The 144,179-nt window shown below is 44.3% G+C and overlaps 2 protein-coding genes and 1 pseudogene across 3 annotated transcripts in view; all 3 read right to left on the bottom strand.

Moving 5' to 3' along the window:
* Positions 1–3,460: 3,460 nt before the first annotated feature.
* LOC124613969 (peptidoglycan-recognition protein SC1a/b-like) lies at positions 3,461–64,779 on the bottom strand. Its single transcript, XM_047142756.1, has 4 exons — positions 64,647–64,779; positions 28,192–28,302; positions 12,265–12,488; positions 3,461–3,963 (listed from the first exon to the last, which is right to left on the bottom strand). The coding sequence occupies exons 1-4, from the start codon at positions 64,723–64,725 to the stop codon at positions 3,559–3,561; spliced, it is 819 nt and encodes a 272-aa protein (XP_046998712.1). The 5' UTR covers positions 64,726–64,779; the 3' UTR covers positions 3,461–3,558.
* A 10,518-nt stretch (positions 64,780–75,297) lies between these two features.
* LOC124614328 lies at positions 75,298–75,415 on the bottom strand (annotated as a pseudogene).
* A 22,535-nt stretch (positions 75,416–97,950) lies between these two features.
* LOC124613034 (peptidoglycan-recognition protein SC1a/b-like) overlaps positions 97,951–144,179 on the bottom strand; it is a 54,056-nt gene continuing 7,827 nt past the window's right edge. Inside the window, exons 2-4 of one of the 2 annotated variants that reach the window (XM_047141603.1) lie at positions 120,139–120,249; positions 108,893–109,110; positions 97,951–98,469 (exon numbers count right to left, since the gene is read on the bottom strand). In XM_047141603.1, coding sequence (XP_046997559.1) covers positions 98,065–98,469; positions 108,893–109,110; positions 120,139–120,249 — 734 coding nt within the window. In that variant the 3' untranslated portion in view covers positions 97,951–98,064. Of the gene's footprint in view, positions 98,470–108,892; positions 109,117–120,138; positions 120,250–144,179 lie in introns of both variants that reach the window. The other variant, XM_047141601.1, reaches the window with a different exon arrangement.

The following is a 144,179-nucleotide window of genomic DNA, read 5'->3' on the forward strand; positions in this document are numbered from 1 at the left end:
ACCTATTTTTTAACTCTTCAGTTATACAGTAAAATAAGTCGCAATTCTGGAGATTAGTTGTCAAATTCTCATATCGTTTAGGTAAATTACTTCCAAACTTGTGGCTTACCGACTTTTAAGCATGCACACACTGAGGTGACAAAAGTCATGGGATACCTCCTAATATCGTGTCGGGCCCCCTCTTAACCGGCGAAGTGCAGCAACTCGGCATGGCATGGACTCAACAAGTCGTTGTTAAGTCCCCTGCACAAATACTGAGCCATGCTCCTCTACACCCGTACATAATTGATTATTGCGAAAGTGTTCCCGGTGCGCCGGCCGGAGTGGCCGTGCGATTCTAGGCGCTTCAGTCTGGAACCGCGGGACCGCTACGGTCGCAGGATCGAATCCTGCCTCGGGCTTGGATGTGTGTGATGTCCTTAGGTTAGTTAGGTTTAAGTAGTTCTAAGTTCTAGGGTACTCATGACCTCAGATGTTAAGTCCCATAGTGCTCAGAGCCATTTTTTTTGCAGTGCGCCGGCCGCGGTGGTCTAGCGGTTCTAGGCGCTCAGTCCGGAGCCACGCGACTGCTACGGTCGCAGGTTCGAATCCTGCCTCGGGCATGGATATGTGTGATGTCCTTAGGTTAGTTAGGTTTAAGTAGTTCTAAGTTCTAGGGGACTGATGACCACAGATGTTAAGTCCCATAGTGCTCAGAGCCATTTGAACCATTTGTTCCCAGTGCAGGACTCTGTGCACGAACTGACCTGGCTAAATCATGTTCTTCAAACCAATCACAAACAATCATGGCCCGATGACATGGCGCACAGTCATCCATAAAAATTCCACCGTTGTTTAGGAAATGGAGTCCATGAATGGCTACAAATAGTCTCCAAGTAGCCGTACATAACCGTTTCCAGTTAATGATTAGTTCAGCTGGACTAGAGGACCCCTTCATTCCATGCAAACACAGCCCACACGATTATGGAGCCACCAGCAGCTTGCACAGTGCCTTGTTGACAACTTGGTCTTCGTGGGGTCTGCGCTACACCTGCACCCTACCATCAGGCTTATGAACTGAAATCGCGACTCATTTGACCCAGGACACAATTTTCCAGTCGTTTAGAGCGCAACCAGTGTGGTCACGAACCCAGCAGCGGCGCTACAGGCGATGTCGTGCTGTTAGCAAAGGCACTCGCTTCGGTCGTCTGCTGCCATAACCCATGAACGCCAAATTTCGCCGCACTGTCCTAACGGATACGTTCGTCGTACGTCCCACGTTGATTTCTGCGGCTACCTCACGCAGTGTTGCTTGTCTGTTAGCATTGACAACTCTACGCAAACGCCGCTGCTCTTGGTCGATAAGTGAAGGACGTCGGCTACTGCGTTGTCCGAAGTGAGAGGTAATCCCTGAAATTTGGTACTTTCAGTACACTCTTGACACTCCCTAGCGATTTTCTGAGTGGAATGGCCCCTGTGTCTAGCTCTAGCTCCAATTACCATTTTGCGTTCGAAATGTGTTAATTCGTGTCGTGCTACGGTCGCACGTTCGAATCCTGCCTCGGGCATGGATGTGTGTGATGTCCTTAGGCTAGTTAGGTTTAAGTAGTTCTAAGTTCTAGGGGACTCAGACCTCAGAAGTTAAGTCCCATAGTGCTCAGAGCCATTTAAACCATTTTTTTTGAATTCGTGTCGTGCGGCCATAAACACGTGGGAAACATTTCACATTACTCACCTGAGTACAAAGGGCACCTCCGCCAATGCGCCATAAAATACCTTGTGTACGCGGTACTACCGCCATCTGTATATGTGCGTAACTTACGTCAAATCAATGAAATCATGGTCAAGATTAATTAACCCGTCACAGTGGGAGAATCAGAACACCACTTCACTGCCATCACTTACCTGTGTATTGGAGGGTCACACAGCTACGTGGTACCAGTTTCAAACCGGCGACAGCGTCCCAAGGCGGGTGATACACTACTGGCCATTAAAATTGCTACAACACGAAGCTGACGTCTTACAGACGCGAAATTTAACCGACAGGAAGAAGATGCTGTGATATGATTAGCTTTTCAGAGCATTCACACAAGGTTGGCGCCGGTGACGACACCTACAACGTTCTGACATGAGGGAAGTTTCCAACCGATTTCTCATATACAAACGGCAGTTGACCGGCGTTGTCTGGTGAAACGTTGTTGTGATGCGTCGTGTAAGGAGGAAAAATGCCTACCATCACGTTTCCGACTTTGATGAAAGTCGGGTTGTAGCCTATCGCGATTGCTGTTTATCGTATCGCGACATTGGTGCTCGCGTTGGTCGAGATCCAATGACTGTTAGCAGAATTTGGAATCGGTGGGTTCAGGAGGGTAATACGGAACGCCGTGATGGATCCCAACGGCCTCGTATCACTAGCAGTCGAGATGACAGGCATCTTATCCCCATGGCTGTAACGGATCGTGCAGCCACGTCTCGATCCCTGAGTCAACAGATGGGGACGTTTGCAAGACAACAACCATCTGCACGAACTGTTCGACGACGTTTGCAGCAGTATGGACTTCAGCTCGGAGAACATCGCTGCGGTTACCCTTGACGCTGCATCACAGACAGGAGCGCCTGCGATGATGTACTCAGCGACGAACCTGGGTGCACGAATGGCAAAACGTCATTTTTTCGGATGAAACCATGTTCTGTTTACAGCATCATGATGATCGCATCCGTGTTTGGTGACATCGCGGTAAACGCACATTGGAAGCGTGTATTGGTCATCGCCATACTGGCGTATCACCCAGCGTGATGGTATGGGGTGCCATTGGTTACACGTCTCGGTCACCTCTTGTTCGCATTGACGGCACATTGAACCGTGGACGTTACATTTCAGATGTGTTACGACCCGTGGTTCTACCCTTCATTCGATCCCTGCGAAACCCTACATTTCAGCAGGATAATGCACGACCGCATGTTGCAAGTCCTGTACGGGCCTTTCTGGATACAGAAAATGTTCGACTGCTGCCCTGGCCAGTACATTCTCCAGATCTCTCACCAATTGAAAACGTGTGGTCAATGGTGACCGAGCAACTGGCTCGTCATAATACGCCAGTGGGTACTGTTGATGAACTGTGGTATCGTGTTGAAGCTGCATGGGCAGCTGTACCTGTACACGCCATCCAAGCTCTGTTTGACTCAGTGCCCAGGCGTATCAAGGCCGTTATTACGGCCAGAGGTGGTTGTTCTGGGTACTGATTTCTCAGTATCTATGCACCCAAATTGCGTGAAAATGTAATCACATATCAGTTCTAGTATAATATATTTGTCCAATACCCGTTTATCATCTGTATTTCTTCTTGGTGTAGCAATTTTAATTGCCAATAGTGTAGAAACTGAAATGGAAACGTTGCTTTTCGTTTGTTGTTGACATACAGTTTTATATTTTCTTTACAGAAATTATGATGACTTCCAACAGGACAATGTAGAGAGCGTATTTACTAAGAAAGTTTACATTTATTTACAATTTTGTTGTCAACTGTGTTACATAAAGATATTACGTGATGACAAGATTGGATTGTTGAACAAGCAGATCTACTGGCCGGAGCTGTCGTCGCCGTCGGCTGGACGGATGCAGAGGACGCCCGTGTCGCAGTCCCAGCGGCAGCGGTGCGGCCAGTCGGCGATCTCCATCAGCGCCCAGCGGCCCGGGCTCAGCGTGTTCTTGACCTGGTTGTGCGCCAGCAGGCGGTACTCGGCCGCCAGCATGCCCGTCCTCACGCCCTCGTCCAGCAGCCAGCGCAGAGCCGACGACATCTGCCTCGTCACGTTGTGCTCCACGTAGTTGCCGATGAGCGCCACGTCCACGTTGCAGCGCAGCACGAAACCCTTACTGGTGTTCGTGCCGTTCCAGCCCCGACCCTCGTAGATATTGCCGCTGCTGTCGATCAAGAAGTTGTACGAGATCTCCGGCTGCTGATACTTCTGCCAGTGCAGCTCCTGCGAACAAGGAAGACTTCTTGACTGGAGGGAAAATGCATTAATAGAGTGCTACAAGTTTCAATTCTAGATCCACTATCTACATTTATACTCCGTAAGCCACCCAACGGTGTGTGGCGGAGGTCACTTTACGTGCCACTGTCATTACCTCCCTTTCCTGGTCCAGTCGCGTATGGGTCGCGGGAAGAACGACTGCCCGAAAACATCCGTGCGCGCTCTAATCTCTCTAATTTTATATTCGTGATCTCCTCGGGAGGTATAAGTAGAGGGAAGCAATATATTCGATACCTCATCCAGAAAAGCACCCTCTCGAAACCTGGATAGCAAGCTACACCGCGATGCAGAGCGCCTCTCTTGCGGAGTCTGCCATTTGAGTTTGCTAAACATCTCCGTAACGCTGTCACTGTTACCAAATAACCCTGTGACGAAACGCGCCGCTCTTCTTTGGATCATCTCTATCTCTTCCGTCAACCCGACCTGGTACGGATCCCACACTGATGAGCAATACTCAAGTGTAGGTCAAAACAGTGGTATGTAAGCCACCTCCTTTGTTGATGGACTACATTTTCTAAGGACTCTTCCAATGAATCACAACCTGGTACCCGCCTCACCAACAATTAATTTTATATGCTCATTCCACTGCAAATCGTTCCGTACGCATACTCCCAGATAGTTTACAGAAGTAACTGCTACCAGTGTTTGTTCCGCTATCATATAATCATACAATAAAGGATCCTTCTTTCTATGTATTCGCAATACATTACATTTGTCTATGTTGGGTCAGTTGCCACTCCCTGCACCAAGCGCCTATCCGCTGCAGATCTTCCTGCATTTCGCTGCAATTTTCTAGTACTGCATCTTCTCTGTATACTACAGCATCATCCGCGAAAAGCCGCATGGAACTTCCGACACTATCTACTAGGTCATTTATATATATTGTGAAAAGCAATGGTCATAAAAAAAAGAAAAACATGCGTCCAAAATCAGCCTCCAGATCGCTTTCCTTTATTTATATATGACCGGTTTGGTGCAAGCTGCCAATCATCAGATCTATTACAAAAATTATTTTGTAGTTATAATTTTTGCAAATTACAGGTGGTTTAACGTTTAAGTTCAGAAAGCTTCAACGTTCTTAAGAAATTACTTATAATAGAAATTTGTTGTACATACCATCTGATACAGGTGCAGAGTAACCTGGCGAACTTTTGCCGGCCGGTGTGGCCGTGCGGTTAAAGGCGCTTCAGTCTGGAACCGCGTGACCGCTACGGTCGCAGGTTCGAATCCTGCCTCGGGCATGGATGTGTGTGATGTCCTTAGGTTAGTTAGGTTTAATTAGTTCTGAGTTCTAGGCGACTGATGACCTCAGAAGTTAAGTCGCATAGTGCTCAGAGCCATTAACCTGGCGAATATGGAATTGAAAGTCCACCGTCACAACTACCCATACACGAGTCTACTGAGGCTTCATACATTTTTTTAAGAAACCTCATTGGTGCAACATATACAGCACTAATGTAATTCATAATAAAAGTTCCTGTGTATAACATTAAACATTGATGTGGAATTTAATAGCATTAAAATATTTTAAATGAACTTTATAAACCAATTATCAAAACATATGCTGCGCTAATATAATTCAAATGCTTCGAGAAATAGATTTTCACTCTGCAGCGGAGTGTGCGCTGATATGAAACTTCCTGGCAGATTAAAACTGTGTGCCGGACTGAGACTCGAACTCGGGACCTTGCCCGCGAAAGAACTTACATGTCTTTGACCACAGCCCACATTTTTATATGTAAACATAGTGTATTTCACGAGTGCACATCATAATAGTGAAATACGAAGCTATACTTAGTAAAACTGAAATATGGACGTGAAAATGACAATAAGCGTGTAACTAAGTGGCAAAACTATCACCACAGCATAACTGTAATAATGGTGCTTCATCTTTATGTAAGTACAGATATATATTCGTCAAATCCTGCCTTACCACTTACAATTTGTGTAGCCACCAGCAAATAATTTTTTTGTATTTATACAGTGGTCTCCAACAGTACAAACATGTACATGAATGTATAAACACGTGAGGATTGGCGCAAGCCCGAAACCGATCGTGTGACAAATAAATAACCTTTTATTGTGAATGGTAGCGAATATTTTTATAACCCTACACATCTTGGCAAATTCGTATTAGTTCATGATAGTATTTTACTGGGATGTAATGTAAAATTATTTTACGTCATCTTCAATAAAATCATGTGTATATACCAAAGTGATTCGCACAACCACATCTGGCCATATAGGGATTTATAGTGACTAGCCCCATTCAGCCCTCCAGTAGGAGACTCTCGCAACAGTTGACTCCAAGAATACCCTGACGCCGCCATCGTCCAACAAGTATTTATGAAATCCTGTTTTAAATTTGTGTAGTTTAAGTACTTATTATTTAGTTTATCAGTGTAATGTCATAATACTTCTACTTGTAAACTGCTCTTTATTTTTTGTAGAGCTGTTGATAATGACTAGTCTGTCGAAACCTCAATAGCCGTTAAATAATTCAAGTGTTTCACGGAAATAAGCTTTAGTGTTCAAGGTAATGTGCTCACTGATGCTCTCTGGAAATAACATGGCAAATGTGAACAATATCCTGCAAGCTTACTTGCGGAATTGGAGGTGCTGACGTACCACTGCACATAGAAAACTTCTCTGATTCTGACTCATGCTACCCAAATTAATAATTAAACGATAAGTATGGTGACGCACCTAGACACAAACTAGAATCAATAAGATATGAATTGGCGCAGTCAGTGTTTTGGACTGACATTGCAATTCCGAAGAGCTCGAGAAAGAGTCCACTATTCCCCTCCTCTAATTCCGCAACTTGCCCTTTAGGCAGAGGAGCGCATATATACATACAGACTGGAGAAAATAATATTGTCCCGAAAATATTTATAAAGGGTGCCCCACACGTTCAATATGAAGATCGAAGAGTTTTAAAATATTGACGTCCGCTCAGCGTATTGTACGGCACAAGGGTGATGACGCACAATTAACGACAGTTCCTGTCGGACCGACAGAAATTCAGTTCTCTCGGAACAACTTTGCTTCAAACAAATTTCTTCAAAGAGCTGAAAATAGTGAATGACAAAAATCATGGAGAATGCTAGAGGATGTATAATAAAGCGCCATGCGGTACCCTGAAAAATAAAAATTCCAGAATGGTCAGGAAACGCCAGATACCTCGTTATCCACCGTAACAAAGGAAACTGATGATAGTGATGTCATGGCAGTAAGCAGAAACGTTTATTTTACTTCTAGCAGTGTTCAGACGTGGCAGATAAGATCAGGTCAGCTGTCTAGTGAACGTAAATGTCTCATGCTCACATAAGATCACATATTTTCAATCAGAAGTAACTAAATAACTGTTTTATTACGTTTGCAACATTTATTACAGTAGAGAAATATATACAAAATAGGACTGTACAAGAGAACTTACACAGTTCATTTGTTTAATTCATAATTAGCTATTGTTGTGATTTACGAACCTAGGTCGCAGTAAACGTGCCTCTCGTCCAATGAAAAGTCTACTGGAAGATTTTCAGAATAGTTTCACTCATTCTGTATAATTTCTGTTTGTGTTTGGAGAGGCAAGAAGCTCAGACGCAATACACGCATACAGATTTTCAGGATGGTTTCACTCATTCTGTATAATTTCTGTTTGTGTTCGGAGAGGCAAGAAGCTCAGACGCAATACACGCATACAGGTTCACATGGTCGAGCACAGTCATATTCGCTGCGAAGGTAGAATGGTAACTGACTCGTCCCGGGATAGAGTCTGCGCAATATTATTGTTATTGGCCTCAGACTTTCGCGCAGTATATTGACACTATTACTACGCAATGAATATTAAGCATGTGAGAGCCCCCTAAGACTGGCACAGAGCTAACCTGACCGTTGTTAATGAACAGGAGAATTGCCTGTCGCAGAAAACGCTGGAAACGGTAATGTCGATGCACCAGTCAGGTGTTGCCATATGTCTCCACATGTGCATCTCCCGCATGCTCTGTTCCGAGTACTTCACTATGTCATTATGTTCGAGTGAATGAGAGGAGCAGATCCATTTAGCGACTAGTGTTCACTGTCGAGATTTATGTGCAGTACTGTTAGTACAGGAGTTTAGGAGGCGAACTTTTTCAGAAAAACCTCCTGCAAGATCTGCAATACAGAATTTAGTGGCAAAATGACGCGAATCGGGCACTGCAGAATAACACTACGGAAAAAAGAGTTTGGAAACCAGAGTTGCTTGAATGAACAAAGTCCGACAAAATTTCAACGCCATGCAAGTGGAAAATGAGACCTAGTCGTGTCGAAACATTGCCAAGACCGACCTGCAGCTGTATCCTTAGAAACTTACTGCAGAGCACGAGTCAAAGCGTCCAGAAAAACTTTCGCTTGTTGGTGTTTTCTCAGTGAAGTGTAATCAGGATTTTTGGATCCTCATATTTTCATTTCTTCAGATGAGAGATGGTTCAGTCTGCCAGGATGTGCGAACTAACAACCAAGTGCCATTAGGCTTCGGAAAATCACCATCAGAACGCGGATCTCAAGATTGCTACTTGGAGCGCAATATCTAGTGTCCGCATCGTACCTCGATTCTTTCACCAAATTGTTAATGCTAACCAGTAAGTCCATATATTGTTTAATCCACATGTGGACCAACTCACAGAAGATGATGAGGTCCCATACTCCGAGGAGTGTAGTGGACGATACGGGAGACCCGCACCGCTGTAATAGGGAAGGTCCTAGGGGAGGTGGTTTGCCATTGCCTTCCTCCAACCGTAATGGGGATGAATGATGATGATGAAGACGACACAACACCCAGCCATCTCGAGGCATGAAAAAATACCTGACCCCGCCGAGAATCGGACCCGGTACCCCACGCACGGGAAGCGAGAACGCTACCGCAAGACCACGAGCTACGGACACAGAGCACGAAGAACTGCATTAATATTTTCATACGGAGCAACAACTCACACCACCTTGACAAGTTCGTAATTAGTGCTGGGGGTGTGCGGTGAGGTGAAGGTAATTAGAAGAGGTAGTGCAAACTCCTGGCCAATTTCGACCGCCTGATGTCTTTCCCTGTGAGTTTTACCTGTGGATATACTAGGACACACACTTGAAGAGCTACTGCAGAAGATCGAAAACACCATTGCTGACGTCCCTCTAGCAAAGATGCTACGGGTGTCAAACACTGGTAAATCGATCACAACGCTGGATTGGCCTCAACGGTAGTCATTCCAGCATTTTCTGTGAAGTTCATTAACAAAGGTCAGTCCCGTGTCGTTATTACTGAAAATATTTTTTCGGGACAGTTTTATTTTGTACACCCTGTATGTATGCAGAACAGTACTCTGCGCGTTAGAGAACGATAAATACGTGCGAGAGTTTTCATTGTCGTTATAACTCGTTCTATAGACTGACTGACAGATTAATTTTTGTGAATAACCTGAGAAGAGTACGTTTGGTTGCATAGTGTCAGTTACGGCGACGCATCAAAAACTGACAAGAAAAACAATGATATAGGATTATTCACTGAAAACAAAACTGAGCAGCGGTGGGATGAACATACTCGTATTATTTGAAAGTTTAAATTTTAACTTTTACTTAAATAATATATCTCCTGAATAAAAGTGCTTGCAATCGAAGCTTGTTATTGTAATATACTAAGACAAGCCGGCCGGAGTGGCCGAGCGGCTTTAGGCGCTACAGTCCGGAACCGCGCGACCGCTACGGTCGCAAGTTCGAATCCTGCCTCGGGCATGGATGTGTGTGATGTCCTTAGGTTAGTTAGGTTTAAGTAGTTCTAAGTTCTAGGAGACTGATGACTTCAGCAGTTAAGTCCCATAGTGCTCAGTGCCATTTGAGCCACTAAGACAAAAAGAAAGAAAGAAAAGAAAAGCGATGCACCACGAAGGATTTATCCGAATGTGACAGAAATCGGTACATATGATGTACATGTACTGACGAACAAATGATTACAATTTAAGAAAAATTGGATGATTCATTCAAGAGGTAGAGCTTCACAAAACTGAACACGCCAATACTACGTTGGTCAACCTCTGGCCCTTGTGTAAGCAGTTATTTGCCTCGGCATGGATTCATCGAGTTGTTGGATGTATCCTGAGAGATATCGGACCAAATTCTGTCCAGTTAGCGGTTTAGACCTTCAAATTCCCGAGACGCATGGATTGCCCTACCCATAATGCTCCAAGCGTTCTCGGTTGGGGATCGATCAGGCGACCGTGCTGGCCAAGATCGGGTTTGGCAAGCACGAAGGGAAATAGTAGAAACTCTTGCCGTGTGCGGGCGGGTATTATCTTGCTGAAATGTAAACCCAGGATGGCTCGCCATGGAGGGCAACAGACAGGGACGTAGAATATCGTCGACGTACTGCTGTGCTGTAAGGGTGTCGCCCGCTGCGCACGGCTAGAGCACGTTTTTAGCATTGTGGACAGGGCCCTCAAACCATCTTGAGAATTTGGCGATCTAAAGCGCCAACTGGACAGAATTTGGCACGATATTCTTCAGGAGAATATCCAATACCTCTATTAATCAATACCAAGGGGAATAACTGCTTGCGTAAGGGCCAGAGGTGGACCAACGCCTTGTTGACTTGTTCATTTTGTGAAGTTCTTTCTCTTGAATACATCACCCAATTTTTCTGAATTTTAATCATTTGTTTGTCTATAAATGTACATCAGATCTGTCGGTTTCCATCCCTTTCAGATAATTCCTTCGTGGAGTGTCGTTTCTTTTCCTTTTTTCTTTCTTCTGATTTTAGTCTTAGAGTGTACTTTATTTTCTCTAGACACTTGTTCGGCATCCTAGTGTAAAAACAGGGTACTTGAGATATTAATTTATCTTTTTCGGTTTTCTAATAAATATGTAATAGTACTCATTAGTTTAATACTGATACACTATGTGATCAAAAGTATCCGGACACCCCAAAAAAACATACGTTTTTCATATTAGGTGCATTTTGCTGCCACCTACTGCCAGGTACTCCATATCAGCGAACTCAGTAGTCATTAGACATCGTAACAGGGCAGAATGGGGCGCTCCGCGGAACTCACGGACTTCGAACGTGGTCAGCTTGTGTCATACGTCTGTATGCGACATTTCCACACTCCTAAACAATCCCTAGGTCCATTCTATACGATGTGATAGTGAAGTGGAAACGTGAAGGAAAACGTACAGAACAAAAGCGTACAGGCCGACCTCATCTGTGGACTGACAGAGACCGCCGACAGTTGAAGAGGGTCGTAATATATAATATGCAGACATCTATCCATATCATCACACAGGAATTCCCAACTGCATCAGGATCCACTGCAAGTACTATGACAGTTAGGCGGGAGGTGAGAAACCTTGGATTTCATGGTCTAGCGGCTGCTCATAAGCCACACATCACGCCGGTACATACCAAAGGACACCTCGCTTGGTATAAGGGGCGTAAACGTTGGACGATTGAACAATGGAAAAACGTTGTGTGGAGTGACGGCACACAATGTGGCGATCCGATAGCAGCGTGTGGGTATGGCGAATGCCCGGTGAACGTCAACTGCCAGCGCGTGTAGTGCCAAAAGTAAAATTCGGAGGCAGTGGTGTTACGGTGTGGTCGCGTTTTTCATGGAGCGGGCTTGCACCCCTTGTAGTTTTGCGTGGCGCTGCCACAGTACAGGCCTACATTGATGTTTTAAACACCTTCTTGCTTCCCACTGTTGAAGAGCAATTCGGGGATGGCGATTGCATCTTTCAACACGATCGAGCATTTGTTAATAACGCACTGCCTGTGGCGGAGTGGTTACACGACAATAACATCCCTGTAATGGATTGGCCCTCACAGAGTCCTGACCTGAATCCTATAGAACACCTTTGTGATGTTTTGGAGCGCCGACTTCACCGACCGACATCGATACCTGTCCTGAGTGCAGCACTCCGTGAAGAATGGGCTACCATTCTCCAAGAAACCTTCCAGCACCTGATTGAACGTTTGGCTGCGAGAGTGGAAGCTGCCATCAAGGCTAAGGGTGGGCCACACCATTTGAATTCCAGCATTACCGATGGAGAGCGCCACTAACTTGTAAGTCATTTTCAGCCAGGTGTCCGGATACTTTTGATCACATAGTGTACGAGAGTAGCAGTATGGCTTATTAATGTAGAGCGGGTAAAAGTCGCGGGCCTGGTGTCGTATTATTGATGCAGGGAGCTTGAAAACTGGCGGAAATTAAGCAAACACACCTGTATGGCTTGCAGCACGGGTGTGCAATCGGACAGACCGAAGCAGCGCCCACCCGCCGTGTGCTTGACCACCACGTACGGCGTCGGATGCGCCAGCTGGAGTCTCAGGCGCTGCGGCCGCAGGCTCCAGGACGACTGCGGCACGATGTGGCGCTCCGAGCTGTACTTGGTCTGTGACACGTCCTCCGAAACCTCCACCGCGTCGTCGGGCCCGTAAACTGCACCTGGCAACAGCGGGACATCACTTTCCACACACAGCTACCAGACCAAAATACACTCCTGGAAATGGAAAAAAGAACACATTGACACCGGTGTGTCAGACCCACCATACTTGCTCCGGACACTGCGAGAGGGCTGTACAAGCAATGATCACACGCACGGCACAGCGGACACACCAGGAACCGCGGTGTTGGCCGTCGAATGGCGCTAGCTGCGCAGCATTTGTGCACCGCCGCCGTCAGTGTCAGCCAGTTTGCCGTGGCATACGGAGCTCCATCGCAGTCTTTAACACTGGTAGCATGCCGCGACAGCGTGGACGTGAACCGTATGTGCAGTTGACGGACTTTGAGCGAGGGCGTATAGTGGGCATGCGGGAGGCCGGGTGGACGTACCGCCGAATTGCTCAACACGTGGGGCGTGAGGTCTCCACAGTACATCGATGTTGTCGCCAGTGGTCGGCGGAAGGTGCACGTGCCCGTCGACCTGGGACCGGACCGCAGCGACGCACGGATGCACGCCAAGACTGTAGAATCCTACGCAGTGCTGTAGGGGACCGCACCGCCACTTCCCAACAAATTAGGGACACTGTTGCTCCTGGGGTATCGGCGAGGACCATTCGCAACCGTCTCCATGAAGCTGGGCTACGGTCCCGCACACCGTTAGGCCGTCTTCCGCTCACGCCCCAACATCGTGCAGCCCGCCTCCAGTGGTGTCGCGACAGGCGTGAATGGAGGGACGAATGGAGACGTGTCGTCTTCAGCGATGAGAGTCGCTTCTGCCTTGGTGCCAATGATGGTCGTATGCGTGTTTGGCGCCGTGCAGGTGAGCGCCACAATCAGGACTGCATACGATCGAGGCACACAGGGCCAACACCCGGCATCATGGTGTGGGGAGCGATCTCCTACACTGGCCGTACACCACTGGTGATCGTCGAGGGGACACTGAATAGTGCACGGTACATCCAAACCGTCATCGAACCCATCGTTCTACCATTCCTAGATCGGCAAGGGAACTTGCTGTTCCAACTGGACAATGCACGTCCGCATGTATCCCGTGCCACCCAACGTGCTCTAGAAGGTGTAAGTCAACTACCCTGGCCACCAAGATCTCCGGATCTGTCCCCCATTGAGCATGTTTGGGACTGGATGAAGCGTCGTCTCACGCGGTCTGCACGTCCAGCACGAACGCTGGTCCAACTGAGGCGCCAGGTGGAAATGGCATGGCAAGCCGTTCCACAGGACTACATCCAGCATCTCTACGATCGTCTCCATGGGAGAATAGCAGCCTGCATTGCTGCGAAAGGTGGATATACACTGTACTAGTGCCGACATTGTGCATGCTCTGTTGCCTGTGTCTATGTGCCTGTGGTTCTGTCAGTGTGATCATGTGATGTATCTGACCCCAGGAATGTGTCAATAAAGTTTCCCCTTCCTGGGACAATGAATTCACGGTGTTCTTATTTCAGTTTCCAGGAGTGTACAATCTGATCTCAGCAGTAGCAAAGCAGGCGGTAACCAACAAGGAGCAACCACTCGCTTGCCTTGAAATATACAAGGTGTACCAGGAGCAACAGCCAGTTTTTAGGGATGTGACAGAAACGATCATTTGAAGCAAAAAGTTTCATATGGATATATGCACTGTTCCGAATGGTTTCCCAGATAGAACACATTTAATGTACAGGGTCATCAAAAAAGTCAGTATAAATTTGAAAACTGAATAAATCACGGAATAATGTAGATAGAGAGGTACAAATTGACACATATGCTTGGAAAGACATGGGGTTTTATTAGAATCAAAAAAATACAAAAGTTCAAAAAATGTCCGACAGATGGCGCTTCATCCGATCAGAATAGCAATAATTAGCATAACAAAGTAAGACAAAGCAAAGATGATGTTCTTTACAGGAAATGCTCCATATGTCCACCATCATTCCTCAACAATAGCTGTAGTCGATGAATCATGTTGTGAACAGCACTGTAAAGCATGTCCGGAGTTATGGTGAGGCACTGGCGTCGGATTTTGTCTTTCAGCATCCCTAGAGATGTCGGTCGATTACGATACACTTGCGACTTCAGGTAACCCCAAAGCCAATAATCGCACGGACTGAGGTCTTGGGATCTGGGAGGCCAAGCATGACGAAAGTGGCGGCTGACCACACGATCATCACCAAACGACGCGCAAGAGATCTTTCACGCGTCTAGCAATATGGGGTGGAGCGCCATCCTGCATAAACATCGTACGTTCCAGCAGGTGTTTATATCAGCCAGGCTGGGGATGATGCGATTCTGTAACATACCGGCGAACCTCGCACCCGTCACGGTAGCAGTTACAAAACCAGAATCGCGCATTTCCTCGAAGAAAAAAGGCCCGGTAACGGTAGATGTGGTAAATCCAACCCATACCATGACTTTCTCGCCGTGCAATGGAGTTTCCACGACAGTTCTAGGATTTTCGGTAGCCCAAATACTGTAGTTGTGGGCGTTCACAGACCCTCGGAGCGTGAAATGAGCTTCGTCGGTCCACAACACGTTATTCAACCAATCGTCATCTTCCGCCATCTTTTGAAACGCCCACACCGCAAATGCCCTCCGCTTCACTAAATCGCCAGATAACAGTTCATGATGCCGATGAATTTTGTACGGATAGCATCGGAGGGTACGCCTCAATGCCAACCAAACAGTAGTGCATGGAATGCCGGTGCGACGTGCGACTGCACGAGCGCTGACTTCCCCGCGCATAGTCGAACCCGCTACAGTCTCCATTTCATCCTGAACTGTCTCAGCAGCATTACGCCTGGTGCTATGTCGGTCACTACGGGGTCTATCGTCTAAACAACCCGTGGCTTCGAACTTCGAAATCATTCTCGCCACAGCTGCATTTGTCAACGGACCTTTACCCGTTCGAATCCCCTTCCTATGGCGATAGGATCTTAACGCTGAACTAGCACATTCCCCTTTCTATAATACAGCTTCACTAAAAACGCCTTTTCAGGTAACGTCAACATGCTGCGACTGCTGGCCCATCTGATTCTCTCTCTCATTACAGCTCCTTTTATACAGGATTGTCATGCGCAGTCACTGACGTTTTGCTGTCCAGCGCCATCTGTCGGACATTTTGTGAACTTTTTTTTGTTCTAATAAAACCCCATGTCATTCCAAGCATGTGTGTCAATTTTTACCTCTCTATCTACATTATTTCGTGGTTTATTAAGTTCTCAAATTTATACTTACTTTTTGATCACCCGGTACATTGTTGTTTATTTTTTGTATCATTCTATGCACTGCCAGGTTTACACATGCACACATGTACAACAGTCAGTAAACAGCACAACATGCCTTTTACAAAGCATCAATTGAAGAATATTGTTGAGACATTGACCTCTAAGCATTATCGTATACGTCACGTTGCAGCTGTTGTACGGTCCACAATAAATATTCCAATATCCCACCGTCAGCTTCAATGCATTTGTCCATTCTTGCGAGAACCGGTTGTGCAGCTTGTCTGAGTGCTTCTACCGGTACCCTAATGAGGGCAGCAGCGTCCGTGATGCCACCAAGCAGTTCATCTCGAGTGTTCACCTTCCGTTTGTACACACCAGATGCACCAACCCCATACACAAAAGTCTAACGACATAAGGTCTGGCGAGCTTGGTGACTATCACGACCAAGCCAGCGATCAGGATAAGTGTGGTTGAGATCTTCCCTCACACGTCTGGTAAAATGTCGACGGTCTCCGTTATGCTGGCAGTACAGTGCAATGGACGTCCTCAACGTTGTCAGCCGGCCGCTGTGGCCGAGCGGTTCTAGGCGCTCCAGTCCGGAACCGCGGTGCTGCTACGGTCGCAGGTTCGAATACTACCTCGGGCATGGATCTGTGTGATGTCCTTGGGTTAGTTAGGTATAAGTCTAAGGGACTGATGACCTCAGATGTTCCTGAAGTCCCATGGTGCTTAGAGCCATTTGAACCAACGTGGTCAACAAACAAATTTTCAACAAAATGCAAGTAATTCTGTCCAGTCGTTCGCTCGTATGAAATGAATGGACCTATGAACATCTTACAGATCATTCACCACCTAAAACAAATGGTTCAAATGGCTCTGAGCACTATGGGACAACTTCTGAGGTCATCAGTCACTTAGAACTACTTAAACCTAACTAACCTAAGGACATCACACACATCCATGCCCAAGGCAGAATTTGAACCTGCGACCGTAGCGGTCGCGCGGTTCCAGACTGTAGGGCCTAGAAGCGCCTAGAACCGCTTGGACACTCCGGCCGGCTGCACCACCTAACATTTAGCAAAAAAACAACTTAGAAACTCAATCTCTGTTGCTTCATCATGGCCAGGGAACATCGGTTGGTAAGTACCTTTCAATAGACCTATACTTTGAGGTAATAAAATAAAATATCTCAAAGCGTACGGCTGTTGGCGAAGTTTATTGACATTGAAGAAACTTGGAAGTTGACTAGTTCTGTAGCACGTGGAGTTTTGCCGATTTTTCCGCGACCACCGATGGTTATTACGGGTGATGATTCCCTTCCGTGTAAGCGTGACATCGACAGTGAATAATAAAATGAAAGCAAATTACAGTTGTCTTTCAGCCAATGACAAAATTCAAGTTGTATGGCGATGTGAAGGCAGTGTAAAGACTGTGGGCACGCTGTGGGTGACATGGGTATATGTTTCCCGCATGTGAGTGTGAGAGCAGAAAGGAAGTCGGCAGTCCGCGTGCAGACACGCTGCGCTGTCCGCCTAGCCGTTGTCACACGGACCGTGCCGTCGAACGTTAACGTTGAGCGTGCTAAGCTCAACGTGCTGCTGAACGCTCAGGAACAATGCGACTTATGCATACGGTACGTGGGCCCCAACGTGGTATACGCGATCGCAACGCACTCCAGCGGCAGTTGAGGGCTGTTTATAGTTCGTAAATCACACTGTTTACTCATCGGGCGCGCGAAAGATTCCCACGTTAGCTCTATTAAAACGCACATTTCCTCCATCGTCCACGAAAAGGAAAGTACTATCTCCAGTCACTAAGGACACAGGCTCATAAAAGTTCCATTACAAACAGTGCTTTACAAATTTGGAATACTTCTCCGCACACCGAGCGAGGTGGCGCAGTGGTTAGACACTGGACTCGCATTCGGGAGGACGACGGTTCAATCCCGCGTCCGGCCACCCTGATTTAGGTTTTCCGTGATTTCCCTAAATCGCTCCAGGCAAATGCCGGGATGGTTCCTTTCAAAGGGCACGGCCGACTTCCTTCCCCGTCCTTCCCTAATCCGATGAGACCGATGACCTCGCTGTCTGGTCTCTTTCTCCAAACCAACCAACCCAACTTCTCCGCATAAGATAAACATTATTTCATCATTCCCACATTTTAGTAAAACCCCAAGGTCAGTCTTACTTGATCACTGTTCCTATCCAGTAACAGAATCTTTGCAACATGTGAATTACGAAGCGTAAAAGAAAAAAGGAGCAAAATATCTTTATACAAATAGCGCAAGCTGTCCTGTAGATTAAGCCAATTGAACAAAGTCACCCCTCAAAAAAAGTTAACTTATATTTGCATAACATCAAATATTATAGCATATATTTGTATTAAACTAATAATAAAGTATCAGAACCTAATAAAAACGCAAATGTTAGGAAAAAAATTGGAAGTGTCAAGCCGCGAACCACCGCCCCAACCAACATCTCATCAGAGGACGGTGCCGCTACTCATTACGTTAAACGAAGTTCACACCCCTTACATGTATATTTTATTACCCCTTGCTGGAAACCTTAATCGTAGATATGTTACTAATTGAAATTTAATTGTAACAAATTGTACCAAGAACAATATGTTTTGGGTCGATCTGCAGTGCGTCGCTGCCTCCAAATAACCTACTCTCATAATACGCAAGTTACAATAATTCTTTTGCCACGAATATGATGTTTCTCATTATTTTATTGGAACGAATCACGCAGTTAACAACGGGTTTTCCAGTGATTCTCAATTTGCTGGTGCTCAGAAACGGCATATATACGTATAGGCTTGAAATGAATGCCAATATGGCGCCTCACTACTTTGTACTGAAGGGAGACGGCGTGAGTGTGACGTAGGTGGCGTTGTGCCATCTCATTGGACAACGTTCAGACGCACGCTCAGAATATCTGACATGCCAGATATTGCTCTGCACGTTCGGAAAGACTCCCGAGCGTGCTGTTGCTATGTGGTAAGGTCTTATGGGACCAAACAGCTGACGTCATCGGGCCATAAGCTTACGCACTACTTAATAAAACTTAAACTAACTTACGCTATGGACAACACACACATCCATGATCCATTAGCCGGCTGCGATGGTCTAGTGGTTCTAGGCGCGCAGTCCGGAACCGCGCGACTGCTACGGTCGCAGGTTCGAATCCTGCCTCGGGCATGAATGTGTGTGATGTCCTTAGGTTAGTTAGGTTTAAGTAGTTCTAAGTTCTAGGGGACTGATGACCACAGATGTTAAGTCCCATAGTGCTCAGAGCCATTTGAACCAGGGAGGTAGGGAGGACTCAAACCTCCGGGGGGGGGGGGGGGGGGGGGAGAGCAGGGCGTACCGTGAAGACGCCCCATGTCGAGGTGCACCTGTGCCATTACGGATAAAACGTTGTGCGCACACTGTTACCTCTATAGTCTTTCTCACACGATTGCACATAAACTAATCGGTAAAATAAATTATTTTCGCGTTACCTATAGCTTTATAAGACAGCTTCATGTTGAAGTGGCCAAAATTTAACGTGATATTGGCATATAAGTACGACGCTGCGCGGAATTCGTAAAAGTTTGCAATGAAAAATATGAGTCGCTGTGGTTTTGAGTTTGGTGCGTAATACACCATACGTTGCTGCAAAAGCAATTTAGCTACGATATTGAATTTTTCTTTAGACGTGGGAGGAGCTCTATCTGTCTCCAATCTCGAAAAATGGAATTTATGTAGAACGATCACTTCCGACCGCACGCGCACTGGAATGAAATATTCATAACGAACCTCATATCTCGTAAACCGTGCGAGATATCGACACGAGATTTTGACAAGACGTAGGAAGCAAAGAGGAGTGTATTTTGCTATGTCGTTAACACAGGGTACTTTCTTATCTACGGCGATATAGCGGAACGTATGGCTTTTTATTTTATTTTTTTTCAATCCAATACTGTAATATTTTTAAGAGTCCTATACAACTACTGAAAAGAGAATTTGCTAGTATCAAACTAAACGTGAAATTTCTTATCTTATTTTACAGCAAACCGACACAATGAGGTTTTCCGTAAGCTATTGATTACCCCAGTCGTCTGTTTCATTTTAATAAGACACGCTGTTTCACGATTCTGTCGCAATAGGTATTGCAACGTAAGTTTGTGCAGTTTATACCGTATTTTAACAAAAAACGCAAAATTAAATTTGTCAACAAGAGGAACGTATCTGTTCCTCATAATCGATAAGGTTTCATCAAATGAGAAGTAGTTAACAGTTCAACAAAAATAAACCGCCAATTCTGTTGCAATTTTGACGTAATCCTGTAACCCATCATATTCAGTGCTACCGGCCAGTTTAGAAAAAAATGTTCAGATGTGTGTCAAATCTTATGGGACTTAACTGCTAAGGTCATCAGTCCCTAAGCTTACACACTACTTAACCTAAATTATCTTAAGGACAAATACACACACCCATGCCCGAGGGAGGACTCGAACCTCCGCCACGATCAGCCGCACAGGCCGTGACTGCAGCGTCTTAGACCGCTTTTTTTTTTTTTCGTTCTTGATCGTTGTGTTTGCGCGTTGCGGACGTGACAGCACATCCGTTTAAGTTCGTTTGCTGATCCTTCTGCTCAGTTTTTTACTACAGAGACCAGCCAGCTCTCTAACCGAACACGCTGAGCTCCCGTGCCGGCATAAACTTCATCACGCCTCCAATAGACCGCTCGGGTAACCCCGTGAGGCGCTAGGTTAGACCAGCACCTTGATGTTAGGGCACAGACAACAAATGTATTAGAGAGTCAGCACTATGTAAGACAGTTTGAGCTACGCGTATTCTGCAAATTAGTATTTTTTGGCTGCCCTGTTGTCACGACCAAGAAGTAGTTAAGTGCTTTTCTAATTTTAAAACTATTGTAATTTTACGACTGTTTCTGTGCTTCTTTCAGTTGTTTCAACCTTACAGCGGGCTTTTCTCCTGGGATTAGTATTTAGATAGTGCAATACTATGGATTTATTTTACTGCTGCTTCACCTTGGGCACAATTGTTGTTTTATATGATTTCCAGTTATAAATTTGAGACCATCTATTGTTCACTTGGACGATTAAAAGATAGCTCATAGAATTATAAAGTGCTAAAATTTGAGTCCACTCACTGTTTTCTCGGACAGTAAAAACTATTTTAACTTTTTTAAAGTTCGAAATGGTTATTGTCAATTCTGAATTTGAAATAGAAATGTTGTTCCTTTTAATGCTGAATGATATTTTTAATTGCTCGAAGTCCTGTGCTACCATTCAACAGCAATTGCTGGCGCCAACTTGGGCGTAATTACCAGACTCTACCTGTTCCACGCAATATGATGAAAGCTCTGGTAAACACTCTACGATTAGGAATTCGAGATGTTGGAAAGCGCCCTCGGTATTGGTTCAAATGGTTCAAATGGCTCTGAGCACTATGGGACTTAACATCTGTGGTCATCAGTCCCCTAGAACTTAGAACTACTTAAACCTAACTAACCTAAGGACATCACACACATCCATGCCCGAGGCAGGATTCGAACCTGCGACCGTAGCAGTTCCGCGGTTCCGGACTGAGCGCCTAGAACCGCTAGACCACCGCGGCCGGCTGCCCTCGGTATTCATCGACAGTAGTAGGAGTACTACCATCGCAGGAGACGTAAACATACACCATAGCTGTATATTCTTCATGAGGGGCACCATAGGTAGCATGTGTACAAACACACTGAATCGATGCTTCTCCCTGATACACTCTCTATCCCTTGCACTACTTCACTCACAAAACACAAGGGACGACTGTGCTTTCAATGGATTTAATGGCAGAAAGATATCCCGAGCAAAGTGGGTGAAATGAACGAGATCGGTTTGGCTATAATAAAACGTCAAATACGTTGGGTGGGTAACATACTTCCGCACCACCAGACCAAAAATAAATGCACTATGCATGCCTTGGGCATGGATTTGTTTGATGTCCATAGGTTAATTAGGTTTAAGTAGTTGTAAGTTCAACCTCGGAAACTATTCGGAATAGGACATGTGTCCATACGAAGTTTTTTGCTTCAGCTGAGCGTTCGTGTCATATCCCTGAATCTGGACCATTCCTCCAGCAACAGTCTGTATATTGATAAAGAGTGATGCGACAAATTGTTATTTTTATTCTCGTGTCAGAAACATACATAAAACACAATTTATACAATTACTGAATGATCAGTACAATTTATATAATTTTTGGCCAAAATTTGGTCACTTACAATGCATTTTCCGTTGCCTGGTGGAGGAGGATGGACACAGCCGACACTGAAGCATATGTTGAACAGTCTGTTCTTCCTCGCAGTCGCATTGGGTTTTGTTTTCTTCAATGTATCCGACCTCAGCCTATTCAAGGACTTTCAGATTGGCCAATTCTCATCGTGACCAGTTGGAAAAGATTCTGAAAATCTTTTCCAATCAGGAGAGTGGTATGTCTTTGCTCTCCATAGTTGCAGCCTGCCTTCTTCATCTATGGTTGTTAGGTCTGAGGAAACTTTTCCTTGACCTTAGTCGTTGTGGGTAGGGTTGTTGTCCATTCATGGGATGCGGTTTCTCCTGCTCCAGTTTCGTTCTTTCCCTGTTTGCCGATATTTCTCTTCGAACAGGAGGTGATGCAATTCTTGAGAGGTGGTAGAGCCATTCAACTGTAGTTGATGTCAAGCAGGCTGTTATAATACTGTATGGGTCGTTTAGGGCAATATCACCTGTATGGCATGTGAGAGATGATGCGAATCGACAGAGTAACACTTGATTTTCAATACCAATAACGTACCGATGGGATGATTTCCTTTCGATCATGGGTAAAAGTCTTATTTCTCACACGGTGACATTACTCGATTAGCACGCAGCAAACAACTGTCATCTTTCGGCCTAATCTTGACCTGGGTTACGCTACTGTCTATCACCACAACCATGTTCGCCTCGCGAACTATTTACCAATCTTCGTTGATCCAATGGATCGTGGGACGACGGCTGGCATGAGCTTCTTGATGCAATAATTTACCAACAGCCGTATGTATTGTAGAAATTGAATCTGGACCATTCCTCCAGCAACAGTCTGTATATTGATAAAGAGTGATGCGAGAGATTGTTATTATTATTCTCGTGTCAGAAACATACATAAAACACAGTTTATACAATTATTGACTGATCAGCACAATTTATATAATTTTTGACCAAAATATGGTCACTTCCAGTGCATTTTCCGTTGCCTTCCGTTCATAAAATAAAATAAATTTCTACAATACATACGGCTGTTGGTAAATTATTGCATCAAAAAATATTTACCAATCTGTTGCCTTCACTAGACAGTTGTCGTCTCTGAGCACAACCTCGAATTAATTATTATCCTTTTACCGGATATCTAGTGATTAATATTAATCCTGTAAAGCCGGCCACTTTGGCCGAGCAGTTCTAGGCGCTTCAGTCTGGAACCACGCGACCGCTACGGTCGCAGGTTCCAATCCTGCCTCGGTCATGGATTTGTTTGATGTCCTTAGGTCAATTAGGTTTAAGTAGTTGTAAGTTCTAGCGGACTGATGACCTCAGATGTTAAGTCCCATAGAGCTCAGAGCCATTTGAAACCATTTAATCCTGTAAACTGCTTTAGTGCAAGGTTCTAATCCGGGTATATCTGGCTGGCATCCATTGTGACGACAATTTAATAGACAGCTTGTGAAAGTATGCGGAGTTGTGAATGGCGAACGAACGGATCAGCGAAAAGTGGCGAACCATAGCGACGGTTTCTTACCAGCACCATTTGAGTATCCTTCCAGCTACTCAGGCGATGTGCCGCTAACAAGCCTTGATATCGCTCACTGAACTCACGCGCGAGCGCGCACCCACACTCTCTCTCTCTCTCTCTCTCTCTCTCTCTCTCTCTCTCTCACACACACACACACACACACACACACACACACACGCACCATATGCATTCCTCTATTTCTGCACTAGCAACGGAAGCCACTAGTTGTGGTGCTTGTACGCTACGTATGGGTGGAATTCAGATTCATAGACTTCCGAAAATCGTTTGGCACGGTGCACCACTGCAACCCGTTAACGAAAATTCGAGCTTATGGAATACGTTCCCAGAGAGGTGAGTGGCTCGAAGACTTAATAGAACGCAGTATATTGTACTCGAAGGCGAGTGCTCATGAGACACACAGGTCTCGTCTGGAGTGTCCCAAAGAAGTGTGGCAGGACCGCTATGTACACAAATGATCTGACGGACAGGGTGAGCAGCAATCTGTGGCCGCTTGTTGACAATGCTGCGGTGTAATTGTTGGAACATACAAAATGACTTCGACAATGTTTCCAATTCGTGTGATTAATGTCAGTTAGCTCTAAATGCAGATGAGTTGGAAAAACAACCCCGTAATGCTGAAATACTGTATTAGTAACGTGCTGCTTGACACAGTTCCGTCGGTTAAGTACCTAGGCGTAAAGCTGCAAAGCGATGTTAAATGGAACGAGCATGTAAGGATTGTAGTAGGAAAGGCGAATGGTTTATTGGGAGAGTTTTGGAAAAGTGTGGGTCATCTGTAAAGGAGGCCGCGTATACAACATTAGTGCGATCCATTCTTTAGTACTGCTCCAGTGTTTGGGATCCACTTCACGTCGGATTAAAGGAAGACATCGAAGAAATTCAGAGGTGGGTTGCCAGATTTGTTACCGGCAGGTTCTATCAACATGCAAGTGTTACGACGATGCTCTGGGAAGTCAAACGGGAATCCATGGAGGGGAGGCGAAGTTCTTTTTGGGGAACTCTATTGAATCTGACTGCAGAACGATACTACTGCTGCCGACACAAATTTCACCTAGCGACAACAAAGACAACAGAAATTATGGCTCGTACGGAGGCTATCTTTGCGAGAGGAACAGGAAACGAAATGACAAGTAGTGGTACAGAGTACCCTCCGCCACGCGCCATACTTTGGCATGCGCAGTACTTATGTAGACGTAGATGTAAATGTTTTCTTATGAGAGGACGGCCCACCCTCTGACTCGGTATTTAGGCTTTATTTCAGTCAATGGTGGAAGCTGTGAAGCGCCCACTAAATTTTACGAGGGTGAGTCAAATGATAACCTTAAATATTTTTTAAAATATTATTTATTGGGCAGAAGTGTTTCTAATAAATCTACTACTGGTGGAAACAAGTGCTAAACAACACATCGCTCTTGCACTGGCATCATCCGGCATTTCAACCACACTCATGGAAGGGGGGGGGGGGGGGGGGGGGGCGAACTGCCCATTCTGCCCTACAAATACCGTTGAATGTAGCCGCAGAACAATTCCCGGCATGTAAAATCTCAAGAGCATCTGGACAAGGTGAACTTCTAAGGTAAGCTAAAATGATCTTCTGGAACAAATGCACAATGGCACATAAAAAAATCACCCGAAGCCATGGACAGAACGTTATAAGACTTACGAGAAAACTCAATTGATCGGAGGAACTCTACTCATACTTTCAAGAAGATTTTCGACCAACACTTCCCGTTACCCACAAGTCAAGCACCAGCAGACGAGATCAATGCATGCTTTAAAAAATCACATCTCCAGCCCTACATACAAACACTGTGACAAAAAAAAAAAAATATGAGAGTTGAACTATCGAAAGGCGAAACAACAGTACATTTTGCTCACCAACTTTTACAAATAGGCAAAGGCACATATCCTACTGACCAGACGTCGGGCCTTATTAAACTCAACAGTAATTTCTGCAACATACACACTACTTAAAACGAACTCATCGACCAAATTTATCCAAACATTGTTCACAACTATACCAATTCGGACTAGCTATTTGAAAGGGTAATTTTGGCAACTAAAATAATACTGTCGACGATATCAACTTTAATATTGAAAACAAAATTCCCGGTGAAGAGAGAATATACAAATCGGTCGACACGATGGTAAACTTTGAGGAAAGTGTGAACTTCCCTACAGAATTTCTAAACTCTTGCAAGTACTAGAAATGTCATTACAGTGCCTTCGACTTAGAACTGGATCTCCGTCCACATACTACTCAGAAATCTCAACTCACTAAAACTATGTAATGGAACAAGGATGATCGTCAAATAGCTATCGAATAACATCACCAAAGCCGAACTTATTACTGGAAAGTAAAAAGGACACATGCTATTTATCTCCAGAATACAACTGATCTCTTCTGAACTGCCACTCCAATTTAAAAGACTGCAATATCAAATTAGATTAGCCTACAGTTTTACAATTAACAAAGCGCAAGGACAAATTTTAAAATATTGCGGCATCAATCTCAAAGACTTCTGCTTCTCTCACGGTCAACTATACGTAGGTTGCTCTCGAACAGGATATTCGAAAAATTTGTACATATATTCTCTGGATAACAAAATGAAAAAAGTGTTCTTTGTAAAAAAAGTATTGTACATAGTTAGAAAATGGTTTCAATAAAAAGTTTTTACCTCTTATACTTTAGCAAGTATTGTAAAATGCTTAGAATATGTTTTCAATAAAAAAATTTCCTCTTATACTTTAAAGTTTATCTTTTTATTCCAACTACTACACAACTCATGTCAACTCCCTGAGCGAAGCCAGGTACTAATCATACAATAAAGAGTCTTCCTGTCATATATTTGCAATACTTTACGTTTGTTTGTGTTGAGAGTCAATTATCATTCTCTGCACTGATAGAGATGTTATAATTCCTATCTAGTTAAGAAATGAATCATGACTCTAATCGGATTATACAGTACAGCTTCATATTTCAGAAATATCTGGGCTTACGTACTAAACTTACAATAGCATTTTGTCCTCCATTTTTATCTGTTGAACTCCCTGTGTGTTACACTTCTACACTTTTCAAGTTCATATTAAAGAACGTGACTGAAGCAAAACATAAACTCAGGAGGTATGTGGTAGAAACACCACTAGGGGAACCGTGTCGGGCGTGGACACTCTTATTCTGTTTCAAGCAAAGTACAGGGTGACAATTATTGAACTACATGAAATAAAATCGGCATAACGGTTTGCGTAAGGACGCTCAAACTGTACAGTTGGTCAAGGGGCACGATGGTTTAGCGATGAAGCTAATTTTCATTTGGATGTGTTCGTCAATAAGCAAAACTGGCGCATTTAGGGGGCTGAGAATCTCTTCAGCCTCAACGGCTGACTGTCTGGTGTGCAATGGCCAGCCACGGAACAACTGGTCCGATATTCCGTCATAGCATGGTAACTACAGAACGGTACGTGAAGGTTTTGGAAGATGATTTCATCCCCATTATCAAAAGTGACCTTGATTTCGACAATATGTGGTTCATGCAAAACGGAGCTCGACCCCATCGGAGCCAGAGAGTCTGAGGATCGCCTTCTAGCTCTGGGGTATTCAGAGGCCACTGGCGAGGGGCCTTGATTGGCCGCCATATTCTCCTGATCAGAACACATGCGATTCCTTTTTCTGGGGCTATATTAAAGACATGTTGTACAATAATAACGGCAAAACCACTGCTGAGCTGAAAACAGCCATTCAGGAGGTCATCGACAGCATAGATGTTCCGACACTTCAGCGGATCATGCAGAATTTCGCTATTCGTCTGCGCCACACCATCGCCAATGACGGCAGGCATATCAAATTTATCGTAACCAAAAGCCGAATATCTTTAGTGACATGAAACTTCCTGGCAGATTAAAACTGTGTGCCGTACCGAGACTCGAACTCGGGAAGCTGTGAGGAGGGGGCGTAGTCGTACTTGGGTAGCTCAGATGGTAGAACATTTGCCCACGATAGGCAAACGCCCCGAGTTCGAGTCTCTGTCCGGCACACAGTCTGAATCTTCCAAGAAGTTTCATATCAGTGCACACTCCGCTGCAGAGCGAAAATTTCATCCGGGAGCTTTAGTGACGTTTATATATTGAACAAAGTGTGTGCACGCCATGGTTTGTAGCTAATTTACGATTTTTTTCATGTAGTTCAGTAATTATCACCCTGTATATGGCATGGAAATGGAAATTAGCGTTTGGCGTCATTGGCCGGGAGGCCCCTTACGGGGCAGGTCCGGCCGCCTTGGTGCAGGTATTATTACATTCGACGCCACATTAGGCGACCTGCGCGCCAGATGGGGGTGAAATGATGATGAAGATAACACAACACCCAGTCCCTGAGCGGGGAAACTCTCCGAGCCAGTCGGGAATCGAGCCCGGGCCCGTAGGACGGCAATCCGTCACGCTGACCACTCAGCTATCGGGGCGGACTGTATGTGGCATGAATTAAATGCACTGAAATGAAATGTATCGATCTTTGGGTATGGCATCAATGAAGATACAGTGATGTGCAATGTAATGAATGCAGTTCAAGTATCAGACACCTTTGGTCCCAAAGAGGAACATTATGTCATTAGTGCAGAGCGACTAAAAACTCGAAGTATTTTAACTTACCATTCTGTCTGTCTTAGGAACTTACTTGAAGAGAAGTCTGCGAAGTACAACACTCCTGCCAGGATGACCAGGATGATGATGACGGAGGCAGCCAGCATCACCGCCGCCACCCACACGGGTCGTCGACGTCGAAGTCCTGCACAAGGTCATGGAAAAACAGTGATCAGTTCTTTTCTGCTAACTGCACTGGCATACTATTCTCTGTAGTAGCTGGTCCTAACGTATAGGTATGTTTTCAGTATAAAACGTGCTGATCCGTTGATATGCCTGCTGATATCCATTGTAGTCTATTTGCATTGCACACAATCGTCCGCTGCTAGTGGTCTCGCGGTAGCGTTCTCCCTTCCCGAGCACGGGATCCCAGGTTCGATTCCCGGCGGAGTCAGGGATTTTCCCTGCCTCGAGATGACTGAGGGCAACAATGTCGGCCTGTCCTTCCAAACAAACGAATGAACTCACCCACTGCTTTGGCGAAAATTGGGCACCGTACATCGGCCACTGCATCCTGTGCGGACTCTACCATACTGCCAAACATATGTGTCACTTCGGATCAGAAGAGTACTTTTCTATCTAGGTTGCTAAAGACTGCCGGTCTTGTAAGGTGAAGGCGGTGCTCCTCATCTGCAGCACCTGATCGGCTCTGGATCTTTGGTACAGCGCCAAATCCAGGGTCTAAACCAGAGGCTTAGACGTTTAAGAGACGGCGTTGCTGCGAATTCCTGGATTGATTCGTCGTGCCGAGACGTGTTGGGTTCTGCTAAACAAATGAGTCCACTGCACACGGAATGCAGTCGAGTAGACTCAGAGATTTTAAAGTATTATCCCCCACGTTCTGCAAAACAGGTCGGATCACTGTTGCAAAACCAGACAGAAAGTTCAAAAAATGGTTCAAATGGCTCTGAGCACTATGGGACTTAACATCTGAGGTCATCAGTCATCTAGAACTTAGAACTACTTAAACCTAACTAACTTAAGGACATCACACACATCCATTCCCGAGGCAGGATTCGAACCTGCGACCGTAGTGGTCGCGCGGTACCAGACTGAAGCGCCTAGAACCACTCGGTCACAACGGCCGGCGCAGACAGAAAGTATCTCAAAGAAAGCCGGCGCAGACAGAAAGTATCTCAAAGAAAGCAAAATTTCTTAGTTTGGCACCGGTTCACAGAATCTGCTAATTTAGTGTGGACTTTACTGCGAGACGCTTTAAGTGATGTCCACAGTGAAAAGCTGTCCCAAAATCTAATAGAATATACAAAGAAGATCAGAGCGTACGTGAGGTATATTAGTGGAGAAACTCCTTACATTCCTTGCGTGATACCAGAGGTAATCGAAACGAAAAGGAGAGTTATTGAACATAGTTTTTGAAAATTGTTTCACCAAATCTGATGCAATAAATATTCCGAACCAGTCGGAAGTAATTTAAAAATGGAGTCCTTGGAGTATGTTAGTAGTGTGTGATGTGCTGTAACGTCATCCAAAAGAATCCACGATTTTAATTTGCGTAATTAAATCCTAAAATCTGTTGTGCCTTATATTCAGCTGTAGCTCTGTAAACGGATGCAGACGTTATCAATCTGCCTTTTACCATTCCTCTATTACTGTAAGTATTTAATTTCTCACAACTGTTGTGAGTAGCGACGGGTTTGTAGTATATCCCCCGTCCCCCCGTTCATTAAAAGCGCAACCACTCCATAATTATTTCGTCTAACTGATCTAATTAAGTTGTAACAAGATCTATAATATGATGCGCATCAATAAGCCAAATTTTGCATACCGCACAGATTGCCACCATATGTTCAGTAAGATAATTTGATAAACTAGTTGTATTGGGTGATCGCTCATTACATATTAGTTGTATTCGCTCTGCTGGCCGTTTTCGAGCAGGATTTTGTTAAGACTACTTATTGAACTAGGATTATCAAATGACATCAGCGACCAGTCGCCTGAAAGCTTTGATTTGCTGCATAGCGAAGACATATGAGGGCGCTATAATTTTCTTTGAATGGCTTGCCTGATGACATTTTGCAGGTATGGATTTTGTGTAACTTACGAAGCTGGACTTCGTAAAATCAGTATTACATTACTTTTTATCCTATACTCTTTAACTGCCAGCAGATTTCTGTTGTCACAGCCGTCTACTTTGCACTTATTTCCTTTCAAATTGTGCTCTGCCGGTGGCCATATTCGTGGTAGTTAGGTGGCTGCATTTGTTATGATCGTGCTGTTATGGTCGGTTTGGCTACGTCTCTGATTTATAACGGGCAACTTGTTTCTTCTGTTTGGAAAACTACAGCGTTGGGCGGTGACCTAATCTGCGGTACAGTTCGAGGGCACAACGGAAGTGGGTTGAGGATATGCCTTTGCAGCAGTTAACATTTCCTGGAAACGTACGTCATATTGTGTCACGATTCCGTTAATAGCTCGCCGTCGATCGCATTTCTCAGCTGATATCTCAAGAGTGTCGTACGGCTGTGCTAGCCAGTACGGAGCACACATCGTGGCTGACTACTGTGGCCGTTGGGATACGAAATATGCCGAAAAGACAGAGACTCAAACAGCACAATATGGAACAAACTGGGCCGACAAATACAGCGAATCTAGCATCTACCAATTAAACTGCATTTGCTGTCAATCTGTACACGTGGGCCCAACATGCAGGAATTTCAGGACCAAATACACGGAACATCTAAGGGCATCAAAAAGTAACAGCTCACACTCAACATTTGTAGACCCTCTAATGGCAGAGAATCACAATCCAACAAGCAAAGACAATAACTTGGAAGTTCTTAAAACTAGCAATAGCCTGTAACGTAAGTTAACATTAGAGGATAATTATCACAGGCAAAAGGCAAGAGCCCGAGGCAGGAAACGTGCTAAATGAATCAGCATTACTCTGCAATAAAAACCTATTTGTCACAATAGAAGAACTGTATGAATAACGAGCGCTACCTTCCCTTCCTTTCTCTCTCATTCACACTCACGTTCTCTCTCTCTCTCTCTCTCTCTCTCTCTCTCTCTCTCACACACACACACACACACACACACACACACACACACACACACACACATTTCTCTGACACCATATGTCATTGCATTGTCACAACACACGCACACTTAGACAACTTCCTGAAGATCAATAAACATTTTGAAATTCGTGCACCACCCATCAAATAAACACGCAACGAATCAAATGAACATCAAACAGACGCAATGACACACTGTAATGTTTAACAACAAAAACTTTACGTTTTGCGATAAAAGAAAAATGCGTGTTAAGCTGTCAGAACCTCCATCCTAAAGAAAACAAGGGCCTGAACACAAGGCGGCAGATTGTTGCAGATGTCGCAGCGCTCGTGTGTAACCATGCATTGTGATGCTAGAGGAGGCCGTGTTCCATGGGTGGAAGAAGCCTTCGAATTCGTGCTTTCCTATTTCTGAGGGCCTCGCACTACCTCGCGGAGTTTATGGTGGTCTTTTTGGGAATGAATTCCAAATGCGCCACATCTTTAAGATCCCGGAACACTGTGTGCATGATTTTGCCTGATGACGGGATGGTCTTAATTTTATCGTCGGTGATGCTTTGCGGCGAAACTCCACTGATATTCTCTTGTTTATAGGGTCAAAATGGTGAACATAGCTTTCATCACCTGTCACAATGTTGTTAAGGAACCCCAGACCGTCACGCCCACAATGCAAAAGAAACTGTTGACAGATGTGCAATCTCCTCTGTTACATGTTAGGAGACAGCATTCGAGGCACCCACCGTGAACGCAGTTCCCTGTACCGCTGTTCTGAAACGATGGTCTGTACACGCTCTCATGATATGCCACACTTACCTGAGAGCTGTGTCTGTGTTATCCAACGATTTTCTCTGATGACGTCATCAACCCGATTCCGAAGAGCCTGATCGGTTGCCGTACACGGTCGTCAACTCCGGGCTCTGTCATACATTTTGAGGTTAGCACCACCGTTTCCTTCGTTACGACCACCTAAAACCCAACATCGCGCACTGTCGATGTCGGTACAATCATCAACGTACACAGATTTCATTCTTCAACGGACTTCAATTGGAGGCACTTTTTCTGCGGTTAGAAACTCGATTACAGAACGCTGTCTCTCACGGAGCAACAAAGTTACGTTACGCGCCGCCATGTTGCACGCTACAATTCGAAGCCCTCTAGCGGCAACTTGCGTTAGCGAAGCGTGAAAGTCGACCGGATAATATGGATAACTTTTAATACCTCGACCGTCATTGAGAACAGGATAAAAATTTCGCAGCACGCTCTCGTAGGTGAAGTATGTGTGCGGGCTTGTTCCTCTTCTAGCAGAATTATACCAAAGACTGGTGGAGGACCAAACCGTTCCTAGTGATAGGTAAAAAGCGCAAGGCCTTCTCATTCACGACTAGGGTCGTCGGACAGGTTCACAAAACTGTAAGGCTATACCATTGACGTCAGCATGTTGTTGAGTTCTGGAAACGTTTTACTCTCGCGTATTACAGCATTTCTGGAGACCGAAAACGTTTTCTGTGAGAATCAACATGGATTGCACATATAACGATCGTTTGGAACCCAGCTAGCACTGTTCGTGCACGAGACCTAAAAGTCAGTGACAATTATTGAACTATATGAAAAAAAACGTAAATTAGTTATAAACTATGGCGTGCACACGCTTTATTCGACATGTAAACGTCACTACAGATATTCGGATTTAGGTTATGACATGTTCGATATGCCTGCCATTATTGGCAATGATGTGGCGCAGACGGATAGCGAAATTCTGCATGACCCGCTGAAGTGTCTGAACATCGATGCTATCGATGATCTCCTGAATGGCTGTTTTCAGCTCAGCAGTGGTTCTGAGGTTATTACTGTACACCTTGTCTTTAATACAACCCCACAAATAGGAGTCGCATGTGTTCAGATATGTCGAATATGGCGGCCAATCGAAGCCTGCGCCAGTGGTCTCTGGGTACCCCAGAGCCAGAATGCGGTCCCCAAAGTGCTCCTCCACAACATTAGACACTCTCCTGCTTCGATGGGTCGAGCTCTGTCTTTCATGAACCACATCTTGTCGAAATCACGGTCGCTCTCGATAATGGGGATGAAATCATCTTCCAGAACCTTCACCTACCGTTCGGTAGTCAGCGTGCCAACAAGGAATATCGCACCGATTATTCGTGATTGGGCATTGCACCCGTTGAGGGTGAAGAGACTTCTCGATCGCGAAATGCGGGTTCTCAGTCCCCCAAATGCACCAATTTTGCTTATTGACGAACCCATCCAAATGAAAGTGGGCTTCGTCGCTAAACCAAACCATACATGCGCATACTAATTCCCATCATGCCCCGCGGCCAATCGTGCAGTTTGAACGTCCTAACGCTAACCGTTCAGAAGTTATGACGATTTTATTTAACATAGTTCAATAATTGTCACCCTGTATATGCGTTCAGGTTGATGGTATGTTCTTTGACTTCCGGAAGTCATACGATACAGTTCTGCAACGTCGCCTAATGAATAAAATACGAGAATCATAACAAAGAGAAATCGTGAGTCGTAAAAGTAACTTCAGTCATACGCCAAGGGGGAGTTATTGTTTACAGTATACGTAAATAATAGATAACCTAGTGGATAACGTCGGAAGTTCCATGATACTTTTCGTGGATGGTATGGTGTCGTATAGAGAGAAGTCAAAATACAATGAAATTGTCGCGAAATGCAGAAATACCAGCAGAGAATCGATGCTTGGTGGAGGGATGGCAATCGAATCTCAGCGTAAACAAATGCAATATGTTTCGCATAATTAAGTAGAAGGACCCATTATTGTATGAATTCGCGACTGCAGAACGATCACCGTAAGCAGCGTGTGCTTACAGAGCGATATAACTGGAACGACCACATAATACTAATCGCAGTTGACGCGGCCCTGCCGGCCGCTGTGGCCGAGCGGTGCTAGGCGCTTAAGTCCAGAACCGCGCGGCTGGTACGGTCGCAGGTTCGAATCCTGCCTCGGGCATGGATATGTGTGGTGTCCTTAGAATAGTTAGGTTTAACTAGTTCTAAGTCTAGGGGACAGATGACCTCAGATGTTAAGTCTCATTGGGCTTAGAGCCATTCGAACCATTTTTTGAGGCGGCCCTGTTCGCGGAGCGCCCTTGACTCGGTGGCGCTTGAATAATTCGGTGGCATTGCACGACCTCAGACACAGCACAGGAAGCACGTGTTGGCCGCGACTTCAGCCGCCGCTATCGCACGTCTTGTCCGTCCTGAACTCTACTGACATGCCGTCGGCCAGTCCAAGGTCTGATGACATATCAGTCACGTGACACGACGACCTAGTCCATTCGTTGCAGTGACGGCAGCATTCTCTCTCCACACAGGCGCTGCCTCTTATTAAACTGCTTCTGAGTGTCTTTACGCGAACATTTCGAGAAGGAATAAACGCAAAAAAAAAAATGGTTCAAATAGCTCTGAGCACTATGGGATTTAACTTCTGAGGTCATCAGCCCCCTAGAACTTAGAACTACTTAAACCTAACTAACCTAAGGACATCACACACATCCATGCAAGAGGCAGGATTCGAACCTGCGACCGTAGCGGTCGCGCGGTTCCAGACTGTAGCGCCTAGAACCGCTCGGCCACTCCGGCCGGCAATAAACGTAAAATCACGTGTGAAAGTTATAAGTCGGGTGCCAACAAAGTACAGATTATATTATTTTACCCAAGACAGTGGCGAAGTGCGAACATTTCAATGCAGTTGAAATAGTTTAAAAGCACGAAGATTTGGACTTGATGTCCCGACGATTATGATACCTACGATACGGATCAATGTCTCGCAGGGATTATGACGAGAAATTAAACCGTAAACAAGACTGTCAAAGGAATTATACAGTCTTCTGCCTAATGTTATTTAGGAAAAGTACAACCATGGGCAGACAGAGGTTTGCACTCCACTTGTCCCAGATAAGGACAGATGACCATAACGCAGCCACCCGCACGAGACGCCACATTGACACCGTATAATTAGTCTTGGTAATGGGCTCAATTCGGCGACGAAGAGACTCCACAAAGTTCTTCTGGTGTTCGCGATACAGCTGAAACAACGCACTGATGATTACATCCTGTAGAGCTACCAGTCTGCGGGGATGTTGATTGTTTCACCCATTGTTTCAAAAACTGTCACAGATGAAATCTAATCGGGGTTTCAGCAGAGTCGTATCGCCATGTTGTCGCATCGTTTCGACGTGTTTACTTTCTCGTCATCTTCAGTGGAAGTGTCGGTGTCATATATGGTCCAATCCTTCATAGCCGTTCGGCTGCAGACTCCCCTGCAGAAGGCCCAAAGGTTGAGCCAAACGCGTGCCTCCGGAAGAGGTGTCACAATCGGTGGTGGTGTAATCGCCATACTGGCGTATCACCTGGCGTGATGGTATGGGGTGCATTTGGTTACACGTCTCGGTCACCTCTTGTTCGCATTGACGGCACTTTAAACAGTGGACGTTACATTTCAGATGTGTTACGACCAGTGGCCCTACCCTTCATTCGATGCCTGCGAAACCCTACATTTCAGCACGATAATGCACGACCGCATGTTGCAGGTCCTGTACGGACTTTTCTGGATACAGAAAATGTTCGACTGTTGCCCTGTCCAGCACATTCTCCAGATCTCTCACCAATTGTAAACGTCTGGTCAATGGTGGCCGAGCAACTGGCTCATCACAATACGCCAGTCACTACTCTTGATGAACTGTGGTATCGTGTTGAAGCTGCATGGGCAGCTGTACCTGTACAGTCGTTTGCGTATCCATACGATAGATTGTAATGAGTAATTTTATACTCACATCGCAATTTGATTCGCAAACATGGCTACATGTTGAACAATTGTAAGGGCCGTTTTTTTTATTTTTTTATATACAGATGTGTGTTAGCAATTCCTGCCCATCACTTTTTACACATTACACATATTCAAGCAACACTCTACCACTGTGCCGACGTCTAGCTTCGAAGGTCACGTGCCCATTTCAGTCGTAGTTGCCGATGTCGTGGTGTTAACAGTGGCACATGCATGGGTCATCTGTTGCGGAGGCTCGTCGTTAGGAGTGTTTGATTCACAGTGTGTTCAGACACACTTGTTGTGGTGTGCATACTGTAAGACCTTCAGTACACACACCATCAGGTTATTTGACTTGTCGCTCTAACGAAGTAGGCGAGTGTCAGCAATATGTCTCGTGGCCTTGTCGTGGCGTGTTTATCTTCTGCCGTTAGGTCAGACGATAGAAATGCCACTTGCACGCTTAGAGTAGCAGATCGACGGTGACCAACTTTAAACAGAACTTGATTAATTTTCACACACATTTATTAAAATTATAACAACCATCAAATTTACTTAACTTGGTTCAGGATGCTATTTACAATTGACACTCTGAAGTACCTTTGGTATTGGTATGTTAATCTTATTCTCACATATATCTGTGATACTTGACAAAAGTGTCTAATACATTTATCTTCATGGCTATGTACAGGAGTATAGTAATCTTATTAGGCGCAGACTGAAACTTGACTATAGACTGGTGCAGACAAATGTAGAACTGGTACAGACTGGTACAGACTAATGGAGACTGGTACAGACTGGTGCAGACAAATGCAGACTGACTAATCGGAGGTCGATACACTCGTTATAATACCTCGCGCGTTCATGTATCACTGCGCGAGTGTGATCCGTTAGGAGAAAAGGTTCTACGTCAGCAGCAATCTCATTGACTGCGTTACATATTAATACGCGGATCGGCGGAAGCAGAATTTGGTCCGTCTCTATGGCAGCGCTATCTCATAGTGTGGAGACGGACGACCGCTGCACCTGCGCTGTTGCGCTTAGCGGGGCGCGGTCTAGTGGGAAAGTTGTGTACGCGCTGGCTATGCGGAACTATGTACACAACACTTGTACTCTGCCTAGCAGTAACGTCTGATGTAAGTTCCACCACAGTTCGCCACTTGTCCTGTTTTACCAGTCTGCCCAGTTTATGACGCCTGATATTTATAATGAGCAGTGGCCGCCCAACTTCATGACGTGTGGACATGGTTTCACCTTGGTTTGTCCGCAGCTCGTGGTCTAGTGGCTAGCGTTGCTGCCTCTGGATCATGAGGTCCCGGGTTCGATTCCCGGCCGGTTTGGGGATTTTCTCTGCCTGGGGACAGGGTGTTCGTGTTGTCCATTTCATCATCATCATTTGTGACAGTGTCTAGATTGGACTGTGTAAAAATTGAGACTTTGTACGGGCGCTGATGACCGCACAGTTGAGCACCCCACAAACCAAACTGCACCATCATCATCATCATCACCCCCTTGGTTTCGCCACGTGTTGAAGAAACTCACCACAGCACTCCTCGAACACCCGACAAGTCGTGCCGTTTCCGAAATGTTTGTGCCGAGCCTCCGGGCCATCACTATCCTCCCTCAGTCAATCAGATATATCGCGCGCCTTTCCCGTTCTAAGCACGGGCAGCACGCTCACCGATACTACACGCAACGTGCGTGTTTCTGGCTGGCAGCCAGTCCTCGCCAGGTGACGCTGCTATCGTCTGGACCGGTTTATATCGATTGTGGGTCCGTGGTCATGATGTTCTGGCTGATCAGTGTACTAGCTTAGCGTCTTTATGTGACAAGTACCACCCGTCTAGTTGTTCGAAAGAAATAGAGTCATACGAAAGAAATAGAGGTCATAAAACATGTGAGCATGTGAGTGCTATTCTGTCATTCTTCGCAACGGGTTAATCTGAGATGTACACCTTACCCTGTGGCTCCTTCAAGATGCAATTTCAACCCCCTCACTACTACAGAAGTCAGACAGACGCTACTAACGTCCTAAAGAGAAATGCCTGAAAAACTTTCAGCAATAAATATCTTCACAAAACTTCTTACGTAACTAGTGGGTTACTTGAGTACTGGAGTATGGTTAGTTAGTGTAAGAAAAACATGAAACTAACGAAAATTATTATTTATTTATTTCTTTTTTTTTGCAAAAATTCTGAGAAATCACAATGGCACTTTTAGTTATGAACTTAACACGTTATTTCCGGGTTATTTTCGGAATGTGAAGTTACCTCTTAAGGATAGGATTCGCTAATGAAATTTCTATATAAAGTTTAAGATTGTTATTGACTTGGTAGAATGGCTGAGAGCCGCGCCTACTCAACTTGGATAATTATCCGTTAGTATGTGCTAGGTACGGTCGAGGCTGTCGCGTGTGAAATGCAGTGAATTGTACTATTGTGGAGGAAGTATGGGGCTCGCAAGAGCTGTAGTGCACAATACCGTAAGCTGCGATGACTGCTGTCTGCGCCGCTCGCTGCTGACAAATAAGATAACTCTCGTTCTATCTGGATTGACCTTCGCCAATCAAACTCTCCCTACGCCTTGATGAAGTCAAGGACTCCTATTCGCCCCTAGTCTAACTATTGGTGTGGCACACCGGTCAGATAACCAGTCCACTGCGATGCCACTCAAAATTCGCTCGCAGGCGTTTAACTATAGCTCTGTCTGTTCACACCGCACAATAATTGTGGCGGCCAACACAGTGAACAACGCTTAATCACAAGGACTCAATATAGAGCCGCACTCCAATTCGTCTATTCGCTCTCGACAGAGGTGCTCTCTCAGTGAAGTACTGAGGAGAGACTTGTTCCTCGCTCTTTTGAGTACACGTACGAGCGCGCACACTCTCGTTACGTGTTCTCGCTCCAAGAGCAACAACAGAATGGAACCTCTCCATGCCAGACGTGAAGGGGTGTATCTTTCGGTCTCTTCCATTACTCCTTCAGCTCAAGGCGTCAGAACTATCGTCTGCCAATCAGCATTGCTGTTCTAAAACGGGAGAATGACATTTCGTTTGAGGCGACCAATCCGGAAATCTGTAGTATCAATGTTTGGCGTTTGCTGTCACCCTGAGAAAATCCGCCGGCCGAAGTGGCCGTGCGGTTAAAGGCGCTGCAGTCTGGAATCGCAAGACCGCTACGGTCGCAGGTTCGAATCCTGCCTCGGGCATGGATGTTTGTGATGTCCTTAGGTTAGTTAGGTTTAACTAGTTCTAAGTTCTAGGGGACTAATGACCACGGCAGTTGAGTCCCATAGTGCTCAGAGCCATTTGAACCATTTGAGAAAATCCCTGAAATTGCGTGCTATGTGTAGAGAATGTGTAGGCTGGCCGCTCCCACACAATGTAGCGGAATTTGCTTTTAAGCTGAACACGGGGTCGTCCTTTCACTCGGGCAAACGCTGTCTGCTCTACGGGCGATCACCGGCCGACGTGGATGGGTTAGGACCGGCGTCCTGGCGTGCGGTTGCCTCTCTCGAACTAAAACCTCCTGTGACCGTCGTTTCTGGAATGTATGTGCGTACGCCAGCCTCGAGTATTCAACCACGGTGCGCACTTGCGATTTATTAGTTATTTGCATATCGTTTGCATGAATTCATACAACATTGACTTTATCTTATCGAGTTTGGGTTCGAATGAAGTGTCTTGATGTGCGGAATATGATTGTGAGGGCGGAATATGTAAGCAATGAAGGTCAGGAGACCACGACGTCTTGCAGAGTGAGTGAAAGAACCATTCTAAAACGACCCAGATAAAATTTTTAATTCTACACTAATCCAAGACATTAGAGACCTTTTTTGGCTAGCTTGTTATAATTCCTTATTGATTTACTTACGTCACTAATCCTCCCATTCCTACTAATTCAGAAACGGAAAAAAATTCAAAAGAAAAACCTGGATTCACTTGGAAATCGAACACAGGTGCTCCGTTTCCCAACCAAAGGCCTTGGTCGCTAAGCCATCGGCGCTTTCGTTGCATAACGTTTACCTTATGGCTACAGAAACGGTAGTCAGAAAAGTTTCTTTCATCGATTTCCTATGTATGACGATGAAAAATCGATTCAGTCAATTCTGAGCCGACTGTGGGTCGTGAACTTGAGGAGTGATATTCTAAAAGACGGTAGGGGGTGGGGCGGGGGAGGGTGTTGAGCTGAAATATCTTATGTTCATGGTAAACAGATCCATCACAGTTATAAATTCTTTATTGCACGGCAGAAAATTTATAAAATATTTTAGTCTTCCATTTTAGGTTGTACGCAAGCCACCCGCAAAACGTGAGCGAGATCGGTTGACCGTGTCTAAGGCCTTCCCTTTTTCAGATGGAAACCACTATCCCGGTTGACTAGATCGTCGTGTGCTTTTGTTTACATTGTCTCTTTTATGACCGAATCCCAGAATCCGATGGCGTGACTTACACATTCGTCTGTTTAAAACTTGTCGGTCTGGCCGAGGCCAAAGCTCCTCGTAAGTTCTGAACAGTGTTACGAGATGCTTGTTGCGCCTCGCCGAAGTACTACATGCCACACTCGCTACTGATACCAGATGCCCGGAACCATAGCTGGTCTTTGAGACAAGCGTAATTTTAATTTTAACAGTTAAGGAGAGAAACGTTTGTGTGTCCCGCTTTTCTGTTATCCTGACAGTATGACAGTGGGCGGTCCTGCATACGTAAGGAACACCAAGCGCTTTGTTTTTCCTTGTGGATTTTTTCTTATTTGTGTCTCCGAATAGCCGTTCTTGCGAAAGGTTTAGCTCGATAGGCAGTCTTTCCTTGTCGCATATGGCCTTTGCGCTTTGTACCAGGGTCGTGAGCACAGATTAGCGATGCGTTAGATGGTGGCGGCTTAAGGCATCCATATCGCCTTCTTTCTACAGAAGAAATGTCCCAACGTGCCACCAGGGTTCCTATAGGTCCGAATGTCTAGGAACAGTAGATACCCGTTTTCTTACACTTCCACAGTGAAGCTGACGTTGTCAAGTATGAAGCTGAGGTTGCACAAGAATTAGTATAGGTTTTCTTCACTATGCGGCCACAAATGTGACGTCCATATCGGGCACTCGGCATCGGAGCCTGCGGTCCGGCGGCTATAAATGAAATAACTGTATATGAAGCTAACATTTCACCTGAAGATGATGACTACGAAACTCGTCGAAACGTTGCGACAGCGCGAACGCCAGGGCTCGGCTTATACCCGAGAATATTACAACAATGTAATTCGAGGAAACCTGAATTCCCATACAGTACCAGTCATTTTCTATAGGATGATGATCGGGTGATTTAGTGAGTTTAGTCGGGGTGCCATTACGTGCTGGGTGTTCATCAAATCAAGAAAGAATTTACATCTATATAATGCTTCGCAAGCCACTTAATGGTGTGTGGCGTAGGGTACTTCTGGTATCACTAACCGATCCCCCCTACCCTGCTCCACTCGCGGATGGCGCGTGGGAAGAATGATTATCGGTAAGCCTCTGTATTGGCTCTAATTTTTCGAATTTTCTCGTCGTGGTCATTACGCGCGATATACGTGGCAGGAAGTAATATGTTGTCCAGCTCTTCCCGGAAAGCGCTCTCTCGAAATTTTAATAGCAAAGCCTCTCTGTGACACAGAACTACTCTCTTGTAAAGTCTGCCAATGTCGTTTGTTGAGCAACTCGGCAATGTTCTAAACGATCCCCTGACGAAACGCGTCGCTCTTCGTTGGCTCTCCTCTATCTCTTCTATCAGCTCTACCTGTTAACGATCACTTATTGACGAATAATACTCAAGAGCCGGTCGAACAAGCGCCTTATAAGCCAATTCCTTCGTGGATTAGTTACATTTCTCTAAGATTGTTCCTATGAGTCTGTCTGTAATCTACTTTTCCTGGTATTTGTTTTATGTGGTCATTCCACTTAAGGCCACTCTGGCTGGATATTTACCTCTATACATTTTACAGTAGATACCGTTTCAAGCAGTTTCTCATCAACAGTGTAGTTGTACAGTAGTGGATTCTTTTCCTATGTATTTGCAATATGTTACCATTATTTCCGGTCAGCATCAACTGCCAGAGTGTGCACCATTCATCAGTCGTCTGCAGGTCATTTTGCAATTTTCCAATCCCAATGCACCCGCGGATACCCGCATCGCTGCAAGCTTTTAGCTGCATAGTAAATATTGCTGTGGGTATACTAAAACTCTAAACTCCATTCCAACAGGCCTAGGAAGGCCCAACGGTACCAACCGACCGCCCTGTCATCCTCAGCTGATAGGCATGACTGGATGGAGGGGCAAATGTTCAGCACACCCCTCCCCCGGAAGTTGTAAGCTTTCGCGAGCGGTTGAACTACTTTCTATCAAGTAGCTCCTCAGTTGGCATCGCAAGTGCTGAGTGCACCCCGCTTGCCAACTGCGCTAGACAGATACGGATGATCACCCATCCAACAGGTAGCCAAGGCCGAAAGCGCTTAATTTCGATGATCTGACGCGAACCGGTGCTACCACTGTGGCAAGGCCGGTGGGAGTGCGCATATACTGGATGAACGAAAATTCGCACACTCAGACGACACAGTGCGATCCCTTGCATACTGACAGCACGTCCCTTACAAAAACGCCCTCAACGAAAATTCGCCCCGTGCATATTTCCGTTAGAAAATGAACATGAAAGGAAGGAAATGTGGCAGCACTGTACTCAGATGTACGACGAGTAATGTCTTTCTTTAATAATGGAAAACTGTTTTATTCAGTTAGCGCAGAGAGTGAATTTTGCGTTAGAATATCCGAATTCGATTCCTGGTCCAGATGTAATTTATTTCCTAATTTTACGTTGCTTGATATAATACCTGGCTCCTTAATCATTATACAGCTATTACCGCAGATCTTATACAAAACATTTACAGTTATTTAATACCAACACAGAAATGAGAAAACAATCGTTTTCATTATTCCACTTTTAACGACGTATTTCCTCTTTAAGCGTTTCCTCTATTCTCTTTCTTGCATTACCCAGCTCCATACCTTCCGATCCATTTTCAGCCTTGATTTACTTTTCTTCTCAAAATAAATTAAGGAACAGTAAGACATCGACCTCTCTCCTTCTTGATTTACCGCCGCTTCTTTTATCCTAGGTAGTTCTTATGCAATCTTGCCAATCACATAGCGCCGGCCGATGTGGCCGAGAGGTTCTAGGCGCTTCAGTCTGGAACCGCGTGACCGCTACGGTCGCAGGTTCGAATCCTGCCTCGGGCATGGATGTGTGTGATGTCCTTAGGTTAGTTAGGTTTAAGTAGTTCTAAGTTCTAGGGGACTGATGACCTCATATGTTAAGTCCCATAGTGCTCAGAGCCATTTGAACCAATCACATAGCAACATAGTCTAATGTAAGTCTATTGTGTCCTATTGATCAACTAAAGGCTGTATCAAAAAGAACTTTTCAAGTTTGAAAACTCATACTGATTTATTCATTTAACTTACATACGTGGTTTTCGTGTCATCGTGTCATTTTATATACATTGTGCTTTTATACTTTATACCCAAACACGTTCAAAGTGACTGCCATTGGTTATGCAGTATGCTTCCCGTCTGAAGTCGACTTCTTAACATACACGCTGCAGCATGTCAGGTGTGACTTGTTCAGTTGCGACGTAAATCCTGGCTCTAAGCTCTAGTGGAGAAACCGGTAACGGTGGAAGAAACACGGTATCCTTGATGACTTCCCAATCTAGGAGCAACGCAATTGGCGCACCTCGTCCCATCCACTTGCCTGGAAAGAGCACATTTAGGAAATCCCGGACAGTGGAGAGGTACTGCGACGGTGAGCCCTCTTTCATAAACTGTACACTGCGTTCTTGGTTATCAACGTCATTCTGAGGGATTAAAAAGTTTTCCCTCACATCTAAGTACATTGTGCCGCGGATATTTTTCTCTTGGAAAAAGAAAGGTCTGTAAGGGATGCTCTTGTACGATGCACAAAATACATCAGTTTTGGGATATCACGTTCATGTTGCAGGGATTCTCGTGAATTTTTCACTGCCCCAAATTCTACAGTTGTATTTGTTAACTTCACCACTTACGTTAAAAGTAGACTCATCACTAAAGATAATCTTTCCAATGAAATCTTCATCTTCAACCAGCCGGTGTAACATTTCCACAGAAAATGTCCTTAAGGCCCTCATAAACGATCAAACTTGTTCGTCAAATTCTCTCTTTTCTAGCCACGGATCTCTCAAATGAGAGATCAAGTTTATCGATTACCCTCACTTGTGAAGCAGACGCTGTTTGTGTATGGTGTATTTTGACACTATGGGGATTGGCTGAAAATGCAGATAAAGCATTTCATGATATTGACTTTGGCATTGAGTTTAAAGAAGAAGAAGAAGAAAACTAGAACTGTTTACAATGAGAGAGAAATATACACATGAAAATATGTAACACTCGGAATCTAATGAGTATATCAAGTTTCTGCGAATAGACAGTGAAACAGAAAATCAGAACAAGTTACTAAGAACTTGTTTAGAATTACTTGACTTCACTCTGAAAAAGAAGACAGGTATCCATCAATTTATTCTCTTCTACTTAGTCTCCTAATGATAGCTCATTAAAATACAATAACGCGGAAACATGTTGCCTTAGCGCCCCTGGAACAGCTGAGAACTTCGTTTTTTTATTATTATTATTTTGTTGCACTCCCGCTTGTATATTGTGCGTAGAATATGGATTTTCTTCTTAACCTCTTCCTCCGTAATATACGGCTGGGAAAAAGTGCCACTTTGCTTTTTCGTTGATCGCAGTTTCCATAGTTGTGAGAACTCAGGATACAGTGGGATAAATTGTAATAAAGCTATTTTTCACTACAACAAATGCGGCGAAGCATCGCCACAAACAACGCCCACCATATTGCCACATTTTTTGTCACTCTTAATTTCTGTCAGACATGCTCTATCTTTGAGAAACACTTAAGCAACATAGTACTTGGTCAATTATTTGACAAACACAGTAAAAATTTTTTTGATCGTGTGCGAGGGCCTATGCGACCAATCCTATCAGTGACTTTTAGTTCTTGTGCGATTGTAAACTGGTATTGTTAGAGATGCAACACGGCAGACAGTCGTATGCGAACGCACCGCTCTAGGAAAGCACACAGGGTCGATTTTGTAGGACTGTTCACAAAGCTTTGTCTCACTTGACGCACGATTTTGTCAGACGCACTGGGACGATCTGAGGATTCGTTATGTTTTATCGAACATCCATTTTCAATGAAACACTTGTGCCACTCGTAAAAAGTAGACCTACTGAGAGTATCTTTACCATACTTTGTACGAAAATTACTCTGCACAGTTGCTTCAGAGTTCGACTCTTCGAAACCAAAGTACACTGCGATCACGCCCGGGACCGGTAAATTCATCCCATCTTTGCTGGAACTGCCGCTGGTGGTAGCGATGGTGCGATTCGATACCACATGTGGGAAAACGTGATATATTTTCCTTCAAGATGACACCACCACTAAGTCTGTAAGTCGTATGCATAAGTTCGTACGAACTTTCAAAGCTTTAAAGTCCCTGCACTTTCGAAAATAGTTTTCAGTATGCCCTTCTGGCACTGGTTCATTTGATTGGCGCCAAATATCATGCTTACCACTTTGTTCTCCATTACATTTCCTTAGGATGTTAATCAAAGGAGATCTAGTAACCCGTCCCATAGGTAATTACCAAAATCTGTTAGGCTTGTTTTGGTCTGTGGATGCACGCTTTCATGCTTCTCTCTTAACTCATGCTCCTCTCGTAACTGTGGGTAAACCTCCTCTGCGAATTCAAAAGAGCATGATCCAGCGAGTATCTGAATGTTTGGGGATTCAGTGAGGTCTTTTTGAGCACCTGCTCTGAAGACGAGGATTGTCTTGTGAAAAACATGTTATCTCTACATCTACAAGATTACTTTCTAGTTCACAGTTAAGTGCCTGGCAGAGGGTTCGTCGAACCTCCTTCTTGCTATGCTATTTCTCTATCGTTCCACTCTAGAACAGCTCGCGAGAAAACTGAACAGTTGAATGTTTCTGTACGAGTTACGATTTCCGTTATTTTATTGTTGTGTGCCAGCAAAACATTTTCACACTCTAAGGAGAAAATTGGTGAGAAGATCCTGCCGAACGAAAAACGCTTTTGTTTTAATGATTGCCACTCAAATTCGCATATCATATTGGTGGCACTCTTTCCCTATTTAGCGATGGTACAAAACGAGCTGTCCTTCTGTGAATTTTATCGATGTCCTCCGTTGTAGGTTGTGTTCCAAAAATGAACAGCATAGAGACAGAAGTGATGAGTGATGACACTTCCTGCAGGACCTGACCATCATTTTGCAGAACAATGCTCAAGTACGTACAATGCAAGCTGTTACTGATTTGTTTGGCTGATGGGGCTGCTAAGCGCTATATCACCTACTGCACTCCCCTGACTTAAGCCCTCGTAAGTTCAACTCGATTTCTAAACGGAAGGAAACACTTCACGGCATTCGCTTCAGAACTGCTACAAATTCGTCGGGCAATAGACCGCGCCGCTCGAACTGTCAACACAACTGGCACTGCTAAGAGTATCCTACGACTTCCACATCGCTGGCAACGTGTTATACACAATGCTGGTGACTACTTTGAAGGTCTGTAAAACTTTGAAACACGTATCTATTTTGTACGAGCTGTAAATAAATAGTTGCCACTATTAAATTTCCAACCCTCGTATTTGAGGTAAATGACCATATCTTTCGACCACATTGACTCAGAAGCTTCAATTTTTTACACCGCCAAGGGATAATAGACCCTAGAATGTGACACTATGAGATAATAGACCTTAGCATGTGGCACACTGTTCGTGGGAACACATTCTTTACGAGTGAGAATTGGGAATTACACAAAGATTTGAGAAAATAAACAATTCAATGTGGATTATTTTTTGTATTAATTAACAAGCATGGAAAAAAGAACCTAATAGAAAAAACAATTTGTTTATCTCTATCCTGAACTTGATTTTCAGGAGGTCAAAAAAAAAAAAATGGTTCAAATGGCTCTGAGCACTATGGGACTTAACATCTGAGGTCGTCAGTCCCCTAGAACTTAGAAATACTTAGGCCTAACTAACCTAAGGGCATCACACACATCCATGCCCGAGGCAGGATTCGAACCTGCGACCGTAGCGGTCGCACGGTTCCAGACTGAAGCGCCCAGAATCGCACGGCCACACTGGCCGGCTCAGGAGGTCAGATTTCAAAATTTGTGAACTGTGATTTAGAGCACCCACATAGATCGTCTAAAGCTGGCGCCCCTGTTTGTATCTTTGTTCCTGGTTTCCATAGTTGTGGAAACTCGGAACACAGTGAGATAAATTGTAATAATATTAGTTTTCAGTAAACGTTTGTCTCTAAACATCGAGACAAACAAAGTCCGCCATATTGTCAAATTTTCCATCAGTCAAAATGTCTGTCACACATGCTGTATCTTTGAGAAACACTCAAGCAAAACCGTAGCCAAATATTTGGCAAACATAGTAAAAATGACAAATTTTTGATCGTGTACGGAAGCCTTTGCGAGCAATCCTGTCATTGTCTTTTAGTTCTCGTGCGATAGTAAACTTGTATGTTTAGAGATGCAACACGGCAAGCAGTCACATGTGGGACGCCAAGCTCTCGGGAAGCACACAGGGTCAATCTTGTAGGATTGCTCACAATGCTATAACATACTCTGTACGAAAATTACTCTGTACAGTTGTTGCAGACTTCGACTCTTCAAACCAAAACACACAGAGAGCACTCTCAGCATCGGGAAAAGCGGCCCATCTTCGCTGCAACTGCCGCTAGTCGTTGCGGTGGAGCGATTCTGTGCTAGCGTACCACATGTGTGAAAACGTGATAACACCACGACTAAGTTTGTAAGTCGTATGAATAAGTTTGTGCGGATTTTCAAAGCCGTAACGTCCTTTATGATACCCCCTATATTAGAATACAGTTTCGAGTGTATCCTCGTGCCATTGGTTCTGTTGAATAGTACCAAATATCATGCTTACTACTTTGCTGCCGATTTCATTTCTTCAGGAAGTTTCGTCACCGGCAGATCAAATAACATGTTTCATAGCTAATTAGCAAATTCTCTTACGCTTAGTTTAGTACGGGGTTGAATGACAAAGAACTGGAAGCACGCTTTCCTGCTGCTCTCGTAATTGTGGATGCAGCTCTGCTACGAATTTAGAGAAGCATGAACCAGCTAGTCGCCAACTGTTTAGAGATGCGGGGAGGCATATTTGAGCTACTGCTCTGTTTTGTGAAAAACATGTTGTCACTGATAGTGCATTTAAGACATTATAGCAGTCCATTCTTACTGAATCTAATATGCATATCTCACATCTTCACACTGATATGTTTTGTAGTTATTTCTAATCTATGACAGGTAATTATTTTTACATTATTATTGTTATTCATAAATATTTCTGGCATGCCTGCAAGTAACTGCTACGTTCAACGTTAAAAAAATCGGTACTTATAGGTTATCTATCGTTTAACTGAGCGGAATATATTTAGAGAAAATAAAAGAAAATTACACCTAGAACCATTATCGAACCATCGAACTGTAGTATTCCTACAACACTCTACGCACTGTACTAACCGAGCTGTACAGGCAGTATTCAAGCAAAATGCTTGTTCATGTGATCACAGTGATGCGACATTGTCTTCTTTGACGTTATTTTTCTACCCATAATATGCACGGCATGAATTTTTGATAGAGACGTTTTGTCCTGTTAGCATGAAAGGATCACGCTGTGGCGTCCTATTTCGCGAATTTCGGCTCACCCTGTACATGTGTATATCTGTTTCCGCGCGTATACTTTTCTAGAACGAGGTTCTTTCTTTCCTGAATACTTCTACTGCTAGTAACTTGCTACACAGACAGACGCTGTAACTCATTCTGAACCTTCATGTTATGAACGTCACCCATGTTTAAGGCCAAAGGTAGGAAAACAAACGTCCGACCTTCCTTTCCGTTACGTGTCTTGCGTCACTGACGAGTATTCAGACAAATATGTTGAAGCAACAACGTCACTCTGTAGAAACAATTGAAAAATTATCTCCCACGGACACAGCCTTATAGGAGGCACCTTCAGCGGCGGGCTGGAGGGTCTGAGTGCTCCAGCGAAGTCCAAGGCTACACCGACAGTAGCATACCCGCTGGCAGGGTCATACAAGTCGGACAGGCCTCGACAGAGGAGCCAGAAGAACTGTGTCTCACATAGAGCGGGAGGGAGGGGCGGAGGCTCTCACTAGCGGAGTAAACCTCAAGGGAAAATTCTGGTTCAGAAATGATTCAGCTGGCTCTGAGCACTACAGGACTTAACATCTGAGGTCATCAGTCCCCTAGAACTTAGAACTACTTAAACCTAACTGACCTACGGACATCACACACATCCATACCCGAAGTAGGATTCGAACCTGCGACAGTAGCGGTCGCGCGGTTCCGGACTGAAGCGCCTAGAGCCGCTGGGCCACAACGGCCGGCCGGAAAATCCTGGTCTTCCAAGTTAGAGGTTGGATGTGGGGCTAACAACCCCACCTCGGATACCACACATCGACCTCAGAAGGACGATTACACGATGATGACACAGCAAAGAAAATGATTAGTGAGAAGGAAAATGGATATTATGATGGCCACCTGGAATGTGAGGACACTTACGAGGCCTGGTAAACTGCAAGAAATTAAAGAGGAAATGTAAAAGTACGCAGTGAAAACAGCTGACTACAAGAAATACTATCGAAAGGACATGGAATGACTGCAACAGGTAAACGTATATTGATATGTAGTGGAAAGGAAACATACACTACTGGCCATTAAAATTGCTACACCAAGAAGAAATGCAGATGATAAACGGGTATTCATTGGACAAATATATTATACTAGAACTGACATGTGATTACATTTTCACGCTATTTTGGTGCATAGATCCTGACAAATCAGTGCCCAGAACAACCATCTCTGGCCGTAATAACGGCTTTGGTACGCCTGTGCATTGAGTCAAACAGAGCTTGGATGGCGTGTACAGGTACAGCTGCCCATGCAGCTTCAACGCGATTACACAGTTCATCAAGAGTAGTGACTGGCGTATTGTGATGAGCCAGTTGCTCGGCCACCATTGACCAGACGTTTTCAGTTGGTGAGAGATCTGGAGAATGTGCTGGCCAGGGCAGCAGTCGAACATTTTCTGTATCCAGAAAGGCCCGTACAGGACCTGCAACATGCGGTCGTGCATTATCCTGCTGAAATATAGGGTTTCGCAGGGATCGAATGAAGGGTAGAGCCACGGGTCGTAACACATCTGAAATGTAACGTCCACTGTTAAAAGTGCCGTCAGTGCGAACAAGAGGTGACCCAGACGTGTAACCAATGGCACCCCATACCATCACGCCGGGTGATACGCCAGTATGGCGATGACGATTACACGCTTCCAATGTGCGTTCACCTCAATGTCGCCAAACACGGATGCGAACATCATGATGCTGTAAACAGAACGGCCGGCCGAAGTGGCCGCGCGGTTCTGGCGCTGCAGTCTGGAACCGCGAGACCGCTACGGTCGCAGGTTCGAATCCTGCCTCGGGCATGGATGTGTGTGATGTCCTTAGGTTAGTTAGGTTTAACTAGTTCTAAGTTCTAGGGGACTAATGACCTCAGCAGTTGAGTCCCATAGTGCTCAGAGCCATTTGAACCATTTTTTTTTGTAAACAGAACCTGGATTCATCCGAAAAAATGACGTTAATCCCTTCGTGCTCCCAGGTTCGTCGTTGAGTACACCGTCGCAGGCGCTCTTGCCTGTGATGCAGCGCCAAAGTAACCGCAGGAATGGTCTCCGAGCTAATAGTCCATGCTGCTGCAAACGTAGTCGAACTGTTCGTGCAGATGGTTGTTGTCTTGCAAACGTCCCCATCTGTTGACTCAGGGATCGAGACGTGGCTGCACGATCCGTTACAGCCATGCAGATAAGATGCCTGTCATCTCGACTGCTAGTGATACGAGGCCGTTGGTATCCAGCGCGGCGTTCCGTATTACCCTCCTGAACCGAGCGATTCCATATTCTGCTAACAGTCATTGGATCTCGACCAACGCGAGCAGCAATGTCACGATACGATAAACCGCAATCGCGATAGGCTACAATCCGAGGCATCACAACAACGTTTCACCAGGCAACGACGGTCAACTGCTGTTTGTGTATGACAAATCGGTTGGAAACTTTCCTCATGTCAGCACGTTGTAGGTGTCGCCCCCGGCGCCAACTTTGTGTGAATGCTCTGAAAAGCTAATAATTTGCGCATCACAGCGTCTTCTTCCTGTCGGTTAAATTTCGCGTCTGTAGCATGTCATCTTCGTTGTGTAGCAATTTTAATGCCCAGTAGTGTTTATTAATGTATAGTGAAAGGAGATGCCGGCCATCACGGTACTGGCTTTCTTATACGTAGTTGAATGAAGATTAAAATAATTAGTTTCAAAGCAATCATATACAAGTTGTGTTCTTTGAGAGTTCGGGCGGGATTTTTTAATATCACGATGATGTTTGCCTACGCTCCTGCGGAGGAGTCAGATGAAGATGACAAGGATGCATTTTACTTCGAAATGGAGAAGGAAATCTGCGAAGTCAGAGGGGTTACGAAAAAACTATCCTTGGGGATCTGAATGCAAAAATATAGAAAGAAGAAGTGTACAGGAACATAACGGGAAGGGACGGCCTACGTGAAGTCGGACTAAGGCTGATACATTTTGCCAGTGGTAAGAAAATAATAAAAAGCTCATGGCGTCCAAGGAAAGATAATACGAAGTGCATGTGGCCATCGCCAGAGGGAGTTACGAGAAACCAGACAGATCATGTTACATATGATTATACAGGGTGTTTCAAAAATGACCGGTATATTTGAAACGGCAATAAAAACTAAACGAGCAGCGATAGAAATACACCGTTTGTTGCAATATGCTTGGGACGACAGTACATTTTCTGGCTGACAAACTTTCGAAATTACAGTAGTTACAATTTTCAACAACAGATGGCGCTGCAAGTGATGTGAAAGATATAGAAGACAACGCAGTCTGAGGGTGCGCCATTCTGTACGTCGTCTTTCTGCTGTAAGCGTATGCTGTTCACAACGCGCAAGTGTGCTGTAGACAACATGGTTTATTCCTTAGAACAGAGGATTTTTCTGGTGTTGGAATTCCACCGCCTAGAACACAGTGTTGTTGCAACAAGACGAAGTTTTCAACGGAGGTTTAATGTAACCCAAGGACCGAAAAGCGATACAATAAAGGATCTGTTTGAAAAATTTCAACGGACTGGAGAACGTGACGGATGAACGTGCTGGAAAGGTAGGGCGACCGTGTACGGCAACCACAGAGGGCAACGCGCAGCTAGTGCAGCAGGTGATCCAACAGCGGCCTCGGGTTTCCGTTCGCCGTGTTGCAGCTGCGGTCCAAATGACGCCAACGTCCACGTATCGTCTCATGCACCAGAGTTTACACCTCTATCCATACAAAATTCAAACGCGGCAACCCCTCAGCGCCGCTACCATTGCTGCACGAGAGACATTCGCTAATGATATAGTGCACAGGATTTATGACGGCGATATGCATGTGGGCAGCATTTGGTTTACTGACGAAGCTTATTTTTACCTGGACGGCTTCGTCAATAAACAGAACTGGCGCATATGGGGAACCGAAAAGCTCCATGTTGCAGTCCCATCGTCCCTGCATCCTCAAAAAGTACTGGTCTGGGCCGCCATTTCTTCCAAAGGAATCATTGGCCCATTTTTCAGATCCGAAACGATTACTGCATCACGCTATCTGGACATTCTTCGTGAATTTGTGGCGGTACAAACTGCCTTAGGCGACACTGCGAACACCTCGTGGTTTATGCAAGATGGTGCCCGGCCACATCGCACGGCCGACGTCTTTAATTTCCTGAATGAATATTTCGATGATCGTGTGATTGCTTTGGGCTATCCGAAACATACAGGAGGCGGCGTGGATTGGCCTCCCTATTCGCCAGACATGAACCCCTGTGACTTCTTTCTGTGGGGACACTTGAAAGACCAGGTGTACCGCCAGAATCCAGAAACAATTGAACAGCTGAAGCAGTACATCTGATCTGCATGTGAAGCCATTCCGCCAGACACGTTGTCAAAGGTTTCGGGTAATTTCATTCAGAGACTACGCCATATTATTGCTACGCATGGTGGATATGTGGAAAATATCGTACTATAGAGTTTCCCAGACCGCAGCGCCATCTGTTGTTGGAAATTGTAACTACTGTAATTTCGAAAGTTTGTCTGCCTGAAAATGTACTGTTGTCCCAAGCATATTGCAACAAACGGTGTATTTCTATCGCTGCTCGTTTAGTTTTTATTGTCGTTTCAAATATACCGGTCATTTTTGAAACACCCTGTAGATATATACCGGGTGATCAAAAAGCCAGTATAAATTTGAAAACTTAATAAACCACGGAATAACGTAGATAGAGAGGTAGAAATTGACACACATGCTTGGAACGACATGGGGTTTTATTAGAACAAAACAAAAAAAACACCCCATATTGCTAGACACGTGAAAGATCTCTTGCGCGCGTCGTTTGGTGATGATCGTGTGCTCAGCCGCCACTTTCGTCATGCTTGGCCTCCCAGGTCGCCAGACGTCAGTCCGTGCGATTATTGGCTTTGGGGTTACCTGACGTCGCAAGTGTATCGTGATCGACCGACATCTCTAGGGATGCTGAAAGACAACATCTGACGCCAATGCCTCACCATAACTCCGGACTTGCTTTACAGTGCTGTTCACAATATTATTCCTCGACTACAGCTATTGTTGAGGAAAGATGGTGGACATATTGAGCATTTCCTGTAAAGAACATCATCTTTGCTTCGTCTCACTTTGTTACGCTAATTATTGCTATTATGATCAGATGAAGCGCCATCTGTCGGACATTTTTTGAACTTTTATATTTTTTGGTTCTAATAAAACCCCATGCCATTCCAAGCATGCCAATTTGTACCTCTCTATCTACATTATTCCGTGATTTATTCAGTTTTCAAATTTACACTGACTTTTTGATCACCTTGTGTATGAGCGTATGGCATTGGTGGCGGGAGACCCCTCGCGGGGCGGTTCGTCCGCCGCTCCACAAGTTCTTTAACGCCACTACGGCGACTTGCGAGTGAATGAGGATGAAATGATGATGAAAGACACACAACACCCACTCATCTCGAGGCAGAGAAAATTTCTGACCCCGCGGGGAATCGAACCCGGGACCCCGTACGCGGGAAGCGAGAACGCTACCGCAAGACCACGATCCGCGGGCTGATTGTAGATAAACGGCACACATCAGAAATTATTGAAGTTAGTGGCTGTAGAGGGGCAGATGAAGACACAAATCAGTCAGTGCAGATTAGATGTAGGCAGAAGACAGATATGGTAAGAATCGAAAAGAGTAGGAGAAAAGTGAAACATAATATAGAAATTCTCCAAATTAAAGAAAAGTAGGAAGAATGCAAGAAGAAATTAGAAGAGATTATCAAGACAAGAAAGAGCACATGGATGTGGAAACTAAGTGAGGGATACTGGTGTTGCGGCGTAACGATAAGCGACGGCACGAAGAGGAGGAATGCAAGAGCAAAGAAGGCTGCGAGACGACATCAGCCAATAGCCTTCTGACAAGGATCGCAACACGACAGGAGCGGCCTCTAGCCGAAGAGAATATAAGCGCCGCTCCTGCCAGCCTCGGCCAACTGCTCTTCCGTCGCCACGCAGAATATGTAACCTAAAAAGGACTGAAGCTGATAAAGGTATTGTACCCAAGAATCACCAGCAGGGAGTTGAACCTCGACACCCAGCTCCGGCTGTACCGGATGGTTGTCCACCCTTCCCTCACCTATGGCTCCACTGCGTGGCCTACAATTGGTGCCCCCCGGATGCAGATCCTCCAGCACCTACAGAATAAGGTGCTTCTGTGGAGCCTGCATGCCCCTCCCCTCACGAGGAAACGGACATTCTCACGACGTCCATGCGGGCGAAGGCGCAGCGTCTCTATCCCAAAGTAGAAGCCCTACGTGAAACGGTCGCTGGCGTACAAACCATTGGCACCACAACTCCCCGGCACTGGTATCGGCACCCTGTTGCTCTTATCATCCTTGAGGACTCAGATTCCGACCATAGTTAACGATAGCATTCCCACGGCCACTGCCGAAGCGTTAGTAACTTGACCACTCGGTGGGCGTCGATAGTCGTAAACCACCAATGTTGCTACCTAATGTTGTCCGTAGTTATGTTAACTCTTGCCTGCAACCTGAACTTCCACCGTCGGAGGGTGGTAAGGGACTTCAAGTCCCACCGCCAGACCTTCAAAGTGCACTCCAGTGATGTCTTTGGAACAAAACCATTGTCGAATGGAACAGTTTTACCATCCACCAACACAGTAAGACCGTGAGCCTCGGCCGCACAGTGCCAGACCGGGACACACAGACTATCACAGTACTAGAAGACAGTACTAGGCCAGCCTTTAGTGATCCACAAACTGTGTAACAAACTTACCTGAACACTGTATATAGCAAAGGACTCCGAGTTAATTGCATGTCGCCCATCGCTTGCGACACCATTGTAAATTCAAAGTTCAGTATTGTCAATCTTCTACACTCAAGCTCATAAATTAAGGATAATGCTGATACATGGTGAAACAACGCTCTGGTGGGCGGCTTGCGGGTTTAAATCACCTCGGGGTATGACCATGCGGTGCATTTGACCTCCGGTCGTCGCACGGTGGCGCTGGCAGCAGTCCACATACGCAGAGGTGTGTTGGTGGATGTCGGAGTACGGTGCAGCGAGTAAGTGTGCAGACGTTTTCAGACGTGCTAATGGTGACTGTATGTTGAAAATGGCTCAAAGAACACATATCGATGATGTTATGAGGAGTAGAATTCAAGGGAGACTGGAGGCTGGTCAGACACAGCAGGTCGTAACACGGGCCCTCCGTGTGCCACAAAGTGTGATCTCAAGATTATGGCAACGATTCCAGCAGACAGGAAACATGTCCAGGCGCTACAGTACGGGACGTCGACAGTGTACAACACCACAAGAAGACCGATATCTCACCATCAGTACCCGGAGACGGCCACGGAGTACTGCAGGTAGCCTCGCTCGGGACTTTACCGCAGCCACTGGAACAGTTGTCTCCAGACACACAATCTACAGACTACTGAACAGACATGGTTTATTCGCCCGGAGACCTGCGAGGTGCATTCCACTGACCCCTGGTAACAGGAGAGCCCGTGACACCTGGTGTCAAGAACATAGTACACGGTCATTGGAACAGTGGTCCCAGGTTATGTTCAAGGACAACCAGATACCAACCTCTTAATGTCCTTGAAAGGGACCTGTATGGAGGTCGTGGTTTGATGGTGTGGGGTGGGATTATGATTGGTGCACGTACACCCCTGCATGTCTTTGACAGAGGAAGTGTAACAGGTCAGGTGTATCGGGATGTCGTTTTGCACCAGTATGTTCGCCTTTTCAGGGCTGCAGTGGGTCTCACTTTCCTCCTGATGGATGATAAAGCACAGCCCCACCGACCTGCCATCATGGAGGAGTACCTTGAAACAGAAGATATCAGACGAATGGAGTGGCCTGCCTATTCTCCAGACCTAAACACCATGGGATGCTCTCGGTCGACGTATCGCTGCACGTCTCCAATTCAGGAGCTCCGACAGGCACTGGTGCAAGAATGGAAGGCTATACGCCAGCAGCTGCTCGACCACCTGATCCAGAGTATGCCAATCCGTTGTGCAGCCTGTGTACGTGTGCATGGTGATCATATCCCATATTGATGTCGGGGTACATTAGCAGAAAACAGTGGCGTTTTGTAGCACATGTGTTTCGGGACGGTTTTCTTAAGTTATCACCAATACCGTGGACTTACAGATCTGTGTCGTGTGTGTTCCCTATGTGCCTATGCTATTAGCGCCAGTTTTGTGTAGTGCCACGTTGTGTGGCACTGCATTCTGCAGTTATCCTTAATTTATGAGCCTGAGTGTAAGTTGTAATAAAACTATTAATGTGATTTGCTTGAATTGTTGTATAGCATTCCGAGAACGCAGCACCCTTTAGGCACCCTATACGAGACGAGTGGGCAGGACCCCACAACTGGAAACAGTTATCATTAGCCATGGAAGAATCACTGGGGAGGCAGAATAATAAGGAACAATGAAATGGTTCGACGAGGAATGCTCACTGGTAACCCATAGAGAATGAAGTGAGACAAAGAATGATGCAAAGTAAAACAAGACTAGCAGCAAAAAACAATAGGGAGACGAAGAAAACAGCAGATAAGTTATATATAGTGATGAAACGGCAATCTGAAAGGAGGAAGATAGCGCATTTGGACAAAATGTGGAATAATAATGAGAAACGAAAGTGCTGTCAAAGATCCACACTCTAGAGAAATGAAGAGAGGACACAAACCAAGAGCAGGCTTCTATATAGATAAAGACGGGAACCTAATTGGAGATTAAAGCAAAGCTTGGAAAGATAGCAAGAGTATTTTGATGAGTTACTTGATAGGAAGGGGGGAGGGGACAGAACTGGAATTAGAATCACAAACAGATAAGCAGGAAATCGAATCACCAAACTTAGAGAAAGTGAAGAATGCAATTAAAAACTTCAACAATAATAAAGCAGGAGAAGACAGCATAGAGGCCGAATTATTAAAATTTGGGGGAAAGAGGGTGGAGACGGCTGTCAATGAATTAATAAAGGAAATATGGAAAAAAGAAGAAATACCTAAGGATTGAACCGTGGAAATAACCTCCCCTTTACACAACTATGGTGATGAGGCAGAGTGCAACCATGAACGAAGGAAGGGTTTAACGTCCCATCAACATCGAGGACATTAGAGACGGGACACAAGCTCGGATTGTGTCAAGGATGGGGAAGGAAATCGGTCGTGTACTTTCAGAGGAACCATCCCGGCATTTGCCTGGATCGACTTAGGGAAATTACGGAATACCTAAATCTCGATGGCTGTACGCTGGTTTGAAGAGAGCAACAATTACCGCGGGATTAATCTCTTAGATAAAACGTAAAAAGTGTTTAGTAAGATTTTAGCCCGTCGGCTATAATTCCGCGTGGAAACGGTACTAGGGAATTATCAGGCTGGATTTAGGAGGCAGAGATCCACAATGGACCAGATATTTTTATTGAGACAAGTGCTACAGAATTTTCATGACTATGACAAGCGTTAACTGCATTTGTTTTACGTTGAGTTTAAACTAGTGTATGACAGCCTAGACAAGAATAAGATCCTCCGCTAAAATAAGTGAGGATGGCCGAAATGACAATGAAAGCAACAGTGTGCAAGATCAGTATAGAGCAAGAGTTGTCAGGAGAGTTCCATGTGAGGAGGAGGCTGTGCCAAGGAGATGTAATCTTTGCCCTACTTTTAACTTAGCACTAGAGAAGCTAATTCGGCAAATAACAACAAACCTAGTTGGAACAGTATTTAACCGGCAGATCCAGGTGATGGCACACGCTGATGACACGGCATTAATCGCAAGAAATATCAGGGCTTGGAAGAATAATTATGCTACACTGGAAGGAACAGAGCGGAAATTAGGACTGGAAGTTAATATGGACAACGAAGTGTATGATGATGGGAGATCCTAGTGAGAGTGGCGGAGAGGCTTCCATAAAAATAAATGGAGATGTTTAAATACTTAGGCTCAATAATACGAGAAGAAACTGGTACACCTGCCTAATATCGTGTAGGGCCTCCGCGAGCACGCAGAAGTGCCGCAACACGACGTAGCATGGACTCGACTTATGTCAGGAGTAGTGCTGGAGGGAACTGACACCATGAATCCTGCAGGGCTATCCGTAATAGTACGAGAGGGTGGAGACCTCTTCTGAACAGCACGTTACAAGGCATTCCAGATATGCCCAATAATGTTCATTTCTGGGGAGTTCGGTGGCCATCAGAAGTGTTTAAACTCAGAAGAGTGTTCCTGGAGCACTCTCCAGCAATTCTAGACGTGTGGGTGTCGCATTGTCCTGGTGGATTTGCCCAAGTCCGTCGGAATGCACAGTGGAAGTGAATGGATGCAGGTGATCAGACAGGATACTTACGTTATGTGTCACTTGTCAATTGTACACGCCCCACACCGTTACAGAGCCTCCACCAGCTTAAACAGTCTCCTGCTGACATACAGGGTCCATGGATTCATGAGGTTGTCTCCATTCCCGTTCTCGTCCATGCGCTCGGTACAATTTGAAACGAGACTCGTCCGACCAGGCAACATGTTTCCTGTCATCAACAGTCCACTGTCGGTGTTGACGGACCCAAGCGACGTGTACAGGTTTGTGTCATGCAGTCATCAAGGGTACATGAGTGGATTTACGGCTCCGAAAGTTCATATCGATGATGCTTCGTAGACTGATTCGCACGCTGACATTTGTTGATGGCCCAGCATTGAAATCTGCAGCAATTTGCGTAGGGGTTGCACTTTGGTCACGTAGAACGGTTGTCTTCAATCGTCGTTGGTCCTATTCTTGCAGGATCTTTTTCTGGCCTCAGCAACGTCGGAGATTTGACGTTTTACCGGATTCCTTATATTCGTGGTACGCTTGTGAAATGGTCGTAAGGGAAAATCCCCACTTCATCGCTACCTCGGAGGTGCTGCGTCCCACCGCTCGTGCGCCGACTACAACACCACGTTCACACTAACTTAAATCTTGATAACGGGCCATTGTAGCAGCAGTAACCGATCGAACAACCTTGCCAGACACTTGTTGTCTTATATAGGCGTTGCCGAACGCAGCGCCGTATTCTGCTGTTTATATATCTCTGTAGTGAATACGCGTGCCGATACCAGTTTCTTTGGCGCTTCAGAACAGCAGCACAAATCCAAGGAAGGCTAACAAGTGAAATCCTATGTTATTGTTCCTTGAGGAATATATTCAAGACCAGAAATGTTAGTAGGAATACAAAAAGTCCAAATATATTTTACTAAATTAAGAACTATAGTAATGTATGGATCGGAAGGCTGGGTGATCACCACAAAGGAGGAAGGCTGGTTATTGAAAAGAATGATGATGATGAGGTTTCATACTCCGTGGAGCGTAGGGGACGACGCGGGAGACTCCCATCGCCGTACTAGGCAAGGTCCTACCGGAGGTGGTTTGCACTTGCCTTCCTCCGACCGTAACGGGGATGAATGATGATGATAAAGACGACACAACAACACCCAGTCATCTCGAGGCAGGAAAATTCCCTGACCCCGCCGGGAATCGAACCCGGGACCCCGTGCACGGGAAGCGAGAACGCTACCGCAAGACCACGAGCTGTGGACAATTGAAAGGGAAAAGGAAGATTCTGAGAAAGACATTTGGGACGGTGCGAGAGTATGAAAGCGGGAAAACAAGGACAAACACAGAACTACAGACATTCTTGGACACATGAAAATCGTGGTGGATATCATGGAAGGAAGAATAACATGGCCGGAGTACAAAGAATGCCAGAAACTGGAAGTATTAAGAAAGCGTTTATAGAAAAGCCTGAAGGGAGAAGGAGGAGAGGAAGGCGCAGGAAAAGGTGGCTTCAAGGTATAGAGGAAGACCTCAAAGCGCTGAGAGCTAGGGACTGTAGAAGGAATGCGATGGGCAAAGAAGAATGGAGGCAGGTGGCAATGGAAGCCAATGTTCTACGAGGACTGTAACACCGACCAGTAAGTAGGTAATCACAGAAAAATGGATAAAAATTTAATGAACTCATCTGATTGCGTTGCCCATGGCTTTGGTCGTTTCTCAGTGTTGTATTCTTGATTCTTTTCCAGTATTTACAGCATTTGGTAACACACCGCTTGCGATATTTATCAAATATCGTCTTGTACCGCCATCGTCTAGCATGAAAATTTTTAATACTTCTCTCAGTTTCGACTGTTGAACGTCATCACCAGCAGAGTACGTTTCTCGATTTCGGTATGTGTGTGGATGCAAACATGATGTTTCATCTCACACTATATAACGCCAAAAATACAGAACGTCAGAACTCAATATACATGTTTGTGTTTAAATTGAATGTAACTTCTGAAGTTCAAAAAATGGCTCTGAACACTATGGGACTTAACGTCTGAGGTCATCAGCCCCCTAGAACTTAGAACTACTTAAACCTAACTAATCTAAGGACATCACACACATCCATGCCCGAGGCTGGATTCGGACCTGCGACCGTAGCGGTCGCGCGGTTCCAGACTGTAGCGCCTAGAACCGCTCGGCCACCCCGGCTGGCTTCTGAAGTTCATTTCGTTTTATGACACGGTGTAGGTTCTGTGACAAGAAAAACTTCTTGCAGTGATTATTTGTAACAATCTAAATTGAGCGACAATAAGAGTTTTCGTAATAGCCGGTGGTGGTAAACCATGATTTTCGAATATATATCTTTACTAATTTAGCGGCCGCAGCGTCTCTCGCGTAGACTGTACGGCCTGCAGAGATTTTTGTTAATAATCGAATTTTTATGTTGTTCACAAGTTGCAACTCCTTCTAAGCTATGCATGCTAATTAAGGCCATATAAGCATGGTCTTTTCCGAAAGTATATCTGACCAAAAATAGTGAAAACGTGTATTTTTAAATTTCTAACTGAGAAGCCAAACTTAGATTTTCTTAAATTCAGCTTTAAAAATGCTTTCACAGTAAAATATTTTCATAAAAAATTTCATCCCCAATTTAACCCTCTTAGGGTTCAATTTCCAAATCACTGAAACAAGTATTTTTTTGTTTGTAACCGAGAAGTAAAATGCCAATGTTCGTAGATGTAGCTTTAAAAATACTTCAGCAATTTTTTAAATAATGATATATTTTCAAAAAATCTGCCACTATTTTACCCCCATAGTGTTTCTTTGTTTCTGACCGAGAAATCGAATACCGATTTTCGTATCTATAGCTTCAAAATTGCCTTAACAGCGACATGTTTCAAAAATAAACCTTCATCCCCTATTACACCGTTCTTGGGTTGAAATTACGTAAAATCTCTTTTTAAACGACGCCTACAGTACGTGATCCACACCGTCTCCAAATTTCAAGTTTGTGTCTTAAGCGGTTTGTGCTGGGCGTTGATGTATCAGTCAGTCAGTCAGGACATTCCCTTCAAACACAGAGATTATGGCGGTTCGAAATGATGAACACGTACGTGGAAAGACGCGTTCGTGCTGCCAGAAATGAGAAAAAATACGCATACGTTTACATGTCAAAAATACTTCTCATTCTGCGGCCTTGTCCACGTGAAAACCGGTTTGCACCGGAGCGACCATACTCGTAGTCGAGCGTTCTGCAAGGAACCAGCATTCCTTCTGGAGCAAACAGTAAACAAGCGCAAGCAAACATTATTCGACCTGGTTCGGCCCGCATTCGTATATACTCGTTCGTGTTCCGCTAGTTATGGGGTCTTTCAGTGAACCATCAAACGAAGCTCGCGAGCGATTCGCATCGGCGCTCGCAGCGTGGAAAACTTCGTGTTATTTTGCGCGCGAACTGCTTTTGTTATCGACGTTAGTCAACCGTAAACGCCGGAAAAACTCGGATAAGGAGAGGAAGGGAAAGGCCCTCCACTGAGGAAAACGAACAGAAACACTGCTTTCTGAGACCGTAGATTAAAACGACTGAAAGGAGAAACAGTCTCCTCATTTACACTCTCGCAAAGTCATAGTCTGCAGACATTGTTCACCATTGCAGTACTACTAACGAGGAAAACATAGCGTTTACTATAACTCGATTTCCCAGAAACTTCGCTCGGTGGAAGAGGGGTCAAAATAAGCGGATGGGTCTCGGGCTATCTGTCGATACTCGACCGATTCTGAAAAAATGACTATCGAAGTTTTCGACATACTTTATGTGCCTTTTACCGACGAGACAGAAGAAGCGGTGGCTTAGTGCCTAGAGTCGCGGCTTCATGCTTTCGCCCCTCGTATTTGAAACCCGATTCTTGTTTTTATTTTTGTTTTTCTTTTACCTGCCCAAGTCCGTAGATTACTACATGTATTCCAATGTATGTTGAAATAATGTTGTACGAATTCGTCTACTAATTGTGTGTCTAATGCATGAATAAGAAAAACAAAAAGCCAATAAATGGGTGGAAAAATTATTTGAAATTGTTATCGGTGGAATTCCGCTGATGCAACTTCATTCGTAATCCATAGCAAGCACAAGTTTTCGGAGAAGTGATCCGTTATGCATGGTCTGACGCGAAATTATTGCGAACGCGTGAAATCTTCGGCAATGATATCGCCGTTTCTTTCCCGAGTGGATTTATACGAAGAAATGTCTCTGTGCAAACCTGCCTTCCTGCGATGCTCATAGTGGTCGGAATTCCTACATTTCGAATGTTTCTACGGTCGTTATAATCCAAGGGAAAGCAGAACATCCTCCTGGAGAATAAACATAAGAATATAATATAAGGATTAAGAATTGCTGTAAGAATGAAATACAAGAATATGAATATTTAAAAAAAAACTGCGCAACCAGTACGGCTGAGCTTGTCGACTGCTAAAACAACGTCGAAAACTTTGACGATCGTTCTCTTAGAAACGGTCGACAACTAAAGATAAGCCGAGATACGTGTTCGTTTTGTTTTGGCTCGTCTTTCGCCAAGCGAAGTTCCTGAGAAATCGGATTATGAACTTGCTGTGTTCTCGTAAGTGAACCAGTTTTACTGATGAGTGCACATATTGATTTTAAATACTGTGAATTGTTATTCTTGTACTTTACACTAATCCAATGTATCACACATTATCTAAAGAAATTATCATACTAAAATATTTTGTATATCTTATTGTTGTTATTATTATATCCTATGCAACTGTGGCACAATACAAGTGCTAATGACAGCAAATTATATTTTGGAGGGGAGGGGGTGAAAAGAGGAAGGGACAATAAGAAACTGTGGAACCCATTGGACACGACCCTGCATCTGTGCTTGTTACAGCTGCCGGATGGTTATAATTACAGTGCAGCAACTCACGGGGTTCCACTGTGTGCTGTAACTATCGTATGACAGCGAAACATGATAAATATGCTAATGCGTTAATGCGGGGCCGATTTACACTGGGAAAAAATTTGTTTCAATTTGAGCTGCCAGGTACAAATTGAGCGCTGTACAGCAGCTTCCGACGTCTCCAGTGTTCACATTAAACGAATTGTGCAATCGTCGGTTAATAACAAAACCAACGTTATGGCTTTCTCACTTGTTAGACCTTTTCTGCCCACTTCTCGTTCATTAATCCATTACATATGGAAGCATTTCAATAAGTCTTTCTTGCATTCACAGCGCCAGATTTGCACCTGGTGACCAAAACTGGAACTATTTTTTTGCCTGCGTAAATTGGTTCCACATTAATACCTTAGAATATCTACCAAGTTTTGCTGCCATACTATAATTACAGCCCACATTTTTCCTCTGTGAGTAGCTGCATTTTAATTAAAATCACACGAATGCTGGCGTTTATCTGCGAGCGCTCGTAATTCTCTTTTCCTTCCGGTGTAAATGCGGCCTATAACGCTTGCGACTGGCTATAAACTGCTGTGTGTACTTGCCATGATGCTCCTGGCCCTCTACGGCTAGCGCGGTCTCCGCATGTTTATCTTGCCCCCTTACCGTCTCGGAGATGCGCATCCTTGCGACTGACGCCCGAAGCTCACTGGAAACAGTTGAGCAAGCGCCAGCCACTTCCCCTCCCTCAGATCAGCTGGTGGGGGAGTCGATGCGCAGTTCCCGCTGATTCGCACTGCACAAACAAAACAAGCGGCATACGTCAGCGCGGAGGGGACTTCCCTCTCTGCCGGCCTCGTCACGACTCTCTTCCTCGTGTCAAAGCCGGGGTACAGCGTCAAAAATAAGAGAGGATGAAGGCTGCAGAAACAGTGACGACGCACTATTTCAGACAAAATACTAGTCGCTTCCTTAAAAGACGCCATTAGTTACTACGGCGCTCTGTAGAAGCTGTAGCGACGGCAAAACTTCAACCACGTTTTGGCGCGTTATTGGAAACTCGCAGAAGTGTTCACGAGAGAGGATGGCGGACATTATATTTGGTCTTGATGAACTTGCTACGATTGCAATTGCTTTAGATGATGAGGAAAGAGAGCGGAAATTGGCAAGGCAATCAAAACGAACGTGGGTGAAGAAAATGATTTTCAAGAGAATGTGTGAAGGTGAATATCACACATTGTATAGAGAGCTGGAAGAAGAGGAGACGTCATTTTGTAAATATTTACGAATGTCGAGACAGCATTTTTTTTAATTTGCTGTCTTTGATAAGCAGCAGCATCAAGAAAGCAGGCACAAACATGCGCCGTGCAATTTCTCCACGAGAAAAACTAATGGTTTGTTTGAGGTGAGTCTGATGCTTCAGCTTTACCAATTCCTTTGAGGGTTCCTGTTCTGTAACTTAACGTATTTTATAGAACAGAATACTTATTGTAATCTGCACACTATCAACAAATTGATCTATAGGCTACACATTCACAGTTTATGGCCCCTTGTTATGTAGATCTAAATCTGCTACAGTTCGTCCTGCATAAACTTTGGCACTGCAGAGCACCAACTGCACACTGTATATGAGTGTGGAACATCGAACTTTTTACTGCAGTTGTACTTAAATAAGCTGTATCCATACGAAATGTTGAGTGAGACTCAGTACCAGAAAGTATGTAAATATATGCTATACATAAGTAAACTACTAGCCAAAATGACTACGTGGCGTACAATACTCGTATTTGCTTCGGAATGATAAGTATTACATATAAACATGGTCGAAATAAACTTTCACGACTCGCGAATAATTGTGAAATTGGAAAGCAGGAAGGCTCTAACCTCTGCTAAGCGTTTTCACCTCCTAATCGTGAGTACATACATACATAAATAGATGCAGGTGCGATGTTATACATCTAAATACATTATATACAAAATAAATATAGTCTGCAGTAGGCCTACAATATTCATACAGTTATTTACCTGGGCGACCGATAACCAATCCAATTTTCTTCCATCATCATCATCATCAGTTATATGCTATATTAGCAGGTCCTTTGCCTCTCCATTTTCTGCGATCCATTGCTTCCTTCTTAAGGCTGCTGTATGTTGTACCGTCCATCATGTTATCCAGTATCTGGAATCTCTTCCTTCCTCGCTTCCTTTTCCCTTCTACATAACCTTCTAAAACTGTTTTTAATCAGTCCGTCATTCTTTCTTAATATATGCCCAATCCAATTTCTTTTTCTTCTCTTTATTACATCGAGTAGCTGTCTTTTCTCTCCCACTCTTCTCAGTACCTCTTCATTTTTTACTCTGTCCATCCAACTTATTCTTTCCATCTTCCGCCATGTCCAGATCTCAAAAGCCTCCAGCCTTTCTTCCATATTTCTTCTTTAAACAAAGTGTCACTGTATTTTTTGCAGCTCGTGTCATGCAACTCCACATTTTGGCAAACAAGTTCGATTAACTTCTCGTCGTTCATGTTTATATAAAAAAAATTTATAACTAAAAACCCAGTAGATATTTTCGATGTGGAGAACACTGCTAGCAGAATCAAACTCGTGCCATGCGAGCAGCTGCAGAACAGACAGAAAAGTAACAGCCAATAGTAAGCAATTCGCCAACCAAGTGACCCCCACCGTCAACGTCAAACTATTCTTTCGAAGTATACTGGCCGGCAGGTAAACTTACGTTGACGTGACGTTGCCCACAGTGTGAACCTCGCCATTTGAAAGCATTGGACGAATTTTTGACGTCACGTGACCCGCGTTGACGTTGACGTGACGTTGCCCACCGCGTGAATCGAGCCGTAGAAAGGTGGACGAGGAGACAGTACAGCAGAAAGGAGCTACCGCGTTTGAATGTGTCCTCGGCCACACCTTGAATGAAGTTGCCCAATTTGTTGGTGTATCAACGCGGACTGCTCAACGTCTCTAAAAGAAATGATATACCCTGAGATGAAAAAAGTCACGAGATATCTCCTGATATCATGTCGGATCTCCTTTTGCCCTGTGTAGTGCAGCAGCTCGATGTGGTATGGACTCAACAAAAGTTGGAAGCCCCCTGCAGAAATAATGAGCCATGCTACCTCTACAGCCATCCATAATTGTGGAGGCATTGCTAGTGCCGAATTTTGTATACAGGGTGAAAAGTATTTAAACCGACAAACTCGAGTCCGAATTACGTCACGCGCTATCGCGCGTCTATAAAAGCGAGCGCAGCCCGCGAAGCGGATCATTCGCGCTGCTGCTGCTGCACAGGCAACTGCATTGAACGCTGCCAAGATGCCTTACAGAAGATATCGTCGTCGTGCAAGACAGACAATATATAAAACAATTGAAGACGTCGAAATGACAACATCAGCTGCTGACAAGAAAAAGGAAACTATCAAATCTGTCGCTGCACATTCTCTACTCGATGGACCCGCAGTCTTTTGTGGTTGCAGACTGAACTTCAGCATTGATATCAATGATTCCTTTACCCATGGCAACGGATGGTTGACAGTCGCTATTGTACGAGGTGGTACAGGCGTGCCCAATGTATCAGGACTGGAAAGCTTCGTCGATCGTGACGTCATAGCCTATCGAACATATCATGTGACTGAAAATGCAAATAAAGACTTTGGCAAATCATCATATATGTCACCCTCACCTTTTTCCTATACACGTAGCAGACGTAAGATATCTGTTAATGAAACTGTATTTATATGGATCAAAGGTAAAGGTACTTGTGAATATGTTAAATTTGTGGGCGATTTCCCTAAAGTCATTTTTTCCTATGAGGAGTATTTAAACCGGTACAGGAAGATTTCTCTGGCGACAAATTAATTAAACCAACAAACACTTTTCCATTTTTTATGACCTAGAGACAACTCATTAACACAACCCAATTTCAATTACAGTAGATTTTCAAAAATGTCTCAATTGACATGTAAACAAAGAATACACTGTCGGATAATGTTCTGACTGACACGGGCAAAAACCCCAGGAGTATCTTGAATTGTTCCTGCTGCTGCTACTATCAGGGCAACCAGATCCTCTTCTGATGCAACATCAGTTGCGTAAACATGGTTGCGCATCTCTCCCCACATAAAAAAGTCCAGAGGGGTCATATCTGGCGACCGACCAGGCCATGGTACATGACCACCTCTGCCAATCAACGTTTCTGGGAACCGTCGGTCCAGGAATCGACGCACACGACGACTGAAATGTGCCGGCGCCCCGTCATGTTGGAACCACATGCATTGTCTTGTAGGGAGCGGGACGTCTTCCACCAATTCTGGCAATGCTCTGGCGAGAAAATTGTAATAGTGCCTGCCATTTAATGGCCCACGTAGCAGATACAGCCCAATTAAATAGTCCCCAACAACACCGATCCACACATTAACGACGAACCGCACTTGATGAGCGCTAGTAACTGTGGCATGTGGGTTATCCTTACTCCAAACATGCGAATTGTGCATGTTGAAGACTCCATCTCGCCCGAACGTTGCTTCATCGGTAAACAACACAGAGGATGGAAATGTAGGATGCATTTCACACTGTTCCAGGTACCACTGCGAAAACTGTGCTCTGGGTGGATAATCAACTGGTTCCAGGTTGTGGACACGCTGTAAGTGAAATGGACTTAACAATTGCTCTCGAAGGACTGTTCTTACATTCGTCTGATTCGTCCCCATGTTACGTGCAATTGAACGAGTGAAGGATCCCGCCCCACATTCTGCAAGACAGCTTCCTCAAATTGCAGCGTTCTTACCGTGCGACGGCGTCCCTGTCCAGGTAATCTGTTAAATGATTCGGTCTCACGCAGCCGTTGGTACATAGCAGCAAAGGTCGTATGATGCGGGATACGGCGATTAGGATATTTTTGTTGATAAACCCGCTGTGCAGCTCGTCCGTTGTGGTGCGCTACGTAGTACGCACCAACTATATCAGTGTACTCACTCCAGGTGTATCGCTCCATTAGTAAACAGAGACAGTACACTACTACACTGGTGGACAGCAGTTGCCTACAACTGAAGAGCGTAATACGCCCTCTAACATCTGAAGAGTGCAATACGGCCTCCACCGGTTTAAATAATCCTCATAGGAAAAAATGGCATTAGGGAAAAATATTTGTTTTGATGTCCCCTACAACCTCCCACAGTTTGTCGGTTTAAATACTTTTCACCCTGCATGCACTGACGTCTCGCTTATGTTCAATTGGATTCGTGTCGGGCGATCTGGGAGGCCAAATCCTTCGCTCGAACTGTGCAGAATATTCTTCAAACCAATCGCGAACAGCTGTGGCCTGCTGACATTTCGCATTGTCATTCATAAAAATTCGGTTGTTGTTTGGGAACAAGAAGTCCATGAATGGCTGAAAATGGTCTCCAAGCAACCAGACATAACCACTGCCAGTCAATGATCGATTCATTTCGGCCAGAGGACCCAGCCCACACCATCATGGAGTCACCAACATCTTGCACAGTGCCTTATTGGCAACTTTGGTCATGGCTTCGTGGTGTCTGTGCTAAGCTCGAAACTTACCATCGACTCTTACCAACTGAAATCGCGACTTATCTGACCAGGTCACAGTTTTTCAGTCGTCTGGTGTCCAACCGATACGGTCAAAAGCCCAATAGAGGTGCTGCAGGCGATGTGCTGCTAGCAAAAGCACTCGAATCGGTCGTTTGCTGCCTTAGCCCATTAATGCCAAATTTGACCGCATTGTGCTAATGGACACGTTCGTCGTACGTCCCACACTGATTTCTGTGGTTATTTCATGCAGTGTTGCCTGTCAGTTAATACTGACAACACTACGCAAACGCCGATGCTCTCGGTCGTTAAGTAAAGCCCGTCGGCCACTGCGTTGTCTTTAGCGAAAGGTAATGCCTGAAATTTGGTATTCTCGGCACACTCTTGACACTGTGGAATTGAATTCCCTAACGATTTCTGAAACAGAATGTTCCATACGTCTAGCTCCAACTACTATTCGGCGTTCAAAGTCTGTTAACTACCTTCGTGCGGGCATAATCATATCGGAAACCTTTTTACATGAATCATCTGAGTACAAATGACAAATCCGCTTTTTAATTATTTATTTTATTAAATTTTTAAAAATTCTTTTCATTTCCAGTCCCTGCTGCTTGAGAGATTTTTTAAGTTTTATTCCGCCAATGCACGGCCTTTTTACACCTTTTGTGCACGATAGTACCACCATCTGTTTATGTATAAATTGCTAACCCATGACTTTTGTCACCTCAGTGTACCTCTTACAGTCATGGGCGTCCGAATAATTTTTTTCAGGAAGGGGCAAGATTCTAAAACCACCATTTTTGACAAGATTTACAGAAAATATGTAACACTTATTGCATCTGACACCTTCAATACTTATCCAGTCAATATTTCGGAAGTAGATTATTTTCATACTTCTGTATACCCTCTAATGGCATGACCTAACTTTCAGTAACTAAAGTAGGATTATGGAATTAAGGTACGACACTTTCGACACAATTTAATTAAAAAGACGTAAGTAACGTTCCCTCTCAATAATAAATGCAAAAAAGACCGCTAATCTTACACCGTTGTTGTTATTGTGGTCTTCAGTCCTGAGACTGGTTTGATGCAGCTCTCCATGCTACTCTATCCTGTGCAAGCTTCTTCATCTCCCAGGACCTACTGCAGCCTACATCCTTCTGAATCTGCTTAGTGTATTTATCTCTTGGTCTCCCTCTACGATTTTTAACCTCCACGCTGCCCTCCAATACTAAATTGGTGATCCCTTGATGCCTCAGAACATGTCCTACCAACCGATCCCTTCTTCTAGTCAAGTTGTGCCACAAACTCCTCCTGTCCCCAATTCTATTCAATACCTCCTCATTAGTTATGTGATCTACCCATTTAATCTTCAGCATTCTTCTGTAGCACCACATCTCGAAAGCTTCTATTCTCTTCTTGTCCAAACTATTTATCGTCCATGCTTCATTTCCATACAAGGCCACATTCCATACAAATACTTTCAGAAACGACTTCCTGACTCTTAAATCTATACTCGATGTTAACAAATTTCTCTTCTTCAGAAACACTTTCCTTGCCATTGCCAGTCTACATTTTATATCCTCTCTACTTCGACCATCATCAATTATTTTGCTCCCCAAATAGCGAAACTCCTTTACTACTTTAAGTGTCTCATTTCCCAATCTAATTCCCTCAGCATCACCTGACTTAATTCGACTACATTCCATTATCCGCGTTTTGCTTTTGTTGATGTTCATCTTATACCCTCCTTTCAATACACTGTCCATTCCGTTCAACTGCTCTTCCAAGTCCTTTGCTGTCTCTGACAGAAATACAATGTCATCGGTGAACCTCAAAGTTTTTATTTCTATTCCATAGATTTTAATACCTAGTCTGAATTTTTCTTTTGTTTCCTTTACTGCTTGCTCAATATACAGATTGAATATCATCGGGGATAGGCTACAACCCTGTCTCACTCCCTTCCCAACCACTGCTTCCCTTTCATGTCCCTTGACTCTTATAACTGCCATCTGGTTTCTGTACAAATTGTAAATAGCGTTTCGCTTCCTGTATTTTACCCCTGCCACCTTTAGAATTTGAAAGACAGTATTCTAGTCAACATTGTCAAAAGCTTTCCCTAAGTCTCCCACTATATCTAAATTTAACCTACCCATTTCCCTCTTTAAATTTTCTAACCTACCTGCCCGATTAAGGGATCTGACATTCCACGCTCTGATCCGTAGAACGCCAATTTTCTTTCTCCGGAAAACAACCTCCTCTTGAGTTGTCCCTGCCCGCAGATCCGAATGGGGGACTATTTTACTTCCGGAATATTTTACCCAAGAGGACGCCATCATAATTTAACCATACAGTAAAGCTGCATGCCCTCGGGAAAAAAAAACAGCCTTTCGCAGTACCAGCACAGCAAGGCCGTTTTGGTTAGTGTTGCAAGGCCAGATCAGTCAGTCATCCAGACCGTTGCCCCTGTAACTACTGAAAAGGCTGCTGCCCCTCTTCAGGAACCACACGATTGACTGGCCTCTCAACAGTACCCCTCCGTTGTGGTTGCACCTACAGTACGGCTATCTGTATTGCTGAGGCATGCAGGCATCCCCATCAACGGCAAGGTCCATGGTTCATTGGCGGGGGGGGGGGGGGGGGGGGGGAAATCTTACACCATGATAACTAAAATCCACAGTAATTATTATAACTGCGAGGAATGGCACAGCAAACAGGTTAGGCTTCACGGGGAGACTGGGCGTTTCCCTCGCGATGCCGTCACCACGTACCTTCCAAGACCCTAATGGCCACTTTTCCCCGCTCTCCCCTATCTATCTTTACTAGTTCGTGAAAATGTATTTCGTCTTTTTTATTCAACGGTCTGCAATGACATTCTCATCTCACTAAATTCTGCGTATGAGTCTAGTTAGGAACTGAAACTAGAAAACTTCACAAAAATGTTTTCATTCACTCACCAACAGTATTAGGTTTACACTGAAAATTGAAAATCCGAAAGCGAAAAGAAAACAGGTCACTTAAGCAAATGCCGTTGATTTTCAACAAACACAAATAAAAAATGTCAAAAATACTCTTCTGCCATCTGAAAACTTTTTTTACCTTAACTTCACATCAGACTGTGTTAGTGGTTGTTTCATGCCTTCTAATTTTTAGTGTTGTTCAGCACAATAAAAGCTGATTCTGTGTAGCATATAATGAAAGTTGAAAAACGTGTGTTCTGAAAGCTACATTTATTTGGGTGAAGAGTAACTCAGTGAGAGCATTCGACGAGATGACTATAGGAAACTTTAAAAAAACATCCACCGAATTGATTGTTACAAGCTACTTTTATCATACACGAACTGATCCAAAATGGTCCTTATATATCCAGTTTGACACACTGTCGTGCACCAATGGCAGCTAGGGTTTATTCGTAATTCTATGACTTGACGTTGCGCTGTCTTGGGCTTCCTGTAGTTTGAGTAGGTACCAACTCCTGGAGAGCACATATCTTCGATCTGGAAATTTCATCATTCATCTCTTCTAGTGCAGAAAACCGTTGTTCTTCCTTTCGAATGATGTAATGGTCGATAGGTGCAGCGTAAACATTCTTTAGCGTCTACTACACTCCATCTGTCGAGTAAAACTGAATGCTTTCTCAGCAAGCCTTGATAAGTCTTATTCGTTCTCGACAAATAATACAGTATAATTAACGATCGTCAGTTGGGGAAGAGAGTGTCCTTATGGGAAATGGATGTTGGGCAAGTGAGCTCCTGCGATGTTAATACTGTGTAAGCGAATTGTCTCTTTCTGTATCTCTTCTAGTGCAGAAAACCGTTGTTCTTCCTTTCGAATGATGTAATGGTCGATAGGTGCAGCGTAAACATTCTTTAGCGTCTACTACACTCCATCTGTCGAGTAAAACTGAATGCTTTCTCAGCAAGCCTTGATAAGTCTTATTCGTTCTCGACAAATAATACAGTATAATTAACGATCGTCAGTTGGGGAAGAGAGTGTCCTTATGGGAAATGGATGTTGGGCAAGTGAGCTCCGGCGATGTTAATACTGTGTAAGCGAATTGTCTCTTTCTGTAGCTCGATAAGGGCTGTGTGAGGAAGTGACATACAGAAGTTGGGGGCTCTATTTCGGCAACATTGTTATAAGAGTAACGTTGCCGTAATGGCCACAGCGACAAGAAAATGAGGTAATTTCCCGTGAACGACCTGACAACTAAACCCAAGTTATGTAGCACTTGCTATAGCCGCAATGTTTTCCTTTGCATTCGGGAGTTCTAAGTCTCCTATTTAGTAGAATTTCTACCAGTCACTTCTGAAAACAGCTGAAAATTCTCTAATGAACAATAATCCTTATTGCAGATTTCAGGAGGGGGCGCTGTCCCGTCCACCCCCTCCCCCCCCCCCCCCTTGCGAAAATCTGCGATCACAACCCACTGTGTGAGGAAACGGAGTGTCGTAACCAATAGGACTAAGGAATCTCATCAAAGGTCTTTGCTCACAACGGCACATAAAGCTTCACATTTCAAATGGACGAAACATCGCTGAATCTGGATTTAAATGCTGTAGCTAGAGAGAAGACAGGAGTGGTAAGATGCTGGGTTACAAAACAAAAAAAAACATTTGAACCAGAAATGGCTATTTATTTATTTAAAAATGGTACTGCAGATATGTGTGTATTTCTTTAGCATGTCTTCAGTAAGACTGAGAAACTTCAATAAATGAAAACAAATGAACAGCACACTTTTAGAATTAGAAACTGAACAATTTAGCTCAAGATAGTAAACTTTCAAGCTTCATTTCACTCCGGTGGTTGTGTCTATCAAGACAGTATTAACTAAACCAAAGAGGAAAACATTTCCATTAGCAGAAGTTACACACCAATATACTACGATAAGTACACGTATAGTTATCAGCTCATAGCAGGTACTGAGCGACAGTTAAAGAACACTATAAGACAAATGAGCAACCATGACAGATGTGCAGATAAATTTAAGAAACAACGGTCAACTAGTTTCAATTAACGGTAATATAGTTAACATTCCGCGTCCGCAAGCTAGCCCAAATAATACTTCTACATCATAAATCAGGCTCCAATCCAGCAAAAAAGAACATCTGTAAAACAAACAAAAAAAACAGAAATCCTCGGCAGTGTACACAGCTTGCCTTTTTTTTTTAAATCTATACAAAGGCGTAGAAATATAATTCGAAGCAAAGTGCCCAGACGGCTTCAATTAAGACAGGAGAACTGAACTTGCTTTTTTGCTGAGTACACACTACAGATACAACTCAAATTTTCCACGAATTATGAGCAGAACACAAAGGCAACAGGCAGAAATAATCGCGAAACAAATCAAAATCGACTAAATAACGGTAGGCTCCTGTTACCAACACTGGGGTTATCTGAAACATTGAATACACTCTAAGGAGAGAAAAAAAAGGCACCAAGAAGGATATCGGTAAATGGGCGTACAAGTACAGACAAACAAATGAGTAAAAAAGAACTCCGTCTTCAGGCCACAAGTGGCCCATCCGGACCATCTGACCGCCGTGTCATCCTCAGATAAGGATGCGGATAGGAGCTTGTAGTCAGCACACCGCTCTCCCGGTCGTTACGATGGCTTTCTTTTTTTCCGGAACCGCTACTATTCTATCTAGTAGCTCCTCAATCGGCATCACAAGTCTGAGTGCACCCCGAAAAATAGCAACAGCGCATGGTGGTCCAGATGGTCACCCATCAAAGTGCTGGCCACGCCCGACAGCGCTTAACTTCGGTGAACTGACGGGAACCGGTGTATCCACTGCGGCAAGGCCGTTACGAAACAAATGATTACAGTTTCTGAAAAATTGGGTGATTTACTCAAGACAAGTCAATAACGCATTGGTCCACCTCTTACCCTAATGCAAGCAGTTATTAGGCTTGGCATTGATTGGCAGAGTTGTTGGATGTCCTTTTGAGAGACGTCGTGCCATATTCTGTCCAACTGGCGCGTTAGATTGTCACAATTCCGAGCTGGTTGGTGGGCTCCAAACGTTATCAGTTTGCGCTGGAGTCATGGACTGTGCGGCTGGTCCCAGCGAAGGTTCGAGTCCTCCCTCGGGCATGCGTGTGTGTGTTTGTCCTTAGGATAATTTAGGTTAAGTAGTGTGTAAGCTTAGGGACTGATGACCTTAGCAGTTAAGTCCCATAAGATTTCACATACATTTTTACATTTTGTTATCAGTTTGGAAGAGATCCGGCGACCTTGCTGGCCGAGGTAGAGCCCGGCAGGCACGAAGACAAACGCTCTCCGTGTACTGTAATGGTGCCTCTGATGACCACCACAGGGATCCTGCTATGAAATGGCGCCCCAGAAATCAGGTTGTCGGGCTGTCTGGCGGGCTACAGTCTCGTTTGTACCCCACCGCTTCCCAGGGCATCTCCAGAATGTCTCTGCTGGTCATCTGGAATCGGTTCGAAGCGAGATCCATCACTGAAGACTATTCTACTGCAGTCAATGAGATTCCAGGCCGAAGACGTGTCTGGAGATGCCCTGGACTATGGTGGGATAACAACCTCACTGTCGCCCGCCATACTGTCCAAGAAACAGGAGTTAGGGTCTCAGATGCCACTCCTTTTCATAGCAGAACCCTTTTGGCTGTCATCCGCGGCACTGTTGCAGCTTTGCTGTACGTCGACGATATTCTACGCCCCAAGTTGTTGCCCTTCATGGCAGGCCATTATGGGCCTACATTTCAGCAAGACAATGCTCGCCTACACACGGTGGGAGCTTCTACTGCTTGTCTTCGTTCTTGCCAAACCGGACATTGGCCAGCAAGATCGCCGGATCTCTTTCCAATGGAGAACGTTTGAGAATTACGGGCAGAGCCCTCCGACTAGCTCGGGATTTTGACGCTCTAACGGGCTAGTTGGACAGAATGTGGCACGCTCTCTCTTAGAAGAACATCCAACAACTCTATCAACGAATGTCTAGCCGAATAACTGTTTGCATAAGGGCCAGAGATGAACAACGCGTTATTGACCTGCTCAGTTTCTGAAGCTCTTTCTCTTGAATAAACCAACCAGTTTTTCTCAAATTGTTTTTGTATAGTACATCACAGCTACCGATATCCGTCCCATTCGGATGATTCTTTCGTGGTTTGTAGTAATTTTTTTAATCTTAGAGCACAGCGGATAACTCCAACTAGCTTCACGTACATTCCACACATTAAAATGCTTACCAATCAAGTCCATATGCCGCTGCCTGCAATTTCCGTACTTAGCTAACAGCAGGCAAAAGCAAGGCCGCATCTCCATCTGATTCGACGATCATGTTTCTCAAACGTAAACTGTGAGATTGGCAGTGCAGACCCTCGCTTAAAGTTCTGTTCAAGTCCGTCGGTTGCTTGCACCGTCCATGTCCCCATAATCAACAGTCGCTGCCGTTGGATGGCCGTCCTCCTATTACTGGTCGGCAACGAATGAGGCCGATCCGATCCGAGGCAGACAGCACGCATGCCACCTGGTGGGACGCTAAGCAGGCTGTTGTTAGCTACAGACCAAAGACGTTAAATCACACTTTCGATTACATATCACAAGCGCGCAAGGCTCTGGACAATATCTGACTAGAGGCGTGTAGTTTGTCCGACAGTTCGCGATTTTCCCTCTTTTCAAATGATTCCAGCCCGTCGAGTGCACTTTACTGTACTAATGAGCGTTTGACCTGTAGTGTATGGATGGTGTACTTCATAGTGGAGCTGGTTCTGTGACGTTTTTGTGACGCTTTCGTACCATCACTGCCATCTACTGTGGACATGAACCGGGATTTAAAATTTCTTGACAGATTAAAACTGTGTACTGAACTGGGACTCAAACCTGGGATCTTTGCCTTTCGCAGACAAATGCTCACAGACTGAATTGTCCTAGCACAACTCACGGCCCACTCTCACAGATTTACTACACCAGTGTCTATGATGAACCAGGCTGTTTATTTCAACATTCTCAGTTTGACCCCTTCTGCATCTTCACGGTGAGTACTCGCTTACTGTGACAACAGCCGTGTTTACAGGGGTGCACGTATACGTTCCTTGTTTGACAAACACTTAGGCACCTTGTGCTACCTATACTGGCTTGCTTGATGACTCGAGCTTAACCATGTAGAAAATGCCTGGGACTATTTAAAACAGTGCATGGAATGTAGCAATCATTATTCCCGCAGTTTGGTAGCTTTACAAGATGTATTCATCAATGAGTGACTACAGCTAGACGTGACACATCTGAATAAACTTCTGGACCCTCTTCCTCGTAGAATGGAAGGCGTATCAAAGCTAAATCGGTGTTACGCAGTTTTAGCGATGTGTCTTCTGGGGGTGACTAATTTTTTTACCCGGAGTTCCTACCAACAGTATTATTTTTAGTCATCAGTCTTCTGACTGGTTTGACTTGACCCACCACGAATTCCTCTCTCATGCCAACCTCTTCATCTCAGAGTAGCACTTGCACGGCACGTTTTCAATTATTTTTGGATATATTCCAATCTCAGTCTTTGCCTACAGTTTTTACCCCCTGCAACTTCCTCTAGTACCAAGGAAGATATTCCGTCATGTCTTAATACATGTCTTATCAACATATTCCCTGATGTCTTAACAGATGTTCTATAATCCTGTACCCTCTTCTTGCCACTGTTTTCCATACTTTCCTTCTATCGCCGATTCTGTAGAGAACTTCCTCATTCCCTATCTTGTCAGTCTACCTAATTTTCAACATTCTTCTGGAGCACCACATCTCAAACGCTTCGATTCAGTTCTGTACCAGTTTTCCTGCAGTCCAAACGTACATTCTCATCTCAGAAATATCTTCTTCAAGTAAGTCCCATGTTTTCTGGGCATGAATGCCATCTTTGCCTCTTTAAGCTGTTTTAATATCCTCCTTGCTTCATCCACCATAGGATTTTTTTTTCGAGTAACTGAATTCTTTAACTTCATCTACTTTGTGACCGCCAGTTTTGATGTTAAGTTTCTTGCTTTTCTGATTCTGCTACTTCTCATTATTTTCGTCTTTCTTCGGTTTAGTTCCACGTTCTGTACTCGTTACAATGTTCATTCCATTCAACGCATCTTGCAAAAGGTTCAAATGGCTCTGAGCAGTCTATATTTCGTCACTATTCTGCAAAGGTTCACGTTCTGTCTTGAGTGTAGGAGAACGCCGAAACTATCGCTACGTTAAAGGAAGCGGGATGATTTCTCATTAACAGTGTGGCAATCTGTTAAGGATTCTGACGTATGATGAAGATTGTAACGCTACTTAGTTATGTTTAGAACACTGGCAGCGATATTACCTAACATTTTATTAGAACACTTCCTGCGAAAACGGATTCGCACATTTTAAGCAGTGCGTCATGTACAACAAAAATTTCATACGCATCAAAAAAAAAAAAAAAATGGTTCAAATGGCTCTGAGCACTATGCGACTTAACTTCTGAGGTCATCAGTCGCCTAGAACTTAGAACTAATTAAACCTAACTAACCTAAGGACATCACACACATCCATGCCCGAGGCAGGATTCGAACCTGCGACCGTAGCGGTCACGCGGTTCCAGACTGAAGCGCCTTTAACCGCACGGCCACACCGGCCGGCACGTATCAAAGGCAAAGTTAAAAATACACGTACTGAATGAAAGAGAACATACAGAAGCTGATGTCTCACTATATTCAACGAGACCACAGATATTCATTTAAATGCTTTGACCAAACTTTGCACAACCGCTTCAAAACACTTAAATGACCCTCTTAAAAAATACCTGGGTCCATACCGTCCATAAATTCATAAATATTTTTCTTTTGTCAATAATGTTGTCATTATATCTGCTGGCATATCATTCGTCTGTAAGGAAAGTAATTTTGCAACTTTGTAGGATATATGTAAGCGTAGGCTTCCGCGGCCATTGTCACAGCCAATATAATTTTTCTGGGTCTATGACGGCATTGTCATTGCATAAAATTTCCAACGTTTCAACCACTATTGCAAATGGCCCTCCTCAGGGTTTTATTTTTGCCAAGTGCTGAATGAGAAAAGTTTGTTTCTTGTACTGTCGGATGAGGCTATTATCGAACTCTGATAGGCTGTTGAGTATGAAGAAGAAGGGTGTTGACATACTTTATTGGTATTTACGTTATTTCCTTTCATTAGTGGAAATAGACGTTCTTGATTGGTGTTTGCTTTATGCTTGCCGCTGGTGGAAGTAGGCGAATGGAAGACTGGCGGCGGTTGTGACGTAGCGCTGAGGTGTGGCAGTACTCAGCGTACATGCGGCCGCTATGGTCTCCCGTGCGCCTGTGTGTGTTGCTTCGCGTTAGCTGAGCTGACGGTCCGTACCGCTGTTTCTGCTATCAGGGCTCGATAACAGCCTCTTCCGCCAGTGTACTGGGTGAATCAGCGAAAACTTGCTCCGCAAATATTGCGGAAACGGAAAGTGCTATGGACGTGTAGTTTTCACAGAAAGGATTGGTAGTTGGGGGACTCGTACTGTTAGGCACGTCACAGATTGTTATAACACTTAGAGAGTGTATTTTTTGTGCAAGCATAAACTGTTTTAAATGGAACAGTGTCTTCTGACATTAATAGACTAAAAGTAGCGTAAATTAGAATATCAAAGATGTGTGTTGTAGGCTTCTAGTGCGACTCGTTTACGAGCTATCGTATTTTGAAAAGTTCCCACACTGACACTGGTGCAATAACTGTGGTAGCACGCACAAATGAACAACACAAGTCCATTCTGACCAGGCAGATAACTGACAGTCACAGGTTGTGTTCAAAATTACCACCAGCAGCGGGAATACACGCTTCCAGTCTGGTATGGAAAGACTGCTGTACACGTGCTAGCATTTCAACGCAGACGTCCTAGCAAGCTGCAGTAATACGCTGTTACATATCGTCGGGTTTAGTTGGTATGTCCATGTAGACAGCGTCTTTCCCCACAGAAAAAAGTCTACACCCGTTAAACCCGGGCAAGGGGCAGGCCAAAGTACCGATCCTCCGAGTCCAATCCAACGATTGGAAACAGTTCATAAGGACATGCTGTAGTACTTCGTGCACTATGGGCTGGGCAGCCATCATGTTGGCACCATAGGTCCTCCTAGTCTGCAGAGGAATGTCTTCCAGAATGCGTGAGAAATGGTCTTTTAGGAGGCTGCGATACTTGTGCACGTTCAGTGCTGCGTCTATGAAAGACGGGCTTATGAGCTGATGGTTCACTATCCCACACCATACACTATGTGATCAAAAGTGTCCGGACGTCTCCAAAAAATCATCCTAGGTGCATTGTGCTGCCAACTATTGCCAGGTACTCCATATCAGCGACCTCAGTAGTCATTAGACATCGTGAGAATGCAGAATATGGCGCTCCGCGGAACTCACGGACTTCGAACGTGGGCAGATGATTGGATGTCACTTGTGTCATACTTTTGTACGCAAGATTTCCACACTCCTAAACATCCCTAGGTCCACTTTTTCCGATGTGATAGTGAAGTGGAAACGTGGAGGTCACGTACAACACAAGAGCGTACAGGTCGACCTCGCCTGTTGATTGACAGAGACAGCCGACAGTTGAAGAGGGTCGTAATGTGTAATATGCAGACATTTATTCAGACCATCATACAGGAATTCCTAACTGCGCCAAGATCCACTGCAAAGTACTACGAGGTGTGGCTGGAAAAAAACCGGACTAGTACTGGTGAAACAATAAAACGAATGCAATAAGGCTGGAAGTCGCGTGGCCTGTCACGTGACTCTCGCTCCGCCTACTGCTCGAGTTTCATCTGCCTCCTGCACTCAGTCTGCCCGTGGCGTCTGTTTTAAGTAGTTCATGTTTTTTCAGTGCGTCGGAAAATGTTGAGTGTACAGAAAGAACAGCGTGTTAACATCAAATTTTGTTTCAAACTAGGAAAATCTGCAGTGAAACGTTTGTAATGTTACAACAAGTGTACGGCGATGATTGTTTATCGCGAACACAAGTGATTGAGTGGTTTAAACGATTTAAAGATGGCCGCGAAGACACCAGTGATGACACTCGCACTGGCAGACCATTGTCAACAAAAACTGATGCAAACATTGAAAAAATCGGTAAACTTGTTCGACAAGATCGCCGTTTAACAATCAGAGCAGTGTCTGAGTTAACAGGAGTTGACAAGGAAACTTGTCGAACAAGTTTACCGATTTTTTCAATGTTTGCATCAGTTTTTGCTGACAATGGTCTGCCAGTGCGAGTGTCATCACTGGTGTCTTCGCGGCCATCTTTAAATCGTTTAAACCACTCAAACACTTGTGTTCGCGATAAACAATCATCGCCGTACACTTGTTGTAACATTACAAACGTTTCACTGCAGATTTTCCTAGTTTGAAACAAAATTTGATGTTAACACGCTGTTCTTTCTGTACACTCAACATTTTCCGACGCACTGACAAAACGTCAACTACTTAAATCAGACGCCACGGGCAGACTGAGTGCAGGAGGCAGATGAAACTCGAGCAGTAGGCGGAGCGAGAGTCACGTGACAGGCCACGCGACTTCCAGCCTTATTGCATTCGTTTTATTGTTTCACCAGTACTAGTCCGGTTTTTTTCTAGCCACACCTCGTATGTCAGTTAGACGGAAGGTGAGAAAGCTTAGATTGCATGGTCTAGCGGCTGCTCATAAGCCACACATCACGCCGGTAAATGCCAAACGACGCCTCGCTTAGTATAATGAACGTAAACATTGGACGTTTGAACAGTGGAAAAACGTTGTGTGGAGTGACGAATCACGGTACACAATGTGACGATCCGATGGCGGGGTGATGGTATGGCGAATGCCCGGTGAACGTCATCTGCCAGCGTGTGTAGCGCCAACAGTTAAAATCGGAGGCGGTGGTTTTATGGTGTCGTCGTGTTTTTGATGGAGGGGACTTGCTCTCCTTGTTGTTTTGCGTGGCACTACAGCACAGGCCTACATTAATGTTTTAAGCACCTTCTTGCTTCTCACTGTTGAAGAGCAATTCGGGGATGGCGATTGCATCTTTCAACACGATCGAGCACCTGTTCGTAATGCACGGCCTGTGGCGGAGTGGTTACACGACAATAACGTCCCTGTAATGGACTGGCCTGCACAGAGTCCTGACCTGAATCCTATAGAACACCTTTGGGATTTGGAACGCCGACTCGTGCCAGGCCTCACCGACCGACATCGATACCTCTTCACAATGCAGCACTCCGTGAAGAAACGGTTGCCATTCCCCAAGAAACCTTCCAGCACCCGATTGAACGTATGCCTGCGAGAGTGGAAGCTGTCATCAAGCCTAAGGGTGGACTAACACCATACTGAATTCCAGCATTACCGATAGAGGCCGCCACGAACTAGTAAGTCATTTTCAGCCGGGTGTCCGGATACTTTTGATCACATAGTGTACGTTTACACTCCATGGACGTTGACGTTCCACTTGACGAATCCAACGGGGTTAGAAACAGACCAAAGGTGCATGCTTCGGTGCTTTACGTGGCCATAATTGGTAAATGTGGCATCGTCACTAAACAAGTTATATGCTTCATCTGTAGTATCTTGTCATAATGTCCATTTTCAGAAGTTAACACGATTCTGATTATCGTTTACACTCAGCTCTTGATGGACAGAGATCTGACGAGGAGGGAAAGTATGTCGATAGACAATGCGTAGGACACTTCCCTGACTGATGTCACTTCCTCGTGCGATTGCGTGGGAGCCGCAACAGCAGCAAAAACATTAATTGCCCCCTCTTCTGTCCTCACTTGTTTCCTTCTGTTAAGTTGTCTAGGTATTACACTACCACTTTCAAATAAGTAGTTGGAGAGGTTGATAAATAATTTCCGAGATAGTTGACGTGTACTCATATAACTAGCCTCGTACACTTAACAAGAACGAACTGCATTCTTCCTACACTCTCCATACACCATAAGCTGCTTGGACTCTGACACAATAACTGACCAACAAGTCGAAGTGTACTCAAGGAGAACACCGTAAGCAAACATAACAACATCATACTTAGCAACTTCGCAGGATGAATGGCACAAACAAGTATTGGTGTGGGAACTTTTCAAAAAACAATAGCTCGTAAACGACTCGCACTACAGTCAACAAACATCATTGACACTCTAATGCACCCTAGCCGTCCGGAGTAGTCGAGCGGTTCTAGGCGCTACAGTCTGGAACCGCGCGACCGCTACGGTCGCAGGTTCGAAGCCTGCCTCGGCCATGGACGTGAGTGATGTCCTTAGGTTAGTTGGGTTTAAGTAGTTCTAAGTTCTAGGGGACTGATGACCTCAGAAGTTAAGTCCCATAGTGCTCAGAGCCATTTTTTTAATGCACCCTACTTTTAGTTTGTTAATGTCGAAAGGATTCGACGCGTTTAAAAGATGTATGCTTGGACAAAAATTACGCTTTCTAATTATAAGTACTATCTGTATGTTGTCGAAAATATGAGCCCCTGACTACCAATCCATTCTGTGAAAATCGCACATCAATAGCCCCTTCCATTTCCACAATATTTGCGGTGCAAGTCTTAGGTGATTTGCCCTGTGTAAGAATCAAACATTTTTCATTCAACAGTTAGCAAAAATAGCGCCCTGAGGAAGACCACTTGCAATAGTGGCCGAAAAGTTAAAACTTTACCCACTGAAAATGCACTCACAGATCCAGAAGAATTTTAATGATTGTTGGAGACATCGAAATTCATGTGGTAGATGAAATGGCAGCCAGCGTTCCTCTGACATCTACGAATTTACTAGTTGCCCAACTGAGAATTTACCCGCCAATAAAGTACAACGATAATTCAAATCTGTATAATACTGCAAATTCCTGATCTAACCAGTGACTAGGAGTTGGTGACTGTCCCCAGCAGTCGCACATTCAGTTCAAATGCAACGAACTGGGACAGGAGATCGTCTTGTATTCCCAAGTGTGAAACCAAAATGAGTTGCTCTGCTGCAAACCACGCTCATCGTAAATACGGCTGTGGTGCGCCGATCTGCGCCCTCCAGATGTGTTGACCGCTTCGTGAAGACGATCTCGTCAGCACCCTTTCGCAACTTGAAGATGTTGTGGAGTGAACCGCGATTCAACATCTAGTCGATCCGTCCTTTATTGCTACTGTACCTGGATTCGATGCGGACACCTCCGCGACCAAAGCGCAAGTCGATACTGATATCTGCGGGTCCTAAGCTGAAGTGGATGTGGCCACCCCTAACCATCTAACGCCCAGTACTGCCTTATGGGGCCCACTTCCACCTTGTTAATTCCTTCCCATCAAACAGTGTCGGTTGCAAAATTAGGAAGCACTCTAGCCCAATTCAGAAGTTCCCATCTAACTACAGAATCACCCAAAAACAGCGCACGTTCTTCAGACGGTAACCATAGCATGAAAATCTCCTCTACCACCAAAAACATTGACTTCAGAGCTGCGCCCTTGATGTCACACTCCATTATGCCATTTGCGCGTTTTCCCGTCTATGCCGTTAGCCTCGCAACTGAGGGTTTGAGAAATAAAGAAAGAGCTGCTCCGAGGCTAGTCTTTGTTTTCTGTAGCCCACGTTTTCTACAAGTGCTAGATTGTTATCTTCAAAGATGATTTGCAGAACACGGAAAGACGCCCCCGCCCCCTGCACTCGGCACAGCACTACCCTCCAGCCGGACTTTAGGCTGTGCATTCATAAAAGCTGGAAAATAGCTAAGGGCGCCCTGGGGCGGCCGGGTCGACTTCCTTTCTAAAGCTTAGTTTACACGACGACATCGGGTTGCGCCACTCGTTGGGTGTTAATGAGTTGCACGCAAGTGGTTTCATATATGACTGTAGACATGGCGACACCAGTATACACTTCAATTTCGTCGTTTCGTGTGTCCCTGAGTCGTGTCTGAAATGAAATTATTGGTAGCTGCACGCCACACTAATTGTAAGGGAGTTAAAGCTTGTTGCGTGGAATCACCGCATAAGAAGAAATAGGAAACGTGTTTCTATTCGTGACTGGATGAAGAAAAGACGTCAGCTCGGTTGCTCAGCATCCTTTCTGAAATAATTAATAACGGAAGATCCAAGAAGTTCTTTAAATTATCTTAGAATGTCACCAACACTGTTCACGTTTCTTCTAAATAGAGTTAATTATACGATAAGGAATAAAGGTACTGTAATGCTTGAAGCACTGTCGCCAGAATAGAAATTACGTATCATATTGCGTGCATTACAATCGAGAACACTCAGCATGCTGTAAGATACGGTTTTTGTTGGTGGTGACGCTATTTCATTAACACATTAATTATTACTGTTAATGTTAATATTAACTGAACATTAGCAACCATAATTATTCGAAGCAGGCTGAATTAAGAAGAGAACGGTTTGCAAACTACTCTCTTGAAGATAGATCTGTACAGTGGCAACATTTCAAAATTCTGACATGTGAACAGGGGGCGCACTGCAGCGATGTTATAAACAGTTGAATAATGAATAAAGAATGCAGCTTTTTGAATTTGTATAGCCTTCCCTCCTGTCAACAATATTCTTTAGCAAAGAGTTGACCAACTCGAACAATGGGATTTTAGTCTTGTAGACACTTGTTTGTATTTTTATTAATCCAGTTGTGTACGTGCTCCTAACTCAATAAATTTCGCCCTGCAGCTCAGATATTGTCATACCATTTATGTTATGATCGCACATGACGGTCTCAGCGGCAGCAATATGTTGCTTATTTTTGTAATTGGCATCACTGAAATCCCACAACCACCTATGCAAAGTATAGATATCCAAAATGCCAACATTATTTTCCGTTCCCCACTTCACATTTCAGTTTGTCTACACTCTACGAACACACATAACCTCAAAACTCATGCAACTAGTGCAGCCAAATTTGGAACACTCCGAAAGTGTTTAGTTTCACCAACGAGTTGCGCAAACACGCGGCACGCATGCGCAGTGGCCGGTAGCGCAGTTGCCTGCAGCCTAGTGTCGTCGTGTAAACTAGGCGTTAGAATCCTCCAACCGGGTCGCTAATCTTTGCTCCCGGCCGGCCCCATTTGGAGGTAGCATTCCCTGCTCACCCATCTCAAATCCAGTGCACTGTATATTCGCATGCACATCAGAAACATTCGCAAACCACTGAGCCCACAACCGTGTTCATAAAGGAAACTGTGTTTCCATAATATCAATAACTGTGCTGGTGTAAGCTGTCGCCAGCTCAACGGCCTGCAAAGATGTAATAAGAAGATCAATAGTAGGGGCGCCTATCAGGAGCAAGGCCAAAGAGAGACTCGCAAGCAACATGCCTCCAACGCCCTCTCGACCTCAAATACACTCCTGGAAATGGAAAAAAGAACACATTGACACCGGTGTGTCAGACCCACCATACTTGCTCCAGACACTGCGAGAGGGCTGTACAAGCAATGATCACACGCACGGCACAGCGGGACACACCAGGAACCGCGGTGTTGGCCGTCGAATGGCGCTAGCTGCGCAGCATTTGTGCACCGCCGCCGTCAGTGTCAGCCAGTTTGCCGTGGCATACGGAGCTCCATCGCAGTCGTTAACACTGGTAGCATGCCGCGACAGCGTGGACGTGAACCGTATGTGCAGTTGATGGACTTTGAGCGAGGGCGTATAGTGGGCATGCGGGAGGCCGGGTGGACGTAGCGCCGAATTGCTCAACACGTGGGGCATGAGGTCTCCACAGTACATCGATGTTGTCGCCAGTGGTCGGCGGAAGGTGCACGTGCCCGTTGACCTGGGACCGGATCGCAGCGACGCACGGATGCACGCCAAGACCGTAGGATCCTACGCAGTGCCGTAGGGGACCGCACCGCCACTTCCCAGCAAATTAGGGACACTGTTGCTCCTGGGGTATCGGCGAGGACCATTCGCAACCGTCTCCATGAAGCTGGGCTACGGTCCCGCACACCGTTAGGCCGTCTTCCGCTCACGCCCCAACATCGTGCAGCCCGCCTCCAGTGGTGTCGCGACAGGCGTGAATGGAGGGACGAATGGAGACGTGTCGTCTTCAGCGATGAGAGTCGCTTCTGCCTTGGTGCCAATGATGGTCGTATGCGTGTTTGGCGCCGTGCAGGTGAGCGCCACAATCAGGACTGCATACGACCGAGGCACACGGGGCCAACACCCGGCATCATGGTGTGGGGAGCGATCTCCTACACTGGCCGTACACCACTGGTGATCGTCGAGGGGACACTGAATAGTGCACGGTACATCCAAACCGTCATCGAACCCATCGTTCTACCATTCCTAGACCGGCAAGGGAACTTGCTGTTCCAACAGGACAATGCACGTCCGCATGTATCCCGTGCCACCCAACGTGCTCTAGAAGGTGTAAGTCAACTACCCTGGCCAGCAAGATCTCCGGATCTGTCCCCCATTGAGCATGCTTGGGACTGGATGAAGCGTCGTCTCACGCGGTCTGCACGTCCAGCACGAACGCTGGTCCAACTGAGGCGCCTGGTGGAAATGACATGGCATGCCGTTCCACAGGACTACATCCAGCATCTCTACGATCGTCTCCATGGGAGAATAGCAGCCTGCATTGCTGCGAAAGGTGGATATACACTGTACTAGTGCCGACATTGTGCATGCTCTGTTGCCTGTGTCTATGTGCCTGTGGTTCTGTCAGTGTGATCATGTGATGTATCTGACCCCAGGAATGTGTCAATAAAGTTTCCCCTTCCTGGGACAATGAATTCACGGTGTTCTTATTTCAATTTCCAGGAGTGTATTTAGATCGCTGCCGTTGGAAATTGTAGACAATGCAGACTTGTATTCCATGCCAAGACAGGCTCAAAAAACGTTAACAACATTGTCTCTTCCTGTGCAGGAATCACCTAATTTGTGCTAGCACTAACTGACATAGACACTGTGACGTACAAAGACTGGTCCAAGGAATATGCCTGGATAGCCAAAGTTGTTAAGTCGATTACTTGTGATAATTCGGGAAATATTGGTTTAAATTCCGTTCCAGCCCAGTTTTAGGTGTGTCACTAATAAGAGGTACAGCTGATGTCTAATTGTATTCACAAGTTGCGATATATTTCGTCTAAAGCAAGTAATAAAGGGGACAGTACTTACTTATAAATAATGTGAATTACAAATCCAGATTTCGATCACTTTGTAGCTATCCTCAGTGCTAAAGGACATGTTAAGAGCCGCTTACTGTAAGGCGTAATTGATAAAATACGTACCAGTAAATGAAAGTTAAAACATAAAAGTTCCTACTGGACTATTCATGTCAATGATTGAGTTCACGTTGAGGCCTCTGTTCAGAAATACAACACAGCTGGCTTCATTGTGTGTCATACCAGTTTACAGTGTTCTCTTTATGTGTGTAACACATTGAAATCATCTATTAATTTTATATTACAACTTGTATGTTTTATCATTTTATTTATTATTTTTTACTTTTAATATTGACAATTTGAAAACACTTAGTTTGAACAACATAAGATCGCCTTGGCAGTTAACAAAATTATTGGGAGGGAAATCAGGTATAACTACAAAAGAAATATGAATGGGAAACAAAAAGTTGACAATATGAAAGATAAAAAAGCAATGATGCAGTTGTCACAAAAGTGAATGAGGGAAATTCAGCAGTTGTAATAGGAGAAAATGAATACATCGCAAAAACAAAAACGAAAATCGATGAAAATAATATTATCATGTTTGGTCAAGATTTAATTGCAGAAGGACATAAGAAAATTAATGATCAATTAAAAGAAAGTAGCGAAATTTTTTTACCAAAAAAAAACTTTATCACTTATGAGTAATTAACCTATGTACTCCTACCCTTAGAGCACAAATAAGTCTCCATAACGATGTGCCTAATAGGCCACTTGTTAACAGTAGAAAGTAGCAAAGGAGCAAAGAAATGTTTATATTTTAAAAAAATTAGCTGAAAAAATTAAAGATGCATCAGTGTCAAACAAAACGAAATTAGTTTTGACTGACATAACTAATTCACCTAGCAACATTCTGATTAATGACACCATTGAAATAATTAATGAAATTTTATAACAGGAAACAAATTGACTAGTTATGAAATCAGTGAGTGCATAGAATTGCTTTCATTAATTTTGGAGTATAATTACTTTAAATTCAATGCTGATAGACTTTAACAGAAAGGTATGGGAGCCCACTTTGCCTTTTAGCTGATATATTTATCAGTCATTTGGAGAACAAATTTTTTCAAGACACTCCAGATGTGAGAAGTAGATTAACAAACTACTTCAGATATGTTAATGATAGTCTATATTAATTGAAGGTATTGACACATATGTTAAAACAACTGTCAACAAGTTCAATGGCCTACATGGTAAAATTAGATTCACATGTGAGATGGAGTCAAATGGACCAATTGACTTTTTGGATTTGAACCTATTTTAAGCAAGAAACACGCATTCTGGATCTATAGAAGAAGGTGTACTGACAGTATCATAAATTACACATGAAACTGCCACAGTCAGTACAAGAAAGCATACTTTAATTTTGCCATCAGTCGGTTAGCAAAAATTCTACTTTAACGTACAGGTCATGAATCTGAGCTGAATTGAATAAAATATATTGCTAAGGTTAATAACTATTTTATAATTATGTTGACAATGTGTACCGCATAGTGGTGAACAAAGGTAAAAAAAACAGGCTGAGTGTAGTTGACGATAACGATAATAAACACTTTTTTTATCATACTACGGACAGAATGGTGTCAGTTTCTAGTAAACGGTAAGTAAATGCGAAGTTTTCTACCAAGGGTAACTTGGACAGAATTTTAAAAAACAGTACCGAAAAAAGAAACTTTTCCGTAGGTCTATAGAATTTAATTTTCCAACAGCAATGCTTACTATCTGAAACAAACCGGGTAGGTAGCTTGAAGCTAGTTTTTTTCCACATGGAGCTTAGATCGCAAAAATGTAGCAGAACAATCTAATTTTGCTGTCCTCCTGCTGAAAACTAGGAATAGTGCACTAGTTTTGTCCTCACATATGAGGATGCTCCAACCATATGACAATGGTAGATACGTGGATTTGATAGAGGAGTTCGATGGTTTTTACCATCAGGCATCATCCTGTAAGACAGTGGTTAATGAGCAAGTGGCCACGAAATGCTGCCAAGTTTGGGAATTGTTTGAAAACCATTGGTATTTGGCTAACTTATGGTGGTTCCAACAGATAAACTGATCTGACTGAAATGACTTACTTATGATTACACTATTCCTAGATCGCATATATGTACATAGTTTCTGGGGCTCATATATTTCCCACATTATTACATGATGTAGTTGGAAGTTTATTAGGTTTAACACTGAACTGTGTAAATTATAATATATTTTATGTGAAACCTGTAAGACATGACATTATAAAGCAGAAAGGTTTCGAGTCGTTTTGACACACCACTACTGTGACTATGGCGTATAACACCATTTCTGTCTGTTGTTACTGCTTAGAATTTAACACTTTTTAATAAATTTTATTAATTTAGGTCTTTTGAACGAGATTTTTAGACGAGACCCCAGTTTCTCCTGGCGTATACAGTGCACAAATAACGTACAGGAATGTAGCCGGGTGATGTCGTCGACAACTGTAGATATTTCGACAGGTGCACGAAGGTAAAATTGCAGCAGTTAAGCTTTATGCAAGGGGATTAAAAACCACGGTTTGCAGAGCAATTTCGGAAAGATATATTCACTGTGAACACTAGTGCCATCACACAACCAAAGATTACTGACGTCAGAAGTTAGCGTTGTGAAAATTAATAACCAACGGTGAGGTGGAATTAACTCTGTCCCCTTTTCTGTTGTTGATAACGGAGAGAGCAGGACTCCATCCAGAATTTAAAGAAAAACTTATAAGGATACTTGCTGATTCAATTTCAGATGCATCCGTAGTAACACTACCCCAATAGTTGGAAATCACCGTGTTCGTATATTTCATGGATTATCGGTGTAAATCTGATTTGCCCGGCTGTTGTAAGGGTGTGTGATGCTTACGCTCAGTACACTGTTCCTCCACAGTCCAGGTAGTCTGACCAATATACGACATAACACAACTGCGAGGAATACGGTAGATATCCAAATTACGCAAACCGAGATCATCCTTTACGGAACCTAAACGGAACCTAATCTTAGATGGTGGTCGAAAAACACATTTCACGTCACATTTCTGCAAAATACAACCAATACTGTTGGAAATGCTCCGTGCATAAGGCAAAGAGAATATTTGTTTCACGATGGAGGTGAGAAAAAGTGGCTGCCTTCCCCTCCTCACACTGACTTGCATCTTCAGGCTGATAGATGTCAGCCCAGCTAAGAGTTAGGGGGTACTTCGTACCTTGGTTCACAGGGCACGCTTCATCTCGGATTCTGAGAGTGTGTCAGCTGAATTAGCCCATCTTGAAGTCACCTCCTGTCAGAATGGTTGTAGTGAAAGATCAGATGTGCATTGCGCTATCGACTAACCGTGCGCCGGGTGAGTGATGACAATACCAAGGTGGCACCACAGTCTACGGTCCTTTCTACCTTACGCAGGGAGAAGTTCCAACGATATTGGTCGTATTTTGCGGAAATGTGATGTGAAATATGCTTTTCGATCACCATCTAGTTGCTATCCTCTTCGTTTCCGTAAAGGATGATCTGGTTTGCGTAAGGTGGGTGTCTATGGCATTCCTTTCAGTTATGCCATGTCATACATTTGGACTATCAGGACCGTGGAGGAGCGGTGTATTGAGCATAAGCGCCACACACGCTTACAAGTTATGAACTTCTTCTCTTACCTCGTCGTCGGAGCTCAATCGGTTTCTGGCCAAATGTTCTTTTAACCTTGGGAACTGGGCGCCAAGTCAGGACTATAGGGTGGATGGGTGATTATGTTCCACTGAAACTGTTGCAGGAGAGCAACGGCTTGCCGAGCGATGTGTGGGCAAGCGTTGTCATGGAGAATGTGAACGCCCTTGCTCAACATTCCTCTTCTCCGGTTCTGAATTGCCCGTTTGAGTATTTTCAGAGTCTCACAGTACCTGTCAGCGTAAATGTGGTCCCAACGATTCAGTTCCGACGATGAGGTGAAAGAAGAGGTTCATAACTTTCTGAACAGCATGGCAGCGAGCTGGTATGACATGGCCATACAAAAACTGCCACAGCGTCTACAAAAATGCATCGACAAAAATGGTGATTATGTCGAAAAATAGCTGAATGTTCAAGCTGTAAACTGATGTAAACCATCGTAGAAACAAACAGGTCTGTGTACTTTTAAAAAAAAGAGGAGACCTTACTTTTGGGATTACACTCGTATCAAAGCGTGTTTTAAGCCGTGAAGTAACGTCAGAGCTTATAGTCACAACCATCCTCATTATTGTATTTGCAGAAAGCCGTGCACATCTAATAGCAGAATTTACGTCAGTTTTATTTTTGAAACTACCAAATAATGAAACTGCAGCTTATACAAACCGTCTTCGTGCGGTTTCTCATAATGTGCAGTAATTTTTGAAACTCGGAATGACGCCTTAGTTGCTGCTTTATTTTTGTGAAACGATTACAAAAAAGTTGAGTGTTGAGCATTAAATTGAGTTTTAGCTGCTTTACCTTTTCTTTCGTTAGAGCAGCATCCAGTGGGAACCTTTTTTCAACTCCTGAGTGAGAAGTTTTCAAGTAACGTTCGACGTTCCCGTTCTTTCCAACTGATAAGCTTGCGTAGCACAGTAAACATGCTCATTTGTCCTTCACCTGGTTAGAGATGTAATTGGTTTCCCATTCCGAATTAAAGTAATAGGGTTTTTTTTCTTTTTGCTTGAACACGCCCTCATTAGAACAAACTTAGCTTGCAAGAGAAACTCCACATCGCATCCCCCTCAGATTTAGTTATAAGATGCCCCAGTGGATAGCACGTCAAAAACACAGACCAAGCATGAAAATAGGAAGAAGGTGTACTGAACTGTGAAAAAAAGAAGCAAAATCGAAACGACGAACAGTCCAAGCTCAAGCTGTGCAACAGCGACCAAATCTGAGTAGCCACGACGTCGCCGTACGAGTAATGTGGTTACGGTGTTTGGACTGCCAAGGCGAAGATCCGCTTTCATATCCCCCTCGTATCCCATATATACATTTTTTTCACAAAATTATGAACTGTCAGATTTTAGACATTACCTCTCATCACGGATAATTCAGTAGCCGACGGCTTTCCCTTTACGACCTCGAGCAACGGCGTTTGCGTAGAGCTGTCAGTGCTAACAGACAAGCAACACTGGGTGAAATAACCGCGGAAATCAATGCGGGACGTCCGACGAATGTATCCGTTAGGACAGTGCAGCGAAATTTGGCATTAATGGACTATAGCAACAGACGACCGACACAGCACACATCGCCTCGCAGTGCCTCTCCTTCTCTCGTGACCATATCGGTTGAACCCTAGACGACTTAAAAAACCGTGGCCTGCTCGAGTGAGTACCAATTTCAGTTGCTAATAACTGATGGTACGGTCTGAGTGTGGAGCAGACCCATCGAAGCCATGGACCACAGTCGTCAAAAAGGCACTGTGCAAGCTGGTAGTGGCCCCATTGTGGTGCAGGCTGTGGTTACATGGAATGGACTGGGTCCGCTGGTCCAACTGAACCACTCATTGACTATAAATGATTACGTTCGGCTACTTGAGGACCATTTCTCAGCACACTCTTGACACAGTGGATCTCGGGATGTTGCATTCGCTTGCGACTTTCTAACTGGAATGTCCCATGCATCTAGGTCTAGCTCCATCTGCCATTCCGTGTTCGAGGTCTGTTAACTCGCGTCGTGCAGCCGTAATCACGTTGGAAACCTTTTCACGTTACTCACCTTAAGTACAAATGACAGCTTCGCCAGTGCACTGCTCTTTTTTACCTTGTGTACGCAATACTGATCCCCCCCCCCCCCCCCCAATTCCTTTTACGAGTGTCACTCCAAAAGAAATGCACACTATTTTTGTAAATATACAGTTTCCATTCTGCATGTGTGAAAGTTTTACAGTGTGTAGATACATCCTTCCCGCTTGTTTTCAAACTTAGTTCAACATGTTCTCGAGAGTGGCGGCGTCACAGCATGTCTTCAAGATGGCTGCTACACCTGACGTACGTTAGCAGCAACGTGCTGTCATAGAATTCCTGTGCTGTGAAAACGAGACAGTGGGAAACATCCACTAGAGGTTGAAAAAGGCGTACGGAGATGCTGCTGTCGATTGCAGTACAGTTAGTGGGCAAGCAGGTTACGTGATGAAAGCAATCACGGCTATATCGAGGATTGTCCTCATAGCGGCAGGCCTCGTACTGCACAGACTCCAGACAATGTGCTGAGAGTTAATGAGTTGCTGACTGCTGACAGACGCATCACAGTGAACGAATTGTCACGCTACGTTGGAATAGGGGAAGAAAGTGTTTGCAGAATGCTGAAAGTGTTGGCGTTAAAAAAGGTTCGTGCCAGGTGGGTTCCCAGGATGTTAACAGCGGCTCACAAAGAAACAAGAAAAACGGTATGCAGCGAACTTTTGGAACAGTACGAGAATGGTGGAGATGAATTTCTTGGAAGAATTGTGACAGGTGATGTAACATGGCTCCATCATTTTTCACCAGAGACGAAGAGGCAATCAATGGAGTGGTATCATGCAAATTCACCCAAGAAAAAAAGTTATGGCTATGGTGTTTTTCGATTCCGAAGGACTCTTGATTGTGGACATTATACCAAGTGGAACCACCATAAATTCTGATGCATATGTGACGACACTGAAGGAACTTCAAGCTCGACTGAGTCGTGTTCGACCACATCGGCAAAAGCAGGATGTTTTGCTGTTGCACGACAATATACGGCCAATTGTCAGTCAAAAAACCACGGAAGCGATCACAAAACTGGGATGGACAACACTGAAACACCCGCCTTACAGTCCTGACCTGGCTGCACGTGACGATCATCTCTCTGGGAAACTCAAAGACTCTGTTCGTGGAACAAGGTTTCAAAATGATGACTCCCTTGTGCACGCTGCCAAACAGTGGCTCCAACGGGTTGGTCCAGAATTTTACCGTGCGGGTATACAGGCGCTGGTTTCAAGATGGCGTAAGGCAGTTGAGAGGGATGGAAATTATGTGGAGAAATGAAGATATTGTTCCTAAAGGACGTATCTAAACACTGTAAAACTTTCAAACATGTACACTATTGGCCATTAAATTTGCTACACCAAGAAGAAATGCAGATGATAAGCACCAAGAAGAAATGCAGATGATAAACGGGTATTCATTGGACAAATATATTATATTAGAATGACATGTGATTACATTTTCAAGCAAATTTGGGTGCATAGATCCTGGGAAATCAGTACCCAGAACAACCACCTCAGGCTGCAATAACGGCCCTGATACGCCTGGGCATTGAGTCAAACAGAGCTTGGATGGCGTGTACAGCTACAGCTGCTCATGCAGCTTCAACACGATACCACAGTTCATCAAGAGTAATGACTGGCGTATTGTGACGAGCCAGTTGCTCGGCCACCATTGACCAGACGTTTTCAATTGGTGAGAGATCTGGAGAATGTACTGGCCAGGGCAGCAGTCGAACATTTTTTGTATCCAGAAAGGCCCATACAGGACCTGCAACATGCGGTCGTGCATTATCCTGCTGAAATGTAGGGTTTCGCAGGGATCAAAAGAGGGGTAGAGTCACGGGTCGTAACACATCTGAAATGTAACGTCCACTGTCCAAAGGGCCATCAATGCGAACAAGAGGTGACCGAGACGTGTAAACAATGGCATCCCATACCATGAACGCCGGGTGATACGCCACTATGGCGATGACGAATACACGCCTCCGATGTGTGTGCACCACGATGTCGCCAAACACGGATGCGACCATCATGATGCTGTAAACAGAACCTGTATTCACCCGAAAAAATGACGTTTTGCCATTCGTGCACCCAGGTTCGTCGTTGAGTACATCATCGCAGGCGCTCCTGTCTGTGATGCAGCGTCAAGGGTAAGCGCAGCCATGGTCTCCGAGCTGATAGTCTATGCTGCTGCAAACGTCGTCCAACTGTTCATGCAGATGGTTGTTGTCTTGCAAACGTCACCATCTGTTGTCTCAGAGATCGAGACGTGGCTGCACAATCCGTTACAGCCATGCGGATAAGATACCTGTCATCTCGACTGCCAGTGAAACGAGGCCGTTGGGATCCAGCACGGCGTTCCGTATTACCCTCCTGAACCCACCGATTTCATATTCTGCTATCAGTCATTGGATCTCGACCAACGCGAGCAGCAATGTCGCGATACGATAAACCGCAATCGCGATAGACTACAATCCGACCTTTATCAAAGTCATAAACGTGATGGTACGCATTTCTCCTCCTTACATGAGGCATCACAACAACGTTTCACCAGGCAACGCCGGTCAAATGCTGTTTGTGTATGAGATATCGGTTGGAAATTTTCCTCATTTCAGCACATTGTAGGTGTCGCCACCGGCGCCAGCCTTGTGTGAATGCTCTGAAAAGTTAATCATTTGCATATCACAGCATCTTCTTCCTGTCGGTTAAATTTCGTGCCTGTAGCACGTCATCTTCGTGGTGTAGCAATTTTAATGGCCAGTAGTGTAGAATGAAAGATGGATTTAAAAGAAATAGTGTGCATTTCTTTTGGAGTGACCCTCGTATATGTGCATATCGCTGCCCCATGACTTACGAACACCACTTCACTGCCATCACTTGCGTCTGTGTTGGTGGCTCACATAGCCACGTGGTTCCAGTTCCACGCCGTTGACAGCACACCAAAGGAGAGCGACTTAACAGTTTGTCTTTGCCCTTAGTCAGAAACTGAAATGCAAACATTGGTTTTTGTTTGTTGTTGACATACAGTTTTATGTTTTCTTTACAGAGATTATGATGATTTCGAACAGGACAATGTAGAGAGCGAATTTGACCTGTCAGGGTAGCCGAGAGCGCTACTGCGCTTCTTCCTGGACTCGTACAGGCGTGCCGGCCCCGGATCTAATCCGCCCGGCGGATTAACGACGAGAGTCCGTGTACCGGCCAGCCTGGATGTGGTTTTTAGGCGGTTTTCCACATCCCGCTAGGTGAATACCTGGCTGGTCCCCACTTTCCGCCTCGGTTACACGCGTCGCAGACATATGGAACACGTTCGCACTATTTCACGATTTACACTAGATGCAGCCAGCTGGGGTACACTGATTCCATCCCTGGGGGTTCGCGGTGGCAGCAGGAAGGGCAACCGGCCACCCCTAAAACTTACCTTGCGAAATCCGTTCTCACCACGCCGACCCTGCGATCGCTGTGGGACTATGGCGTAAGGGAAACAAGAAGAAGAAAGAAGAATGTAGAGAGCGTATTTACTAGGAAAGTTTACATTTATTTACATGTTTGTTGTCAACTGTGTTACATAATGATATTTCGTGATGACAAGATTGGATTGTTGAACAAGCAGATCTACTGGCCGGAGCTGTCGTCGCCGTCGGCTGGACGGATGCAGTGGACGCCCCGGTAGCAGTACCACCGGCACCGGTGCGGCCAGTCGGCGATCTCCATCAGCGCCCAGCGGCCCGGGCTCAGCGTTTTCTTGAGCTGGTTGTGCGCCAGCAGGCGGTACTCGGCCGCCAGCATGCCCGTCCTCACGCCCTCGTCCAGTAGCCACCGCAGAGCCGACGACATCTGCCTGGTCACGTTGTGCTCCGCGTAGTTGCCGATTAGCGCCACCTCCACTTTGCAGCTCTGCACGAAACTACTACTGGTGTTCGTGCCGTTCCAGCCCCGGCCCTCGTAGATATTGCCGCTGCTGTCGATCAAGAAATTGTAGGAGATCTCCGGCTGCTGATACTTCTGCCAGTGCAGCTCCTGCGAACAAGGAAGACTTCTTGACTGGGGGGAAAAACGCAATTATGGAGTGACACAAGTTTCAGTTCTGGATCCACTATCTATGTATGCTGCCTTGAAAGGTCTCTGTTGGATTCCTTTCATGTTAATTTCTTAAATCTGTTGTCATTTGCGGCATACATTCCACTTCTAAATTTACTGTGGTGTGTCTGACTCTATCTGGGAGGAGACTGAGCAGTGGAACGTGTTACTTTTACACATAAACAAGAACGATCTGTCACACTACTACACTTTAAAACACAGGTTATATGTAATTCATGTCACACAGTCTCATAAAGAACCTACATCCGCTTTCTTTTATATACTGTGTATGATAAGATACTGTCATCCTCCTTCCCTTCTGTGTGAAAGGATGAATGAGCAAATGTATTTCTACTTGCATGCTTGATGGTAGCAGACAAGCCTGTCTGCTAGAGAATAGTGGGACCAACGTCGCAACAGGTAGCTACGCTTTCTAAAAGCAAAGAGGTTTCTATTCTTAGTATGGTCCTGTCTGTCCCTTGTCATGTTGGTATAGGAAGCTGCCTCTCTGGTCACTTCCGTTTGTATCTGTGAAGCACCCTCGTTAGGGGCCCACACCAGTCTGTCTGCGGCGAGCGTCTGAAGTGGTAAGATCTCCGGCTAAACGCGTCTCTGCTAAGTCCGTAAGACAATAGATTTCTTAAGTTCAGCCTAACTGGAAATTTAATCACCTTTGTTTCAGGTTTGGATGTAAAATATCTTATGTCATCTTAAATTGCACCGCAGTGTAATTCGAGTGTGAAGTTCAAAATATCTTCCAGTAGTTGCTTTGTCACTACTTTGTGAGCAAAGTGGAACCACGTGTTGATGAACCGTAACTCTAACTAAGATCATCAATCTTAAATGCGAATGTGCGTGAGATTATAACGTCTCGTCTTGATAATATTTTTCAATATAGCAACTTTTCTTTATGTTCAACCCACGTGGGGTGTACTTTGTGAGACCAGTACCACGTGCTTATATAATTGTTTGACCCATCAGATTAATAGTAAGACGATAGTAACCAGTTCGAGGTTTTTCTTTTGTAAATTGCGTTTCGATGTAATTTATTTTAATTATCAAAATTATTGTGGAGTTACACTCTTTGTGTAAACCAAGTTGACCACGTGAAGCATGTGGTGTAATCATCAAAGTAGCTCTCAGCTATTCTTTTCGGGAAGATTTCACAGAGAGTTACTATGAATTTAGTATACCAGTGTGTGGTAATTTCATGATGGACAGGATTGCGCTACGAACGTAACTTCTTTGGGTGAAAATTGAATCGGTTGGTTGTGGTTAATTTCCTCTTTCATATGTTTCAACGTTCTTCATGTGTTATTTTATGAATGCAGTGTTGTATGCAGTCTCCCAATCTTGGCTCCATATTTGATGTGTTCCGTAAGATTACAAACTCGCAGTTTCACAATCCTAAATAAGGCACCAGTTTAGTTACGAATCAAGTTTAATATGCTGAAATTTTAACGGAACAATGATCAATGTTAAAATAAATGTCCAAATATAAACCGATTTATATATATATATATATATCACCGGTTGTCATAAGATGACTATTAAAAGATTATGATTAATGTTAGTCTGGTGGGAATTTGGTAAGCTACACTCGATACCTGGTGAAACAGTTGCTCAGTAATGCAAGGTTAACTTCCCCAGATAGCTCATAGCTTTTAACCCGCTTTTATTGTCTTGAATATCAGCACCACTTTCAGAACTACTTAATGCATCAACATTTCAGCCTTTCATAAAGAAAAGAAAAACAAGCGTCCAAATTCAGCCTCCAGACCGCTTTCCTTTATTTCCATATGACCGGTTTCGCGCAAGCTGCCGATCATCAGATCTTTTTCAAAAATTATTTTGTAGTTATAATTGGTGCATATTACAAGTGGTTTAAAATTTAAGTTCAGAAAGCTTCAGCGTTCTTAAGACATTACTTCTAATAGAAATTTGTTGTACATATCATCTGATACAGGTGCAGAGTAACCTGGCGAATATGAAATTGAAAGTCCACCGTCATAGCTACCCATACACTAGTCTACTGAGGCTTCATATACTTTTTTAAGAAGCCTCATTGGTGCAACATATACAGCACTAATGTAATTCGTAAGAAAAGTTCCTGTGTATAACATTAAACACTGATGTGGAATTTAATAGCAATAAAATATTCTAAATGAACTTTATACACAAATTATCAAAACATCTGCTGCGCTAATATAATTCAAATGCTTCGAGAATCAGATTTTCACTCTGCAGCGGAGTGTGCGCTGATATGAAACTTCCTGGCAGATTAAAACTGTGTGCCGGACTGAGACTCCAACTCGGGACCTGGCCCGCGAAAGGCAAAGGTCCCGAGTTCGAGTCTCGGTCCGGCACACAGTTTTAATCTGCCAGGAAGTTTCATAATTCAAATGGTTCAAATGGCTCTGAGCATTATGGGACTTATCATCTGAGGTCATCAGTCCCCTAGAGCTTAGAACTACTTAAACATAACTAACCTAAGGACATCACACACATCCATGCCTGTGGCGGGATTAGAACCTGCGACCGTAGCAGTCGCACGGTTCCAGAGTGAAGCGCCTAGAACCGCTCGTCCACACCGGCGGGCGCAATATAGTTCTTAAAAAAAAGTTCCTACGTATAACATAAAACAGTGATGTGGAAATTAATAGCATTACAATATTTTTAAAAGAACTTTATAAAACAATTATCAAAAAAATTTTAAAATATTTCTTCTAGGGAAGCAAGAGATGCAAAGTTTGTAGCGTTTGAAAGTGCCCTTTGTGAACTGATGTAATTGATAGAAAGGTTCCTCAATGTAACGTCGATGAGGGAATTATTATTGTTAAAAAGTTCGAAAAAGCTTTAAAACAAGTCAACAGTATCTTTTACAGTTTTTATAATAATAATGTCGTCATTAATGCTTCATTTGTTACATTTAGGAACATCTTTTCAGTGTTATATCGGTCCATAGGGGGCACTTTCAAGTGCTACAAAAGTTTCGCGGGCTGGAATACATATAAAAATATCTCAAAGAAATTTTGATGATTGCTTTACAAAATGCTTTTAAAATATTTTAATGCTATTAAATTACACAACAACAGTGTTTCATGTTAGAAGCATTTCTTATGAATTACATCAGTCCAGTCTCTACAAATAGAGGAGGCTTTTCAGCGCTGAGGTGTTGCTCAAATGACGTTACTTAAAAAAAAAGTATAAAGCTGCAGCAAGTTAGTCTACGGCTAGTTATGAAAATGAAATTTCAGTTCCACACTCTACAGGTTACTCTGTAACTACAACATAAGGTACGTTGCAGAAACTTATAACTAATTTCTTAAGAATGTAGGAGCTTTTCGAACTTAAATTCTGAACCATTTGTAATTTGAACCAATTTTAATTACAAAATATTTTTTGTAATAGATGTGAAGATGGGCAGTTCGCCATAAAACAGTTATATGGAAATAAAGGTAAGCTACCTGGAGACTAAATCTGGACACATTTTTATAAGTAACGATCGCGGTAACTCCATGAAGACGAATAAGTCTAGTTTTGATAAAATTGCCTTTCATTCAGTTCATATAATGCAGAATTATTTCTCTTTGCGGGTACAATGACAGTTTAAAATGAAACGCTTTCATTCTGCAGTTAAGTCTGCCTCTTTCCTTACCTACAACTGAGCTTATGTCATCATTACACATCCCTAGAAATGGTTAAATGCAGGTAATTGTATGAGTTCACTGATTCCAATTGTGATTCAGGTGATATTGTACGAGAGCGTGTTGAAAAGTAATGCCTTCGAATGTTTTATGTGAAAACTGCTAGAACTTTTCAATTAAAAGAACGTTATTAACATTCTACATCTTTATTATTCATATCTACATATTTATTTCTCAACGTAGTCACCCTGGCGACGACACACATGTCTTCCAATGAGAGACCGGTTCGTTGATTCCGTAACTGTATAATGTTTGACTTTTTTGACGGAGCTACAACCTCACCTCTGCTTGTACCGCTCTATCACTACCAAAGTTACGTCGTCGAAAGTTTCTTAAGTTTTGGAAACAGATCAAAATTGGATAGCGCAGAGTCGGGACTTCATAGAGGATGATCGATGACAGTGAACCCAAGGCGTCAGATCGTTGTAGATGTCTCAGTGCTCTTGTGTGGTCCAGCATTGTCTTGGTGATTGAGACGGTGCTCCATCTGTGAACGAGCTCTTCGAATTCGAAACTCGATTGCAGCACGCTGTTTCAAACGCACCGCCATGCATGGTGTCCATAATTTAAGCTCCAATATCGAAACGCTGTAGATGTCAAATTTTCGCTGCATATTGAAACGTCACGGAACAAAAAAATTGCGAACATTTTTTACCAATAGATGGCACTGTAGGCATCTTTACGTAAAGGGGGGGGGGGGGTGGTCGGCTATTAATGACAGGTGAATCACAATACGACGACTACTATAGCTGCACACTATATCACACGTACTGTTCACTGTGCATGACTACACTAATTCGGCAGGCTACAGTTATGTTGTGTTAACTGGGGACCTAGAAACGACGGAGAGGCTCCGTCCCCGCCGCAGTCGCAGTAGTCCGCAACCCCACGACGACTACCGCAGTCCACTTCACGCCTCCGCCGCCTCACACCGAACCCAGGGTTATTGTACGGTTCGGTCCCCGGTGGACACCCCCCCCTCCCCGGGGAACGTCTCACACCAGACGTGTGTAACCCCTATGTTTGCGTGGTAGAGTACGCGTACGTGGAGAACTTGTTTGCGCAGTAATCGCCGATATAGCGTAACTGAGGCGTAATAAGGGGGACCAACCCGCATTTGCCGAGGCAGATGGAAAACCGCCTAAAAACCATCCACAGACTGGCCGGCACGCCGGACCTCGACACAAATCCGCGGGACCGGCGCTCCTTCCTGACCGGAAAGCCGTGCGTTAGACCGCACGGCCAACCGGGCGGGGCGGGCTACACTTGTGACACTGTTCAATATGCTGTCTAACACTTTCTCCCACAAGCTGAAATCGAGAAACAGCATTTTCCGCAACAGGTCGGAGTGTCTCGGGGGTCACGCTCAGAATGCGTTGCTCAATACGTGCCTTCATTTCAGCTACGTTCGTAATTGGAGCACTGAACACAACTTCTTTCAGATAAACCCAAAGTCAGAAGTCACAATGATTACGATCAGCTGATCTGGATGGCCAGACTGTTGAGCAATGACGACTGATATTCCTAGCATTTCTGAAATGCATCTGCAGCAGCCGCGTCACTAGTTGTGCAGTGTGCAGACAAGCGCTGTGTTGCAAATATATAGGGTGAGTCACCTAACGTTACCGCTGGATATATTTCGTAAACCACATCAAATACTGACGAATCGATTCCACAGACCGAACGTGAGGAGAAGGGCTAGTGTAATTGGTTAATATAAACCATAAAAAATGCACGGAAGTATGTTTTTTAACACAAACGTACGTTTTTTTAAAAATGGAACCCCATTCGTTCTGTTAGCACATCTGAACATATAAACAAATACGTCATCAGTGCCGTTTGTTGCATTGAAAAATGTTAATTACATCAGGAGATATTGTAACCTAAAGTTGACGCTTCAGTACCACTCCTCCGCTGTTCGATCGTGTGTATCGGAGAGCACCGAATTACGTAGGGATCCAAAGCGAACGGTGATGGACCTTAGGTACAGAAGAGACTGGAACAGCATATTACGTCCACATGCTAACACCTTTTTATTGGTCTTTTTCACTGACGCACATGTACATTACCATGAAACTTTGCCAAGAACGAACTGCAGCTGTATCCTTAGAAATTTACTGTAGTGCACGAGTCAAAGCGTCCAGAAAAACTTTCGCTTGTTGGTGTTTTCTCAGTGAAGTGTAATCAGGATTTTTGGATCCTCATATTTTCATTTCTTCAGATGAGGGATGGTTCAGTCTGCCAGGATGTGCGAACTAACAACCAAGTGCCATTAGGCTTCGGAAAATCACCATCAGAACGCGGATCTCAAGATTGCTATTTGGAGCGCAATGTCTAGTGTCCGCATCGTACCTCGATTCTTTCGCCAAATTGTTAATGCTAACCAGTAAGTCCATAAATTGTTTAATCCACATGTGGACCAACTCACAGAAGATGATGAGGTCCCATACTCCGAGGAGTGTAGTGGACGATACGGGAGACCCGCACCGCTGTATTTGGGGAGGTCCTAGTGGAGGTGGTTTGTCATTACCTTCCTCCAATGGTAATGTGGATGAATGATGATGATGAAGACGACACAACACCCAGTCATCTCCAGGCAGCAAAAATACCTGACCCCGCCGGGAATCGAGAACGCTACCGCAAGACCACGAGCTACAGACAAAAAGCATGAAGAACTGCATTTATATTTTCGTACGGAGCAACACCTCACACCACCTTAACAAGCTCGTAACTTGTGCTGGGGCTGTGTGGTGAGTTGAAGACAGAAGCGGCGGTGCAATCTCCTGGCCGCCTCAATCGCTTGATGTCTTTCCATGTGAGTTTTACCTGTGGAGCAGATAGAATGGTCAGGTTTACTTAAATAATCTTCACACACTAGAAGAGCTACTGCAGAAGATCGAAAACGCCATTGCTGCCTTCCCTCTAGCAAAGATGCTACGTGTGTCTCTCACTGATAAATCGAGCACAGCGCTGGACTGACGTCAACGGTAGTCATTTCCAGCATTTTCTGTGATGTTCATTAACAAAGGTCAGTCCCGTGTCGTTATTAATGAAAATATTTTTTCGGACCAGTTTTATTTTGTAGACCCTGTATGTACGCAGAACAGTGCTCTGCGATAACGATAAATACGTGCGAGAGTTTTCATTGTTGTTATAACTCGTTCTATAGACTGACTAACAGATTCATTTTGGTGAATAACGTGAGAAGAGTACGTTTGGTTGCATAGTGTCGGTTATGGCGATGTCTCAAAAACTGACAAGAAAAACAATTATATAGAATTATTCACTGAAAACAAAACTGAGCAACGGTGGGATGAACAGACTATTATTTGAAAGTTTAAATTTTAACTTTTAGTTAAATAATATATCTCCTGAATAAAAGTGCTTGCAATCGAAGCTCGTTATTGTAATATACCAAGACAAGCCGGCCGGAGTAGCCGAGCGGCTTTAGGCGCTACAGCCGGAACCGCGCGACCGCTACGGTCGCAAGTTCGAATCCTGCCTCGGGCATGGATGTGTGTGATGTCCTTAGGTTAGTTAGGTTTAAGTAGTTCTAAGTTCTAGGGGACTGATGACTTCAGCAGTTAAGTCCCATAGTGCTCAGTGCCATTTGAGCCACTAAGACAAAAACAAAGAGAGAAAAGAAAAGCGATGCACCACGAAGGATTTATCCGAATGTGACAGAAATCGGTACATATGATGTACATGTACTGACGAACAAATGATTACAATTTAAGAAAAATTGGATGATTCATTCAAGAAGTAGAGCTTCATAAAACTGAACACGCCAATACTACGTTGGTCAACCTCTGGCCCTTATGTAAGCAGTTATTTGCCTCGGCATGGATTCATAGAGTTGTTGGATGTCTTCCTGAGAGATATCGGGCCAAATTCTGTCCAGTTAGCGGTTTAGACCTTCAAATTCCCGAGATGCATGGATGGCCCTACCCATAATGCTCCAAGCGTTCTCGGTTGGCGAGCGATCAGGCGACCGTGCTGGCCAAGGTCGGGTTTGGCAAGCACGAAGGGAAGCAGTAGAAACTCTTGCCGTGTGCGGGCGGGTATTATCTTGCTGAAATGTAAACCCAGGATGGCTCGCCATGGAGGGCAACAGGCCGGGACGTAGAATATCGTCGACGTACTGCTGTGCTGTAAGGGTGTCGCGGATGACAACCAAAGGGGTCCTGCTTTGAAAACAAATGGCACGTAGACCATCACTTCTGGTTGTCGGGCTGGATGGTGGGCGACAGGTTGGTACCACTCCGCTGTCCGGAGCGTTTCCAGACACGTATTCGCCCTGGAATCTCATTGAATGGAGTATAATTGTCTTCAGTGATGAGTCCCGCATCGAACGGAGTCCCGAAGATTAGTCCAGACGTGTCTGGAGATGCCTTGGACAGCGTTGGGATACCAACTTAACTGTCACCCATCATACGGCCGGACAACCAGGAGCGATGGTCTTTTCATAGCATAACCCCTTTGGTCGTCATCAGCGGCATCCCTACAGCACAGCAGTACGTCGACGATATTCTACGACCTGTTTTATTGCCCTTCATTACAAGCCATCCTGGGCTTACATTTCAGCAAGGTAACGCCCGCCTGCGCACGGCTAGAGCACCTTTTTAGCATTATGGGCAGGGCCCTCAAACCATCTTGAGAATTTGGCGATCTAAAGCGTCAACTGGACAGAATTTGGCACGATATTCTTCAGGAGAGTATCCAATACCTCGATTAATGAATACCAAGGGGAATAACTGCTTGCGTAAGGGCCAGAGGTGGACCAACGCGTTATTGACCTGTTTCATTTTGTGAAGTTCTTTCTCTTGAATACATCACCCAATTGTTCTGAAATTGTAATCATTTGTTTGTCTAGAAATATACATCAGATCTGTAGGTTTCCATCTCTTTCGGACAATTCCCTCGTGGAGTGTCGCTTATTTGTCTATTTTCTTTCTTCTGTTTTTAGTCTTAGAGTGTACTTTATTTTCTTCAGACACTTTTTCGGCATCCTAGTGTAAAACAGGGTACTTGAGATAGTAATTTATATTTTTCTGTTTTGTAAGAAATATGTAATAGTACTCATTAGTTTAATACTGATACACTATGTGATCAAAAGTACCCGGACACCCCCAAAAACATACGTTTTTCAAATTGGGTGCACTGTGCTGCCACCTACTGCCAGGTGCTCCATATCAGCGACCTCAGTAGTCATTAGACATCGTAACAGGGCAGAATGGGGCGCTCCGAGGAACTCACGGGCTTCGAACGTGGTCAGCTTGTGTCATACGTCTGTACGCGAGATTTCCACACTCCTATACATCCCTAGGTCCACTGTTTACGATGTGATAGTAAAGTGGAAACGTGAAGGGACACGTACAGCACAAAAGTGTACAGGCCGACCTCGTCTGTGGACTGACAGAGACCGCCGACAGTTGAAGAGGGTCGTAATTTGTAATAAGCAGACATCTATCCAAACCATCACACATGAATTCCAAACTGCATCAGGGTCCATTGCAAGTACTATGACAGTTAGGCGGGAGGTGAGAAAACTTGGATTCCTAGCGGCTGCTCATAAGCCACACATCACTCCACTAAATACCAAACGCCTCGCTTGGTATAAGGAGCGTAAACGTTGGACGATTGAACAGTGGAAAAACGTTATGTGGAGTGAGGAATCACGGCACACAGTGTGTCGATCCGATGGCAGATTGTGGGTATGACGAATGCCCTGTGAACGTCATCTGCCAGAGTGTGTAGTGGCAAAAGTAAAATTCGGAGGCGGTGGTGTTACGGTGTGGTCGCGTTTCTCATGGATGGAGCTTGCACCCCTTGATGTTTTGCGTGGCACTGTCACAGCACAGGCCTACATTGATGTTTTTGCCGCGTAGGATTAGCCGAGCGGTCTAAGGCGCTGCAGTCATGGACTGTGCAGCTGGCCCCGGCGGAGGTTCGAGTCCCCCCTCGGGCATGGGTGTGTGTGTTTCTCCTTAGGATAATTTAGGTTAAGTAGTGTGTAAGCTTAGGGACTGATGACCTTAGCAGTTAAGTCCCATAAGATTTCACACACATTTGAACATTTGTTTGTGTTTTAAGCACCTTCTTACTTCTCACTGTTGAAGAGCAATTCGGGGATGGCGATTGCTACTTCCAACACGATCGAGCACCTGTTAATAATGCACGGCCTGTGGCGGAGTGGTTACACGACACTAACATCCCTGTAATGGATTGCCCCTCACAGAGTCCTGACTTGAATCCTACAGAAGACTTTTGGGATGCTTTGGAACGCCGACTTCGTGCCAGACCTCACCGACCGACATCGATACCTCTCCTGAGTGCAGCACTCCGTGAAGAATGGCCTGCCATTCCTCAAGAAACCTCCCAGCACCTGACTGAATGTTTGGCTGCGAGAGTGGAAGCTGTCATCAAGGATTAGTGTGGGCCAACACCATATTGAATTCCAGCATTACCGATGGAGAGCGCCGCGAACTTGTAAGCCATTTTCAGCCAAGTGTCCGGATACTTTTGATCACATAGTGTACGAGTGTAGCAGTATGGCTTATTAATGTGGAGCGGGCAAAAGTCGCGGGCCTGGTGTGACCCGGTGTCGTATTATTGATGCAGGGAGCTGAGAACTGGCAGAAACTAAGCAAACACACCTGTATGGCTTGCAGCACCGGTGTACAATCGGAGAGACCGAAGCAGCGCCCACCCGCCGTGTGCTTGACCACCACGTACGGCGTCGGATGCGCCAGCTGCAGTCCCTGTCGCTGCGGCCGCAGGCTCCAGGACGAGTGCGGCACGATGTGCCGCTCCGAGCTGTACTTGGCCTGTGACACGTCCTCCGAGACCTCCACCGCGTCGTCGGGCCCGCAAACTGCACAGGCCAAAAGAGCGACATTACTCTCCACACACAGCTACCAGGCCAAAAAAGAACCCGATCTCAGCAGTAGCAAAGCAGGCGGTAACTAAGAGGGAGCAACCACTCGCTTGCCTTTAAATATACTTGGTGTTCCAGGAGCAACAGCCAGTTTTCAGGGATGTGACAGAAACGATCATTTGAAGCAAAAAGTTTCATATGGATATATGCACTGTTCCGAACGGCTTCCAAGACAGAACACATTTAATGTACCGGGTGATCAAAAAGTCAGTATAAATTTTAAAACTGAATAAATCACGGAATAATGTAGATAGAGAGGTACAAATTGACACAGATGCTTGGAATGACATGGGGTTTTATTAGAACAAAAAAAAAAAATACAAAAGTTCAAAAAACGTCCGACAGATGGCGCTTTATCTGATCAGAATAGCAATAATTAGCATAACAAAGTAAGACAAAGCAAAGATGATGTTCTTTGCAGGAAATACTCAATATGTCCACCATCATTCCTCAACAATAGCTGTAGTCGAGGAATAATGTTGTGAACAGCACTTAAAGCATGTCCGGAGTTATGGTGAGGCATTCGCGTCGGATGTTGTCTTTCAGCATCCCTAGACATGTCGGTCGGTCGATCACGATAAACGTGCGACTTCAGGTAACCCCAAAGCCAATAATCGCACGGACTGAGGTCTGGGGACCTGGGAGGCCAAGCATGACGAAAGTGGTGGCTGACCACACGATCATCACCAAACGACGCGCGCAAGAGATCTTTCACGCGTCTAGCAATATGGGGTGGAACGCCATCCTGCATAAACATCGTACGTTCCAGCAAGTGTTGATCAGCCATGCTGGGGATGACGCGATTCTGTAACATATCGGCGTACCTCTCACCCGTCACGGTAGCAGTCACAAAACCAGACTCACGCATTTCCTCGAAGAAAAAAGCCCCGATAACGGTAGATGTGGTAAATCCAACCCATACCTTGACTTTCTCGTCGTGCAACGGAGTTTCCACGACAGTTCTAGGATTTTCGGTAGCCCAAATTCTGCAGTTGTGGGCGTTGACAGACCCTCTGGGCGTGAAATGAGCTTCGTCGGTCCACAACACGTTACTCAACCAATCGTCATCTTCCTCCATCTTTTGAAACGCCCACACCGCACTTGCCCTCCGCTTCACTAAATCGCCAGGTAGCAGTTCATGATGCCGACGGATTTTGTACAGATAGCATCGGAGGGTACGCCTCAGTGCCAACCAAACAGTAGTGTATGGAATGCCGGTGCGACGTGCGACTGCACGAGCGCTGACTTCCCCGTGCATAGACGAACCCGCTACAGTCTCCATTTCTTCCTGAAGTGTCTCAGCAGCATTACGCCTTCTGCTCGGTCGGCCACTACGGGGTCTATCGTCTAAACAACCCGTGGCTTCGAACTTCGAAATCATTCTCGCCACAGCTGCATTTGACAATGGATCTTTACCCGTTCGAATCCCCTTCCTATGGCGATAGCATCGTAACGCTGAACTAGCACATTCCCCATTCTGATAATACAGCTTCACTAAAAGCGCCTTTTCAGGTAACGTCAACATGCTGCGACTGCTGGCGCATCTGATTCTCTCTCCCATTACAGCTCCTTGTATATACGATTGTCATGCGCTGTCACTGACGTTTTTGCTGTCCAGCGCCATCTGTCGGACATTTTGTGACCTTGTTTTTGTTCTCTTCAAACCCATGTCATTCCAAGCATGTGTGTCAATTTTTACCTCTCTATCTACATTATTTCGTGGTTTATTAAGTTTTCAAATTTATACTTACTTCTTGATCACCCGGTACATTGTTGTTTATTTTTTGTATCATTCTATACTACACTGCCAGGTTTACACATGCACACATGTACAACAGTTAGTAAACAGTACAACATGCCTTTTACATAGCATCAATTGAAGAATATTGTTTAGACACTGACCTCTAAGCATTATCGAACGCGTCACGTTGCAGCTGTTGTACGGTCCACAATAAATATTCCAATATCCCACCGTCAGCTTCAATGCATTTGTCCACTCTTGGGAGAGCCGGTTGTGCAGCTTGTCTGAGTGCTTCTACTGGTACCCTAATGAGGGCAGCAGCGTCCGTGATGCGACCAAGCAGTTCATCTCGAGTGTTCACCTTCCGTTTGTACACACCAGATGAACCAACCCCATCCACAAAAGACTAACGGCATAAGGTCTGGCGAGCTTGGTGACTATCACGACCAACCCAGCGATCAGGATAAGTGTGGTTGAGATTTCCCTCACACGTCTGGTAAAATGTGGAGGGTCTTCGTTATGCTGGAAGTACAGTGCAACGCACGTCCTCAACGTGGTCAGCCTGCCGCTGTGACCGAGCGGTTCTAGACGCTTCAGTCCGGAACCGCGCTGTTGCTACGGTCGCAGGTTCAAATCCTGCCTCGGACATGGGTGTGTGTGATGTCCTTTAGGTTAGTTACGTTTAAGTAGTTCTAAGTTCTAGGGGACTGAAGAAATGGTTCAAATGGTTCAAAATGGTTCAAATGGCTCTGGGCACTATGGGACTTAACATCTTAGGTCATCAGTCCCCTAGAACTTAGAACTACTTAAACCTAACTAACCTAAGGACATCACACACATCCATGCCCGAGGCAGGATTCGAACCTGCGACTGCAGCAGTCGCGGAGTCCGGACTGCGCGCCTAGAACCGCTAGACCACCGCGGCCGGCGGCACTGAAGACCTGAGATGTTAAGTCCCATAGAGCTTAGAGCCATTTGAACCAACGTGGTCAACAAACAAATTTTCCACAAAGTGCAAGTAATTCTGTCCAGTCGTTCGCTCGTCTGAAATGAATGGACCTATGAATATCTTACAGATCATGCACCACCTAAAAAAAAAAAAATAACGTAACGATGGGATTATTTCCTTTCGATCATGGGTAAAATTCTTATTTCTCATTCGGTGACATAACTCGATTAACACGCAGCAAACAAAACTGTCATCTTTCCGCCTAATCTTGACCTGGGTTACGCTACTATCACCACAACCATATTCGCCTCGCAAACTAATGACCACTCTGTTTCCTACCAAACAAATAAACTACACTAGTCGTCGTCTGTGAGCATAACCACGAATTAATTATTATCCATATACTAGATATCTAGTGATTAATATCAGTCCTGCAAACTGCTTTAGTGCAAGGTTCTAATCCGGGTATATCTGGCTGGCATCTATTGTGAGGACAATTTAATAGACAGCTTGTGAAAGTATGCGGCGTTGTGAATGGCGAAGGAACGAATTACCGAAAAGTGGCAAACCATAGCGACGGTTTCTTACCAGCACCATTTGAACATCCAGCTACTCAGGCGATGTGCCGCTAACAAGCCTGTGTGTTGCTCACTGAACACGCGCGCACTCACTCTCTCTCTCTCTCTCTCTCTCTCTCTCTCCCTCTCTCTCTCTCTCTCTCTCTCACACACACACACACACCATATGCATTCCTCCAATCCTCCAATAGCAACGGAAGCCACTAGTTGTGGTGCTTGTACGCTTCATATGCGTGGAATTCAGATTTATAAACTCCTGAAAATCGTTTGGTACGGTGCACCACTGCAGCCTGTTAACGAAAGTTCGAACTTATGGAGTACACTCCCAGAGAGGTGAGTGGCTCGAAGACTTCTTAAGTAATAGAACCCAGAATACTGTACTCGACGGCGAGAGCTCAACAGACACTTGTGTCACGTCAGGAGTGCCCAAGGAAAGTGTGACATGACCACTGTAATTCGCTACGTACACAAATAATCTGACGGGCAGGGTGAGCAGCAGTCTGTGGCTGTTTGTTGACAATGCTGAAGTCTGATTGTAGGAGGATACAAAATGACTTCGACAATATTTCCAATTGGTGCGATTAATGTCAGTCAGCTCTAAATGCAGATGAGTTGGAAAAAAAATCCCATAATGGTGGAATACAGTATTAGTAACGTGCTGCTTGACACAGTTCCGTCGGTTAAATATCTAGGCGAAAAGCTGCAAAGCGATGTGAAATGGAACGAGCATGTAACGATTGCAGTAGGAAAGGTAAACGGTTTATTGGGAGAGTTTTGGAAAAGTGTGGCTCATCTGTAAAGGAGATCGCGTATACAACAGTAGCGCGATCCATTCTTTAGTACTGCTCCAGTGTTTGGGATCCACTTCACGTCGGATTGAAGGAAGACATCGAAGAAATTCAGAGGTGGGTTGCCAGATTTGTTACCGGCAGGTTCTATCAACATGCAAGTGTTACGAAGATGCTCTGGGAAGTCAAACGGGAATCCATGGAGGGGAGGCGAAGTTCTTTTTGGGGAACGCTATTGAATCTGACTGCAGAACGATACTACTGCTGCCGACACAAATTTCACGCAACGACAACAAAGACAACAGAAATTATGGCTCGTACGGAGGCTATCTTTGCGAGAGGAACAGGAAACGAAATGACCAGTAGTGGTACAGAGTACCCTCCGCCACGCACCATACGTTGGCTTGCGCAGTACTTATGTAGACGTAGATGGAAACGTTTTCTTATGAGAGGACGGCCCACTCTCTGACTTGGTATTTACGCTATATTTCAGTCAATGGTGGACGCTGTGAAGCACCCACTAAATTTTACGAGGGTGAGTCAAATGAAAACCTTAAATTTTTTTAAAATATTATTTATTGTGCAGAAGTGGTACAAAGCTGTATCACTTTCCAACATGATCTTCCCCACGCTCAACGCAAGTCTTCCAGCGCTTACAAAGTGCATAAATTCCTTTAGAAAAAAATTCTTTTGGTAGTCCACGCAACCACTCATGCACCGCGTGGCGTACCTCTTCATCAGAACGGAACTTCTTTCCTTACATTGCGTCTTTAAGTGGTCCAAACATATGGAAATCACTTGGGGTAAGGTCTGGTGAATATGGTGGATGAGGAAGACACTCAAATTGCAGGTCTGTGATTGTTGCAACTGTTGTATAGGCAGTGTGGAGCCTTGCTTTGGCATGTAGCAAAAGGACAGTTGCTGACAGCAATCCACATCGCTTTGATTTGACTGGAGGCCGCAGACGATTTTTTTAGGAGGTCTGTGTATGATGTACTGGTGACAGTGGTCCCTTCAAGGCATGTAATGCTCCAAAATGACGCCTTTTTTGTCCCTAAAGAGAGTCAGCATCACCTCCCCTGCAGATGGTTCTGTTCGAAACTTCTTTGATTTTGGTGATTAGGAATGGCGCCATTCCTTGCTCGCTCTCTTCGTTTCCGGTTGGTGGAAGTGAACCCAGGTTTCGTCCCCAGTAACGATTCTTGCAAGGAAGCCATCATCACCTTCTCGTTCAAAGCGCCGAAGAAGTTCTTCACAAGCATCAATACGTCGTTCTCTCATTTCAGGAGGCAGCTGCCGTGGCACCCATCTTGCAGACACTTTGTGAAACTGGAGCACATCATGCACAATGTGGTGCGCTGACCCATGACTAATCTGTTAACATGCTGCAGTGTCATTCAGTGTCACTCGGCGGTTTTCCTTCACTATGGCTTCAACTGCTGCAATGTTCTGTGGAGTTACAACTCGTTATGCCTGACCTGGACGAGGAGCGTCTCCCACTGAAGTCACACCATTTGCGAACTTCCTACTCCATTCGTAGACTTGTTGCTGTGACAAACATGCATCACCGTACTGAACCTTCATTCGTTGATGAATTTCAATCGGTTTTACACCTTCACTACACAAAAACCGAATAACAGAAAGCTGTTCTTCATTGGTGCAAGTCGCAAGTGGGGCGGCCATCTTTATACTGATACTGTGACGGGATGTATTCATCTGCAGAATGCTGCCACCTACAGGCCATTCTGCACGCTGTTTGTAGCATGCTTACCAACTTACAGGATAACGGCGCGAAATTTCGATTTGTTATTACAAATTTAAGGTTTTTCATTTGACTCACTCTCCTACTTTTATTACGTGCTATATAAACATGAGGGCAAAGAAATAATAACTGAGAAAGTCAATAAATAAATGAATAATTTAAAATATATAGCATTGTCGTTGGTGGGGAGGCTTGTGTGCCTCAGCGATACAGAGAGCCGTGTCGTAGGAGCAACCACACGAACGCGAACCAACTGAGCAACATCTAGCAGTAGTTTTGGAGAATGGACTGAGAGTTTACTTTACAAAAAACACCGCCAGAAAAACTGCACAAGCGAAGTACCTCAGAACACAACAGTAGCAGTTTTTTACCAATTATGCCAAACGCATCCATTCTCGAAAACATTAATAAATGTCGACGCTCTACCTATTATACGTGAAACACAACAATAAAAATCTTTCAACGACGAAAACAAGAAATTCCAGCAGAACATCAAGAAGGAATCAAAAAACTGGTGCACCAGGCCGAGTAAACACTATGTCCGAACAACGCAATACGGGGACCAACAGATCTCGCAGTTCTCAAGACTGTTGACGGTTACCTATGTCAGACGTACAGAGAAGTATGCCAACGCTTAGGACTACTGGAAAACAACAATCACTGGTTGAAGCCTCATTCTGCTGAACAACACGAAACCGGTCGAATACAAAACAGCTGTGTGGCTCCTTCAAAGAAAGTACGAGTGATGACATACCGTAACAAATCCGGCAAACTTATCCTGAACTAACCATCGAATTCAACGACGACATCTCCAATGAAACAGTCATTCGTCTATTAAGATAAATGTTTAGCAATAAACAACCAGACCTTAGTTCAAATTGGGATGCAAGCACAACGAAAAAACTCTATCAGTGTGCTAAACTTTGAAATCACAAAGGAAAAGGCTACAACTTCAACGAACTACTTCAATGCATTGCTCACAACAAACCACTCCTCAATAACAATCAAAAGGAAATTCACGTCGTTATCATGAACCTGATCGAGAAAAACACTGGCGGAATTATTTACTTGGACGCACGAGGCGGCACCGGGAAAACGTTTTTAATAAAGCTACTGCTGGTGGAAAGAAGTGCTAAACAACACATCGCACTTGTACTGGCATCATCCGGCATTGCAGCCACACTTATGGAAGGGCGGGACGAAGTGCCCATTATGCCCTACACATACCGTTGAATGTAGCCGAAGAACAATTCCCGGCATGTAAAATCTCAAGAGCATCTGGACGAGGTGAACTTCTAAGGCAAGCTAAAATTATCTACTGGGACGAATGCGCAATGTCACATAAAAAAATCTCCCGAAGCCATGGACAGAACGTTACAAGACTTACTAGAAAACTGAATTGATAGGAGGAACTCTACTCATACTTTCAAGCAGATTTTCGACAAACACTTCCCGTTACCCCCAAAGTCAAGCCGGCCGGGGTGGCCACGCGGTTCTAGGCGCTACAGTCTGGAACCGCGCGACCGCTACGGTCGCAGGTTCGAATCCTGCCTCGGGCCTGGATGTGTGTGATGTCCTTAGGTTAGTTAAATGTAAGTAGTTCTAAGTTCTAGGGGACTGATGACCTCAGAAGTTAAGTCCCATAGTGCTCAGAGCCATTTGAACCAATTTTGAACCCAAAGTCAAGCACCAGCAGACGAGAGTTGTTTCTCCAACTCATCTACAATTAGAGCTAACTGACATTAATCACATCAATTGGAAATTTTGTCGAAGTCATTTTGTAAAAATGCTTTAAAAATCACATCTCCGGCCCCACATACAAATACCGGGATTAAAAAAAAAATGAAAGTTCGGCTATCGAAAGGCGAAACAACACTACTGACCAGACGACGGGCCTTATTAAACACAACAGCGATTTCTGCAACATAGACACTACTGAAAACGAACTCATCGACCAAATTTTTCCAAACGTTGTTCACAACTGGCTATTTGAAAGGGCAATGTTGGCAACTAAAATAATACTGTTGACGATATCAACTTTAATATTCAAAACAAAATTCGCGGTGAAGAGAAAATATATAAATCGGTCGACACGATGGTAAACTTTGAGGAAAGTGTGAACTTCCCTACAGAATTTCTAAACTCTTTGCAAGTACTAGAAATGACATTACAGTGCCTTCGACTTACAATTGGATCTCCGAGCACATACTACTCAGAAATCTCAACTCACCAAAACTATGTAATGGAACAAGGATGATCGTCAAACAGCTATCGAATAACATCATCGAAGCCAAACTGATAACAGGAAAGTACAAAGGAGACACGCTCTTTATCTCCAGAATACAACTGATCTCTTCTGAACTGCCACTCCAATTTAAAAGATTGCAATGTCAGATCATGGTAGCCTACAGTTTTACAATTAACAAAGCGCAAGGGCAAATTTTAAAATATTGTGGCAATCAATCTCAAAGACTTCTGTTTCTTTACGGTCAACTATACGTAGGTTGCTCTCGAATAGGATATTCGAAAAATTTGTACATATATCCCCTAGATAACAAAATGAAAAATGTTGTTTGTAAAAAAGTATTGTACATAGTTAGAACATGTTTTCAATAAAAAGTTTTTACCTCTTATACTTTAGCAAGTATGGTAAAATGCTTAGAATATTTTTTAAATTTTAAAAAAATTTTCCTCTAATAGTTTCTAGTTTATTCCTTTATTCCAACTACTATACAATCTCATATCACACCGAGCAGGGTGGCGCAGTGGTTAGACACTGGACTCGCATTCGGGAGGACGACGGTTCAATCCCGCATCCGGCCATCCTGATTTAGGTTTTCCGTGATTTTCCTAAATCGCTCCAGGCAAATGCCGGGATGGTTCCTTTCAAAGGGCACGGCCGACTTCCTTCCCCGTCCTTCCCTAATCCGATGAGACCGATGACCACGCTGTCTGGTCTCCTTCCCCAAACAACCCCCCCTCTCATATCAACTCCCTGAGCGAAGCAGCTGGGTACTAATCGTACAATAAAGAGTCTTTCTGTCATATATTTGGCAATACTTCACATTTGTTTCTGTTGAGAGTCAATTGTCATTCCCTGCACTGATAGAGATGTTACAGTTCCTATCTAGTTACGAAATGAATCACGACTCTAATCGGATTATATACTACAGTTTTATATTTCAGAAATATCTGGTCTTACATACTTAACTTACAATACCATTTTGTCCTTCATTTTTATCTCTTGAACTCCCTGTGTGTTACACGTTTCAAGTTTATATTAAAGAACGCGATTAAAGAAAACTTAAACCCAGGAGGTATGTGGTAGAAACACCACTAGGGGAACCGTGTCGGACGTGGACTGTCTTATTCTGTTTCAAGTGAAGTACAGGTAGCAATTATTGAACTACATGAAATTAAAGCGTCAAAACGATATGCGTTAGGACGTTCAAACTGTACGGTTCAAACGGCTCTGAGTACTATGGGACTTAACTTCTGAGGTCATCAGTCCCCTAGAACTTAGAACTACTTAAACGTAACTAAGGACATCACACACATCCATGCCCGAAGCAGGATTCAAACCTGCGACCGCAGCGGTCGCGCGATTCCAGACTGTAGCGCCTAGAACCGCTTGGCCACCCAGGGCGGCGCAAACTGTACGGTTGATCGAGGGGCATGATGGAACTTGGTATGGTTTGGTTTAGCGAGGAAGCCAATTTTCATTTGGATGGGTTCGTTAATAAGCAAAATTGGCGCATTTGGAGGACTGAGAATCCGCATTTCGCGATAGAGAAGTCTCTTCAGCCTCAACGGCTGACTGTCTGGTATGCAATGTCCAGACAGAGAACAATTGGTCCGATATTCCTTCATAGCATGGTAACTACCGAACGCTACGTGAAGGTTTTGGAAGATGATTTCATCCCCATTATCAAAAGTGACCTTGATTTCGACAATATGTGGTTCATGCAAAACGGAGCTCGACGCCATCGAAGCCAGAGAATCTGAGGATCGCCTTCTAGCTCTGGGGTATTCAGAGGCCACTGGCGTGGGCCTCGATTGGCCGCCATATTCGACATATCTGAACACATGCGACTCCTATTTGTGGGGTTGTATTAAAGACAAGGTGTACAGTAATAACCTCAGAACCATTTCTGAGCTGAAAACAGCCATTCAGGAGGTCATCGACAGCATCGATGTTCAGACACTTCAGCGGGTCATGCAGAATGTCGCTATCCGTCTGCGCCACATCATTGCCAATAATGGCAGGCATATCGAACATGTCATAACCTAAATCCGAATATCTGTAGTGACATGAAACTTCCTGCCAGGTTAAAACTGTGTCATAGGACAGAGACTCGATCTCGGGAAGCTGTGAGGAGTGGGCGTAGTCAGACTTGGGTACTCAGATGGTAGGCACTTGCCCACGAAAGGCAAAGGTCCCGAGTTCGAGTCTCGGTCCGGCACACAGTTTGAATCTGCCAAGAAAATTTCTTATCAGTGCACACTCTGCTGCATAGCGAAAATTTCATTCTGGATCTTTACTGACGTTTATATGTGGAATAAAGTTTGTGCACGCCGTAGTTTGTAGGTAATTTACGGTTGTTTTTCATGTAGTTCAGTAATTGTCACCCTGTATATGGCATGGAAATGGAAATGAGCGTTTGGCGTCATTGGCCGGAAGGCCCCTTGCGGGGCAGGTCCGGCCGCCTTGGTGCAGGGCTTATTACATTTGACGCCACGTTAGGCGACCTGGGCGCCGGATGGGGATGAAATGATGATGAAGACAACACAGCACCCAGTCCCGGAGCGGAGAAAATCTCCAAGCCAGCCGGGAATCGAGCCCCGGCCCATAGGACGCCAATCCGTCACGCTGACCACTCAGCTATCGGGGCGGACTGTATGTGGCATGAATTAAATGCATTGAAACGAAATGTATCGATCGTTGGGTATGGCATCAATGAAGATACAGTGATGTGCAATGTAATGCATGTGTAGTGATGTTAGCATTCACTCTGCCAAAGGCAATCAGCTGCAGTTCAAGTATCAGACACCTTTGGTCCCAAAGAGGAACATTATGTCATTAGTGTAGAGTGAACTAAAAACTCGAAGTATTTTAACTTACCATTCTGTCTGTCTTAGGAACTTACTTGAAGAGAAGTCTGCGAAGTACAACACTCCTGCCAGGATGACCAGGATGATGATGCCGGAGGCAGCCAGCATCACCGCCGCCACCCACACAGGTCGTCGACGTCGAATTCCTGCATAAGATCATAAAAAAAGTGATCAGTTCTTTTCCATTAACTACTAGGGCATACTATTCTCTGTAGTAGCTGGTCCTAACGTATAGGTATGTTTTCAGTATAAAAGGTGGCAATATCTCAGACCCATGGATGCTGATCCGGTGATATATCTGCTGATATCTATTGTAGTCTATTTGCATTGCACACAATCGATAAAAATAATTTTTAATTTTGCAAGTCTACACTACTGGCCATTAAAATTGCTACACCACGAAGATAACGTGCTACAGACGCGAAATTTAAGCGACAGGAAGAAGTTGCTGTGATATGCAAATGATTAGCTTTTCAGAGCATTCACACAAGGTTGCCGCCGGTGGCGACAACTGCAACGTGCTGACATGAGGAAAGTTTCCAACCGATTTCTCATACACAAACAGCAGTTGACCGGCGTTGCCTCGTGAAACGTTGTTGTGATGCCTCGTGTAAGGAGGAGAAATGCGTACCATCACGTTTCCGACTTTGATAAAGGTCGGATTTATAAAATTAATAAAATAAAATAAATAAAATATTAATTATTTTATCTGTATGATTGTCTCTCCTATGAGTCGTCAGGTTTTAATTATTCGGTATCAGACGCTTGACAATGGCTTTTTCGTAAAGGCAATGTTACTCGTAGTTGACCGTGAAATAAAACTGAAATAATCGGACTTCGTAATTAAATCGTTTCCAAAGACTGCTGCGGTAGGTGCGGACTCATAAACTAAATCTCAATATTACAATAATTTGCCAGCCATGCCAAAACGTCGTACAGAGGTGATTGTCTACTAAACAAAAAATTACACAGTTAGTTAAATCAGATATATTCAATGAATAAGCCTACAGTTCACAATCCTACTTACTTTTATAAATATAAATTCTTTTCAGAATCGAGTGCCTAGTATGGTTGCAACTCGCAGTAATTTTCTATAACATGAAATATGGCGGTGTGCCAGACAATAAACTAAAATACGTGCTTCTCGCACCACTTCAACCAGAGCTCTCCTTTCTTAATCAAACATACGAGTAACGTAATTGTGCTTTTGTTTTATCAGCGACACAGCGCTGCAGTTGTGTGCCATAGGCTTTATTTATTTGTCACTGATTATTTATTTAATTAATATCTCGCGTTTCCGAGGAAACTCACGCTCGGCATGCAAATGTGCCTTTATATTGCCCCCTGAATTGCGAGGCGAAAGGACACACCTGCAGGCGAGCAATTCACCTAAAGGCACAAGAAAATCTAAGTTATCTACAACTATTTACATGACCTACATTATACACATTATACACATTATATACAAACTTTGAATGACGCGGGTGCGCCGTAAAAGTTCTTATGTTGGCAGATAGAGTGCGCGCATGCGCAGAAGCGTCTGTGTGACTGCCGTTATGTCGTACAGTTAGATCACGCGGCACAGTATTGCAGTTCATATTGTTCGTGTGCGCGCGTTTCTCAGTCGTTGCACAAAGAAAATATTCAACCAAGATTACATATGAAGACTACATTCTATGACAGGTAACTTAGTTTTAAATTTACAATATTCGTTATAACACAATACAACTTAGATTGTTGAATGTTCTTAGTTACATAGTATTGTTTTGAAATACTTCAAAGAAAAATGTCCGTATTTTTCAGGTGCGTTGACCTATACACATCGTGTCGTTATTACAGTTCATATTCATCTGCTGCACAATAATTTTTTTTTACAGGTTAGTATCGTCGTGGTAAAGTTTTTTGATCACAGTAACATCGTTGTATAACAACGTGATTAATACATAAGCGTGTCCATTTCCCATTTCCATTATAGTCGTTGTGATGCAGTTCGTTGTAAGTAAAAGCATTGCTTATTACAGATCAGACGTGACCCGTCGAGTAATTGGTCCACGTGCAGTTCGTTTTTTACATTCCGTGGAAGCTTGGTTGCAGAACCTCGGACGGCACATAGCTGGCGTCGATCCTTGGACAGTCCAGGTAAGAGTGTCCGTCACATTTCGAGAACATTTCATTCCCTGAAGTTCCAACCAAAATTCTTCCACCCGTCGTGTTGTTTTCTGGTCAGGCACTTTGTGTCCATTTAATCCAGTTAACATCTTGAAGTTAGGTACTGTAGTAATGTCACTAGACGATGCACGAATTATGGACTTCACATTTTCAGTTTTTTGCTGAATATAGCTCACCTAAATGTTCGTAGTTATTAATCGAGGAAATCGTTCATCGCGTTTACATAGGTACGATGCATAATGAATGGCATTAACCGTTTCCTTCACATAGGCTTCTGCGTAGTTGCAGAGTTAGTAATGTTCGTTAATGTCCGTGAACAGAGGTTCACTATGCAATGTCTTTTTGGCACTCGTTTTGTTCAAATTTTTACATGATACATCAGTTAAAAAAAAAAAAAGTAATTATACATACACACGTCACATATTTTCTTAGTATAAACATAATACAGTTGCACATAAACATGTTTACATCATCTTTACATCGCTATAGGTTATTACATTGTGTCACATTTGATTACATGAATTGCAGATATTTACATCCTCTTTAGCGGTTTTGCTGGGATATTATCGATGTTTTTTGTGATGTCATCTGAAATTAAGATAGGTTAGACACAACATTCATTACATCAGTAGGCAAGACCAGGCGTTTTCGCTACTCAATAAATATTCAAAATAGTAAGAGAGAGAAAATGTTCGATTCCTCGCGTTTTTTTTTTTTTTTTTTTTTTTTTTTTTTTTTTTTTTTTTTTTTTTTGCGTGTGTGTAGAGTGTCTGTGTGGCCTTGACTACTGGTAGATGCTTTTCGTGTTGAGAGATGTGCGTCTAATCTATTTCTGAAAGTAAAAGATCGCTTCACAGATGACGTCTGTCGGTTCGTCAGGTGTCATACCAAGTCAGTGGTAACTACAATAACAAATGTTCCGTGAAAAATTAATATGTCATTCACTGCTACGTAATCATAAATTTTACTTTAATATTCAGTCTTCTCGGTGGAGCCGCGGCGTTGAAAGAAAAGTTCTTCTGTCTTCAACTGCGACTCTGGAACGCTGAAATGAAAATTTCTATACTACTTATTATCTGTGTTGTAGCAACAGAGTTTTTTGAGTTGCTTAGCAATATTTTGATGGGTATGACTTTGACATTATTCAGCATGAAATGCTCTAAGATCTCGGTGTGCGTATAGCCCAATAATTTTGTTAGTTCTACGATGTTGTAACAGATACGCACCAGGGTGCGGTATGTTAACAATTATATAAGGTCCTTCATATAGCAGACGCCACTTAGCGTTGCGTCGTTTGAGTGCAACAGATTTATGATGAGTACGAAGTAGTACAAGCATTCCTACCTCGAATTTTTGTTTTCTTTTTATTATGTTTCTGTGATGTTTGTTTCGTATCTGTGCGTGATGTGTCAGCGTAGTCAATACTTCTTTTATTTTCTGTTCAGGTGTGATTTCCTTGTCTGACAACTTAGGTAATGGTTCTATCCACTGATCGTTCTGTTTGCAATTGAACATGATCTCGTTAGGTGTGTAATTTGTATCGTAAATATTTAAGTTATTGTGTACGTCTTCGAAAGGACTTAGGTAGGACACCCAATTAGTATGTTTTGATGAAATATAGGTCCTCATGAAACGGTTTAATTCTCGGAAAAGTCTCTCGGTCGCGTTACATTGTGGACTAAACCTCGAAATAAATATACTTTTAATGTTATTGTCCTTCAAGAAATTTCTCCATTTGTACCCAGAATAGTATGCTGCATTATCTGATAGAATTGCTTTAGGTTTTCCCACGTGCGTCAGGTAATCACTTGAGAATCTTCGTATTATAGCACTTGCAGTGGCGGATTTTAAAGCATAAAGTTTAACATGTTTAGAAAATATATCGTAAAAAGCTAAGATATATTTGACGCCTCCAGAGCTTGCTGGATGCGGTCCACTGATGTCAGTACACAGAATTTCCAGGGGTTTACTAGGTAAAATAGAATGTAAATCTGTTTTTGTGGATAAATTCTGAGGTTTTGATTTTTGACATATGACACATGTTTTCAGTTCCCTGTAAATTTTTCTTCTCATATTGCTAAAATAACAGTATGTACTGAGCTTCGCTAAACACTTTTTTGTCCCATAATGACCCCAAACTAAGTGTGTGTGCCAAATTAAATTACGTTCAGACTCTTTGGGAATGCATACACACCAGTTAGTAGCATTTGGATGTCGGCGGTAAAATAGCACATCATTGTGTAACTTGTAATACTTAGTCAAAGGATGATTGTGTTTTTCTACCAGTAATGTTATTATTTTATACCAGTGAGGATCAGATTTTTGTAATTCAGCCATGTTTCTGCACATATCAATATAATATTGGTGATACTGCTTGTCTTGCATTAAGAGAATCCTGTAGTCATTTATATTTTCTAAGTCACTGTTGGTATCATTCATACCTTGTGGAAGTCTAGACAAAGTGTCTGCAATGGTGTTGTCCTTACCTCTTATGTACTTAATTTCAAAAGAGTAGTTCTGAAGTGTAACTGCCCATCGTGATAGTCTAGGATGTACAAGTTTACAAGTTAACAAAAATGTCAGGGCCTGGTGATCGGTGTAAATTACTGTATGTTTTCCAAATAAATAATAATTGAATTTCTTGAATGCCCATACTATGGAAAGTGTTTCTAACTCAGTAGTGGAGTATGTACGCTCACATTCAGTTAGAGTGCGACTCGCAAACCCAATAATTCTTATCTGTTCCTCCTCTTTATTCTTTACAACTTGAAATAAGCAACAGCCCAAGCCAGTACGTGAAGCGTCACAAGTCATACAAAAATCTAAATTGAAATCTGGATGGCTCAATATGTTAGCATTCACTAAAGCATGTTTAATTGTATTAAAGTCATTCTTGCACTGTTCCGACCAGATCCAAACTTGATTCTTTCTGAGTAAATTTAGCAGATGTTTACTGTTCAAAAGTGGTTGTGGCAAAAAAGTCTGAAAAATGAACATAGCCCAAGGAATGATTTTAACTGCTTTTTAATTCGAGGGCTAGGAAAGTTTCTGATAGCATCTAATTTACTGGGATCCGGACGTATGCCCTGTGAATTAATGATATGTCCTAAATACTTTATCTCACTGCAACCAAACTTTGATTTTCTAAGATTGGCTGTGACTCCAGCTTGTGCAAATTTTTCTAAAATTCCTTGAAGTGTGTCAACGTGTTCATTCCAAGATTGTGTAGCTATCAGTATATCATCTACATAGTGTGTGACTGTCTCAACTAAATCGTCGCCAAGCACGGTATCCAGGGCTGTAATGAATACCCCAGAGCTGACATTCAGTCCGAAGGGTAGAACACAAAACTGATAGGTTCGCCCCCCGAACATAAATGCAGTATATTTCCGAGAATCAGGAGTGATACCCACCTGCCAAAACGAATTAGCGAGATCTATTGTGGAAAAATATTTTGCATCTAGAAATTTCTGTAATTGCTCTTCTAAATTTTCAGGTTTTGTGTGAACCGGTAAAATTATTTCATTAATAGCTCGTGCGTCTAACACTAACCTAATGCTTCCATTTGATTTTTTGACAACAAGTAGAGGACTACAGTAAGGTGAGGTGGATGGTTCAATGACCTTCCAGTCTAACATTTGTTTTAATTCTTGCCACACAGCAGGTCGTTGAGATAACGGTACGTTATATGTCTTATGGTAGAAGATCTTGTGAGGCTTAACTTCAATCTTGTACACATACGTGTTGATAACACCTAATCGTTTGGTAAAAACTTGTAAATATTTGGATAACACTTCCTGTAGTTTTATACGTTCATGTACACTGAGAGCTGTAGCTTCACTTATCTTATGATCAAGCAATGTTTTCAAGTCCATTAGCTCTGCGTCAGATGAGCGTGTTTGCATGTCTTGAATGTCTTTGTCAAGTACTAACTGAACCTTGTACCCTGTACAGTGTTTGTCATGCTTTAGAGTTCTCCTGTCCAAATCAATAATAATTACCCTGCTTTTATCATTTAAAATACATTTACCTTTGGAGAAGTCTATAATGCAGTCCTTCTCGCTCATAATATCTATTCCTAATATGCAATTAGTCACAAGGTTTTGTACAACCAGGAATGGCCATTGTACGGTTCCATTACCTATTTTAACGTTTACAAAAACTTGCTTCGTAACCCTACATGACTTATTACCTAGTGCAGTAGTTATTTTACAGTTTTGGGCAGGAAACTCAGGCACAGGTTCCAATTCACACATCTTTTTATAAAAATTAAAAGATAAAACGCTCACAGCTGCACCTGTATCTAGGATAATAGTAGTTGGAATCCCACCTACTACACCAGTAGTGGATGCTAAAACAATTTCATTTGTGTTTAAACGACATTGTGTACTGTCTTGTAAAAGTTCATCTGATATATTGTTATTGTGGTTGTATCTTATAAATAAAACAGGTAGTTTTTGTTTAGAATTACTCGGCATATCATTATTCTGTTGTTCAAGTGTGATGTCAAATAACTGATTAACATTGAAGCCGCCCCCCAAGGATTCTTCAGCCACGACCTGGGGCAAAGTAGTGACTGTTTCTAGTTTGTTGGATTAGCATTTGTACTAGGTACTGACACAGATTGAGGTTGTGCATCAGGTGTCATTTCTATTATATTCACATTCGGATATTGCCTATTATGATCTCCAAACTTTTGCGGTTGTTGTTGCTGTTTCGCATTATAACTTACCTGTCGGTCGTAAGGTATGCTCCAATTTTGACCTGGTGGCTGTTGTGGTAAAGCAGAGTTTGAATGAAAGTACTGATCGTTACGAGTCCAACCTTGATGCTGTCTTGGCTCGTAGTTATTATTATTCCTATTTCTGTTTGTGTTTTTGTTATTACCTTTGTATCCGTTGTTACCGTTGTAGTTATTACCGCGGTGCCTTTTGTGTGGATTGCCGCATGAAATGTTATTACTGTTGTAACTATTGTTTGTATTGGAATACGCGTGTTGATTTTGATTTCCGTACTGAGACGGCATGTGAGTTTGCTGTTTTTGTAGTACCGCGTATCCAACTGTGGGCGCGCCAGAATTGTGTTGGCAAGCCTGCATGTTTTGCATACCACTAGTGTAAACATTGTGGCTGCTGTTTTGCCGCGCGAAGCGCTGATCTTCAAGTAACATGTCAACCGAATCTAAAGCTGTTAAAAAATAATCTGAATCGTCATCCGGGATATGTAGGAGTTTTTCTTTAATATTGAAAGGCAATTTGGCCTTCAACGCACGGAGTATATCTCGCGTTGCGACTGGTTCGTCTAAAAAGTGTCCCATGTTCAAGTATTTTTCAAAATATCTGCGTAAGTTACCATTTTTACTGTTAAAAGTTTCAGGTTCTAAAATTTGTCTTCTGAGTCGCTCCTGACGGATTGCGACCAGAATTTGTTCAGAAAAGCACGCTCAAACTCACTGTACGTGGTACATACGTCAGCTTGACTGTATGCCCAGACAGCTGCATCGCCTTGGATGTAACCGACAATATATGAAATCTTTTTCCGGTCACTCCAAGTGCGTGGAAATGCGTTACTAAAAGATTTGAGAAAAATCACCGGATGAATGGTTCGTTTTTCTGGGATAAAAATCTGAAATTGCCTGTGTTTCATTAAGCTTTCGTCTTCCTTTGCATTATGATATGGATTTGTCCCACTGTAATTACTGCTATGTCCAGCTGGCGAGTAATTACGATAATGTTGCTGTGGTTTACCATGATAATAGCTTGTGTTTGTGTTTCCACATCGTGGTATGTGTTGTAGTCGTGGTGTGTTTTGTTCTTGTGTATTTGTCGTGTGCGGTATGTGTGTGTCATACTCGAATGTATATTGGTTCCTGAACTGTGCATTTTGACTGATATTTTCGTTACATTCGGACTGTGGTCGATCGGTGAATTGTCTCATGGGTGCAGTGACGGATTGTACTGCGTCACTGATCAGCTGTTTGTTATTAGTAATGTATTGCGCTACGGAGTCGTGCACAATTGTTGGTAAATTTTCACGTAAGCATCTATCAAAATGTTTGTCTTTGTTGACTACCCAATCATGAAATTCTTTATTAATATTTTGAAAATGAGCTGTGGCATCAGATTGTAAGATGTCAGTCAGGTGTTGTTCAACATTGTCAAATTTATTCTGTACGTCAGTAATTCGTTTTTCAAGGTTGTCATGTACTGAAGGATATGTTTGAATTTGTTCAGTAAGAACTTCACACGTGACATTAAGGTTTTTTACTTGTGTCTGTAAAAGTGCTACGTCAGTTGTAGTCTTTTCTTGTCTCGTATTAAGCTGGGAAAATTTAGCACTGTGTTCAGTCATCTGTTTGGTCAGTGTGGCGTCTATAAGTTCCACACGCTTACATAAAGTGTCATTACCTGTCTTGAGTGCTATGAGATCAGATTTGATTCCGTCATTTTATGTCTTTAACTGTTCATTTTGCGTCTGTAAGGTTGCCATATTTTCTGCGTTTTGTTTCATTAGCATTTGTAACATGTCGGCAATGTTTACCGTTTGCAAGGTCTCTGCCCCCGCCGCGTCATTAGACGTGACGTCATGCATTAACATGGGCTCTGATTGAGACTTTGAAATTTTTGTGGTGGAGGGCCTATTGTCAAAATTTTCGTCAACACTTGCGTCAATGTTTGATGAATCGTCACTACCGGTTGCTGTCGTAAAGTCATTTTCTAACATTTGTCTCTCGTCCGAGTCGGATTGCGTCTGAATAGTACGTCTTTGCTGTTCCATTTTTGCGTATTGTTTTCTAGTTATTACCATGCCACACGTGATATATGTTTCAAGAAAATATTTGACACTGATTTTAAAATAAAATGCAGTTGAGCATGAATCGCTCGTAGCAACAATGGCTGTCTGTTAATTTAAAAATATAAACTGAATTTGAGATTATTGGTAATGGCTGCTGGCCATGTTACATGATATCGTACAGAAGTCGGCCATATCGTACACTCGTGTATTGGTATTGTTGCATACGTTATTGTTTAAGGAAAAATACTGAGAATGGAATTTATCACTGAAACTGTTATGCGGAAAAGAAACACTACAGAATTTTACTGAAAAGCTAATACACTGAATTATACGTCTGGTCAAGCCTGCTAATGCAAAGATGCTGCGTCTTACCTTATTTTGCTGGAAGCTTCTTTGCGTCTTCCCGCAAAAATTTTATAATTGGCAAATATCTTCTGATTTTTGTTATTTCTCATATAGTCAAGTCCAGGTCCAGAAAGTTGATTTTTCACATGAAACAAAGAGAACAATGTAACAAATGACAAAATAACAAGTCCTGTCACGGTCGCCAATATAAAATTAATAAAATAAAATAAATAAAATATTAATTATTTTATCTGTATTATTGTCTCTCCTATGAGTCGTCAGGTTTTAATTATTCGGTATCAGACGCTTGACAATGGCTTTTTCGTAAAGGCAGTGTTACTCGTAGTTGACCGTGAAATAAAACTGAAATAATCGGACTTCGTAATTAAATCGTTTCCAAAGACTGCTGCGGTAGGTGCGGACTCATAAACTAAATCTCAATATTACAATAATTTGCCAGCCATGCCAAAACGTCGTACAGAGGTGATTGTCTACTAAACAAAAAATTACACAGTTAGTTAAATCAGATATATTCAATGAATAAGCCTACAGTTCACAATCCTACTTACTTTTATAAATATAAATTCTTTTCAGAATCGAGTGCCTAGTATGGTTGCAACTCGCAGTAATTTTCTATAACATGAAATATGGCGGTGTGCCAGACAATAAACTAAAATACGTGCTTCTCGCACCACTTCAACCAGAGCTCTCCTTTCTTAATCAAACATACGAGTAACGTAATTGTGCTTTTGTTTTATCAGCGACACAGCGCTGCAGTTGTGTGCCATAGGCTTTATTTATTTGTCACTGATTATTTATTTAATTAATATCTCGCGTTTCCGAGGAAACTCACGCTCGGCATGCAAATGTGCCTTTATAGATTGTAGCCTATCGCGATTGCGGTTTATCGTATCGCGACACTGCTACTCGCGTTGATCGAGATCCAATGACTATTACCAGAATATGGAATCAGTGGGTTCAGAAGGGTAATTACGGAACGCCATGCTGGATCCCAACCCCCTCGTATCACTAGCAGTCGAGATGACAGGTATCTTATCCGCATGGCTGTAACGGATCGTGCAGCCACGTCTCGAACCCTGAGTCAACAGATGGCGACGTTTGCAATACAACAACTATCTGCACTAACAGTTCGACGTCGTTTGCAGCAGCATGGACTATCAGCTCGGAGACCATCGCTGCGGTTACCCTTGACACTGCACCACAGTGCGCCTGCGATGGTGTACTCAACGACGAACCTGGGTGCACGAATGGCAAAACGTCATTTTTTCGGATGAATCCAGGTTCTGTTTACAGCATCATGATGGTCGCATCCGTGTTTGACGACATCGCAGTGAACGCACATTGGAAGTGTGAATCTGTCATCGCCATACTGGCGTATCACCCGGCGTGATGGTATTGGGTGCCATTGGTTACACGTCTCGGTCACTTCTTGTTCGCATTGACGGCACTTTGAACAGTGGACGTTACATTTCATATGTGTTACGACCCGTGGCTCTATCCTTCATTCGATCCCTACGAAACCCTACATTTCAGCAGGATAATGCACGACCGCATGTTGCAAGTCCTGTACGGGCCTTTTTGGATACAGATAATTTTCGACTGCTGCCCTGGCCAGCACATTCCCGAGATCTCTCACCAACTGAAAGCGTCTGGTCAATGGTGGCCAAGCAACTGGCACGTCACAATACGCCTGTCACTTCTCTTGATGAACTGTGGCATTGCGTTAAAGCTGCATAGGCAGCTGTACCTGTTCACGCCATCCAAGCTCTGTTTGACTCAATGCCCAGGCGTGTCAAGGCCGTTATTACGGCCAGAGGTGGTTGTTCTGGGTACTGATTTCTCGGGTTCTATGCACCAAAATTGCGTGAAAGTGTAATTACATGTCAGTTCTAGTATAATATATTTGTCCAATGAATACCCGTTTATCATCTGCCCTTCTATTTTGTGTAGCAATTTTAATGGCCAGTAGTGTATATATTACCCACTCGGGACGGAGTGCCACTGTCTAAGCTTCAATGTACAGTATCCTGGGTGGATAGATGTGTTTTGACAGCGCCATTTCTCCTAGTATTCAGCACAGTTACGGAAAGCCAGTTCGCTTGAGAAATACGGTTCAGGCGCTAACTGTGGCTGAAAATGATTCTGTCTGTCCAGTATTGGAGGCTGCCTGTTGGCCTCCATGTTCTGAGCATTCTCAGTAGGTTGGATTATTTGTAGGCAAGAGTTTATTTATTAGGCGCCCGCTGCGGCTCGCGTTGGTGCTGTTTGTAGGTTTTCGTCCTCTGTTGGAGGCCAGACCGTATCGTTTAGTTGGCATGCTTGCGGTTGTTTGTCTTCTTCTCGTCTTGACTGGCGCCACTCGGTTTCGCAAGCGTTGCCTGTCCGCTAGTGGCAGCAGCGGCGGTTATCGATACGTAGTAACTGTTGCCCTATCTTTGGGCGACGTCGTTGTTTTCCCGGGTCGTGTGAGTGTGGCAGTTCGGTGGGGACTCAGGAGGAGCCAGTTCCGCGCAGTGCGAGAACACGCCGGGACCACTGGCGGCGCGCATGGACTGCCGTATGGAAGGGCTGTGGTCACGAGGGTGTACAACCTCGTCGTAAACCGGTCCAGCAAGCTTTAAGATGAGTGCATTTCAATCCAGGTAGAGTGGAGTGAGTCACCCATGTGGGCCCTGTAGTAAGTGATGTTGTGACAGTTTATCATCGCACCGTCCTGTGCAGTTTGGTGGATCTGCGTACCGCTTAGTACTTGAGGACTCTACTGTGTTAAAAGCACTTGGCTCGGTGATTAGACAGTGTGGTTACTCAAGTGTGAATTAATAAAGCTGTGAAGAGATTTGTTTCATTTTGCCAACTGTCGTCCGAGTTTTCACAGTGAGTTTAGTGTGCGTTTGTGTGCCTAATGAATTTGATGTCACTCATATGATACTTGGTTTTGGTTCGCGTTGCGATTGTTTCCGCAATGACGTGTGGTTGCTGATTCTGGTTGGTTACATCTCAGTTTTGCCTCGCACGCAAATCGAGTGGGGTTTTAGTTACCGTTAGTTTGTCTGGTGTTGTGTACTGTGATTTGTTTGTTCAGATTTTCGGGTTTGTCGAATCGGACGGAAATTTGGTAGTGGTTCGTTTCTCGTTCCGGGCGCTCTAAACACAATATTCTGGGGACATATGCAGACTGCCGGTTCCGACTTTGGCGTATTGTTCCATCGCTGCATTTGGTTTATCGGACGCCAGGTAGCTTCAGCAAGATTATCATTAGTCATTCGTTAGACTGCCACTAGTCGGAATTACCATCTTCTGAAGTGAATGCAACTCTTGGCTGCCTATCTCATTGCTCGCGAAAGTGTTTGTTGCCAGACCTTCTCAGAGGTCGATTCCTGGAGCACCGTCTGTGACTGGTCCTTCTGTTTTATTATTGTGTTATTTATTACCGTACCTTGTAATGCCTACATTAAAGGTTATGTATGTCTAGTTAATAGTTCTGGTCGCCTTCTGGAATAAATCTAGTAGTGTAAGGGTTCTGTTACAATGTAACCATCATCTTATTTCACCCGTTTGGTGGTCAGTTGCTTCTTTCTTTTAATTAACCTTTGCTTGTATTTGCTGTTTTACAGCAGGTTTATAAATTTTTTTATATAATTGCCATTCCTGGTGTGTAAGGTCTTCAGCCGTGATTGTGGTCATTTGCTTTGAAAAAATAATCCGATATTTGTAGTTTAGCAGTAAGCCTTAACACCTTATTTACTGCCATTCCTGGTGTCTGATACCTTCTGCAGTGTTTGTGGCCACTTACCTTTTAATAATTCAATATCTGTATTTATTACCATTCTTCGCATGTAAGGCCTTCAGCTGTGATCACAGTGGCTTGTTCTTTTAAAACATTATCTGTATTTTACGGTGATTTGCTAACTTGTAATGCACTGAAAGCACTATTATTTACACAGTTGTTTATTCCTTCATTAATAATGTGTGGTATTTTTTTTGATTTATTGTTGAGTCTGGAATTACTGTTTTAAAAATAAATGTGTGTAACTGTAAAAGGCAACCAATCGTAACTGATTATGGCCCCGTCCACAATCGCAATCGAATCCTGCTTTCCCTTGACTACCACCATGTCTCAGATTCTGTTATGGATATTGTGTCCATGGAGTGGAAGAACTTCAGCTGCACTCTATTTGCCTATGGTGGGGACTCATCCGAGCTGTGGAACAGTTCTTTCTGGATGCTGTAAAGCGTATAGGATGCAGCCAACAGCAGGTTAGAGTCTGTGCAGAATAATGTCGCCAGCAGATATGCAATTGGCAGGGCACGCATGGGGAGAGCAGTAGTGGTGGGGGTGTCGACAGGCACTGTAGGGGAAATGCCGAGAGCTGGAGGGGAGTTGCTTTTCCGAATTGAAGTCTACCCGCACATTTTTTTGTAAATATTAAGTATAGCCCCTCCAAGCCCACCCTTGCATGGTAACCATTCAAAAGAGGTCTACATTCACCTCTGCTTTGGGCAGTATGTAGAAAGTATTCCGCTGAAAATGCAACAACAAAAGCAGCGATTTATTAAACCACTGTTAACTTTTGGAGAAGTGTCATGCGTGGCAAATTTTCAGTAAAACCTACTTTTCCTTGTTTCTGTGTCAAAATTTGATTCTTTTGCCAAAACACAATGGAGTTTACATAATGTCACCTCACTAACATGTAGTGCAGGCGCAACTGCAAGAGAATTCTGTACTAGTGGTTTATTGTGTTTATTAAATGAGGAACTGAGGACAAGTAAGGTCAGTAGTTTATGGAAAAGCACATCCTCTGTACAGAAATAAACGTGAAATGTCTTCAACTGTGCTGTTCCTAAACCTACAGCATTTTTCGATTCACCAGCTATCGATCGCCCTTAAAAATTACACTAGTGGCCATTAAAATTACTACACCACGAAGATGACCTGCTACAGATGCGAAATTAAACCGACAGGAAGAAGTTGCTGTGATATGCAAATGATTAGCTTTTCAAAGCATTCACACAAGGTTGCCGCCGGTGGCGACACCTTCAACGAGCTAACATGAGCAAAGCTTCCAACCGATTTCTCTTACACAAACAGCAGTTGACCGGCGTTGCCTGGTGAAACGTTGTTCCGATGCCTCGTGTAAGGAGGAGCAATGCGTACCATCACGTTTCCGACTTTGATAAAGGTCGGATTGTAGCCTATCGCGATTGCGGTTTATCGTATCGCGACATTGCTCCTCGCGTTGGTCGAGATCCAATGACTGTTAGCAGAATATAGAATCGGTGTGTTCAGAAGGGTAATACGGAACGCCGTGCTTGATCCCAACGGCCTCGTATCACTTGCAGTCGAGATGACAGGCATCTTATCCGCATATATCCGCACGGCTGTAACGGATCGTGCAGCCACGTCTCGATCCCTGAGTCAACAGATGGGGACGTTTGCAAGACAACAACCATCTGCACGAACAGTTCGACGACGTATGCAGCAGCATGGACTATCAGCTCGGAGACCATTGCTGCGGTTACCCTTGACGCTGCATCACAGACAGGAGCGCATGCGATGGTGTACTCAACGACGAACCTGGGTGCACGAATTGCAAAACGTCATTTTTTCGGATGAAATCAAATGGCTCTGAGCACTATGGGACTCAACTGCTGAGGTCATTAGTCCCCTAGAACTTAGAACTAGTTAAACCTAACTAACCTAAGGACATCACAAACATCCATGCCCGAGGCAGGATTCGAACCTGCGACCGTAGCGGTCTTGCGGTTCCAGACTGCAGCGCCTTTAACCGCACGGCCACTTCGGCCGGCTTTCGGATGAATCCAGGTTCTGTTTACAGCATGATGATGGTCGCATCCACGTTAGGCGACATCGAAAAAGTCTGTAGTTCGTGAAATAACACTGTAGATAATGAAGATTTGCATAATCACAATAAGCAGAACACTCTCCTCTTTGCATGCTATCATTTGAAAAATCACATTTCGATATCTCAAACCGTTCATGAAATATAGTGTTGTAGATGTTTCATTCTGGCTTTATAGCTGGTGCTCGATCGCAAATGAGTGTGCTACATCAGATAAGTTTTATTGAGAATGGTGACATATAGAGATTTCCACCCAAGTCTAATGAAAATATTAACTAAATTTCATATGCAGCAAGCTATTGTGTAATGTTTAACAAACGTAAAAAGCATAGTAACCGCTAATTTTAATTGCAAACTTTTCGAATTTCGCACAATGTCTTACTTAAATGCTAATATCACATTTTCGAAACGATGAGTACGTCATCATGAAGCAGAGATTTAAAGCTATAAGTGGGGAAACAATGAAATTTTTTTACCGAATTGTTTCTGTTCAACAGTTTGAGAGAAACTGCAGGGATTATGGCTAGATTCTGTCATCGCAGCGCGGCGCCGAGCGCTCGAAAGAGGGCAAACAATGTCGGCCTGTCCTTCCAAACAAACGACTGAACTCGCCCACTGCTTTGGACGAAAACTGACCACCGTACGTCGGCCACTGCATCCTGCGTGGACTTTACCATACTACCAAACATATGTGTCCCTTCAGATCAGAAGAGTACTTTTCTATCCAGGTTGCTAAAGAATGCTGGTCTTGTAAGGTGAAGGCGGTGCTCACCATCTGCAGCATCTGATCGGCTGTGGACCGTTGGTACAGAGCCGAATCGAGGGTCTAAACCAGAGGCTTAGACGTTTAAGAGACGGCGTTGCTGCGAATTCTTGGATTGATTCGTGGGGCGGAGACATGCTGGGTTCTGCTAAACAAATCAGGAGTCCACTGCACACGGAATGTAGCTGCACAGTTAGCGGAAGCAGAGTCGAGTAGATTCAGAGGTTTTAAAGTATTATCCCACATGTTGTGCAAAACAGGTCGGAACAGTGTTGCAAAATCAGACAGAATGTATCTCAAAGAAAACAAAATTTCTTAGTTTGGCAACGGTTCACAGAATCTTCTAATTTAGTGTGGACTTCATTGCGAGACGCTTTAAGTGATGTCCACAGTGAAACGCTGTCCCAAAATCTAGTAGGATATAAAAGAAGATCAGAGCGTATGTGAGGGATATTAGTGGAAAAACCCCTTACGTTCATTGGGTGATAGCAGAGGTAATGGAAACGAAAAGGAGAGTTATTCAACATTGTTTTCCAAAACTGTTTCACTAAAGCTGATGCAATAAATATTCCAAACCAGTTGGGAGTAATTTCAAAATGGTGTATCTTAGTAGTGTGTGATGTGCTGTAACGTCACCCAAAATAACCTGCGATTTTACACTACTGGCCATTAAAATTGCTACACCAATAAGAAATGCAGATGATAAAAAAGTATTCATTACACAAATATTATACTAGAACTGACATGTGATTACATTTTATCGCAATTTGGGTGCATAGATCCTGAGAAATCAGTACCCAGAACAACCACCTCTGGCCGTAATAACGGCCTTGATACGCCTGGGCATTGAGTCAAACAGAGCTTGGATGGCGTGTACAGGTACAGCTGCCCATGCAGCCTCAACACGATCAAGAGTACTGACTAGCGTAATGTGATGAGCCAGTTGCTCGGCCACCATTGACCAGACGTTATCAATTGGTGAGAGATCTGGAGAATGTGCTGGCCAGGGCAGCAGTCGAACATTTTCTGTATCCAGAAAGGCCCGTACAGGACCTGCAACATGCGGTCGTGCATTATCCTGCTGAAATGTAGGGTTTCGCAGGGATCGAATGGAGGGTAGAGCCACGGGTCGTAATACATCTGAAATGTAACGTCCACTGTTCAAAGTGCCGTCAATGCGAACAAGAGGTGACCGAGACGTGTAACCAATGGCAACCCATACCATGACGCCGGGTGATACACGCTTCCAGTGCGCGTTCACGGCGAATTCTCCAAACACGGATACGACCATCATGATGCTGTAAACAGAACCTGGATTTATCCGAAAAAATTACGTTTTGCAATTCGTGCACCCAGGTTCGTCGTTGAGTACACCATCGCAGGCGCTCCTGTCTGTGATGCAGCGTCAAGGGTAACCGCAGCCATGGTCTCCGAGCTGATAGTCCATGCTGCTGCAAACGTCGTCGAACTGTTCGTGCCGATGGTTGTTGTCTTGCAAACGTTCCCATCTGTTGACTCAGAGATCGAGACGTGGCTGCACGATCCGTTACAGCCTTTCGGATAAGATACCTGTCATCTCGACTTTAGTGATACAAGACCGTTGGGATCCAGCACGGCGTTCCGTATTACCCTCCTGAAACCACCAATTCCATATTCTGCTAACAGTCATTGGATCTCGACCAACGCGAACAGCAATGTCGCGATACGATAAACCGCAATCGCGATAGGCTACAATCTGACCTTTATCAAAGTCGGAAACGTGATGGTACGCATTTCTCCTCCTTACACGCGGAATCACAACAACTTTTGACCAGGCAACGCCGGCCGACTGCTGTTTGTGTATGAGAAATCGGTTGGAAACTTTCATCATGTCAGCACGTTGTAAGTATCGAGCTGGCCGGAGTGGCCGAGCGGTTCTAGGCACTTCAGTCTGGAACTGCCCGATCGCTACGGTCGCAGGTTCGAATCCTGCCTCGGGCATGGGTGTGTGTGATGTCCTTAGGTTAGTTAGGTTTAAGTAGTTCTAAGTTCTAGGGGACTGATGACCACAGATGTTAAGTCCCATAGTGCTCGGACCCATTTGAACCATTTGAACCTTCATGTTATGAATGTCACCCACGTTTAAAGCCAAAGGTAGGAAAACAAACGTCCGACCTTCATTTGCGTTAGATGTCTTGCGTCACTGCTGAGTTTTCAGAAAAATATGTTGAAGCAACAACGTCATTCTGCAGAAACAATTGAAAAATTAACTCCCACGGACACAGCCTTATAGAAAATACCTTCAGTGGCGGTGGGAGGGTCTGAGTGTTCCAGCGAAGTTGAAGGCTACACCGACAATAGCATACCTGCTGGCAGGGACATACAAGTCGGACAGGCCTCGACAGAGGAGCCAGAAGAACTATGTCTCACATAGAGCGGGAGGGAGGGGCGGAGGCTCTCGCTAGCGGAGTAAACCTCAAGGGAAAATTCTGGTTCAGAAATGATTCAGCTGGCTCTGAGCACTACGGGACTTAACATCTGAGGTCATCAGTGCCCTAGAACTTAGAACTACTTAAACCTAACTGACCTACGGACATCACACACATCCATACCCGAAGCAGGATTCGAACCTGCGACAGTAGCGCTCGCGCGGTTCCGGACTGAAGCGCCTAGAGCCGCTCGGCCACAACGGCCGGCCGGAAAATCCTGGTCTTCCAAGTTAGGGGTTGGATGGGGGGCTAGCAACCCCACCTCGGATACCACACATCGACCTCAGAAGAATAAGTAGATTACACGATGGTGACACAGCAAAGAAAGGGGTTACTCAGGAGGAAAATGGATATCATGATAGCCACCTGGAATGTGAGGACATTTACGAGGGCTGGTAAACTGCAAGAAATTAAAGAGGAAATGCATAAGTATACAGTGATAACAGCTGACTACAAGAACTACTATCGAAAGGACATGGAATGATTGCAACAGCTAAACATACAGGGTGCTCCATTGATAGTGACCGGGCCAAATATCACACGAAATAAGCGTCAAACGAAAAAACGACAAACTTGTCTAGCTTGAAGGGGGAACCAGATGGCGCTATGGTTGGCCCGCTAGATGGCGCTGCCATAAGTCAAACGGATATCAACTGCGTTTCTTTAAATAGGAACCCCCATTTTTATTACATATTCGTGCAGTACGTAAAGAAATATTAATGTTTTAGTTGGGCCACTTTTTTCGCTTTGTGATAGATGGCGCTGTAATAATCACAAACGTTTAAGTGCGTGATATCACGTAACATTCCGCCAGTGCGAACGGTATTTGCTTCATGATACATTACCCGTGTTAAAATGAGCCGTTTACCAATATCGTGTTGATGTATGGCTATTGTGATCAAAATGCCCAACGGGCGTGTGCTATGTATGCTGCTCGGTATCCTGGACGACATCATCCAAGTGTCCGGACCGTTCGCCGGATAGTTACGTTATTTAAGGAAACAGGAAGTGTTCAGTCACATGTGAAACGTCAACCACGACCTGCAACAAATGATGATGCCCAAGTAGGTGTTTTAGCTGCTGTCGCGGCTAATCCGCACATCAGTGGCAGACATATTGCGCGAGAATCGGGAATCTCAAAAATGTCGGTGTTGAGAATGCTACATCAACATCGATTGCACCCGTACCATATTTCTATGCACCAGGAATTGCATGGCGACGACTTTGGACGTCGTGTACAGTTCTGCCACTGGGCACAAGAGAAATTACGGGACGGTGACAGATTTTTTGCACGCGTTCTATATAGCGACGAAGCGTCATTCACCAACAGCGGTAACGCAAACCGGCATAATATGCACTATTGGGCAACGGAAAATCCACAATGGCTGCGACAAGGGGAACATCAGCGACCTTGGCGGGTTAATGTATCGTGTGGCATTATGGGAGGAAGGATAATTGGCCCCCATTTTATCGACGGCAATCTAAATGATGCAATGTATGCTGATTTCCTGCGTAATGTTCTACCGATATTACTACAGGATGTTTCACCGCATGACAGAATGGCGATGTACTTCCAACATGATGGGTGTCCGGCACATAGCTCGCGTGCTGTTGAAGCGGTATTGAATAGCATATTTCATGACAGGTGGATTGGCCGTCGAAGCACCATACCATGGCCCGCACGTTCACCGGATCTGACATCCCCGGATTTCTTTCAGTGGGGAAGGTTGAAGGATATTTGCTACCGTGATCCACCGACAACGCCTGACAACATGCGTCAGCGCATTGTCAATGCATGTGCGAACATTACGGAAGGCGAACTACTCGCTGTTGAGAGGAATGTCGATACACGTATCGCCAAATGCATTGAGGTTGACGGAAATCATTTTGAGCAGTTATTGCATTAATGTGGTACTTACAGGTAATCATGGTGTAACAGCATGCGTTCTCAGAAAAGATAAGTTCACAAAGGTACATGTATCACATTGGAACAACCGAAATAAAATGTTCAAATGTACTTACGTTCTGTATTTTAATTTAAAAACCTACCTGTTACCAACTGTTCGTCTAAAGTTGTGAGCCGTATGTTTGTGACTATTACAGCGCAATCTATCACAAAGCGAAAAGAGTGGTCCAACTAAAACATTCATATTTCTTTACGTGCTACACGAATATGTAATAAAAAATGGGGGTTGCTATATCAAAAAACGCAGTTGATATCCGTTTGACCTATGGCAGCCCCATCTAGCGGGCCAACCACAGCGTCATCTGGTTTCCCCTTTCAAGCTAGACAAGTTTCGTTCTTTGTAGTATTTTCTTTTGACACTTATTTCGTGAGATATTTGGCCCAGTCACGATCAATAGACCACCCTGTATATTGATGTATAGTGGAGGGGAAACATATATTGATGTATAGTGAATGGAGTTACGGGTCATCACGGTATTGGCTTTCTTATACATAGCTAAAAGAAGATAAAAATAATTAGTTTCAAAGCAATCAGATACAAGTTGTGTCCTTTGAGAGCTGGGACACGGGGTTTCAATATCACGATGATGTTTGCCTACGCTCCTACGGAAGAATCAGATGAAGATGACAAGGATGCAGTTTACTTCGAAATGGAGAAGGAAATCAGCAAAGTCAGAGGCATTACCAAAAAACTATCCTTGGGGATCTGAATGCAAAAATAGAGAAAGAAGTGTACGGAAACATAACAGGAAGGGACTGTCTACGTGGAGTCTGACTAAGTCTGATACACTTTGCCAGTGGCAAGTAAGTAATAAAAAGCTCATGGCGTCCAAGGAAAGATAATAGGAAGTGCATGTGGGCATCGCCAGAGGGAGTTACGAGAAACCAGACAGACCACGCTACATATGATTATAGATAAACGGCACACATCAGTAATTATGGAAGTTAGCGACTGTAGAGGGTTAGATGGAGACACAGATCATTAGTTAGTGAGGATTAGATATAGGCAGAAGACAGGTATAGTAAGAATCAAAAAGAGTAGGAGAAAAGTGAAACACAATATAGAAAGACTCCAAATTAAAGAAAAGCAGGAAGAATGCAAGAAGAAATTAGAAGAGATTATCAAGACAAGAAAGAGCACATGGATGTGTGACGGCACGAAGAGGAGGAATGCAAGAGCAAAGAAGGCTGTGAGACGACATCAGCCAATAGCCTTCTGACAAGGATCGCAACACGACAGGAGCGACCTCTAGCCGAAGAGAATATAAGCGCCGCTCCTGCCAGTCTCGGCCAACTAGTCTTCCGTCGCCACGCAGAATATGTAACCCAAAAAAGACTGAAACCGATAAAGGTATTGTACCCAATGTTCACCGGCAGGGAATCGAACCTCTACACCAAGCTCCGGCTGTATCGGATGGCTGTCCACCCTTCCCTCACCTATGGCTCCACTGCGTGGCCTTCGATTAGTGCCTCCCAGATGCAGCCCCTCCAGCACCTGCAGAATAAGGTCCTCTGGTGGAGCCTGCATGCCCCTCCCCTCACGAGGAAATGGACATGGCCACTCTCAATACGTGCATGCGAGAGAAGGCGCGGCGTCTCTATGCCAAAGTAGAAACCCGACGTGACACGGTCGCTGGCGTACAAACCATTGGCACCACAACTCGCGGCGCTGACACCAGCGCCTTGTTCCTCTAATCATCCTTGGGGACTCAGATACCGACCACAGTTAACGATAGCATTCTTACGCCCACTCACGAAGCGTTAGTATTAACTTGACTACTCGTTGGGCGTCGATCGTCGTGAACCACCAATGTTGCTACCTAATGTTGTCCGTAGTTATGTTAACTCTTGCCTGCAACCTGAACTTTCCCCGTCGGAGGGTGGTAAGGGACTTCAAGTCCCACCGCCAGATCTTCAAAGTGCGCTTCAGTGATGTCTTTGGAACAAAATCATTGTCGAATGGAACAGTTTTACCATCCACCAACACAGTAAGACCGTGAGCCTCGGCCGCACAGTGCCAGACCGGAACACACAGACTAGCACAGTACTAGAAGACAGTACTAGGCCATCCTTTAGTGATCCACAAACTGTGTGACAAACTTACTTGAACATTGTATATAGCAAAGGACTATGACTTAATTGCATGTCGTCCATCGCTTGCAACACCGTTGTAAATTCAAAGTAAAGTATTGTCAATCTTCTACACTCATGCTCATAAATTAAGGATAATGCTGATGCATGGTGAAACAACGCTCTGGTGGGCGGTTTTCGGGTTTAAATCACCTCGAGGTATGACCATGCGGTGCATTTGACCTGCGGTCGTCGCACGGTGGCGCTGGCAGCAGTCCACATACACAGAGGTATGTTGGTGCATGTCAGAGTACGGTGCAGCGAGTAAGTGTGCAGACGTGCTGATGGTGACTGTGTGTTGAAATGGCTCAAAGAACACATATTGATGACGTTAGGAGGGGTAGAATATTAGGGCGACTGGAGGCTGGCCAGACACAGCAGGTCGTAGCATGGGCCCTCGTGTGCCACAAAGTGAGATCTCAAGATTATGGCAACGAATCAAGCAGACAGGAAACGTATCTGGGTGCTATAGTACGGGACGTCCACACTGTACAACACAACAAGAAGACCGATATCTCACCATCAGTTCCCGCAGACGGCCACGGCGTACTGCAGCTAGCCTTGCTCAGGACCTTACCGCAGCCACCGGAACAGTTGTCTCAAGGCACACAGTCTACAGACGACTGAACAGACATGGAGACATGGTTTATTCGCCCAGAGGCCTGCAAGGTGCATTCCACTGACCCCTGGTCACAGGAGAGCCCGTAAAGCCTAGTGTCATGAACACAGTACATGATCATTGGAACAGTGGTCCCAGGTTATGTTTAAGGACGAGTCCAGGTATAGTCTGAACAGCGATTCTCGCCGGGTTTTCATCTGGCGTGAACCAGGAACCAGATACCAGCCCCTTAATGTCCTTGAAAGGGACCTGTATGGAGGTCGTGGTTTGATGGTGTGGGGTGGGATTATGATTGTTGCACGTACACCCTGCATGTCTTTGACAGAGGAACTGTAACAGGTCAGGTCCACTGAGACGTCATCTTGCAGCAGTATGTCCGCCTTTTCAGTGGTGCAGTATGTCCCATCTTCCTCCTAATAGATGATAACGCACGGCCCGACCGAGCTGCCATCGTGGAGGAGTACCACCTTGAAACAGAAGATGTCAGGTGAATGGAGTGGCCTGCCTGTTCTCCAGACCTAAACCCCATCGAGCACGTCTGGAATGCTCTCGGTCGACGTATCGCTGCACGCCTTCAAACCCCTAGGACACTTCAGGAGCTCCGACAGGCACTGGTGCAACAATGGGGGGCTTTACCCCAGCAGCTGCTCGACCACCTGATCCAGAGTATGCCAACCCGTTGTGCGGCCTGTGTACGTGTGCATGGTGATCATATCCCACATTGATGTCGGGGTACATGCGCAGGAAACAGTGCCGTTTTGTAGCACATGTCTTTCGGGACGGTTTTCTCAACTTATCACCAATACCGTGGACTTACAGATCTGTGTCGTTTATGTTCCCTATGCACCTATTCTATTAGCGCCAGTTTTATGTGGTACCACGTTGTGTGGCACCGCATTCTGTAATTATCTTTAATTTATGAGCATGAGTGTAAGTTGT

Source organism: Schistocerca americana, chromosome 4 (genome assembly GCF_021461395.2).
Source record: "Schistocerca americana isolate TAMUIC-IGC-003095 chromosome 4, iqSchAmer2.1, whole genome shotgun sequence".
NCBI classification, from domain to species: Eukaryota; Metazoa; Arthropoda; class Insecta; order Orthoptera; family Acrididae; genus Schistocerca; species Schistocerca americana.

Excerpts from the sequence above, each read along its gene's own strand:
- LOC124613969 (XM_047142756.1), bottom strand. The coding sequence starts at position 64,725 with ATGCGCATCTCCGAGACGGTAAGGGGGCAAGATAAACATGCGGAGACC. Across the intron at positions 12,489-28,191 it reads CTTCGCAGACTTCTCTTCAA|GTGCAGTTTACGGGCCCGAC; the intron begins GTAAGTTCCTAA and ends CGCTGTTGCCAG. Across the intron at positions 3,964-12,264 it reads CCGTGCTGCAAGCCATACAG|GAGCTGCACTGGCAGAAGTA; the intron begins GTGTGTTTGCTT and ends CCTTGTTCGCAG.